At 42.8% G+C, this 118,078-nt stretch overlaps 4 protein-coding genes and 1 non-coding gene across 6 annotated transcripts; 2 read left to right on the forward strand and 3 right to left on the reverse strand.

Moving 5' to 3' along the window:
• The first annotated feature begins 2,529 nt into the window (after positions 1-2,529).
• On the forward strand, positions 2,530-2,937 carry LOC117014976 (40S ribosomal protein S26-like). Its single transcript, XM_033093298.1, has one exon. The coding sequence runs from the start codon at positions 2,551-2,553 to the stop codon at positions 2,896-2,898; it is 348 nt and encodes a 115-aa protein (XP_032949189.1). The 5' UTR covers positions 2,530-2,550; the 3' UTR covers positions 2,899-2,937.
• A 2,427-nt stretch (positions 2,938-5,364) lies between these two features.
• MYBPHL (myosin binding protein H like) lies at positions 5,365-15,674 on the reverse strand. The gene is made up of 9 exons (XM_033093302.1): positions 15,559-15,674; positions 14,894-15,078; positions 9,085-9,173; positions 8,403-8,598; positions 8,030-8,169; positions 7,731-7,890; positions 7,494-7,630; positions 6,286-6,472; positions 5,365-5,410 (listed from the first exon to the last, which is right to left on the reverse strand). The coding sequence occupies exons 2-9, from the start codon at positions 15,036-15,038 to the stop codon at positions 5,400-5,402; spliced, it is 1,065 nt and encodes a 354-aa protein (XP_032949193.1). The 5' UTR covers positions 15,039-15,078; positions 15,559-15,674; the 3' UTR covers positions 5,365-5,399.
• Positions 15,675-17,631: 1,957 nt separating this feature from the next.
• Positions 17,632-77,565, reverse strand: SORT1 (sortilin 1). 2 transcript variants are annotated; one of them, XM_033094094.1, is made up of 20 exons: positions 77,210-77,565; positions 58,038-58,097; positions 56,533-56,606; positions 47,737-47,839; positions 47,052-47,216; positions 43,989-44,062; positions 41,181-41,230; positions 40,178-40,308; positions 37,359-37,503; positions 36,373-36,528; positions 34,671-34,777; positions 31,944-32,046; positions 31,437-31,605; positions 30,665-30,855; positions 28,585-28,774; positions 25,150-25,266; positions 24,149-24,257; positions 22,703-22,809; positions 22,296-22,419; positions 17,632-22,080 (listed from the first exon to the last, which is right to left on the reverse strand). In XM_033094094.1, the coding sequence occupies exons 1-20, from the start codon at positions 77,519-77,521 to the stop codon at positions 22,066-22,068; spliced, it is 2,502 nt and encodes an 833-aa protein (XP_032949985.1). In that variant the 5' UTR covers positions 77,522-77,565; the 3' UTR covers positions 17,632-22,065. The 2 variants fall into 2 exon arrangements, with proteins under 2 accessions (XP_032949985.1, XP_032949986.1); XM_033094095.1 differs by having other exon boundaries at positions 40,178-40,305; positions 77,210-77,558.
• A 3,885-nt stretch (positions 77,566-81,450) lies between these two features.
• On the reverse strand, positions 81,451-100,449 carry PSMA5 (proteasome 20S subunit alpha 5). The gene is made up of 9 exons (XM_033093539.1): positions 100,296-100,449; positions 96,533-96,599; positions 93,565-93,691; positions 91,308-91,375; positions 90,277-90,384; positions 90,080-90,138; positions 89,389-89,491; positions 88,292-88,378; positions 81,451-81,699 (listed from the first exon to the last, which is right to left on the reverse strand). Exons 1-9 carry the CDS (start codon positions 100,322-100,324, stop codon positions 81,622-81,624), a joined length of 726 nt encoding a protein of 241 aa, XP_032949430.1. The 5' UTR covers positions 100,325-100,449; the 3' UTR covers positions 81,451-81,621.
• Positions 84,851-84,923, forward strand: TRNAQ-CUG (transfer RNA glutamine (anticodon CUG)). Its single transcript has one exon. It is a non-coding gene; the product is annotated as a tRNA-Gln (tRNA).
• Positions 100,450-118,078: the final 17,629 nt, after the last annotated feature.

Raw genomic sequence — 118,078 nt, forward strand, 5'->3', positions numbered from 1 at the left:
ACCGGCATGGTCACCTGATGCCTTTCGCTGCCGTCGGCCCAAAAGCTAACGCTCTGACTGAGAAAATTCGTTTCCTTAGACTCACTCCATATGCAAGCGCCGCGTTTGCCAGATTTCCTCAGTGGCGATTTTTCCAAGCTACGGCAGTACCTAAACACTGATGTTTTAGGTATATCGAGGTTCTCTAGGAAGTACGTTTTCCATGGCTTTTTAGGAGAGAACGTTCAGACCCTTAGGCAGCCAAGGTGTAAAGAAAACAACGGTCTTTACAGACGGGGCGATTCAGACAGGGAGATTGGGGTTCAAATTCAACCGTGACCCCTCCGTTTACAAGTGACGCAAGCTTGAATCAATTTTTATTTGTTTATTTTAAATTTAAAAAAAATTTTATTGGGGAATGTTGGGGAACAGTGTGTTTCTCCAGGGCCCATCAGCTCCAAGTCGTTGTCCTGTCTAGTTGGCGCAGCTCAGCTCCAAGTCCAGTCGCAGGTTTCAATCTTAGTTGCAGGAGGCTGCGTACCATCCCATGTGGGAATTGAACCAGCAACCTTGTTGTTGAGAACCTGTGCTCTAACCAACTGAGCCATCCGGCCACCCCAAATCAATTTTTATATTTGACCCCTCGCTTTATTTATGAAGCGAGGATCGTGACCGTCAGTTTCATGGTTGGATGATAATTACGAATATCAAGTTTTATACCCTGCAGGTCAGGGGCTTTTGAGGGTGTTTGTAACTTGCTATCTCTCTAAACTCAAAGCTGTGTTTGTAAAACACATAAACCCACTTATTAGGGATTTTCTTTCTGTTGTTTCCAAGTGTTGCCTGTGAATAGGCTGGGTCACCAGTTAACAGAGTTTAGAAATGTTCTAAAAATTAAATCAAAAAGGTCCTACAAATGGGCTGAAGAACTTTCCTGTAAACAAAGAGCCTGAGCGCTAGTCTCCAGTATCTGTGGGCCATTTATAGGCATTTTTGTTTACTTCCTCGTTTTTAGCTGTGAAGTTGAGGTAGTGAGGTTGGCAGGAGTGAGATATTACAGTAATAAACGCCACTGGAAGCAAAGGAGCCTTGAAATTTAGTGGGGTGATAAGGGAAAGGGTGGGGAGACTCAGAACTTGCAAGCTTATGTGAGAAAGAGCTGAGACAAGAGGACTGCCTCTTTTTCCGTAGGATTGCTAGTGAAGGTGAAATTTCAGTTGCCTGTAGGATTCAGGATCTATGGAGGTGGGAAAACCAGAGCCAGTATCTTCCCTCTCCAGGCAAATAGTGGCAAAGTGGAGATCTGGGGGAAAGAACTTGTTAGTTAACTGCATTCTTTCTTTCCCTAGGAACAGCTTGAGTGGGGAAACTGCACTTACTTCTTCACCCATATTCAGGTAATTGGGGGAAGCAGTTTTGGCAAATGGGAAGTTAGTTTCTCCTAAGGTAATTTATCTGCATTTTTCCATCGCCAAATTATGATTTTGAAAACTGTTGCAGTACCAGGGGAAAAAAAAGCAGAACTACTTTCTCTTCCAAATGACAACAAAGACAGAAAAATACAGATTTCAGGTACAAGAATTCTTCACTCAGTGTAAGGCCACTAATCTGGGAAATATTTATCCCCTGGAGCTCAACCCCAAAATGATACATAGGAACACGTGTTTAAGATTTTGGATAAATGATAAATAAGTGAATTAATGAAGAAATTATACTCCTGCCCAGGCACATGGTAGGCCTTAGTTCAGAAGGTACTCCAAAGTGATGAATACAGAAATCAAAAAAATTAAGGATTCCAGTGCAGGTCTTCTTGAATGCAGAAGAATTAACTGTGATTAGGGGTCTTGTTCAGTGTAAAGAAGGTTTTGTTCCTTCACCATGAAGGTTGAGCATAGGTGAACTTTAAGGGATAGTCATTGAGTACTTCAACAAATAGCAGAGGCATGGGGCTGGGGGCTGAGGCCAGAGGTCTAACTGATGCTTAGGGCATCATAGCTGAGAGTACTTGATAGTCATAATTATCATCCAAACCATGAAACTGATGGTCACAATCCTTGCTTCATAGATAAAGTGAGGGGTCAAATGTAAAAAGTGACTGAGTACTGCTAGAAGGAGTAGAGAGAGCTGGTTGGCTCTGGACTCTGCTCTACCCCTTAACATTCTCAGCAGGGTTTAAGTGCATTAGACCCTACAAATGATTTGTGTGACTGTTTTCTCAAGTTTCCCAAGGATGGTACATAATTAGTAACATTCTAGATGCATAGGAAGAAGTTAATTTATGACATGCAGTGGATGCCTTGGGACATTGGGTCTTAATTCTCATAGAACTCCAGTTGAGAAAGGCTAGAAAAGATACTTTTCCTCAACTTAAAATAGACCTTAAAATAGTCTGAACAAAAAAGGCTTTTACACTCTTCTCAGCCCAAACACATCCCCTTCCTCCTCAAAATCTTGCCTAATATTTACTGGATCCTGGAAATCTTTTCATTCTTAAGCCCATATCTACTACAGTGGAAGTCACTGAGTAAAAGAGATGAGAGGAGCCTCCTCTCTCGGGTCCTCGCTTCCAAGATGACCAAGAAAAGAAGAAACAATGGTAGTGCCAAAAAGGGCCACAACCATGTGCAGCCTATTCGTTGCACCAGCTGTGCCCGATGCGTGCCCAAGTACAAGGCCATTAAGAAGTTCGTCATTCGAAACATGGTAGAGGCAGCAGCTGTTAGGGACATTTCCGAAGCGAGTGTCTTCAACGCCTATGTGCTTCCCAAGCTGTATGTGAAACTACATTACTGTGTGAGCTGTGCCATTCACAGCGAGGTAGTCAGGAATCGTTCCTGTGAAGCCCGGAAGGACCGAACACCCCCACCTCGATTTAGACCTGTGGGTGCTGCCCCACGACCTCCACCAAAGCCCATGTAAGGAGCTAAGTCCTTAAGGACTGAAGAAATATTCTCGGGGGAAAAATAAAATGGAAATTATACTTTAAAAAAAAGAGAGATGAGAGGAAATAGGGAATGCTTGAGGTCAAACAAACCTGCTTCAAATCCTAGCTCTGCTACTTACCAGATGCATATTTGGAGCTATTTATAAGGTTAAACATACTCATTTGTAAAATGAAGATCAAAAGAGACAAAGCACTTAGTTCAATGACTGATGCATAGAGCGCTGTTTCAGTTATATATTACCATGTAACACACCACCCTGATATTCAGTGAAACCACAGCAACCATTTATCTGCTCATAATTTTACAATTTGGGCAGGGTTCTGCAGAGACAACTTGTCTTCCCTCCACAAGGAGTAGATAAGGCTTGGATGAAGGGTCCAAGGTGGCCACACATAGCTAGAGCTGTGGTGTTGGCTGTCAGCTGGGATACCTGGTTGTCCTCTATAATGTGGCCTCTCATAATTCAGTAATCTGTCCCGAGATTCTTCATATGGGAGCTGACTTCCAGAAGCAAAAGCAGAAACAACCTGACCTCTTAAGGTCTAAGCCCAGAACGGGCCCAGCATCACCTCCGCTACATTCTTTTGGTCAAAGCAGGTCACATGGTCAGCCCCAATTCAAGAGGAGGAGAAATAGACCCCAACTCTTGGTGGGAAGAGTACCATGCCCATACTAGGATGGGAGGAATTGTTGCTATCTTTTGCAGATTCCATCACAGAATACCTTCAGTATCTTATTTGTTTTAAGAATGAAAACAAACGTAAGCAAGGGCACCTCAGCTTAATTCTTTCTCGAGGGCTTAATGAGACTGCTCCAATTTCTTCAGTATCTCCCAGCCCTCAAGACTTGGGGGGGGGTCTGTCCTTAATTAGCTACGTATATATGTGTGTGTGTCCTGCTGTCTGATCTCTGTGAGAGATGTGCATCCTGTTACGCAACTTTTACAGGAAAGCCCAGAGAGGAAGAGAGCAAGTCTTCTTCAGCATCTTTCAGCACCTCATACTGTATAGAGTTGAACTCAGCTCTGTCATGATTATCTAGGGACAAGACAGTGTTAGAAACCTTTGTGGAAGAGAATGTAGATATGGAAAGAGAAAGAGGAGTCTGAGGGTTCTAAGATTCCATACAGTCTGGCTAAAGAATTTCAACTTCCTAAATGGTTTTCCCATATGGAAAAGCTCAAACAGATGGACACTTATGCACTGAGAATCCACACATTTATTTAGACCAGTCCAAACCAGACGCTGTGCTGGAGCTCAATCTCATCGCAGTCAGGCTTCCTGGAGGCACAGAAAAGAAAGAATTTACTGTGGCCCTAACAGCAAACAGCCAGAGCATATCCAACGTGCTGAGGCATCCCCTCTTCATGGTCCCTGGGTTCTGTGCTATGAATTCTCTACTTACCCGGCTTCATTGCTGGGCAGCAGCTGGGAGAGAGGTGAAAGGACAGTTAACAGTAACAAGGCTAACATTAACCCAACATCATTCTGACGGGGACTTGAGGGGATGGTGAGAGGACGGTCTTTGCAAGCCAACGGGCAGGGACAGCTCTCCTGAGAAGTCTGTACTTTTAACGCATCCCTTAGGGTTTTCATTTGCTGTTTAGCAATGATAGGCTTAAGTAAATGCCTTCTGGGATTGAATGCATTCTCAATTTTTCTCAGCTAGGAGCTGTAAGTCAGAGGAGACATTGGGAAACAGTTCTCTTGAATTCTCTCACGAGCTGCTTTTTCATCTGACTCATCAGTTTGTACACAAGATTTCTACTATGGACGATTTAGACTCTGAAGGTGCTGTCAAAGTCTAAACAATGATTTGGGTTGCCCTTTGCCAGTAATGTGCTGCTTGGAACCACATGCTCAAATGTTCAATTATTATTGACATGTAATGATAATGATGGTTTTCTTTTCTTGGAGGGGAACGAATCCATAAACTTCAAAGTTAAAAAACAGGCAATAAATCTGTTTCTCACCATGCTTATGCTACTGAGGTAGAAACACTTAATTGACAAGAGCAGCTTCCTGTCACCTTTTCTACGCTGCTGCCATGTAGTGGTGGTGACTCTCCCCCATCCTCCACTCTTGATGGTTCCCTTGACATCTTTTCTTATAGCACCGGCCTCCCACCCTCCCACAGAAACCCCTTCCAAGTAGATGCTATCACTCTTCTTCAGAGGACCATTAGGTTTAATTCCTGTCATGAACTTGAGGAGTACAGACAGGTAGAAGATGTGACAAAAATAGACTTCATCTGTGGGACGTTCATTCCATGGGGATGAGACTATTGACTTACATTAAAAAAAAAATGGATAAAAGAAAAGTTGTCATCAGTGAATGCATATGGTTGAAAGGCTCAGGAATACAGGAATACACATCTATCTCAACAACACTAGTCATAAACATCAAATACTCCACTCAGACACCCTGTTTCTCTTTCCTTACCTTCTTCAGAGTTGCCCATGTCTCTTAGACAGCCTCATTCAGGAGCTGCAAGAATCCCGACATTTCTCAATGTTAATATCTCAGAAATCTCTGGGAAACCTTCCTTTGGAGTACTGAGGAGGGATATACTTCTCTGGCTTTTTGGGAGTCCATGGTGCTAACAAGGGGTGTGTCTGGGCATAGGGAAGAATAGGGCAGGTAATGACCCATTTATTCCTGATTCATGCTCCACACACTTAGAGAGTGCCTGCTGTGTGTCAGAAACTGGGCTCAATACTGGGGGATACGCAGGCGAATAAAACTGTCCCTGCCCTCACAGTGCTCATACTTTACTGGGGAAACAGATCAGTAGATAGACAATTATAAAAACAATGTGCTAAAATGCAGTGATCTAACAAGGTGACAGGAATGGTAAAGGAATGAATAAAAGAAGTAGAGAAGATGTGCAATATTTTCTTTTCACAAACCAGAGGGGAAAGTCCTCTGGTTTGTCTAAAAGCTGCAGGTTCAAACAAACAGCTGCAGGTTTCCTGGACTGACTCAGAAGAAGACTGTATAGTTTCAAGAAAAAAACCTCTGGGAGGACTAGGAGACTTGGGCTCTTTCCACCATAGTGCCAGCTCCTCACTTAACCGACACTAGAAATCTTGGGTAAACCAATCACCTCCTGTGCTTCATGTGTCTCCTTTGCAAAATGGAAATAGCAATTCTTCCTATATTACAGAATTACAGTGGAAAAAAATGAGACAGTGGATAAGAAAAATGGCTCCTCAAATACATCCTGATGGTGACAGAGATGAGAAGGTCTAAAAGGGGAAGCCAACCAAGCCCTTCTCCATGTAGGCTTGTGTCTCTGCCCTGCTTTCCCCCCTTTGGAGACAGGAGATGACTGTACCCTGAGGCACAGATTCTGCCCTTACCTTTCACATCCACCCGACAGTCCACGGACGCCTCCCCCAGGGTGTTAACCGCCTTGCAGGTATAGATGCCCCCATCAAAGGGACCAGGCTTGCGAATTTCTAGCGAGCAGATTCCCAGGCACGTGAGGGCTCTGTACTTGGGGTTGCCTTGGATATCCATCTTGTTCTTCAGCCAAATGATCTTTGGCTGGAAGATAAAGATGAGAGGGCAGCAGGGATGGTTAAGAACCAATTGTTATTTTCATGCTTAGTCTCTGAGACTCTTTGCCAGTGACAAGGTTTGGGGACACACCAGTCAGAGAAACAGGAGTAGGGTGCTTTAAAAACAGATGGTACAGGGATCTAGAAGAGATAATGGCCTCCATCCCTTATATTTGGGAAGGGGTTCCACTTCCAGTGCTTTCAACAGACTCCATGCTCCTTCTTTTGGTTGAAAAGAGCACCTGAAACCTTGTTTCATTCATCAAGTATGTATTCCTGATCAGAAGAAAGGCAGTAACTTCTATTCCACCTTGCTCAAGCAGCCCCGTCATGGATCCAAAGCACTGGGCGTCAGGATCTCGTCTTTGTATGTACATTGTTGAACCATTCCTATGCTATTCCCACTGTTGCTTGGAAAGCCAGTCCTGTCCCCTCTGGTTAGAAAGTAGTTTCTAAAATGGGATTATTGATATTCTCTTTCTGACATGTTATCCCTACGTAGTTTGGTCCAGGACTAATACACAAAAGGTACTTGGTAAAGGTTGTTAGTGGCATTTTATGCCATGTGTGGAGTACAGTGGCTAGAGTGTTAAGGGTTGTGGCTAAAGGCTCAACTCTAGGCAGCTTGTATGTGTGTGGCCCTGAACAGATGATGCCTGGTGGTGGTGGTGGTGGTGGGGAGTGGGATGAGTAAGGAGAAACCAACGGCACTCCATCACCCCTGCCAGAGAGACGACTTTGAAGCTCATGCGCAGTTGCCAGCCAGTCAGAGCAAGACATCTGCATATATGAGGAGCAGACGCTAAAAGGAAAACTGGGAACATTATGCACATCAGCCTGTCTTGGACTCCAAGTGCCCTGACTATTTCTACATAACCTGTGGTGGAAGAGGCAGATGGTGGTGGTGGGAACAAACATTTTGGTTAGAATGCTCTTCACCATAGCTAAGGTTCGAGCAGGAGCAGGAAGCAGCATGGCGCAGCCAGCCCCGAGACCTCCCTGCTCACCTTGGGAAAGGCGCGGACACAGCAGTAGAGCTGGGTGTCATAGCCGGTGACTGTAGTGCAGTCTGCCAGAGGCTGGGTGAACTTTGGCGCTTCAGAGAAATCTCGCTGGGCAAACCCCGTGGTCTTATAAACGGTAGCTGAGGGGACCAGGAAGGGCCACACTGTGGTGTCTGAGATCCCATCCCCCTTCAACTCTTTATCCTTAGCTCTTCCCAGGTCAGGGTCTTCGTGCCTTACCTGCTTTCTGGATGTGGGCAAGGTCGGCCGTGATGGGGGCTGTCTCACTGAGCCCACATTGGTTCTCAGCAAAGACTCGGAATGCATAGGAGTTGCCGACGATGAGACCAGAGACCGTGCAGCTGGTGCGGTGATAACGCTCGAGCACCGTGAACCACAGCTTCGGGGGCCCAAGGAGATGCCGTGAATGAGACACCTGTTTTGTGAACTCAGTCCACCGTAGCCCAGCACGTGGAGCTACCAGAGCTCCTTTCTAGAATATGCTGTGCTTCCCTCCCTCCCTCCCAGCTGGGCCTCACCCCAGATTTTGTGTCAGCCTTCTGCAGCATGTATCCCAGGAGTGCTGCATTGCCCGTATCTTGGGGAGGTGTCCACTCCAGGATAGCATTGGAGCCCCAAACATCCACCAACTTGATACTCTGAGGAGGGCCTGGCCTCTCTGAAAGGGTCAAGCGCAACAGTGGGCATGGTACAACTCACATGTGTGGAAATCACCACAGGAGTGTCCCCTTCCCCTTCTCTGCTCAGCCACGCCTCCCTTCACACACCACTGTGTCCCGCGCTCAGTGTGGGGGAGGCACCCGAGCTTCCCCAGCTCTCTGCGAAGGCTCCTGCTCAGCCTGGAGAGGGAGCCCCTGAGGACCACTCCATCTTCTACTTCCCACACCATACCGATCACCAAGATGTCAATGGTGGCAGTGGCCTCCAGGCCACCCAGCTGCACACTGAGCTGGTAGTGACCCGAATCAGCACGCTGGGCTTCTCGGATGAAGAGGATGGAGTCCCGCTCCCCATGCCGCACGCTTACACGACTAGCATCCAAGGCACAGCCATTATGTGTCCAGGTGGCTTGAGGTTTGGGTTTGCCCTGAGAAATAAGGATGAGCTGTGAGCAGTCCCTTCCCCCCAGTTCCACATGGTGACTTGACTTGCAGCTGCAAATTCCTTGAGTTAGAGGTTGATGGACTCTCCCAGGGGACTTTGTCTTTTAGCAATAGCCGAAGGATCATGGGAAAAGGGGGATGGCTTTGGGTTTCCCACTCTCTGGGAATTTAGGTCATGGATACCCAGGGCAGCTGGGACTAACAATAGCTGCCCAAACTCCCACTGAGAGCTCCCAGACCTCTGCTGACTGCAGGGCGTGGATTAGCCTTATGTCATCAAATGGAACCTGACACGACCCACCCTCAGGAGTATAGATGGAAGGCCCATTTGGCCCCACACTTCTGGTGACATGGCTCTCTCCAAGGCCAGGACGACTGCCCCACTGCTAGCAGGATTCTTGGTATCTGTTTCCAAATCAAACCCTGTCTTGTTCCCAGCCACAGACCCAGCATGGGGCTGACATGGTCACCTCGAATGGAATTAGTAGTTTCACAGTGTCTCCAACCTTCCGGATATAGGTCTGCCGCAGGGCCCGAGGCAGACAGATCTTCGGGTGCTCTGAGTGGTGGAGACAGAGAAAACGGTGGTGAGCCTCCTGTGGAGGGAAGAGTAACACTCAAAGGGAGTGGGCACTGCCTTCAGCTTTCCTCCTTGGGCAAGTGACCCCGGCATCACTCAGCAAATGAAGTCCTCTCGTGGGAATGGGAGATCGCTCCCATTGTCTTGCTGGGATTTAGGGATGAGCAACTGGCTAAAGGATTCTCAAGAGCGTTAAACTCTTGGCAGGAAGAGCACTGGAGTGTGAGTCTGACACTTCTTTTAATTTGTAACTCTCAGCTCCCAACTTTCCATTAACTGAGATTTCTTTTTTCTGTTTGTGCACAGGCCAGTCCAGTTGGTGTGGTTTTTCTTTCTACCCATTTTCTACATTTGTCCTTAATAACCCTCCTTTTATCAGGGCCACTTTCAATGTTACTGTATTTCCCCGAAAATAAGACCTAGCCGGACAATCAGCTCTAATACGTCTTCTGGAGCAAAAATTAATATAAGACCCGGTATTCTATTCTATTCTATTCTATTCTATTCTATTCTATTCTATTCTATTCTATTCTATTCTATTCTATTCTATTCTATTCTATTCTATTCTATTCTATTCTATTCTTGGTCTTATATTATAGTGAAATAAGACTGGGTCTTATATATTAATTTTTGCTCCAAAAGACACATTAGAGCTGATTGTCCGGCTAGGTCTTATTTTCGGGGAAACACGGTAATACTGACTTCCAAGTATCAGCCCTGCTCCCCAGTTTGGTGCCAGACTCAAGGAGAAAGATTTCCCTTCCACAGGCAGAGTCAACAGCCTGGACCCACTAGGACAGCATGGATGTCATTGCAGAGGGAGCTGGCGTCTAGGTCCCTTCCTCTGCATGGCTGCCCTGCTCGGTGCCTGCGGAGTATTCTCCCAGTTTGTGGCGGACCACTTTTACAACCAGAATCTGGGAAAGATGAAATGCTCCACTGCTCACTTCCCCTTGATTTCCCAGGTGTGTTCCAGTGAGAAGAGAGATTAGATCTTGTTTATTGGCTTCCAGGATAAAGACAGGAGATGCTCAGGAAAGTGCTGAGTGAGGTTTGGAGGATGACCAGGAGTCATTTCTCTCCTCGGCCTCAGGCTGCCTTGGCTGAGAAAGTGCAAACATCTCACCGGGGTTCCCTCGGGGGACTGGCTAAGACTGACACCATTTTCTAGCTTTATTGGGTCTTCTGTCGCCTCCTGTCTCAGGCAGAGACAGTCCCCCGCTGCTGTTGTCCTAAGCAATGTGACGGTGCCTCAGTTCCCACCAAAGCCCCAGCACCCCCCCCCCCAGTTCATTCCTAGTAATTGGAAAAACTCCACGCCAGTACACAACTGCAGAAAAGAGCACAACTGCTTGACAGTGGATTCCAAACTTTTTGATAATATTCATTTCCCCGTAAATACTTTCCTGAGCATTCACCCCAGCAGATGTATGTTTATTTATAAATTGAACTGTTTAAATGTATGCATTATATAATGCACAATTTTGAATGGTGAGACTTAAAATGCAATAAACGGAGGTCTTGCTATGTTCTTCCTGTACCTCAAATTGTAGACCATTGTGTAGAGAGCAGGAACTTCACTCCCACAATTCCCACCCCATTTTGATCTCGAGATCACTTGGTCTTTGTAAATGAGTATAACCCCCCATATTCAGTGCATGCTGTCCATTTACCTAGCTTCCCTTTTTGCTGTGTGGCTTATGTTTTCACCTGGGTTGTGCTGTCTTAGGCTGTACCTCACCGCTGCCCTGACAAAAGCAGGAACTAAGGGATACGGGGCCTCCAGTGCACTGAGGCCCGTCCTGCATTTGTGGCCTGGCCGCCTCAGTAGGAGCACTGCAGCCACGGAGCCCCGGGCAGCTGAGTGACCCTGCTCTGCTTGCCCTCCGTTTGACTTTGGCGGTTTGGGAGGGGGCGGGGCATAAAGAACAGAAGAAGTGTTTGTGTGATGTGTTCCTCTCCTGGGGCCATCTTGGCAAGCCACCAAGGAGTTGAGAACAGGCGGATATGACTTAAGAGTTTTCTGAAAAAAGAGAGCAGCAATTGAAAAGGAGGGTCAAAACCTCATCTTGTTGGGCTTGGTTCCCCACTATTGGGTGGGGGAATCGCCCTTCACACTTGCTGGGCAGAGGGCTGGAGAGAAGCCGGGTTCTGCAGTCCTTGCTCTGCCTGCAGAATATCTGAGCTGTGAAGGGCCTTGATGAGCACCTAGCACAAGGAGAAGAGTGGAAGGAAAGGGCTCAGAGAGAGAAACAGATTCGCTAAGGTGTCATGGCTGGTTGTGATGATGAGGCAGTCCCATCTAGGAATGTGTGTCTGAGGGACCCATTCTCTGAGCATGATGTGTTTGTCCACTCACCTGTCCTCTGCTGTCCACCTGGGACTGGGCACCACAGTCAGCGCTCTAACCATGACCTTGCCCTGGAGGGAGGCGGCAAAGAAGGGAAAGCAGAGGGACACCCTCAAGAATTGAAAAGGTGAGGCGGACAGGTGGCTCAGTGGGTTAGAGCATGAGCTCTGGGCAACAGGGTTCGATTCCCACATGGGCCAGCGAGCTGCGCCCTCTGCGACTAGAATGAAGTCAATGAGCTGCCGTTCAGCTCCCCGGTGGCCAGATGGCTCAGTTGGTTGGAGCGCGGGCTCTCAACCACAAGGTTGCCGGTTTGACTCCTCGACTCCCGCAAGGGATGGTGGGCTGTGCCCCCTGCAACTAGCAATGGCAGCTGGACCTGGAGCTGAGCTGCGCCCTCCACCACTAAGACTGAAAGGTCAACAACTTGACTTGGAACAAGTCCTGGAAGTACACACTGTTCCCCAATAAAAAAAGTCCTGTTCCCATTCCCCCCCAAAAAAAACAGAATCGAAAAGGTTAAGGTGAGGAAAGGAGCCCCGGTGGTAATGCCGGGAAGATGTCCCCACTGAGCCCCGCTCCGCTTAGACCTCAGGCAGGGAATGGGCGTCTGTAGCTTGGTGCACGCTGATGTATGTTTGTTCCCACTTAGTGTTTCTTTTGTTTCTTACAAAAATATCTTGGAAAATGTTAGCATTGTTTTACCTGAACTAAAGAGAAAAATTAAAGAAATAGGAACATAAGCTATAATGGGGGTATTTTATGTGGAACCCAGGTTAAAATAGGGGAATTAGGAGAAACATGAGCAGCTCTGAGACGCACAGGGGAGTCAAGTGGGGGCAGAGAGACAGTGAAGAAAGGCTGACAGCTAGGATGGGGCTTTCTTCCTCCCTGGAGGGCTCCTGTCCCAGTTCTTTGCTTATAAGTGGATTCCCTGACATGATGAATCAATGGGGGACAAACTTAAGTTACTGGAATGTTCTGAGGATTAAGTAGGTGAGGATAAGGCTTTCAGCAGGCTCCCAGGCCCCGGTGGGAGGGCAGAGGATGGGCTTAAGGCTAAAGCAGCTGACAAAGTGCGGGAGGTGGCAGAAGTGTTTGACAGGTCCAGGTGCCTGGGCAGCAGCAAGCCCTTTCCCAGCTCACCCCAGGTCTTCTCGTCTGCCCAGCAAACAAGAGCAATCTGACCCTTTGCTGAGAATGTTATTAGCAAGGCTCATTTGGGGCCTCTCTTTTCACACCTCCATAGTCCAGCGAGGTGTTAATTGTACTGACCTTGGAGAAGCATGGCTTTCTCCTCCTCAGATGCCAGAAAGGGTGTGAACCAAAGCCTAGAGCCCGAAAGCAGAACCTAGATTTTTCTAAGACTAGGGTTGAGACAGCCATAATTTGGTTTTCTCCCTTTATAGAGTCTTGGGAAAGTCCTTTGAGAGCCACTGGCTTCCAAGCTGTGTCCCTCTTAGCGCTATATTTCTCTCAGACGGGATGTTGTCTAAGTCTTTCTTAGATATTAGTAGAGGAGGAGACTACTTAGTCTCGACACAGATCTCGACTCCTCTTAATTAGAAAATTCCTCGTAGTTCTATCCTATTTCATTCTGCTGAAGTTTATGCCCATTTTCTTATTCTATGCTCATGGGAAAAATTGTTCATATCCTCCCGTAATTTCCTTTCACGTGGTTCAAGACTCTGCAGTTCCCTAAGGGCTGTAGATCAAATTGATGTGTTTTAATTACGGCCTTGAGAATGAAGAAACAAGATGGATACATTTAAAGAGTGAAAGGGGGTGTGTATACTCATGCGTGTGTGTGAGTGTGAGTATGTGAGAGAGTGTATGTGTGTGTACATGTGAAGAGTGTGTATGTGTGAGACGGTGAGTATGTGAGACAGTATAAGCGTGTGTGTCAGTGGACGGTTACCAGAAGAAGATGAAAGCACAAGGTGAGCTGTGGCTTTCAAACATAACCAGAGATTTCCAGGGATCCAAAACGCACCAGCGTTTCTTAGACATTAACAGATGCCTAGGTTGTGGCCTTGGGCTTATCAGAAACCTGTCTGGAGAAGTGGGATGAGAAAGGAGTGTAGTGACCTTGGGGACACCTTGTGAAGGACAAGCCTTGCAGACCATGAAACTAAGTTCAGGAAAAATCAAAGGACATAGAAATAGACAACAGTTCTCTGAGGAGAAGACTTGTCACCCCTCCCCTTGTGGTCTTCCCCTCATGCTGATGACTTTAGCTCTGGCTCACTGTCGCTCTTTCCAATACTGCTCTAGTCATGATTCCCGGTGATTTCAATAGCCGTCCTTCCAATCCCTGCAGGGTCTCACATCTGTGCCTGCCACGCCTTCGGTGATTTTGTCCTCCCCTGCTTCACCCTGGTTCCTTGGCCATTCTCTAGACCAATAACCACAAGCCCCCTATAATTTGAATTTCCAGCATCCCACTCTCATCACCACCTCGGTGGATAATTGCCCACCAAACTTTACACGATCTCTTCCATCGTTCTCTCTGAGAAGGGGCTGCCCCCCTTGCTGTCTGACCAGTGATACATGAGTAGAAATGATCAGAATCACTGCTGAGCCAAGGATTTTAAGAAACGTGTTCTCTACTTCTCATTCCACTCCTGGTTGGCTGAACCAGGCGCACTGGGGACACCCCAGGCAAGTGTCACAGACCTGGCGGCTACCGAAGTCTCAGCCAGGGGCAGCTGGGGTTGGGCGGCAGGGCTGCTGGCAGGGAAAGCTGGGGCTGGAAGGGGCCCTGCCACTTCCTAGCTCCAAAAGGTCTCTTTGCCGAGGGGCTCACAGGGACCACTAGGGAGGGGAAGCCAAATGCTTCTCCCGGAAGGGCTCTGCTTCCGTGGAACTCACACTGAGAGGTGGGGATTTCCCACGGGAGCCAGTGGGGGTGTTGGGTGGGCCCTGGACCCATGGCACTGCCAGTGCCATGGACTTCACTCTGGCCTCCCAGTTGCTATAAGCGTTCGTTTCCCTCTTCTCCTGCTCTAGAAGCTTCACTCCCTTTCTGAGTGGAAGGTCCTCCTAGTCCCTGTGACAGACATTTTTTAAAGGTAAAAATAGAAACAGGTCATTTTTACTGTAAAGTGCCCAAAACACCATTTACCGAATTCTTAGCTAAAAAGCAAAAACACAGCAGAGACACTTGAGCAGCAAGGAGGGCTCCACCAAGAAACGGGGTGGGGGCTCCCACCAGTATTCCTGCATCCTCAGAACCCACCCCACGAAGCCACGCAGCTCTGCACAAGCCTCTGGAGGTGCGGTCCGGTGTGCAGCAATCCTCCCAACTCCCCCCATCCAGCTCCCCACACTCCCCATCCCCACAGGTCACCTTCTACAGGGGACAGGAGCTGGGGACTGGGGCTCCCGGCCCCCCGTCGAGGCGAAGTCTGGGGTTCTTCAGCATCGGCTGGGCTGCCTTCTTTCACCTTCAGTGTGGGTCCCGATGCCACCTGCAGTGCTGTGGCTGCCTCCATGCTGGGCCACCGGACGCTGGGCTCCAGGGGCAGGTTTTCACTGTTGGTGGTGAGGGAGGGGCTGAGCACCTGCTCTCCAGCCTCTCCAGGGGTCCCTGCCACCGGGTTATGTAATTGGGCTGGCCTTTCCCCACCCAGCTACTCCCAGCAGAAGAGCTAAAGCGGGGGCTAGGGGAAGACAGGGGGATCAGACAGCAGCCCAGAATAGCCACAGGAGGAGGGCTGAGGTGGCCCTGTTATCTTGGGAGCGAGATGACATCCCTCACCCAACACCAGGGAGGGATTTGAGAGCTTGAGCTCAAATAGCTTCCCCATGTCCCCCACTGGCGCACCATCCACAGGGGGCCTGTGGCTCCTGTCGGGAGGACGGGGTAACATCTCCACTCCTGCTCTCCAGCTCAGCCGACGGGTGCTCAGGTCCAGAGAAAGGCGCCCGGGATTAGCTGATTCACAGGCACACCTTTAACTGCCCTTTCTCTCTCTGCTCCCACATTCAGTGAGTCAGTCTTGTCAACTCGACCTTTACAGGGTGTATCCCCATTCTGTCCACCTCCCCCTGGTGGCAGTGGAAGGTTTATCTGTGCTCAGGAGACGCGACCAGGCCTCACTTCAGCTCTGTCACCAACTCTGTGTGACTTGCAAACACATCCCAGTCGCTCATAGGTGTTTCCTCATCTAAAAATGGAGATAATAACCATAGAGTTGTTGTGAGGATTAAGAAGTCATCTGTGTAAAGTGCTTAGCAGAGTGTGGCCGACTAAGTGCTTGATAAACGTAAGCTATTTTTAGGTTAGGCCAGCACTTGCCCCTTTGAAAGATCCCTTGCCTGTGAGATCAAGTACAAATAAAGTGAGAGAGCAGTGGAGAAGGGAGGAGAGCCAGGCATACGGTCGGGGGCCGCGAGTGTGACTTTTGGCTACACCGCGCACCCGTTACTAGGTGACCCTAAGCAAGTCACTCCTTGTGAACCTCAAGTCTCTGGTCTGTGAAACAAGGGACAATGCTGCTATGGTTGTGTTGAGGATAAAATGACAAAAATATAGGAAAGTGGCAAACCCACAGGTGTCAGTTACGTACTAAAGGTCCTATACGTTTTCCAGGTTTACCAAACCATCATTCTGCACGTGCTGCACACTCCATCCGAATGATCTGGCTTCCTGTCATACTGCTTCTTGTCTCCAGAAGGTAGTGTCCCCTCTGTGTACGTGTGTATATATTTCTATGGAGACTTTGAGAGCAGTTTTAGGTTCACAGCAAAGTTGAGCTGAAAGCACTGAGTTCCCATATATAATACAGCTCTCCACCATGCCTTTATTCTATTATGGAAAAAAGTGTGGTTGAATGAATAGGCTCCTTACTTATTTTTCCCCTTTAGCCCTCAATCTGGGGGCAGAGTCAGTAGGATCCCGGGAGGCTGTGTTGGGGTGTGGGACCGAAGCCCAGAAGTCCTCTTTGCAACTTGTACAGGGGCTCAGGGCCAGGACAACCTGTAGACACACTTTGGGCCCAGGTCCGTTTATCAGGAGCTAGGATGGCCGAAGAGGGTGACCGTGGAGCTTGCCTTATGGGGCTGGTTGTAAGAGGCCCCATCAGGACTAGTGTGAAGCTCTCCGACCGACTTCTCTTGCCTGACCCAGCCAAGGCCCTGGTACGTAAGTACAGACAACCCCCGCTCCTTACACCCCACTTGTGCTCTGGTGAGACTGGCCCAGGTTTTCAGTCTTAGGCGTTGGTTGCAGTGAAGGTGTGAAAGAATCAAATTAAAAATGCATACCCTAGGGTCTGTCCATTAGCACAGTCTAATTTAATAAGTCTGGGTGGGACACAGCAATCCGCATTTTAAACAACAAACCTAGTGATTCTGGTGCAGCCAGTCTTAGAACATTATGTTCGATAACTTCCTGAAAACAGAGCCACCTTAGATCCTCTCCTGGGGGAGGAACTCTTCCACCAGACAATGGCTCCTCAAGAGCAAGGTCTTTGCCTCGTCAGCTTCAGACTGAGATGCCAGAATGTATTCTACGGATATATCATCCCAGGATGGCTGGCTGCGGAGCCAGCTCAGCCTGGGCTAAAGGCTCCAGGAGAGAGGACAGGAACCTCTCCTAAAAGAAGTACTTTGGAAGAGTGGAGAGCTGCAACGCTTTGAAGGTCCTGAAACGAAATGGATCAGGAAGCACGATGAGAGCAAGAGAAATTTAAGAGGGGCAACTGGAAAGATACCAAAGTTAAACTTCAGTGTTGTCATTTGTCAAACCTGCTATAAGGAACACATAATTCAGGAGAGTAATTACATGTTGCTGTGTCCACAGGAAGAGTACAGCAACTGAAACCTGAGAAGGTGTGTGGGATGGATCAGACTTCCTGGGGAAAAGGAGAAGAAAGCTGGTCTGACAAATACTATGGGAAGCAGATGTTATGAGCACACAGAGGAAGGAGAAAAGAGTGAGTAGTTTCATCCATACATGATCCGATACCTTCCATGCACAGTCCTGGCTCTTTAATTGGCTTATTTGCTGGTTTGGTTTGATTACTGAAGCTAGGAAACGGGAAAAGCTATGTCAACACATGGTAGCTTAGTCATTTCAGTAGGTCAGGTAACAAAGTCCCCGTCTGTTTTATTTCTAACCCAAATATTGCAAATATACAGAAAATTACCAGTACAAAGTTAAACACATCCAGATTTATTTACACAATGCTAAAGAAATTTGAGTTTTATTTCCATTTTGTGGAAATTTTATTATGGGGTCTGGCTTTGTTGTGTAACTGACATGGGTCATCGAGACTTGATTATTCCACCTCACATGCAATTTTCTGTCCCAAGGGAACAGAAAACTGGTTTTGTAACGCACATGCAGTAATGATCTTAATACTGCTTTACACTTTAGTAGGAAGGCAGTTGTCCCACAGCTTGGGGGAAAGGCAGAGAAGATAGAGAAGAGGGAAGGACCACATGCGCAGAAAGGGAACAGGGGACGAGAGGGTGAACAACAGGCACATGGGGACCCTGAGCAGTTCTGTGCACAAGGAGGAGGAGGGTACGATCAAACCCTCCTTCCTAGACGTCCAAACACGGGAGGTGGGCAGTCATCAGGGAACATTCAAGTCACCTGACCACAAACCGAGGGCATGCAGAGGATGGGGACGGCATTAAAGATTTGGGACATATCAATAAATCATTACCATGTACACTATACAGTTTATACATGTATATATGTACATATATATAAAGATACAGATTAGCTTATGTTATTCTCTATAAACAAGGATGCTTAAGAATGTACTGGTGTGAAAAAATGCATACAGCAAGTTGTTGCAGACAATTTCAAATTCACGCTCTGATTCTTGTTATAATGCGACGTAACCAAGAAGTCAACACGCTCCTGCTATTTCGGTTCTCCTCCATGAGGGCAAGGCCTGGGCTCCGCTCAGGCAGGACGGTGCTCCCAGAGCTGCCTGAGCTGGGCAAACTGGTGGCAGATGGAACACAAACACTGGCACCTGCTGAGTGTCAGTGCTGAAAGGCTGGCCCTCACTGTCACTCCATCATGTGGCAAATCTTAAAACTTTGGTTTTGTTCAAAGGATATTTAAGTCCATGTTTATTTTCCTGCTCAAGGGAAGGTAGTAGCAAAATGGAAAAGCTGAATCTCTTCCTACGTTAGAGCCAAGCATCCAGGTTTCGTACAGGATGAGGGGGCTGTACCAGCAATGAGCAGGAAGCGCTCTAAGCCATAGGGGCTGGGCTCTTCAGAGCTCTCCTAAAAGGAAGACTCTTTCCAGGATGATTTGCCTGGAAAATAAACAAATGACTGAAGCCAAACCAGCCCTGCCCCCTGGGGTGGGTGTGGACAACCCTGCACTCCTCTTTATATCCTGGTGTCATGATAAAGGCCATGGGAGAAGCAGCAGGAGCTGGATGGAGGTGGCCAGCACATTACTGATCTGTTAGGGATGGAAGGCCAGCTTGGGCACGTAGAGGCCCAGGGGCAAACCTACGAATGAGAGACGCACACTGGAACGCCGGTGCAGCGGCAGATGGCAAATGCTAAGTTTCAGTTATGGCTAAACTATTGAATCTACTGAGCCCAGGCTAGAGCGGCCACACCCTCTAAACACTTTGATTCTTCTAAGTGCTGTTGCCATTCAAGTCACAGCCTAGGTGGGCGCATCTGTGGTCTCTTGTGTCACTACAAACCAGAAGCCCCCCCAGGTCTAAGACATCTACCCACAGAGCAGGAAAAATGGCAAGTTCTCCACCTGGATTTAAGAACTCAGAACACTTTGGATGGTCTGATATGTCCAACCTATCTTACGATGCCAAATTCTTTCACTGAAACCTCCAGAAATAATCTCTGATACCAACAAGCCTGGGACTTTACACAATGATACGTTATGCTTTCCTTCCAAAGATAATGCTCCTAACTTAACATCAGTAAGACAAATTCGAAATCTGTTTTCCTTCGATGCTGTCATCGATGTAGGCTGTTTTACTCACTGGCTGAGGGCATCCACTTGTGAGCAAGCAGGCTGATGCAGACACGGAATGAGTCACGCTTGCTAGCAGTCCTCAAACCAACCGAGCAAGCTTAGCCAGCCAGGGACAGGAATGGAGGAGACTGGAGTTTCCACTCCTGCACTCTTGGAACAGTGACCCTCAGTGAGGTGAGAGGCAGTTTCTAATCACATATTCAAAAGTATCATCACTTTTGTTTTCAGCCATGACGAACAGGAGAATACAATTTTCTGTTTACCAAGGTGGCAAGAGGGCGCTAAATGCTGCTCAGAGACAAATGCCACTGATCCCTGCCCCAGGTATGCAGCACTTGCACGCATAAAAATGCTCATGAGCCCTGAAGACAACCAACCAGGATTGCTCGTAACACACCAAAGACCGTGGACAATCTACTCCATTTTTGTACCTCAGCTCCATCTCCTAAAAAAACGAGATTACAAACCCTGCCTGTTTTTAACCTCACAAGAATGTTGTGAGGTTCAAATGACATAATGCAAGTGAAAGTGATCTGAAAATCCCAGATTCACTCCAAACAAAGAGCCCTATTCTTATATGGTTGGAGAATATTAACTTTCCATCTTAAAACTGATGAGAGAACCAACACGTATCGGCACACCTACCCAGTGAGTACATGCTGAGAGCAAAGGTGGAAGCGTAAGTAGGTCTCGTCTGGGCATCAAATTCACTTCGGGCAGGAGGGGAGGGTGTCCAGGACAGAGGCTGACATTGGATCACTTGTGAGCTGGTTAATCTTTGGAATTATTTTTAACTTAAAAACGATGAAAATGAATGCGCTTTTCCTAAAAGATTAGTGTTCTCTGGCTCTAACAAATATTAATTCTCTTCACAAAACCTGCCCTAACTTTATTTACTAACTGAAGCTCCCTGATTCATTTAATTTTACCGCAGTTTCAGAGTCTCTAAATTCTCCATCCACTCCCTCCCCCACTTTCCCTGCTGCTGTTAATCTATTCTGGTGAGGAGAGAATTTGGTCATCTGCTCTTGCATTCTGACAAAAGCTAATTTGGCACTTTTACTTTTTACTGATTTTCTAGCCATAAAATGAACTAGCAGCAAAATGGCAGTTACCAAAGAAAGTCCCAATCATAATTATTGGGAGAAACTGTGACCAGCACAGTTGGTATGCTAAGACCAAAAATGTACTCTACTATATCCCTGTATAGCAAATATTCAAGCTGTGTTAAAATGAATTATTGCAGCTTTCCATTACTATATGGCCACCCAAAAATCCACCTTACTATATTCTATATTTGAAAAAATGTCAAACGGAAAACTCACTTAAATTTAAAATATGAACTTAACGTATCACACAAAACATCATCTACACTGGAAGTTTTCAGTTGGTTCAGCCAAGTTTCATGCCAATACATTACTTGGCAAAGCTGGGAAAAAGAGGTGACAAGGAGAGCCTGGTAATAAAATTCTGATTTTTAAAGACAGCCTATGAATCTGAAAACATGTCTGGTCTTGGCTCCATGAACAATAGCCACCTAAGGGGAAGCATATAAGCAGCCATTCTAGTCGTTCACCAAAGGGCCAACACAGCAGGTAGAAAGGCATATGGAAGACTCTATGTTCCGTCCTTGGGGCCTGAACCGTACATGCCACCATCGGCTCTAGGGAAGAGATCACTCAGCTGGGCAGACAGCCAGGGCAAGCCTGAACCCTGTCCTCAGCGAGTGCACTGGCACACACACAAAGCGTGGCTTGAAAGATGGCAGAAGAAGGAAGAATTCCTCCTTTAATAGGTGCTGTATCTACTCAGTTCTCTGCTGCTCCCTTCTTCCTGCCCGAAGTCAAAGATATTGCCCTTTAAGTTTTCCTGATTTACTGTCTTGGAAGCACATGGTTAAGTTAGTCACCAAAGGGCAATTAACAAGGGTACTGCCTGCTTAAACAGGGAAAAGAAAAATCACTGTGATCTATGGTCCCTGAAAAAAAAAGAAAAGCGGGATTTGTGTGAGGAGCTGGTATGCAACGTTCTTGGAGCACGGCTGTCCCCAGACGGAGACAGGTCACTGCAGCCTCTGTGTTCGGCTCTGCAGCTGCTTTGTGTCACCACCAGAGCCCAGGGACAGCACTGAGCACTTTGTGATGCTGGAGCTGGCAGATGCCCTGGGGCAGGCACCAGGCAAAACATGCAAGAGTGGGATTAGTGAAGCGTTCCCTTCAAATTCCATTTCATTTCCCTTAAAAAACAAAAACAGAAAGAAAAAAGCCCATACTTTGCAGAGATAGAACTTGAAATAAGAGGCTAAAGAACTGAAAATTTCCCCTCTTCTCAGAGCCAATTGCAAGAGTGTTTAGGGTTTTGCCCCCACCCCACCCCCTGCATTTCTTTAGTGGAGGTCCTTCTGGCTTTGACGGAAGCAGCAGAAACAGAGCTGGGTCCCTCGCAATGGGAAATTTATTTCCCCACGTCAGAGCCACAGGGAGTGTAAGAGGTACTGCGGTTCCATCATCCATGCTCGATCCCGCTTCTTTGAGGAGCTATTCCAGGAGGTCCTGAAAAGACAGACATAGACCATATGTACAGACTGAAAAACTCCTATTTTGAAAGCAATTACCTCGTTTCTGGCTGCCCAAGTCTTATAGTCATTAAGTTCTCGCTTCTAGCTTATTCCCTCCTTTGCCTCAGTCATAGCTTGGTCATGACTAGGCAAAGAATCACTCTTTCTTTCTGCACTTCTGGACTACCCTTCAAGAAGAAATAGTCTCACCTCATCCGAGTCGTCATGATAACCACTCTTATGAGTGTGGGAGGCTGCGTCCAGAGTGTCTGCCCCGTCCACGCCATTGGCCTCTGCGTGCTGCTGTAGCACCGAGTACCGATGCACGAGGAACCTGTGGACGGAAGCCTCCGTTAAGCCCCACGTGGTGAGGAGGGCTGCGCTTCTTACGGGACTGGGGGTTTTCCGAGTTTGTACCCCACAGAATGAGTCACACACCAGGCAGCACAACCCATAGCTGGCATATGGAAAATAGAAGAGCTGAGAGATTCGAGCCTGATGTTTAAAGACCATCACTTCAGCGAGCTGGCTTCTGCCACGGGCAGACTCAACCATATGCCCCTCGATGACTTTCTGGTTTGCATGCAGCACCTCTGAGTGACTTCCACGTTCCTTACCTTCCCCCACAGACGTATTTCTTCACAATGAGCACTCCTGCTACGACTGTGATCAGCATCAATCCCACCGTAGCCAGGATAATTGGAACAGAATTTGACTTGGAATTCTTGACAAATTAAAACACAAACAAAACATTTCAGGTGTGCATATTCTAGGACTGAACTCAAAGAGGCTGCTCATCCGCTCACTTCTCTGAATGTCCTGCGTCCCTAGACACTTCACGATGGTACTCTTCCCACCCCCGATATCACAGCTGGCAGAGGGTCACCAGAACCTCAGAATGGTGCAAACGCAGGGGCTTCAATGTCACTTACATGGAAGCCTTGGGAACCTCGGTCAAATGGTAATTGTGACTGTTCCTCACGACAGCTGTTTGTAAGTCTCAGCGCTTTGAAGGGTGGAGCAGGGAAGGGAGATTATGGTAACAGTGGCTGAATGACTCTGCGCCAGTGCTGTATCAGGAAGGCCAGTATATGACACCAAGATTTATTTTTTCACTTAATTTTTGTTATGTTTTTACAAATATGCCTTTTCATATCATTGAGTGTGACCTACCTGCTTCTGGGTGGGGGACAGGGAGTGTGTGTTTTCAGTGCATCCAAGAGGAGGCTGAGCTGGATTCTGGGACAAGGTGTGTCCCTGTGGGGGGAGTCCTGTGCAATCACACACACTATTCTCTGGGGAGAGCCACCAGGAGTGAGGGCGGGGGCCCAGAGGACGCGGAACTTGCCCCCTGACGAGTACACACACCCACACATTCTTCTCCTGCTGCCTTCTTAATCCCACCTCTTGTCAGGCCCTCATCTTTTTGAAGTTAGAGAGGAGGGGACTGCAGATTGTCCAGGTCTCATTTTACAGATGAGGAACTAGGGCCCCCAGTTTATTGACCCAAGTCACACTGGACCACACTGCTGGTTCAGTGCCTCTTTATCAAGAGGTTTCCTCTTTACCATGTCCCTAAACCCCAGCCAGATAGTTCAGTACTACAGACCTGTAATCAGCCCCATAACTGCTTCTACATCAAAACCAGCCTATTATTACCACTTGGTTTTTTCTTCTTGAACACAGTTGGCGTGACTCGGCAGAGCTCCACCCTGCCTTCTCCACACATGCCAAACTGCAGCCCTTGACAGCCAACCTTCCTGAGTCTTTTTCCTACATAACCCTGAGCCTCAGAAATTTCCTCACCTCTACGCTTCTAAGACTTGGAACAACTTTACGGAATACTATTTTTTCCCCAACAAACACATTTTCAGTAGATGAGCTTATCATTGGCTTATGTGACCCATCCTTCACCCTAACAGTTTCCTGTGCAAAGGGAAGCCTGACAGAAGTAGTTTGGCCACTTTGTATTAAGTAATAAAATTCCTGATGCTTTAATTTTGACTATTCCTGGCAGAACATGAAACTCCACTTGCACCTAAACCAGATCTATTTTAACATACCTGTTTTTCTGGACTCAAAAAGTTGCTTGTGCATTTCTTTTTCAAGTCTTTTACTTCTCGAACTGGATTCACTCCACCTTGGCATCTGTCTCCTGGAATTTTCCGGTACCTGAAAGGCAGAGAAAATTTGTTAACAGAATACAAAGATGTATTCCTGGATTCCTGCCTATTATTATATTACATTCCAATATATTATATTACTATTATATCATACAGTCTTATAGTAAAATATTATATTCCTACTATTATATTCTATTACATTCTATTATACAGTCTTATAGTAAAATAAGACCCAGTCCTTATATTATACTATATTATATTATATATTATATTATATTATATTATATTATATTATATTATATTATATTATACCCAGTCTTATTTTACTATTTTTTATTTACTTATTTTACTATAGTAAAATAAGACTGGGTCTTATATTAATTTTTGCTCCAGAAGACGCATTAGACCTGATTGTCCGGCTAGGCCTTACGTTCGGGGAAACACGGTGCCATCTTTCAGGCCTGGGGAGAGATCCACAGGAAGGTTTGGGGATGTTTTGCGTAGTTTCACCTCGAACAGGCTAAGCATCCCTGGCCTTGCCGCAGGGACACGCCCACCTTTCTGCCTCAGGAGACTGTCAAAGAACTGTAACCTGGGAAAGCAGGTTAACACGTGGTACGAAAATGGAGGGGGAAGTGTTTATCAGGGGAGGGCGGCAACGAGGCTCCTCTAAATCGGCACTGTCTAATATGGAGACTATTTAAATCAATTCAAATTAATTCAGTTCCTCAGTCGAAATGCAGCCAATAGCCACACAGGATGAGTGGCTACTATACTGGACACAGCAGACTATAGAACATTTCCATCATCAGGAAGGTTCTATAAGGCAGTATTTTTCCAGAGTGCTCTAAAACATGGCTCAGATCTTGCTGTGGAGAGAAGCAGTTTTTCACTCTGAATAATGGTGATTCGTTTATTACAAGGAAGAAAAGCCACCTCACCCATTTGTTGTCAGGTGCTCCTCTCTGCCATACAGACAAAACTCCAGGTCGTGGCCCTTCAGCTCTGGCTGTTCCACACACTTGGAGTCATTTTCTGGACGGAAGTAGCCAAAATCACTGCAAGAATCAGCAAAGAAAGTAGCTTTCACAGTTGCTGAAAGATAGTGACTATCAATGAAGGTTTTATGTGGGGCGGTGGATGGTTAACATGCCAGTCTTGGGTTACCTGAAAGCAGCTCAGGAAGGCCTGTGACATCTACAAAGAATGTCCATTTAGGAAAACAGACATGGAGAGGGTTTAAGTGGGGCAAAATAACTTATCGATTGGGCCTGCCAGACTTAGGACTCAGGAGCTAGGAGCCCCAAGGCTGGGAGCCTTACACAGATCGCTCAGGCTCCGGGAAGGGAATGGCTACAGCCTGCACGGAGTGGGGACTCATGCAACTAAGACACAGAGAAACAGTGGCATCAGTGACAGAGCTAAACTCAGGGACACTTAGCAATTTTTTATTCACCTCCAAATAACTCATTATACTCTTTGCAGACAGACCATGGGAGGACATGCAAACCTTCCCTGCCTCCCCATTTCGGACCCTCTAGCTTCTCAGATGTCCTTGCCCCCAGTGTGAACGTGCTGACCTGCCCTCTGCTCTGTCCCCTCTCTCCACATGCCACCCCTCTGCTCACCTCTCTTTTCCCCGAAGAAAGGACACACCGCCTCCTTTCCCAGCCAGCCCTTCATGAGCAGCCTGGGCCCCATCCGTCCTATTGCCCTGGGACCTTGCTTCACTCACAGTGTGGGAGGGACCATCAGGCCCACTCACCTGCTGGTTTCCCCTTAGCCGGCACCTGTCCTCTTTCTCCTCCTCCTGTCTTACTGGCTAAATTTCTTTAAAGAATACTTTTTACTTGTTCTGTTTTACTCATTTACTTTTAATTCTGTGCCTTTTGGCTTCAACCTCCTCTGCAACCTTGAAAATGTCCGTCTGAGCCCCCCACTTCAGTCCCCCGTCCCTGGGGCTCACTAGTCATCCAACCCAGGGGCACCCTCTCTGGCCTCTCTTACTGTAACCACCTCTTCTGCCGCACCTGACACACTGCCTGCTCCTCCCCAGCCCGGCGCTGCTCTTTTTCTAACCCATAAATGCAGACATTTTCCAAGGTGCTGTAATTCATTCTCTTACTTTGTATCTGCTTTCCCTTTGTGAGCTTAACTATTTGTTGCAATTAAAACATCCAGGTTTTACCTCTCTTGAGCTCTAATCTTCCATTTCTAAATGCCTGCTAGACATCACATCTAAATCCGCCGACACAACCTCAAATAAATAAAATATTTGAAACACATGGTTTTTCTCCTTCACGCTACCCTGTCCTATCATTTCCTTATGTTTGTCCACGACACTACTCTCCTTCCCTTTATCTAAGTTGAAAGTTTAGCCCGAACATCCCCGTCTGGACCCACTCACGCATTTATCGCGACTACTGTGACTTCCCCTCAGGCCTATCTTCCAGCGCAGCCTTCCCCCTCACTGTCGGGTGTCCACTGGCTGTTTCCCAGACGCTCATGGTCAAAGCCGACTGCTCCTCAGGGCTCAGCTCAAATGCCACCTCCTCAACGAAGCTTTCTTTGACACACCTCCTTTCAGCTCTAGCTAGAACATGCCCTCCCTTCTCTAAAGCCCCGAGGCATTTACCACCTTCTGTTTCACAACATAATTATGTGCATCTTACCGGGAAAGCCTATTTTTTCTTTGTGGTGCCCTGTGCACAGCAAGTATTCAGTGAATATTTGGGGAATGTACAGATGCTGCCTGTACTTCAAGGTTTATCTGACAAATATTTAGGGGCGAGAGTAGGGAGAACCTAAGATGCAGAGACCACCACCCCTCCAATAGCAGAGGGAAACTGCTGGTAAAAATTTTAGGTATTCAATCCCAAATTTGAGGGAACATCCTTTCCCACGCCCAGAGTACACATTTCTCAGGCACCTATGGCACAGTGTCCGGGCTCTGGAGCTGGACTCCAGGTTCACAGCCCAGCTCGGCCCCTTCCTGGCTGAGTGGGCAAGCCGGCCGTAATCTCTCTGTACCTTCATTTCCTCCCTGTGTGAAATGGGACCGACCATAGGACCATAGTGCCATGAGGTTAAGTGTAAGGGAGGACAGTGCCCGGTACAGTTAGTGCTCAATAAACGTCAGCTGTGTCATTGCTACTATATGATTATCAAATATAGGATGTCCTCAAGGAGTCAAGGGTTTAGTGGTGGAATCAAACCTGTACACAATGATTAAAACACAGGAAGTGCTGTAATGGGGCTTCTGTGGGAGCCCTGACGAGGGAAAACTGGGGAAAGCTTAAAGAAGTGCTATCTGGGCGAAACAGGAATCCATCAGGCTTGGGGCTTAAGCAGGGAATGTGGAAAGACTTTCCAGGTAGAGGAAGCAGCAGGGGCAGTGGCGTGGAGCTCTGAAGCATGTCTGCAAAACAGGTGAAGCTCAGTAATTAAGAGCCTCGCCTATGTGCAGTCAAGAATGGGAGACAGTCCTTAGAGTTTTGCAGTATCCGTGAGCTCTAGCCCTACAGTAACAAAGAGATACAAGTGCTATTTTCCTTGTGGAAATAGAGAAGGGAGGATCCTGGCCATTCCACCTGCGGTTTGAGAGAACATGATGAAGGAGACATGACTGCTATCTACCTGTCTCTGGTCCAAATCCTTTAGGATCCACCTTTACCTCCCGTCAGTATATTTTTGCAGCTGACGAGTTCCATAAAGTCACTGCCAGTGATGTGAAGTCGTCTCCTCTTACTTGCCCTCAGTTACCGTGCTGAGCCTGCCCAGGGACTCCCTTGCCCTTGTATAACTCCATACCAGCCACATAACTGATACTTAAATTTGGATGGTCCTGAACTCTAGGGAGTTCACCTTGACGGCCTCTAAACCTTAAGGGACATAGGGACCACAAATATACCGATGTCACCTCGTGTCTCAGGACATAACCCCACTCTCTCTGCCTTTAGTCCTGCAGATGACCCAAGACCTAGCGCCCTACATGCCGAACTCAGGCTCTCGGGCTTTCTGCTCAAGTCCAATGCCCTCTTAGTCCAGTGCCCTGTACCACTTTTCTTTGTGTTTTTGTCCTATCATCTTCTATTTTTTTAAATTTTCTTTCTCCTCATATACCTTGTTCCTTCCTACCATTGGCAAGTCAGGATTTTTGGGGTTGTTGCTGGTTCTGCCCAATAATTAACTGCTCGATATGATATTATCTGTCCAATTATTAACAACTTTGGCTCTTTCTCTGTGCCTCAATTTCCTTAATAAGAAGCAGTTCTCCACTCTTGGGGAAGAAAAAGATTGAAATACTTTTCAGCCCTATAAGACAACTGGATTCCATCTCCCCCCGACGGGAAAAGGGCCCACAGGGATGCTGATACCAGAGGAAGTCCTCCAGGGAGCAGAGACAGACGGATGGCTGCTTGGTCACAACATAGTCCCGACCATTCTGACAGACGGATGACTTGCGCAGTCGTAGGAACTGTTCTTTATAGCCTAAAATGCAGCCATCTCCATAATCCCCGGGGTCGGTGGAGTGAGCCAGCCATATGGTGTAGTCCTTCTCTTCACCTGAAGGAAAGACAGACTGTTCGGGAAACTGCATGGCACAGAACCCGCCCACATGATGCAGCTGCCCGGCTATAGGAAGAACAAGGACAGGAAAAGTGGGGCTGTCTGACTCTATTCCTTCATTTTGGAACTGCAAACCATAATTAATTAGTTAGAGCCTACTAGCAATTAGCATTTCCTCATACCAAAGGAGGGTTATTTGCATCTCACTACTCATTTGGGTATTAGGAAAACCCTTATTTGTTTGGAAGTGGGAAGCTGGACAGACGACCTCAAGGATTCCTTCCAAACTGAGAGGCTGCTGTCTGTGTCTTGTACGACTGTGCCCTCAGCCAGCAGGAGCTGTCAGAGGTCAGCAACCAGATGTTTCCCTTTAGGACATGACACCAATTAGCCAAAAGCATGGGTTCAATTTCACTATGGGTTAGTTTGCTTCAAGCAGGAGGGAAAACATTCTTTCTAGACTTTTAACTCTAGTCGACTGGCTGTCAAATGAAGATTTCTGACAAGTCAATCTGGGTCATTCACTCCTGGAAAAATGACTCAAAGGCTGTGGCCTAAACACTGTGGATTCGGTTTTATCCTTTGTGATATGAAGACCAGCACAGAGCCTGTTAAAGAACAGGTGCTTAACAAATCTTTTAATGATGTGAAACTTTAGGATAACTGTAGCTTCCTGCTGAGGGGAAAACTCCTAAGCCAACTCCTTTACAGCCGATTTAATGAATTTACACAACGATGGCTCCAGTATTAAATCATGTTTAAACATCTTGTAGAAAAGTAAGGTCCAAACGGTGCTTCTGTTTCCTCCAGGAGTCACTGAATTAACATGCTGAGGAAATGGACCCATAATACAGTCTAATAATAGGACCAAAATTCAACCAAAGTGCCTTAAAACCTTAAGTCTTGTATGATATTATGCCAACAAATAACTACAGGTCATAGGATGGTCACCTCTTCTCCAGTTTTTTCTTTTCTCCTCCATAGTTTTCAGTACAATGTCAGCATCCTTGGTTCTGGGGCCTGGGTTTGCTTGTGATTCTTGCAATGAACATTGTAACTCCTTTTCCGAAGCCATTTTTCTGGGCCTGTAACCTGCCTTCTAGTTTGAAGTTACAGAGCTCTGAAATGGTCAATGTGGGCTTCACACCTACTCAGTAACCATCCTAGAGCCTCGCCTGTGACTGACATTAAAGCCAAAGCTCTGCAGGAAAACTTCCTCACTTATCAACATTTGGGAAGTAGCACAATTAATTAGGTGCTCTTTGCAACCCACTTTCCTCTAAAGTTTCCTCTTTATAGTTCTGCTATACTGAGGGGTGGAAAACCCTGAAAATGTTATGAAATAATTTTAGATAAACACAAGCATGCATTATCCTTATAAGCAGAAAAAAATCTCATAAAATGTTACAGAAACCTAACAGTGCAAAGCTGTATTCTCCTATGTGATCGCTGTAGCTACATGTGGCTGGTCTGAACTGAAATTTATTATATGGATAAGTGTAAAATATACACCAGATTTTGAAGACTTAGTTAGAAGAAAAAGAATGTAAAGTATTTCATTGATAATTTTTAATATTGCTTACATGTTAAAATGACATTTTGGATATATTGAGATATTATTAAAATTAATTTCAACTCTCTTACTTTTATAATGTAGCTGATTTAAATTACATTTAAATTACATATATGGCCCTCATTTTTTTTTTCTCTTGGATAGAGCTCATCCAAAGAGGGAGCTGCTTTTCTGATACCATTCCACACGGAACATCTTACAATCCTCTTTCATAAGAATTGTCTTCTTTCAGCAAGAAGAAATTAAGCTGAGTTGGTTATTTAGAAGAAGGGGCTTACAAGTTTCTGGTAGAAAAGGTCAAAGGAGACACTCACAGTTCCTTTCGAGGAGATCTTTGAAATCAATGGTGTAGGAGACCCACTGCCGAGTGAGGAAGGGTTCTGTGAAGCCCCAGATGCTGACATTCATGGATCTTGCTCCAGGCTCTGAAGCCAGGCCGGTGAAGTAGATGGGTGCCCTGGTGAACATGTAGGTTTGCCAGCACTGACCTTCATCTGTGGAAAACCTGAAACCCCCGCCAGAGAGAGATCATGACTGAGGACACTTAAGGCAATATCAGGAAACCACTCTGGCTTTTTGATCCCAAACCTGAGAAAAACCCTCATATTTAGATGGCTTACTGACTGACAAATATATCAGTTTTTAAAGCCTATAGTTAACAGGGTAGGGGAAAGGGGTTCATCCACAGAGTACAGAAGAACATGCCTTTATAAAAATTCTTTCAAAAGAAAGAGAGGGTAGTGACTATGCAAAAATGGGCTTCCAAATCAACAAACAGAAATTATTTTATAAGAACTTGTACTTAAGGAGTCATTATCCATCCAGAATGCATGAACATTTCTGTAATATTTTTGTGGAAAGAATATTTTTACAAGTGACAAAAAGCGTTAACTAGAGGGAGTCAGAGGAAAAAGCGAAGCCATTTAATCTGAGTTTCTCTAAACGTAATCCCTTCAAGAACCTTCCCTACAGTTCTGCAGAACGCACAAATTTGAGTGATGGTCAGTAACTTTCCCCGACAGACTGATAACCTTGCCCAGTTGCGGGCTGTGCAGACAGTGCGGGCGGAGCGGAGCTCATGCATACTTAATCACATTGATCGGATGGCTGCTGTGCTCAACGGCCACCAGGATGCCTCCGGAATCCAGGATGGCGTAATAGTGGGGTCCTTCCAGCATCTTCGCCCAGGAGTAACCCCCATCATCTGAGATATACACATCCGGGATCATCACTGAGATGGCATCCCCCACGCTACCTGCAACACAATCCCCCATCTCCTTAGCACAAATCAGCAGTGGAACAGAAAGGATTTGCTGCCAAGAGAATAATTTTGAATGAATTTATTATTTCCCATCATGCTTTGTGTGATAGGAAAAAAGGCCACTGAAAATTTGGAAAAAGTGGAAAGTCATGTTGCTTTCTCTGATGGGAGTCTATGAAAAACCCAAAGTACTATTACCATGCAAGAAATTCTACAAAGGATGGTAAAAGCCACATAATGCTGCTTTTCTTACAGGGTCCAAGGCTGTGACTGAGTCTCAGTGTGGTCAGCCACTTTTCCTGTGGAGGGGCGGGGAGGGGAGGGCCGCTTACCGTGGGCAATGACTATGCCGACAGCATTAGGCTCCGAGAGGGGGGGCATTGGAACGTTTAGTTTCTGGGAGATGCTGTAGGAAGCATGAATATGAAGGCTGCACTGTGAAAAGAAACCAAAGGAGATTAAAACCAAAGGTACAATTTTTTACTAATCCCACAGAGCCTTCTAATAAAACTCTGAACCCACCCAGACCTTATGGGATACTCCTTTTTTAAAACATTATTGTGATAAAACACACATACCATAAGATTTACCATCTTAACCATTTTTAAGTGTACTAAAAATGCACTAGCATTAAGTACATTCACACTGCTGTGCAACCATCACCACCAACCGTTTCTGGAACTTTTTGATCCTGCAAAACTGAAACTCTTTACCCATTAAACAGTAACTCCATTCCCCCCAGCCCCAGCCCCTAGCAACAACCATTCTACTTCCTGTCTATGCATGACTACTCCAGGTACCTCGTAGAAGTGGAACCATAGAATATTTCCTTTTGTGACTGGCTTATTTCATTTAGCATAATGTCCTTAAGGTTCATCCATGTTATAGCATGTGTAAGAATTTCCTGCCTATTTAAGGCTGCATAATAGCCTATTGTGTGTATATACCACATTTTGTCTATCCATTCATCTGTCAACGGACACCTGGATTGCATCCATTTTTTTGTCTCTTGTGAATAATGTTGCTATCAACATGGCTGTGCAAATATCTCTTTAAGACTCTCTGTTCAATTCATTTGGATATATACCCAGAGGTGGAATTGCTGGATCATATGGTAATTCTATATTTAAATTTTTCAGGAACCACCATACTGTTTTCCATAGTGGCTGTACCACTTTTCGTTCCCACCAACAGTGTACAAAGGGTTCCAATTGCTCCACATTCTTGCCAACACTTGTTATTTGTTTTTATTTTTTGATAGTTGCCATCCTAATGGTGTGAGGTGATCTCTTGCTGTGGTTTTGACTTGTGTTTCCCTAATAATTAGTGACGTCAAGCATCTTTTCATGTGATTATGGACCATTTGTATATTTTCTTTTAATTTGAGTTTTTTTTGTTGTTGAGTTATAAGCTCAGTGGAATATTCTTGATTCTGAAATACATTAGTACATTTGGGAGCAAATTACGCAATTATTTTCTCATGTGTAATCTTAGTTTATTTTATTCCTGCATTACACCAAAACCTCTGATCAATATTTAAAGGATGATTCCACACAAATAAATATGATGAACGCCTATTATATTTCAGATACTGTACAAGATGTGGTGGTGATTAGAAATAAGACTGAGTCCTGTCTTTAAGAAATATTTCTCAGGAACTAGTTGAGGTATAAAGCAGAATTAAAGTCAGTGCTTTAAAAGAGGTTTAAATTAGTTAAAATGTTAATTTTATGTCACGTATATTTTACTGCAATACAAGCTTCAAGCAAACTATTAATGAACTGAAGTAGAATGACCAGTCCTAACTGAAGACGGGCAGAGAGGATGGTTAGGATTTCCACTGATCCTAATGAACGGGGGTCGGGCAGATGGGCACGGCTTCCCCAGGAACAACGTGGGCAGGCCACAGAGGCACGGGTACATACGGGGTGTGCACGGAGCAGCAGAGGATGACAAGGGGTACGTCTGTGACCAAATGAGCAATGACAAGGACAAGGCAGAAGAGAGCCTGACGGGAGGAGAGGACCTGCGTTACCAAGTCACAGCCTTTACTCATTGCAAAGGGGAGCCATGAAGAGCATTGAGGAGAGAGAGGCGTGGGCGTGCGAGGCTGGCAAGACGAGTAAGAAGGCTCCTGTACCTCCCAGGCTTAAAGTGAGGAGGGCAGGCCCAGGCCCAGGCCCAGGCCATGGCCGAGGGATGGGAAAAAGGAAGCGGACGGACAGAGACCTAACAGCATGTACGCGTATGGGACAAGGGGACAGAGAGCATTGGGGGTGGTGTAGGTACAATTTCTCTCACACTGAGACTCTTTAAATAAAACAGAAACCCTACCTAGAACAGCATATCAGCCACAGGTATTCTGAGGAACTACCAACACTGTCATTTTTTGAAGAAAACTCTTAGCGTTCCCCTAAGCTCCTCTCAAATTCTAAGTCACACACAAAGCTTGTTTTTCTTTTCTTTTGTTCTTGCCTGTCAAGACCTGTCGCTCCTGGAATTTAGGATCTCCTGGAGCAACACCTCTGTATTTCTAGTTCTCAGTCTTTCCTCAGAAGAGTCAGCCCCTGCTCTCACATGCACTGCCAGGTCACCACACACCACCTGGCTCTGTGGCGCCCCGGCCGGCCGAGAGGAAGAGAAGGCCAAGTTCTCTTCTATTTGTTTCTCACCAGCGTGGCTTTGCACTGCTCAGCACGGCTGGCTGGTCTATCTATGGTTTTTGTAGATTGCTAACGTCTCATAGCTGTCATGCTGACTCCTAACTAATCAGCGGCCCATCTGTCCATTCTGTTTTCATTCAGCAGTTTATAATCAAACACAAATTGTTGCCCTCAGTTTTGTTTTTACTTAGAAGACGAGTAATCCCCAGTATTTTGGCCTTTCTTCACAGTTCCTATTTCCTACTCTGAGTTAGTTTCATGACTCTCATTTACAAACTTTCCACCTTTCCCTGTGAACCCTAACAAAACTTCATTGTTCACAAGCCTGGCACAGGAAGGGCAGAGCAGAATGGCTGCTTTGCTCCAAATATATAGGACAACTGGAGGAAAACAAACCTTATTCTTATTCTTTGCTGTGGCATCACATTCACTGTTTTCGGGCTTCTGTAGGTGCTCCCACCTTCCTCCTTGGTCAAACGTGATCATGGTCTGGATAGAATTATCTGAATGGGAAGAGAATGAGATTGAGCATGATACACAGGAAGCACCCTATTAAATTCAGTTTATTATTGCAGAACTCTCTCCTGAGGCTATATAACACCATTATAACCCCGGAGTCCGGTGAGCTCGTGACCCCCAGCGAGACGGCTGTGTCGGTGAGTAACTAGGCAGCTCTAAACATGACGTCCGGAGAAGGCGTCCCGCCTGAACAGGACCCAACGGATTCCAGAAATCATCTAGACTGACACTCTTACAAAAAGATACTTTTTATCTCCTTACTAACACAGACTGATGTCCATTCTCCTTTCTTGCCTGCTTGTCTTAGAAGTAAAATCTACACGGGGAAGGCGTCCTCATCTCCACTCAGACAAGGCCATGAAACGGGGCTTGTTTTAGGGAATCTCAAGATTTGAATGTATGTGCCCAAGTCTGAATTAATAATTCCTAATGCTTGTCTCTCCATTACGCCATATCCCATCTCTCTTACACCTTTATTTTTTTTCTCATTTCTCTTCCCCATTCTCTATTTTCAATGACATAAACTGTTGCAGGTTTAAATTCAGAGATAACATGCTTTGAGTCTTCCATGGAAAATCAAACAAGAAGGCAAATGAAGGAAAATTCATTTTTTCAATAAATATTTATTATGTGCCCACTATGTGAACATTGTTTTAAGCCTTTGGGAATTTTTCAGTGAACAAAACAGAAAAAGAAAACTCTGTGAAATATGCATTCTGGTGGGGTGAGACAGACAAACACTAGTGCTGTAAAGAGTAAATTATATAGTATGTTAGAAAATCAGTGCTGTGGAAAGAACTTGCACAGCTAAAGGGGGAGTAAGAGTGTGTGTGTGAGTGGGGGAGGGCAGACTGAAATTTAAAATAGGATAGTTGGGGCAGGTCTCATTCAGAAAGTAAATATGAGCAAAGGCTGGGAGGAGGGAAAAGGAGAGGACAGTCAAAGCACGATGTGTGAACCTGGCATGTGTAAGGACTGGCAGAGAGCTGGAGTGGCTGGAGGAAAGTGAGCGATGGGGAGGAGAGCTGGAGGTCAGCTCAGGGAGGAGACAGGGCCAATGCCACTTAGGACCTTGCAGACTACTGCAAGGTCTTTAGAAAACAAAAACAAACATCCCCTACACCTCCTACCAAAAAAATAAATACACAAAACCGTACGAGTCTTTTACTTTAGAGTCATGTGTTTATTTGTATAACTGGGCTTTAGTAAAGATAAGCATGGCAGAACCACTGAATAGAACGCAAGAAGAATCTTGGCTGGCTGTTGCTATGCCCTCTACGAAGAGAAAAGCAGGAAGTTGTTCAAACGTAGGCTCATTCAGTCGGTCTGAACCTCCCAATACAGAAGACTTAGTTTAGAAACTAAACATAGCACCCCCAAAATACTTCTTTCTACCTGTGTATGCTTTGCACTTTCTTAGTTCCACTTACCAGAACTTATTTAAAGAAAAGAGCAAGAATTTACATGCGTAGGCTCTGGGCTATGTAAGCAACATTACTGGGGGGACTAGACAATCACTCTCCCCAAAAGCCTCAACTCCCAACATGTTCAGCTGAAGGACCGCTGTGCCAAGGCTCACCTTCTGAGAGCACACTTGTTATGTAGACCCCGCGGAGGGAGGTCACATTGGTAAAGTCTGTCTCGCCACCTGTGGTGGTGTAGAGATGTCGGTCCAAGGACTTGGAATAGACAATGCCTCGATCGTCTGAGGTAAAGATGGTGCCAAATCCGGTATCTGAAATCGGCAAACAAACAAAAACACCAAGTCTTGGGAGGGAACAGAGAGACAACAATAGTCGAACCATGACTGAATGACTGCACGTTAGCCAACTGGCTCTCTTCATGATGTAGGCGGAGACCCAAGAATTAAAGAAGGTTTGATATGCAAGACCTTCATGTCCATCTTTAATTCTAGGACCCAGCTTAGTGCTTAGAATATGGTAGATGCTGTTTGTTGAATGAATTAATCAGATATTACAGAAAAGCTCTACCCAACTATATTGTAGTGGCAGAGATACTGTATTTAGATTTATATTTTACATATCTCTAACTCTTTAGAACAATGCTTCTCAAACTATCCCTGGTGAAGGTGCAATTTTTAAATTTCCATTGTGTCACTAACCAATGCTTTTGTAAAACATAATCAAATTAGTCATTAGCAAAATGAAATATAAAAGACAGACAAAATATATTCATCAACTCTTTTATCATTAGAGTCAACAGACACAAAATTACTTTGTCAAATGGCTTGTAAGAGTTTCTAAGTGCTTGCTCTCACTTTATCCTTATTTGGTAACAGAGTCTGCAAATCAGTACCAATCCTCCAGCCATTCTTTGAGCAGCACTGCTCTAGAACACTCGGACACACATACAAACCATATAACGTCAAAATAAGTGGCCTTTTAAACAGAGGCTCCATTTATCTCTAAGACAGAGTATTTAGTAGGACACTAATGAATTCCTAGTAGTAAGACGAAAAATCTACACATAAGAAGAAACCCCCCCAAAGTGGGGCTTGAAACTTAAATCTATGAATTCGAGGATGGACCACTGAAAAGCTCTTACCTCCAGGTTCATCTACATGCATGAACACCATGTCATCATTAGCCGCTAGAATAGAATAGAACTGTTCCTGCCCCACGGAGGGGAGCTGGGCCATGCTCCACGTGTCCCCTTGATCTGTTGACACATGAATCCTTCTTGTTGTATCCTGGAACAAAGGCCAACATTTATCTTTTTAATTTTCCGCCACGGTGTCATGTGTAGGGACATAATAGGAACATTATAAATAATTACACGTATCATTATCCATTTCCTCACTGGGTACAATTGTTATAAACCAAAGGTCCCATTACCAACTAGCAAAGCAATTTCTAACCTCTAGCAAAGTTGCAGGCAATGGGGACAATCCATTCCATTGTAAGTAAGGCTATCTTGGCTTCCTCTTTGGATTCTTCATTCTGGTGTGGCCGTTAAGATACTATCCTCCCAACCTCTGACATTCCAATTTCCTTCAATAGAGCCAAGGGTGTGATGGGAGCATCATTTATTTGGCATTACAGCCCTTCATGTACACTTACTTGCTCAGATAATTCTTAAAATGCTGATTGCTGCATAAAGGTTTGGTCCCTGTGAGATAGTCCTAGCATAATCCAAAGAATTAGATAATTAAGGGTCTAGAAAATGAAGATGAATCCCATGCTTGGGAGATTTCAAGGGAAGTCAGATGTGACACATCTCAGAGCTGCCATAATGAGGGGAGCGTGCACAGGCTGGGAAGAGGCCAAGGAGGTCAGAAATTAATAAAAGGAAGCTGATCAGGGAGTATTTAGCTTCTAAAAGGAGTCTGTTAAGGACGCAATTAACACCTACTTCCTGACAAATAGTTTAAAATAGCTACTAGACACAATTAGGCATGGCACAGGACTTAGTCCCAGGGCCTCTTTATGTTAAATACTCTTTAAAGTTCAGTGACAAGTATATTTACCTTATTTTTCGCACTTACACCTTTGAATGTTTACTTTTACTCTCATTATTATAGTTAGAAACTAGAGTTCAAAAGCACAGAGTGGAATTTTAATTCTGTAAGACAGGAACAGTGTAGTGTAGGCGGCTACCTCTGGAATCAGATAGTCTGATTTCCACCACGGTTCCTCCTCTGTGTGGCCCTAGGCAAGTTACTCAATTTCCTCAAATAAAAACCAAGATAACAGCATTAGCTTATAGGGTTGTTGGGGGAATTATTCCAATGTCACTGAGGGAGTTACCTGTAGTTACTGTGTCTGCTTCCCCGTCTCCAGTTCTGAATCCACTCTAATCAGTCTCTTAACCTCAGCACTCCAGTGAAACTGCTCTGCCAACTCCAGGGGCTAATTCTCAGCACTCTTCTAACTATAATAACTCAACGTTTCAGTTGAGTTTAACAGAGCTGATCACTTTCTCCTTCTTGAAATCCTCTTCTCGCTTGGCTCTCGTGACATCGCACCGTCCTGTTCCCCTGCCTCACGGGCCCCTCCCGCCCGTCTTCTCTGCTGGGTTCTCCATCTCTCTCCAGCCTCAGTGCTGTGAGCGCCAGGGCGTGCTCAGTCCTCCCACCTCTTCTCTACCTACTCATTCCTCCAGAAGGTATCATCTAGTCACATGGCTTTAAACACCATATAATTTCGGGAGATTCATATATCGAAATGCTTACTTGACATTTCCACTTAGGTATCCAATAGGTATCTCAGATCCAAAACTGAATTCTTGATTTTCCTCTCGCAAACTTGCTTCTCCTGTAGTCTCTGCCATCTTAGCCAATGGCACCACCATTCGCCCAGCTCTTCAGACCAGACTATCAAGTTATCCTTGTTCCTCTCCTTCTCTCACGATCCACACTAATCCAACAGCAAATCCCACTGGCAATACATTTACAACACAGTATACCCACCACCTTACCACTTGTCCCTTCCCCCACTGCTGACAGCCTGGTCCGACCTCCCGCCTCTTACACTCCTACTATAGCAGGCTCCCAGCTGCTCTTGCTGTTTCCCTTTCTGCCTCGTCAGACTAGACTGCACACACCTATTCTGTCAAAAGAGAAGTTAGATTACACCATTCCGCTGCTCACAACCCTGTTACAGCTTCCCAACACAAGAAGAAAAACCAAGGTCTTCATCATGCCCTGTATGCTCTGGCTGCTGGCTCCCTCTCTTTGGACCTCACTCTGTGCTCCAGCCACGCTGCCCCTTCTCACTTTTCTCCGATATATGAAGCTCCAGCCTAAGGTCTTTGCACTTGCTGTTTCCTCAGCTGAGATGTCCACATAGCCATGCTCTCACCTCAGGCAGGTCTCAGAGAGCCCATCCAAAGCACCCCACCTACAACAGCGCTGCTCCAATTCCTGTCACTATGTCCTTACTCTGCGTTAGACTTCTTCATAGCTTTAATCATTACCTGAAATTCTATTTATTAATTTAGTATCTGTCTCCCCTACTTAAATATAAGCTCTGAGAACAGAACATTTATCTGTTTTGTTCACTGCTCTAGTCCCAGGACTTAAGAGTACCGTGTTTCTGTGTGTGTGTGTGTGTGTGTGTGTGTATTAAGCAATCAATTAATGTTACCTATTTCTATTATTATTACTGGATAATGAGCAAGTGGATTGCCTTTTTTCAGATACCCATGTGTGACTAAAGCCCAACCGCTGGATCTATCCTAGAATTCATGTGGTGATGACAGACTGAAGTGCAGAGTAGCCCAGAAGGATCAATCAGCCTCCAGAGAAATATTACAGTAATACAAATATTGCAAAAAGGCAAGAAACACTGACAGTACAAGTCGTAAAAGGATCTATATGTGGCCTATTTACAGAAATATCAGAACCCAAAGAGGCACAAACTCACCTTATCAGCCATCACAGAAGCAAAAAGGAAACGCCCCCCAAGACCGAATGAGTAAATTTTCACACCAATGGTTTTGAAGCTTTTCCCCAAGTCTGAAGTTCTCCATAATTCCAGTGCCCCAAGGTCAGCTTCTTAAACAAGACGAAATATTAATCAAAATTCCATTTACTGGTGAGCCTTTAGTTCAAACAACTGTTTTGGCAATGTCCTTAAAGTTATAGCTCCAGCATTTGTAATCTTATGCATGTTAATCAAGTGAGAATATAAAATGATATGGCATTAGACATAAACAGTTCACGTTTGGGTTTTATTTTTATACATGTGAGGTTTCACTCTGGACAGAAAGATGGAGTTTACTTAATTCCAGCAGAGCGCTACATGAGAACATCACAGCCACGGCACCCTGTTTTACTTTCTTCACGACGCGTTTGAAATGATTTTACCCTATTTTCAGTTGTCTTGTTTGCGTTTTGGTTTTCTTGTTGATCCTCCCACAACCCTACTTGAATTTAGTTCCATTTAGCTCCATGAGAGCCGGCCCTGGGAGTCTCGTTCTCTCCATTCTTAGAATAGGGTCTAGCACACTAGTGCAGGTGCTCGAATGAATGAATGAAGTGAATTTGTTGAATGAATAAGTGAAAGATTATGCTTTGTACTTTGAAACTGTGCCACCGACTGAAAAGCCAATGGCTTCCATCGACAAATACAATCCATGTTCACTATACGTTTCAATTTGTTATTGTTTGTAGCCTAATATTTACTTTATGTAAATACATTGCTAAGACCAAGTATACTGTCTCTGTGCGCAGCTTGCTTTCTTATTTGATTTAGGCATGGTACAGCAACTTGGTTGTACTTTCAAGATTTTAAAAATCATTAACAGCTATTTTTAGCTATTAAAACTACAGGAGAATGGAAGGATTTTTGATGTTTCTACCCTTACCACCCAGAATATTCTACCACAAATGGACAACACTCTCTTCTGGGACTAAAATATACTTACTGCAGGAGCCATTCACATAGGTGGTGAAGAAGATGGTGTTTTCTGATCCCCTACAATGAGGCAAAAACAAGGGAAAAGACATGGTTCAAGACTTAACGGATGGTGTCAGCCTTAGCCGTAAAGCTCCACGCAAGTCTAATAAGCTCCATCCACAGGGATTGGCCAACAGCCTTCTCAGATGCTGTACACCTGATTCTTTCACAGCTCACAGCCCAGGGTCCCCACAGCCCGGCCCCAGGCATTTTTCATAGTCCACTACTTCTTTACGTCAGCTCTCCCAGCCGGTCAAACCGGTACACTCATATTCTCCAAATCTGCCTCTTGCATTGGCTCACACTGGTTCCTTCTTTAAATGCCTCTCTCTCGTGGAACCGAATCTTACCCTCACAATCTTCAGGCTCCAGCTTAAAATCTAGCTCCTCCATGAAGCTTTCCCTGTCACTCCAACTAGAAGCCTTCTTTGCTGCAAACTCCTAGAGCGGTGATTCTCAACCAGGGGTGATTTTGCTCAAGGGACGTTTTTGGTGGTTACAACTGGGGAAGGGGTGTTGTTACTAGTATCTATTGGGTAGAGGCCAGGGACGCTGCTAATAAACATCCTACAGTGTTTCCCCGAAAATAAGACCCAGCCAGACCATCAGCTCTAATGCGTCTTTTGGAACAAAAATTAATATAAGACCCGGTGTTATATTTCATAAGACCCGGTATGATATTATATATATATTATGTTATGTTATGTTATATTAAATTATTATACTTAATTTTAGAACTGATGGCCCAGCTAGGTCTTATTTTTGGGGAAACACGGTACAATGCACAGAATGGCCCCCATAACAAAATGTCGTTAGTGCTGTGGTGGAGAAACTGTTGTAGAGCCCGGGGCCATGCTGTATAAGCCACTGGCACTGCTTTGTCTTCCATCGAGTTATTTTACTCACATAGTCTGTGCCTTCTCTCTCCTACTACACACTGTTGGGTTCGTTAGGGCAGGAACTAAGTTTTACGTCCTGCTGTTTCCCCTCAGAACCTAGTGTGATGCTTTGCATGAGCTAAATAATTTAGTTCTTTCATCTCAAATAGACGAAGGTTGAATTATTTAAATTCTAACTTGGAAAGGGCGTTTGCAGGGAACTAGATTCAGACCCTGATAGTACTTATAGGTTGGCACCAGCAAAAGGAGCTGGCCCTCTGCATGTTGTTTTTAGAACTTTAGGTTGTCAATTCCTAGAACTCAAACCTCTAAAAGGTGAACAAACAGTGATCAGCAGCCCAGTTATCTCATATTGAGACACTAATCAAAGAAACGAGTTACAAAAGTAAAAAATCTTGTATAGCATACAAAATAAAATACCATTTTAAAATAACTTTTTCGTTTTAAAGATGAGTTTGTTTCTTTTAGCTTTATTGAGGTACAACTGACAAAACTGTGAGCTATTTAAAATGTACATTGTGGTGACACATATGTAAAGAGTTTTAATGATCAAAATTATAGTCTTTCTTGAACACATCCTACGTATTTTAGGTCCATCAAGAGCGAAACGATTTGTCAACTTACTTTAAAAATTACTTCCTTCCTGATAGACCATATAAGATACAAACACAATTCATTAAAACACATAAAATAAAAGCAGATGTGGCATTTGTACCGTAGTGGTATGTTAAAAACCTCATTTAACCAGCATTTTCTGGAAAAGACCCACGTTAGTTAAGCAACATTTTTTAATATTTTAGCTAATTTTGGTAGACATATTTGGCAATGTCTATATTACACATTTCTCTGACTTCCAAGTAGAGGACATTAAATAGTAAACTCTTCCTTGGGACGCTGGCTCACTGTGAACATCCCCAGATGAAACTCTAACGCAGTGTTCCCATTAGAAGTTACTGAGGTGTGTGTGCTTTCTTGATCTAGCACTAAATAATTTCATCCCGCTACGCTCCCTCAGCTTTTGCCTGCTCTTACACTTCTCCTGCTTGTTGTTTGCACTCGTACACACCACCTCTGGCAGCAATCTGCTATTAACTGGGAAACCAGAACAACAAATTTGCTGAAATTAGTCAAAGAGAAAGAACCAAGGGGCTCTACAAGGGTCTGAGCCTAATCAGAATTTTGGAGGCATGAAGGCTCTTAATTCAGTTCTTGCTCAACCATCCCCCAAATTCCTCAAACAAATCTCTGTTCATAGACAGAAGGAAAAAACTAAAGCCCGGAGAGGTTAAGCCACTGACTAGCAGCAGAGCCAGGTTAGAACAAAGGTGACCTGACACCCCAGGAAGAGCTCCCTCCACTGTGTCCTCTTTAAGCAGGAACCTGGGTGGGGGCGTGGGGGGCCCACCGAGAGAAGTGAATAAGTTTTGTGCACGGACAGTGTGACTCTGGCACGGAAGCTCTTTGGGCTTTCCTCCCCATTCCTCGCTACAGGCCTCATAACTGAAACGGAGCTCTAGATGACGGAGTGTAAATCTGGGCACAGAGAGGTATGTAAGTCCCCAAATCACAGCTGTATTTTATGCTATTCCAACTGACGTCACCATTTATGGAGAATAAACCTTTTGCAGGCAGCAGCTCCTCAGTCACATGCCTTGTTTTCTACTTTACGTTCTAACATTTTGTGCGGCTAAGTCCCCTTTCCCAGCAGAATTAGAAGCTCCTCCAGGTCAAGTCTGTCATAGCCCTCTCTTGTATCCCTGTGGCACCCTGAAGAGTACTTGGCACATAGTAAGTGCTCAGTGTTGATTCACGTGACTCTCGGCAGCACTGTCAGGAAAGGTTTAGGGCTCTGCCAGACGCAGTCTTCTGTTACTCACCATTTGGCCAAACATACTGCTTTGTGGATTTCTTCCCATTTTCCCCCAAAATTCTTGGACACCCACAGGCCATTCTGAAAGATTATAAATGACTTATCAAAATTCCAGCTTTATCCTGTGCAGCTGCTTATATGACCTTTAATAGTTCATATCTAATCATTCAGGACAGTAAACACACACTGAAGTTCTGTCCGAGTTGCCTGAGCTCCAGAGACACACACACGGTTTACGGGGGCCCCTTCCGGGTCTTGGAAGTTCAGAATAACGAAGGCTTATGAAGTGCCTACTATGTGCCAGGCACTGTTCCAGACATTGCATTGGGGATACAAAGACGAATAAGACACACTCCCTGCTCTCAAGGAGCTCACTGTTTAATAAGGGTCCCAGATGAGCAAGGTTGAAACAATGTGGTAAGTGTTATGGAAACAGGGTCTCTGGGGTAAGAGTAGGGAGAGGGGGTACACTGCACCAGAGTCAGTTTGTGAAGAAGAAAGCTGAACTGAGTCTTAAATGATGAGCAGTGTAACCAAAAGAAGGCAAGTGGGAGATTAGAGGCTACGGCACAAGGACAGACTAGAACTAGGAGAGGCAGACGGGTGCTAAAGCATCGTGGTGTGTGCAGGGAGCTCAGAGCCTTCAGATGCTGAGGGAACACAAATTCCAAGGTGAAGGAAGGAGCAGCAAATGCAGGGAACGGGGCAGGGCCAGCTGAGACCTCTTCCTATGCCATGCTGAGGAACCTGGTCTGTATACGAGGTACTCGAAGGAGGAGGTGCTCTAAGTAGGGGAATGACACAGTTGACTTTACTTTTTTAGGAAGAATACTAGGATGACAATGGGAAAGACAGATTTCAGAGGGTCCAAATCAGAAGTGGGAAGAGCAGTGAATAACTGTCACATTAGTTCATTAAGAGTTAGTGAGGCCCTAAACCTTGGCTGTGAGGAACAGGCTCAGGAAGAATTTAGAAGCTAGATTCAGTAGAACTGGACGACTTTTCCTATAGGGCAGGATGGTGTGTGTGTGCGCGCGTGTGTGTGTGTGTGTGTGTGTGTGTACGTCCATTACTCTGGGATTCCAGTTGAGGGACAAGATGCAGTGTGGAATCTTTCTTTAGCCAGTATAAGGACTAAGGGAAGAGAGTATGTCTGTAAGAAGAGCAGGAAGAAGTCGGTTTAGACTCAGTCTGAGGTGTCTGTGAGACTTCCAGCTAGAGATATCCAGGGGGCAGCACAATAGGAATCTGACGCCCCAGGAGGAAGCCAGGACCAGAGACAGGGACTCGAAAATCTTACACATTACGGTGGCAGTTAAAATGGTAAGAGGGAAGAGACTGCTCAGAGTGAAATGAGCAGAGTGATTTAAGGATAGGTTGACAGGAGTTTAAGAAAGCGACCCAAGAAGGAATGGTTAGAAGGAAGGAAAGAACAAAGGGAATGATATCACAGAAGCCAAGCGAGCAGCGTTCCCAAAAGGAGGGATTGGCCAAAACTTTCAAATGCAGCAAAGACGTAGTAAGATGAGGACTGACAATGTCAATTACACTGGCAACATAACCCAGTCGGCCCAGATTCAGTGGAGGTGGGACAGAGATGTGCTGGTACAGAGATGTCCTGAATTACATGGGGCTGATCTAGGCAGTTTGCCTTCAGTGCTCCCCCACCCGCCATTCTTCTTATTTCTTCAACTTTTCCTACTCTTGTAATGTTCACCTCCCAGCATTTCTAATTTACCTAATTCTACTCAGAAACAGGACAGGGTCTGAGAGCCCCTATTTGCACTTCATACAAACTGCTCCATCTTCTGGACCCTAATTATTTGTACTTCAGACTTACCCTTAACTGGAAGAAATATCAGGTATAAAAGCAGACTGTGCCTACCTGGTAATGGGGATGGGGTGATCAAAGGGGGGATTGATGGTTCTGTCCATTCCTAAGGGATCTCATCGCTTTGCTCCCTTGAAAGGCCTTCAGCTCAAGGTGCTGCAGGCCAATTTCCAGGAATTGTTTCTGGAGATCTGAAGCCTACCAGCAGGCTAGTTTCCTTCCTCTGGCCTCCTCTGGCTGAGCTTCACTCTGACCTTCCTTGAGCCTCCCGTCTTCCATCTGTTCAAAGATCTGCCCTCACAAGGCCCAGAATGCAGACCTCTCTTCCAGCGCCCTTCCCCCGCCCTTTGCCACCCCGTGCTCAGCCTCACTTGTCCACATTTGATGACCCTGTTTCTGTGACCAGAGTGCTCACTACAACAATGGCTCTCAAATTTTACTGTGCAAGCTCGGCTGGGGGGCTTGTTAAAAATACTAGCCACCTCGCAACCAAAAGTCACTAACACACTATATCTGGATCGGGGACTGAGAATCTGCATATTAAACCAGCCTCCCAGGGGTTTCTGACACTGCTGGTCAGCAGACCACGCTCTAAGAGATGAGACGAGAGAGAGCCATATAAAGTATAACTGTGATTGTCACAGTCCAGCAGCTCAGTCTCTGGGCCCTTAACACCCAAGGCAAAGGAGACTGGTCCTTAGGAAGGGCAACTTTAGGAAGAGAGGCAGGAGGGACACTGATTTCTGAGGAGAGGAAAGGAATGTGTAGGGCACAGGGACTTCAGACTCTAGATATTTAATACACGAGTATCAAAGACAGAAATCAATATGCTTCATGTACTATGCAACTAACAAAAAAGAAAAATTATAAGGATGTGGTTTGGCCCCACGGAACAATAACAACATTAGGACTTTGACAATTTATGCTGGTCCCTTGCAGAACAAGAATGATTACATTAAAGTTTTCTCGTTCATAACTCCAGTAGCACACATCTATTCACTGAAAAGAAATTGTAACAATATCTAGATATCATACTTATTTGGAATAGATAGCACATAAAAATTGTGCCCTTTACCAAATAGGAAAAAAATGCAAAAAATACATGCGTCATGACATAAGAAGTCACTAGAAAGCAGTCCAATACTGCATAAAAGCATTACCTACAGGGTCCTTTTAAGATAGTACATTTTGAGACAATAAAAATGCAAAAGGCAAGACAAGTTCTTTAACTAAACTTACTTCAGTGCTGAGAGCTAAAAGATAATCAGAATTCTGAGGGCTATACACCATCTGAGTCAGAGGATGAAAAGGGAGATTGGTTTGAACAAAGTTCTTTGCAAAATCTGATGATCTGAAGATTCTTCCTCCGTGACTTCCTCCAGACACCTCTGCTGTTAAAATCACCTGGTTACGAAGAAGAAAGTTCAAATTCAGGATATAACACTATAAAAGCACAGGAAGATCTTGCCCCATTTTCACTAGACATTAGTTAAGAAAATTTTAGTTCCAAAAGTAAGAAGAGTTATAAAAACAGATTAGCTGACGTACCCCACTCCTCAAGGATTAGTCTTATCAAAAAATATTATTCTGAATCAAGCTAGTGTATCATACCTATGAACTTGAGCCTGGTCAGTCTGAGGTTAGCCAGTTTCCCAAAGACTACAATGTTGTCCTAAGGAGTGTACGTTGTAATGCTAAACAACTGCCACGTGAAGGAAGAGTTTTGGTACATCTTGGACAGGGACCAAAAAAGAACCTGTGTGCTGAATTCCATTCTTTTGTGATCTGCATTAAATTAATTTTAAAATACAGTAAAAGTAAACTAAATATACTGCTGTGTATCACCGGATGGTACCAATAGTAATATCTGACAGCCCGCATGTGGTATCAAGCACAGCTCTATATATGCATGAATGAGTCTCACCTTTCCAGAGTTTTCAGGACCAACAGCCATGCCAAATTCAGTGCGAATGAAGGTGTTATTGATGAGATTTGTAATATCCTTAAAGTTCTTTCCATAGTCCTCACTGAGAGGAAGAAAAATAAAGACAAAATGAGAATGCAGTGGTCGTAGACATTGTTGGGTTCCTTCCCAGCTTGCATCCCCCTTTCGCTGACTTTACTGAAGCGCTCAAACTGCCCCCTGAATGGTCACCTGCCACAGGGGAGCTGATTCCATCCCTAGCTCCAATGCTGTGCCTGATGAGTGTAAAGAAAATTCCACCTCCTCGCAGGTGATGGAGTCGGGAATGGAAGAGTGACCCAGGTAAGACAAAGAGGGAACTTTGGAATCTATTAGGAAGCACGCTTCTCACCCTTCAGACAGCCACCTGATGAAATGGTTTGTCCTCCTTTAGACCAGTGGTTCTCAACCAGGGTATTTTAGCATACACACCCTCACCTCTAAGCAACCACTTGGTAATTTCTGGAGACATTTTTGATTATCACAACTCAGGGTTGGGTGCTACTGGCATCTGTGGGAGAGGCCAGGGCTGCTGCTAAACATCCCACAATGTACAGGACAGCCCCACAACAACAGAGAATTATCTGGCCCCTAACGTCAATAGCACCCAGGTTGAGAACCCCCAACACGATAGCATATAAATATAAAGCAAAACCGTTGCTGGAGGCATTCTGACACAACGAAAGCACAGCTGGAAGATGAAGCCAACGTGAGTGGAGACCAGTTCCGGACTCCAGGGAAGCATCGCCTGTGACACTGGACTGGCTTGATGCCGAAGCCTGTTCTTCCTCTGTATTTAGTTAGGAGCCAGTAATTCCTCACTAGTCAAGCTAGTCTGAGTTGGGATCTCTGCTGAGTGTAGCCAAAGGCCTCCTAATGAACCTATTAATGCAGAGTACTCATGCTAAAGTGGTAAGTTAAGCAGCAGGAGTCCCGAGATTCCTGCCCCCCCCCCCGCCCCGAGGTAACCATCCCTGGACACACGTCTCTAACACATGGAGCATGTGAAACACAGCTAGGGAAACAAACAAACTTAATCTCAGCTCTTGGGTTGTTAAAGCTTTTCCCAAAAGTTCATTCCAACAATATCTTTGAGAGATAATTCAATTCCATGTTTAGATTTTGAAAAATACAAGCAAAAAAATCAGTAGCTGTCTAATTCTGAGAGGTTTAATACCACGTGCTGTTCTTTTAGAACATGATACAGATTGCTAAATCTTAATATTCATTACATTTGAATATCCATCAGAGAAGAACATTGTTAGGTGCAAGTTAGGTGACCAGGGATAAATGCAACGTGCAGTGGTCTTCACTGATAGAATATATGACTTAATCTGGGTAGCAGCCGCGACAAATAACGAATCCCAGAACCAGAGAACACGAGAGACGCAAGGGACTGAACAGAACATTTTGTTCCACTCCCTCATTTCACAGACGAAGAGGTTCAAGGGGAGGCAATTTATCAAAAGCCAGCCAGTTAATTATAGGCAAAATTGAAACTATAATCAAATTCTCTTCACTTTCAGCCCCAAACTAAAGGCACTTTTTAATGATTTGTGAGAAGTTTTTCCCTTATAACCTGTAGTCTTCCTGTATAGTGCCAGGACTTGTGGCCCGGCAGTAACAATCAGCGACGAGGACCCTGGAGACACACACAGGACGGAGGCTTCTCTGAGTGTTTATTTAGGTTCCTAACAGCGGGCTAACGTAAACTACAAGGGACTTCAAGTTGTCTGAATGACTCTTCCCATCTCTTAGCACACACACAGAGAAAATTCCTCGATAAATAAAACAGGGAGCAGGCACCACCCAAAGATTCCTGTATTACCCGCCCCTCCCCTTTTTTTGGCTTTGAAGTACAAGAAGAGCTCTTATCTTTCTGACAGCAGGCCAAGAGATGTGCATAAACAATTCCAAGCTCTGCTGGGTACATACATCATCAACAGCTCAGACAACTTTCTAAAGGGACTGGCAGCAGCCTGATCATCACGAGCTTACAAATCTCCCCTCCTTCATGATATCTCCAGGGAACCTTTGCAAACCTGCTGGAAAGTATGCTGGCTTTTTAAGAACTTGGTGCAACAGATACATCCCTGCCCTTCAGAAAAAGACAGCAACACTGAGCAAAACAAAACATCATCTGCTACAACACTCTGGTAATTTAGCCAGTTAAACAAATGGGCACAATGGGCTAGGGTCAACCTGCTGGCACTGGAGTGAGGTTCTGTTAAGGTCTCGCTGGGCTCAGGGATGTATTTTCATATAACACTTTATTTAAAAGTAGCTTTGTTTTCTATCAGCATATATATCAGCATACAACATACATGATGAAGAGGAAATCAAGAAACTCCTTGAAAAACAAATCTACTTTGCAAATTCCAGATGATAATTTAATAAGAGCAATGAACAACAGTCAAAAGAAAAGTTAACAAAACCCTGTGAAACTATCTGCTTTAAAAACAAGTCTTTTTAATAACAATTCAATACATCAATCCTGATGGCTGCTTTCTGCTTACCAAAAATAAATGATCACTTTTGCATATATTTGTGCTGTCAACATGCATAAGAATATGCACACATTTAGAACTCAAGAAAATAGTGGTAGAATACAAATATTTTGGGAATACCCCCAAAGAACCAGAAAAATCTAGAAATTATTAAAAAAAAAAAGAGAGAGAGAGAGAGAAGTAATCACCACACGGGCTTCCAGTAAGACACAGCGTCAACATTCTTACAGAATGAAGCACTCGAAAGAGGGTTTTTCCAGGAGACTCACGGGTTCACACTCACATGGTTGACACTCAAACCAAATGTCAATAGCCTAGAATCACACCCTTGTTTTTCATTTACAATCTATAGGAACTTGTGACATAGTCATTTAACCTGCAGAAATTTAATGAGAAGTAACAGTAAAAGACTCCTACATATTACCTTTCTCAACAATCAAACAAGAATAGATATCCTTGTTTGGTGGGCTTTCAGGCCTAACCATTTCTCTTTTCCTTTTAGTTCATTTTTGCCGTGATTAAGTCACTATAAATTGCAGCATAAAAACAATAAGGATGACAACAAACTCTTAAAAACACAATTGTAGTTTTGACTAATTGAGAAAGCTTCCACAGTTGATTCTCATTATTCCTGGATTTTGTATTTGTGAATTTGCCTACTCACTAAAATGTGTAATCCCCAAATCAATACTCGTGGCATTTTTGCGGTCACTTGCAGACATGCACAGGGCGGGCAAATACCTGAGTCACCCAGCAAACCTGTTCCCAGCTGAGGGCCAGTCAGGGAGTGCTCTGCCTTCTTGTTTAGGCTCGTTTATTATAAACAAATGTCTTCCTCACGGTCTATTTAGTACCACACGTTTTGTATTCCTGTGCTTTTAATGGTGATTTTGCTGTTTAAAATAGCCCCCAAGCATAGCGATGAAGTGCTGTTTAGTGTTCCTGAGCACAAGGCTGCGATGTGCCTTGTATAGAAAATATATGAGTTAGATAAGCTTCTTTTGGACATGAGTTAGTTGTGAGCTCAATGTTACAGAATCAACAATATTAAATAAGGTAACTTTAACCAGAAACACACATAAAACAAGGTTATGTATTGATCAACTGACAAACATGAACACTGTGACCAGAGGTTTGCAGGAACCCAACCCTGTATTTCCCTTTGGAGCGATGGTTCAGTACTCACTAATTCAGTATTCATGCAGACTATGCGGAACATAATTATTGTCAAGAACGAGAATTGGCTGGATTGAGATTTCCAGTTAAAACATCAGTAGGGAGAATGTAGCTTATTAAAATGTGCCAAAGGAATCACTGACCTGAAATTGTTTCCAGGTAAAATTGGCAGAATTTGAATTTACAGTAAACTGAACTCCAAATACTGTAGTCTTTTTTTTTTTTTTTTTTTACTCCAACTGTCTGACCCAGTGAAAAGTGAACCAAGCATATCATTAAAAGGGCTATCATACAGGATGGCTTGGAGAAGGTGGTTTACTGTACTTTGCTTCAATATCTACTGCATATCTTTAAGTTATTCTTTTTTTTTAAAATCTCAAGTAACATCCTGAGAAACTTACATCAACTATGGAATAAACTTTGATGTGAAATCTGTTAGAGATTCCCTTACTAATTTCCAAAATTTCAACAACTGTCATTAGGAAACAAAAATCACAAATAAAATAGGCCAGCAATTTTGTGGTAATCAGGTACGAATGCTGGTATAGAATAATGCTTACAAGTGCTTCATTAATGATCTTATAAGAGGCCATAAAACAAAAGGTACAAAACATCTTTCAGTTGCCAAAAATCAAATTATCATCTTATCTATAGTTAGTTTACTTCATTTTTAACTTCATACGTGCCCAAGTGAGAAGCAAATGGACTTTCCAATGTATTATATGAATATTCCTTAACAGAGAATCACAATTTGTACTATTCAAACATGACTCCTTTAAATTGAAGATATTAACATATTCAATTTTATCTAATCATTAACTCCTAGGGGCTCTATTTATTTATTTCCCAAACCTTTCACCAATTCTTTTTCACAATCGAAAGACTAAAGTCTACTCCGTCTAACTTCTATTCTTGTCAGCCTCCGTGCTGTACTACTCAGAGCAAGTGGCGATTAGCTGCCTTTTATTTGAATCCCAAATGAACCTTTGACCACATGAGATTTAGTGGAGAAAGATAATCCTGTAAATAATATCATCATTTAAAACTGTGGGGGCCGGCCCGGAGGCTCAGGCAGTTAGAGCTCCGCGCTCCTAACTCCGAAGGCTGCCGGTTCGATTCCCACATGGGCCAGTGGGCTCTCAACCACAAGGTTGCCGGTTCAATTCCTCGACTCCTGCAAGGGATGGTTGGCAGCGCCCCCTGCAACTAAGATTGAACAGGGCACCTTGAGCTGAGCTGTCGCTGATCCTGAATGGCTGTTGGTTGGAGCGCGGGCTCTCAACCACAAGGTTGCCAGTTTGATGCCTCAAGTCCCGGCTCTGCGCCCTGCAACTAGCAACGGCAACTGGACCTGGCGCTGAGCTGTGCCCTCCACAACTAAGATTGAAAGGACAACAACTTGACTTGGAAAAGTCCTGGAAGTACAAACTGTTCCCCAATAAACTCCTGTTCCCCTTCCCCAATAAAATCTTTAAAAAAAAAAAAAACAAACTGTGCAACACAGAAGAGTCTTCAGAGTGGATGCAACAGGCTTTTATTTTATTTCTCCGTTGGGCAACCTCACTATAGGCAGAACTCACTTTGATCAAGCTGCTCCCTCCCTATCCCATTTCTGGAGTGACGTGTGCCTCTTGACTGTTCACAACATGTGTTCAACAACATGAGTCACATCAGGCCAGGGCAGCCCAGATGGAGAGGCAACAGGGCACATTTACAGCTTCAACCTAAACTCTGAAAGACTTTTCCATTCGCAGCAAGGATGAAATAACTACAACTCAAAATGACCTTGGTAAAAACAAACACCACCAACAAAAACTACTGCCGTGCAACATGCAGAGAAAGCACCTTAGTAACATGATCCCATTCCAGAAACAAATAGGATTGCTCTTTAGTAAAGTGTATGTTCGGGGTTTCTCACAGACTAGACAAACAAAGGATGAAAAGGGCTGAGTCAGATGGTGGTAGATATTTAAACAGTAACACAGGGATACCGTTTTTGTTTTGTTTTTGGCTGTCTTAAGGTAAGCACAATATTGAAAAGCAAAAGGATGGGGAAGAAAGTCACGAAAACCCATTTTACCCCTCATGGGTCTGACTCAGGAACCTGTCAGGTCCAGTTCTGGCCACATGATTAAAGAGCAATGTAGAGAAGAAAAAGTGAATTCAGAAGGCAAGCAAAAAAGTGGCTGAAACAACAGGTATAGAAGATAATTCAACCTGGAAAGGAGATCAGTAAATAGCCTTCACACCATATAGGGGTCAATCAGAGAAGAGGTTTTCATTTGCTACTAAAAAGTGAACTGAAATTAGCATCCTCTATGACACATATTTGCGTGATAGTCATCACAGCAGCATTAATAATAGTGAAAAAAATTAGCTACAACCTAAGTGTCCAAGAGAATAATGATTAAATAAATTCTGTCAATCTAATTAAAATCATAGGTTACCAGCAGAGGGAATGTGAAAAACATCATGGTACGAGCACTGCCAATCAGAATGGATATGGGTTGTAATGCCAGCTACATGCTGGCAGGGGCACCCGTAGAAGCCATGGAGGCATCCGGGGGCAGACATTTTACCAACTGGCATGAAAGGCTTTTCTTTTTAACAGCTGCTGCTACGCAGTGCCAGTACACCCTGCTTACATGCCATCACTAGCTGTTAGCATGGCAGCAGCTAACCCCACCAAGTTCTTACGCCAGGCACTGCAAAGCATAGCTCACACCAGCTCTAAGGTGACCATTATTGTCATCTTTCTTTTACAGATGACAAAAAGAGACTCGACAGGAGGGAGGTTAAATGACTTGTCCAAGTTCATTCTACTTGCAAATGATAGTGCTGATATTCAATCCCAGGCCTATTTGCCAACAAAACCTGGCAACTTTATGCTGCAACCATGTTACTTCCCAAGACTAGGTAGCCATATGATACAGTACTAAAGGGGAAAAATCAAGATAATGAATTGTAAATAAATGAAGATTACACTCGACATTAGGGTGAATTTTTTCTTTCCTTTGAAATTTCCAAATGTTTTATAATATGGTTGTATTGCTTTTATAATGAAAGATAAATTGGTAAGAGAAACTGTATCATAAGGAAAAAATTCATGACAGCAAGATTGCTTAAACACTGGAAAGAGTTACCGAAGTTACAATTTTTTATACGTTTTTTTTTTTGCCTCCCAAACAGGATACTTTTCACCTATCTGATGGTTCAACAATTGTTCTAATTGAATAAACAAAATCACCTACGAATTATAGCCTTTCTAGCACTAGAATTCTACAGTCCATTGTTAATTCTTATCATACAAATAAAAAAATATCATCAGTCTAAAAATTATAGAGAAGCCAAGGCATTCATTCATTCAATTAATATGGACTGCCTGCCTACCATGTGTCAATCGTTTGGCTAGTAGCTGGAGAACCCCAAGTTAGTCAAGCACCTTGCCTTCATGAAGCTTACAGCGATTCCAAGATGGCAATTCCTTCTTGGACTATTTTTAAACCAACATTGCTGTGTTAAAGGGCAGAGAGCACTGGCTCCAGGCTCAGGAGCAGCAGTCACGAATCACACCTACTGGGGAAGAGAGGTTGGGCTGATCCATCTCAGAACTTCAACGTGGGTTTGTTCCCACCTGGGCCAAGATCAACAGTCAAATACAGAACTCTGAGAAAGTACGATGGCTGCTGGGAGATCCCTTGGCCCTGGAGGTAGTTTCTATGTCACCTGCTAGGACGCCATATTTCTTTAGATCCCTTGGGGAAAAATGGGATAGGCACAAATTGAGAAGTCAATCAGCAATTTCTGGGAGTTAGCTGGTCTTGAATTTTACGGTTAAGGAAAAGAATCAAGTTGAACCTTTGAGAAGACAATTCTCAAACTTTGTGAATGGCACCGGATAGGCTACAGCTCTAGAACAAACGCTCCACCATCATTACCAGCGCGAACATTGCAAGGCACTTTGGGAGGTCTGATCTCAGAGCCTCCTCCTGATCTAGAGATAGTCTGTTTGGGGCTCAACAAATTAGATAAATATATTCACTTGGAAGGCACAGTGAGAATTGTTACTTCAGGGATATGAAAACCATTTTGTGGTCGTAAAAAGAGTTGAACTCAATGCTACCTTCTCACAAATAAATAACCATTTAAATTAATAAACACACTCCCCTATAGACTCTTCCCCCATCTTCCTTTATTGTTTTGCCATCCAGTCAGGTCAACCGAATCTCCTTGGAACAAGATTCCTTTTCATACCTCTTCAGATTGCTAAGTAAATATTAAAAGTGTGCTGAATGTGACAGTTTGGTCAAAATTGCAGATGGCTAGTAGATTTTTTTTTTTTAAAAAGAGTTTATTGGGGAAGGGGAACAGGACTTTATTGGGGAGCAGTGTGTACTTCCAGAACTTTTTTCCAAGTCAAGTTGTTGTCCTTTCAATCTTAGTTGTGGAGGGTGCCGTTCAGCTTCAAGTTGTTGTCCTTTCAGTCTTAGTTGTAGAAGGCGCAGCTCAGCTCCAGGTTCAGCTGCCATTGCTAGTTAAAGGGGGTGCAGCCCACCATCTCTTGCGGGAGTCGAAACTGGCAACCTTGTGGTTGACAGGATGCGCTCCAACCAACTGAGCCATCTGGGAGCTCAGCGGCAGCTCAGCTCAAGGTGCCGTGTTCAATCTTAGTTGCAGGGGGCGCTGCCCACCATCCCTTGCGGGAGTCAAGGAATCGAACTGTCAACCTTGTGGTTGAGAGCCCACACTGCAACCAACTAAGCCATCCGGGAGCTCAGCGGCAGCTCAGCTCAAGGTGCCGTGTTCAATCTTAGTTGCAGGGGGCAGAGCCCACCATCCCTTGCGGGACTCGAGGAATTGAACCGGCAACCTTGTGGTTGAGAGCCCACTGGCCCATGTGGGAATCGAACCAGCAGCCTTCGGAGTTAGGAGCATGGAGCTCCAACCGCCTGAGCCACCGGGCGGCCCCTAGAAGATCTTTTAAACCAACTGTTAGACTCCATCATGTCTGGTAAATGGTATATTCACGATGTGTTACTTAGTCAGTGCCCCAACCATATATCATTCATCTCACCTTCGATAGAGCTTGGACTGTCCGAAAGTCATAATTACCAGTGGTACATGGAAGGTGGTCAAGACTAGAATGATCTGGAGAGAGACAAAAGCATTCGGTCAATAAGAAAGGCAGTCCAATTGTTTGTCTGTGATGGGATTAAATCAACATCTGAAAGGCTGCCAACAGCTCTGCTTTGTAGTAGCCTATCTTGTAATGTGTCAGAAAACCAAGAAGGACCAAGTTACTAGGGCTTGCCATGATGCAAGGTCTCAACTCATTTTGTTGAGATGGTCCCATTTTACCTACACTTGAGGCAGTGAGACAGAGCTAATCAACTACACAGTACAATAAAGGAAGGATTTAACTATTTGTATCCATATTATTGTAAGATCTTCTCGGGCAGGAGTCATCTCTTCTTGCTCTCAGAGGCTAGAACAGGGTGGGCGCTGCCATAGAGGTCACTGTGTCACATATATCTCCTTTTCTTCTTCTCCCAACTGTTAGATCTCCATGAAATTAATTTCTGAAATAAATATTTTTCTAGATAAAAATATGCATGAGGAAAAGATTCTGATAGATTAGTGCAAGAGGCTAGGAAGTCTCAAACAGCCATACAACAAGAAATCTTGTAGATATTGACTATCTTAACTAAACGGACAAATCATGGAAATTAGAGCACAACTCAAATTTTAGAAGGAACTGAGTGAGACATGCTTAAAGAAATTCTACCAGAAGCTTAAAAATTAGTTAAAGTAAGAAATTTATAACTTGCTCTTCAGCACCAAACTTCTGTTTCTTTAGGCTGCTGCTATGGCCGTCGTGTGCCTCAGTGCTGTGGCACATACATCACTGGAGCGCGGAGGGTATGAGCTGGGCCGGGCAGGATCACAGAGCCAGGCAACACCAAGGCCTGACTTAAAGCCTGAGGCCCATGCATCCCCCTCAGCACAGCCTCCCACTGAGGACCCGCTATGTGCCGACGAGGAGGGAAAAGCCGCTGACGGATCACCTGCCATCCCCAGCTCTGGCAGCATTTCCCTCGTGGTAGGGGAGGGACAACAGATGAAGCTGAACAACCCTGAGCCCACGGGCACCACAGTCCTGCAACAATAACTGTGGGAAAGGACACAGGATCGATACAACTTGGAGGGAAAAGGCCAAGATGTATAACGTGCAGTTTTCTGCTTCTACACAGGGGTTTTCCCCAAGTCTGGTGAGGCTCCCTCCTCAGCAAATAGCATTCTCTTTCCTCTTCCTTCTTCCTGCCCATCTTGATGCCAAGCAGCCACCAGGGACTCAAAAGGTGTCTATCTTCCTATTATGGAAGAAAGTGGTCACAGATGTTTCCAGTTCTAAAGCAAAAACCAAACCCCACCACAGCTTCCTGCAAGTCTGTCCTGCAAACATGCATTTCTGTGACTGAGGCTGGAAACAGTTTCGGAAAGTAGCAACATTCAGTGCTCAAACTCCTCAAATCTCCGTCCTCTTGCCAGGCTGAATTCATAGCCTCAAAATATACTTACCCCAGTGCTGTCTCCAACCCAGGACAAGGACACTGAGCCACTGAGATCATCAAACACATGCTACAGGAAAAAGAAAGAGAAATTCATTTAGAAATGACACCTCTGCTTCAACCTTTGGTTTCCTTAAATAATTCAGAACACTATTACTTTCAAAGTAATTAAGTTCATAATTATAAGGGGAGATGGATTCCCAGAACAAAATTTGAGCTACACAGGATTTAACTACTTAATCTGAATTACAAACAACTTGGAAATTTTAATTCTCTCTCATACAAAAGTAAGCCAAGCAGATGAGTTTTCTTCACTGTACCAGATGGGGACATGGGACAATCTAATTGTTTTATCCAACAGTCCTAAATATAAAGATACAGAAAGTATTCTTAGGATGCTTGGAAACAAGAGATCACAGCCCACATTGACAGATATAACTGTAACCCTATCAGCATAATTTAAAAGTTTCTAGGCAGCCTTCACAGTGTAGCTGAATAGTTAATAGCTGGATTTCTTTTGCTTCTAGGCTAACTCAAAATGACAAGGCACAGAAGCAAGAGCAAATGCCCTTGTTTCACCTTTTAAAATGACAATTAATAATAATAATAGAACAACCTTAAGAGAATTATGGTGAGAGTGAGGAGATAAAAAAGGGAAAGCTAATATATTGTATCCAAAATATGGCAAGCACATAGTTTTAATAATCATTGTAGGTACTTCTGGGTTTTGGTTTTCAAATACTTTATTTCTCTATTTATAAAATAATATATATCCAATATAGAAAACGTACACAAGAATAGGGAGGTATAAGAAAATATAAATCACTCATAATCCTATCACACAGAGATATTCAAGGTTAACATAGTGCGTATAATATTCTAGTCTCTTATCATTTTTTTAAGTGACAAAGAAATAATTCCAAAAAGGCCATATTGGCACTTAGTAAAAATGTCCAACCATACAGAAATGTATATAGAAAAAGTGAACAGCCTTCCTCTCCCGCCGCCATAGGCCCCACCACTCCAAGCCCCGCTCCCTGGAGGGATTAATAGTTTAGTATGTATTTCTAAGTGTTGATGATTATTCTTTTCTCTTACGAAGACTTACACCTTATTAAGATTTTAAAAAATCTTAAACAGGCCCTGCCTTTCCAAATATGAGCAGCTCCTTAGAAGCAGAGAACACTTCCCACTTCTTGGTGTTCCGTGCTTACCACAATATTCTGCACTTAATAAGCATCTGTTGAAAATGGTTATACATCCTTCCCAAACCACAAACTTAATCTCAAAATAGAACATGTTCGTAAATGGTGGGATGCCAGTAGCTTGGTCACTCAAGCCACCAATCCCCAACAGAGACGCCTAAGGAAACAGAACTCAAAACATAACTGTTTTGTTTATCTTCTTATTTTCTTTTGTGGTCTTCCTGAATGGGCCTCTAAATTCACCTATGCTGTTTCCCCTCTGGACTGTAAGGACCTCTGAGGTCAGCAGAATCTCCTGCACAATCTGTAAATAGTACAATCAGTGCCTCACAGAGGGCTTGCTCAGTAAACGCTGGTTAACTCTCAAACGCTCAGGCAGAGCTTCTCACAGCCTCTGCAGGACAGAAAGGCTATTCATACATGCAAGCCGGCCAAGCATCTGAGAAAAAGTAGGGCTGCTAGCGACATCTGGAACCAGAAGCTTAAGAACTGACACAGCAGTGTGTCTTGTAAGATATTCCACACAGAGCAAGACGGCATGTTCTCCTGAGTAAGGATACAGTGTCTGAAATCACATCAATGAGTTCCTTGAGGAGAAGCAGAAATATCCAGAGCTATCTATCACAAGCACTGGATAGGCCACACAGGGCTAGCAGTCATCAAAACAGAGGCTATCTTTCCAAGGAAGGTTCTGGTTACAGCAACCGACTAGGATGAAAAAAAAAATCCACCACTGGAGTTCTGGCTACCTTGATCAGGCCACAATAGTTAGTCTTGAGCCAATGAGGACTTGCACCTTTCACTACTGCGCATTGCACAATTCTCCACACACCTGACCCAGTCAGTGCACACGAGCATTACTCAGTTTCCCACTGGCCATTCACAGAACGGGGAGGATGATTAGATGTCACTAGCAAACTGCAGATTCACGTAAACAACTCAAAGGACAGTTCACCTCAATCATCATCCAAAGAGTTCCTCTGGAAATGTAGGACCGATTTATTAACTATAATTTTGGTCTTCTGCTACTCTTAACCCTCTCTCCTTCCCTTTCCAATAGCCAGTTAAATTTTACTTTGGAAAATAAACTCATTGACGCAAACTCATTCATCTGTAGCAAATGAAGCTAATTTTTTACGTTTCAGTGTTTAACATTCTTATGCTGGTGAAAACGGAAATCAGGTCTAACAACAGACTAAAACTCAGGTGGAAAGACAAGATCATATGGAAAGGAGACAAATTCAGGAGAGTTGGGGGACCGAGAGCATACGTACAATTCTCCCCATCAATGGGAGAAGGACTGCAGATGTCCAGGAAAGGGAGGGCAACCTGGTCACCGTCAGGTCGGACAGAATTCACAAGTGTCAGCAAAAGGCCATCAATTCTGATGCTTAATCATTTGTTACATTTAACATAGCATACATGTCACTACATTGGGTAGCATCTAAGACATTGCAAAATAGGTGTTACTTTTAATTATATTAATAGCAACCAGAACATTGACGCCTCCCTCACTCGACTTGAAGCCCATCTGGTGCAGGGATCCAGCCTATTCATTTTAGCGAATATGTAACATAGCACATGGAAGGCACTCAATAAATATTAAATTCACTTTCTTTAAGAACTACTTGTGAATCTCTAAAAAGGTGGATGATGAAGTGAAAAGATAAGGCCAGACTCACTTAATTTCCCCATGGCAAAAATGAGCATGAGGGCCGGCCCGGTGGCTTAGGCGGTTAGAGCTCCGTGCTCCTAACTCCGAAGGCTGCCGGTTTGATTCCCACATGGGCCAGTGGGCTCTCAACCACAAGTTGCCGGTTCAACTCCTCGAGTCCCCCAAGGGATGGTGGGCTCCGCCCCTTGCAACTAAGATTGAACACGGCACCTTGAGCTGAGCTGCCTCCCGGATGGCTCAGTTGGTTGGAGCATGGGCTCTCAACCACAGGGTTGCCGGTTCAACTCCCGCAAGGGATGGTGGGCTGTGCCCCCTGCAACTAGCGACGGCAACTGGACCTGGAGCTGAGCTACGGCCTCCACAACTAAGATTGAAAGGACAACAACTTGACTTGGAAAAAAGTCCTGGAAGTACACACTATTCCCCAATAAAGTCCTGTTAAAAAAAAAAAATTAAAAAAAAAAAGAGCATGAAATGTAAAATTCTATTGAGAGTGCTTCTGCTTCAGGTCAAGATGGAGTAACAGGAAATCAGATTTATCTTCCCACCTGAAACAACTAGGAAAACAAAACAAAACAAAACCCACAAAATATATAAAACAATAGTTTTCAAGACATTGGACTTCAACGAAGGACAATCATCCCTGAGAGACAGGAAACAAACGCGGGCCTACATCTGTCCTGGCTTACTATCAGGCCACAGTGTAGGGAGGGGACCCAGGTAGAACCCAGGTGTCTCCTGCAGCTGAAGAGATGAGTGGGCTGCCTAGGGAGGCCACACAGGCTGTAGTTACCATCAACTCCATCCACACATCAAAATGTGGTCCAGCAGTCCTGCACACATCAAAGTGTTTAAGGGCACTGGCCAGAAGTAGACTATACAGAAGAGAAATTCAAATATCTGAGTATGGAGAAAGAAAGGTCTGCATACTGAGATTTAAGCAGGCCTTACAGAAGCAGGCGGAAGCACATAGAAGCAAGAACAAGATATTGGTAGAAGGTAGCTGTGTGGGTAGGACAAACATGAATATACAGGCAAGTATTCTGAAAAATCTTAAAGGGTAACAGAAATACAATTTTAGTATCACCAACTAATAAAGTGCTGGGTATACAGTAGATACCATTAAGTACTTGTTAAATAAGAATTTCAAAATCAGGATCAAAAAGTTAAGGTGGGAATCAAAGGAAAATAAAAATAGAGAAAGGAAAGGTGTGTGAGAAGAAAAGCCTTCTGCTTGAAATACCCAGAGAAAGCTGAGAAGAGACCACAGGATCATATACTCAAAAATGGCATGGTTTCCAATGGTATATACAGCTGAATGTAATCAACCAACAAGTTATGGCTCAATTGTTCTAATCAAGGCAAAGTAAGATGAATAAAAGAAATATGAGCAGAGGACAAAGCGTGTGGCTAGAAAGAACTGAAAGGCAGAATAATCCCTTTAGGAAAAGAAAACCTCAAACCTCCAACACAATACTACCAACAAATAGCTTATACTGTGTTTCCCCGAAAATAAGACCAAGCCTAATGCATCTTCTGGAGCAAAAATCAATATAAGAACTGGTATTATAATTATGTTATGTTATATTGTATTATATTATATTAGACCGGATCTTATAGTAAAATAAGACCGGGTCTTATATTAATTTTTGTTCCAAAAGACGCATTAAAGCTGATTGTCCGGCTAGGTCTTATTTTCAGGGAAACACGGTAATATTTAAATACTGAACATATAAAAATGTTAAAACACTGAACATATACAAACATTTAGGAGTCAAGAAGTCCAGCCAACAGAAAGTAGAGTGAATGTCTACCTCCAGCACTGTTACAAAAATGATGTTATGTGTTAGCGTATACATGACAATGTAAATGGAGAAGGTGGGGGAGATTGTGAAGCATGTTTTATTTCTGGGGAACAATAGCTGTGTTGCTGTAACATAGTATTCATAAGAGCTAGATTATTTAGCACAAAGGGAACATGATCTGGCCACTACATATTGCTAAGCTGTTAGCCAAATGTATGTTTTAGAAGCTAGTCAAAATTAAGGGAAGCCACGTAAGTATGCTGTTTGTGTGATTAACAATCCGAAAAGTCAGTATCCAGAGAGGCCACAGAGTAAACACAGTAATTCAGATTACTTAATCATACCCTAGGGTAGGAAGCTCAGAAACTAGGAAGTTTAAAACTATGTAAAATGTCACTTGATTTATCAGGAGTAGATGAGCACAAAACTTGCCACATCTAGAGAGAGATAATATTAATCCTCTACTCGAGCGAGATAATGTTAATCCTGTAGCACAGTTACTGGCACAGAAAAAGCCAGATCAATGGAATTAAAGTCCAAGACTGGACAAAGTTCCGCCCCCTTCTTCCACTCCACCCCCCCTGCAGTTTAAGCCGTGGTTTCTCAATCTAGTTGTGTAGGACACAGCTCCCTGAGCCCAGGGCTGCCCATGGCAGCACACAGCAGCCCCCAGCAACTCACGCCTACAGGAGAGCCATTGTTCATGTTCACAATCTTAGCTGTAGAGGGAGCAGCTCACTGGCCCATGTGGGAAGCGAACCAGCGACCTCCTGAGCCACCGGGCTGGCCCAAAGTTTCTGTTAGTTTATGATAAAACTAGCATTGCAAATTAGTGGTGAAAAAGTTTGGAAAAACTAGCTATTTGGAAAACATAAAAAGCTGGATTTCAAACTCCCTTGTTACCCCACTCCCAAATAAATTCCACACAGAAGGAAAATTTAAATACAAAAAGTTAAATCATAAAAATCCTAGAAGTATGAGTGAATATTTTTATAATCTTAGAACAAGAAGACTGTTACAAAAAATAATACAAAAACCAGAACCCATAATATAATAAAGGGATTACTTTGACTATATAAAAAACTTTTAATAGCAAATTACCAAAGGGGCAGTTGAAAAAAATAAAAAACTGAGAAAAATTACTTGTAACCATGACAAAGGGTTAATTTAGAGTTTTCAAATCAATAAGAAAAAGGCAAAACCCTCAAAAGAAAACAGGCAAAGGACACAAACAAGCAATTCATAAAAGGACATAGACATGGCCAATAACGTGAAAAGCTATTTAATCTCACTAGTAATCAAAAGAAAATCAAAGAAATATAATGTGATGACATTTTCTACCTTTAAGAAAAAAGCTTGACAAAATGTATCCAGACAAAAGCTTGACAAAATGGATGGTGAGCAGAGCACCTGTGTGCAACTGTGGGTGGACGTATAAACTGCCACAACTTTCCTGGAGAGCTATCTGGTGACGTGAATCAGAACTAAAAGTGTCCACACCATGTGACCCAGCAATGCCACTCTTAGGAATTCATCATAAGGGGATAATTACACAGCTTTACAAAAGATGTAATGCACTTGGGTGTTTATTGCAGCGAACAACTGCTGAGCACTTCCTGTAGGCCACTGTGGGTCTTGAGAAAGAAGATACCTACCAAGAAAGACTCCTGGAGGCTAATTTGGGCTCAAATTTTAAAACAGAGCCGAGCCGCCATTCCTGAACAGGGGCCTCTCACACAAACCACACCTCAGGGGAAGCCCGCACTAAATTGCCTGCCTCCTGCACTGAACTGCCTGCCTGCACTGTGTTCCTGTCATAGGAGCCAACCCTTATGAAGGATTTCCTGGAATTGGACTTCAACCAATAAGACTGAGGTTTCCCCTGTCCAATGGGAGCTACAGCCCCATGGGCATCTTCACCAACCATTCAGAGTGGCTCCATTCTGACCAATCAGGACAGTGCCTTTTGGACCAATCAAACTGCAAAGATTTGGAATCCTCATTTACATGAGTACAGACTAATCAGGGACCAGGGGCAGGGACTTCTCTCTATATAAGTCAGCTGCCTTCTAGCTGGGTGTGCACTTTCCCTTTTTACCAAAGATAAAAGGCTGTGTTTCACCAGCTGGAACTGAAACACTGAAAAAGTCTCACCAAAGCAGAGCAGGGCAGAGGGGAGCAGATTGGAGCAGGTGGAGCAGACTGGAGGAGAGCAGGGCTGCCTCACAGCCGTGCTGTTTCATAATTGAGCTGTAACACTATTCAGCTGTTTCACAGCCAGACTGTATCACAAATGAGCTGTTTGCACCGCCTAACGTTTCCTTCTTCACTGCACCCCAAATTGGGGATTCCTGTTGGTGTTGAATTGGCGCCAATGACCATCGGGTTGACACCATCTACTACGCTAAGCATCGTAGCATCTACTACGCTAAGCATTGTTTATTCCATATAACAACCCCATGCCATATTACTATATTTGTATATTCTAGATGAAGAATTGAAACTTTGTTAAATAAGATGTTATGCAATAAAACAATACACCAGACACTACTGTACTGAAAATCTTCAGGTATTTATTGACATTGAAAGATATTCATAGCATGTTGAGTAAAAAGTAGGTTAAGAATAGCATGTAAAATAGTGTGTGTGTGTTTATGGTTAAAATGATATACGGAAGGATGGTCTTCAAAATATTAACAGCAACTATCTCTAACTGGCAGAATTTATGGAGATGCTTTTTTCTTTATAGTTTTTCTGGACTGACTGAATTACTTCCCACCCACCTCCAATTAGCAGGAATCATTTAAAAAAAATAAAACTATATAATTTGTTTTTATTCTGAAAAAAAGGATATATGAAAGGGTGGTAGAAGAAGTACACACAGACCACGTCAGTTCATTCTTACTGTGTTTCCTCGCAAATAAGGCCAGGTCTTATATTAATTTTTGCTCCAAAAGACGCATTAGGGCTTATGTTCAGGGGATGTCATCCTGAAAAATCAAGCTAGGGCTTATTTTCCGGTTAGGTCTTATTTTCGGGGAAACACGGTATTACACTGGCTAACAGCAAGTTACAGGATAGGTCAGAGAGCGCCTGCTAACACAGGTGGTCTTGACTTATTTAAGGTAGACTTAAGGCCACATCTAACATTATTCACTGACACATTAACCTTTTCAGAGCCACATTCAGTCTTTTGTTCATCACCTGCTGAACAGTGATTTCTAGTGTCCCAGATGGCACTGACAGCCATTTACTGACCTCTGTAGGGGAGCTCTAGACAGCAGGAGTCATTGCCTGGCATTTATAAGCAAATCAGTTTTCAGAGATTCATTAAGTTAGATAGTAGGAGAGAGCATGTACTGCCTCCTCCGAAATACATCCACCTTGATAGCTGCTGATGCAAGACTCCACAAATTTACTGCCTCCCATTTTAAAGCCGGAGGGCCACACATTTTAGAGACCATGAACTAACACAGAAGTTCATTTCTGTGGTCTTGTGGCTAATCCCTACTTCCACCTGGAAAAAGAGAAAGGCCACAAAACCACATTCTCCATGGAAAAAACTGTCTTCACATCTAATTAAGCCAGAAGTCTAATTAAATTACTGTTACTATAGCTTGGAGGACTTGAAGTTGGTCCCAAGAGTCACTGTAGCTTGGAAAAAAACTTGGTAATGAGAAACTTCTGCCCATCTTTAGTTACACACCTGATCAAAAGTAAAATACTGGAAGAACTGACACTGGCACAACCAAGCGTGGGTCAGTTTCACGTGGCAGGCCCCAGGCTAGAAGACACTTGCCAAAGACCCGACCGTCATGCCTTCAGGAACAACCTCTCTGGCAAGTAAATAGGGGAGTGAATTCAAGGATGCCATCCTTCACACACATTCTTGCTCCTGACAAACACGTTGGCTTATCAGACTTGGGACACTGGGGAAACAGCAGTGATGGTACACGTTCTGTGCTCACGGAGCTTGCACCCTATAAACACCTCTCACAGAAGTATAAAAATTAAGGCTAACCGTGCTAGCCATTTAATCTACAGAAGACAGCCTGTCAGCATGAAAATAAAACTACAAAAGGGTATAAAAGACTAGTCCAGGATCCAACTGGTTAGGGAAGTAGGCACAGATCATTTTCTCTCTTGGGAATCCGTTTCCTCGGAAGTAAACCTGAATGATGCTCCTTTACTCACTGGCATAATCAGAATCAAATGAAATAACATACAAAGGCAAGGCACTGGTGATCCCATAAAGGCTTGGAATTGAAGATTTAGGTCTCCAACCCCCACCTAGGGAACACAGGGCTAGACAGGACAGTGTAAGATGCAAGAGAGGTCTGCTGGAACGCCACCTGGGCGAGGCTCTTGCAGGCAGGAAGAAAGTCTTACCAGAATACAGTTTTGTTAAAGTATGGCACTGCTAGGAGCATAAAAACATGAGCCAAAAATAAGTCATGAATGTTCCAGTTCTCACGGAAACTATTCTTAGAAATGAAAGGCTAAACATAAACTATTATACAAGTTTTCAAACCTATTCAATTATTCAAAGTTTTCTGTGAAACAGGATGATACAGAAGCGAGCACTGGGAAAACAGTCAACCTGAATTTTATTTCCAGCTCTGCCTAAAGCCTTGTGAACTTAAGTAGCTCAACCGAATTTCAAGGCGAGGTGGCTAGAACATTTCTAGTCCCTATAAGCTTTACAATTCTATGACTCATCAATAATTTAACTTCTCAGTTTGCTTTTCCACTGCTCTGTCTTTATCAAAAAAAAAAAAAAAAAAAGCAGTTCCCTTCTCAACAATACTCTAGTGTTAAAAGCAGAGAACAGCAACCTCCATTATCTAGAAACCTCCTCCACAAATTACACGCAGTGAAAGCAAGCAAGGGAGACCGCTGATGATACTATCCATGCAATAAAAATGTATGCAGTTGACCTCGAAGAGAAACTTGCAGACCATCACTCTAAATCAATTTGCTAAGCTTATTAGAATTGCCTAAAATTAGTAATTTGTTTTCTTAGCCTACAGAAAAAGCAAATCAAATTTGGGGACAGCGTATCTATGTAGAGATAGGGACAGCAGCAAGAAGGAACAGGATATTATTGCAAAAGGACTGTAATTTCTGCAAGTTAAAAAAAGTAAACTTCAACAAGAAGACAATGGCATGAGGCTTATAAATCTGGGAGAAAACAGCCCCACATACTATCTCCAAAGTCCTTGAGAGCATTCATGCCCGTGAGTCATGGTATAGCACAATCTCTTCTTAGACCCAGGGTCTTATGGTTGACTAAGAAGGCAGATAAGTATTTTAGAAAATTTTCCATTAAAACAAAACCTTTGGCACTTAAAAGGGTAAGCTTAATTTTTGAAAAATTCACTTTCACGGGAATAATTCATTTCTACTCATGCCCAATAAATGAGCTGAATTTCAAAACTGTTAGCATTTCATTTTTACATCTTAGTCCCATTTCAGAGAAAAGAAAGTGATGAAGGGATATGCCCCAGTTGCCAGCTGACTGAACCAAAAAGGCTCACTGCTCGCCCACTGGGTGTGGGGACAAACCCCTCACTCCCTCTGCCACCACCACGCTGGCCTTCTTCCAGATCTCCGGGCACACCGAGCTCTTTTTAGCTCCAGGCATTTGAACACGCTGTTCTCTCTGCCTGGGATACTCCTGCTGACAAACATAATATTCATCTTCAAGTATCAGTTTAAACAATTTCTCAGCAAGTCGTTTCTAATGCCCCTGACTAAAAGGACTTCCGTCAATTATTCTCTTGCAGTTACTTGTTTTCTTCTTGGTACTTATCATAGCTATAACAACATATTTGTATAATGTCCTTTTTCTCTACAGGGATCTTGTCTGTGGTCCACGTCAGTTCCCAGGAGCCAGTACGTGGCAGGTGCTCAACAACCAATTGTTGAATTAAAGACTAACAATACGAGTACTGAACCTTTCCTGAGCACTTGTGATATATTAAGGACCCACTGTGACTCTATAGGAGAAGCAACAGGCTCAGAGAGGTTAAAGGACCTGCCCGAAGTTACACGACAGGTAAGCGGCAGAGCAAGCATTCCGACTCACGTCTGTCTGACTCTCACGTCTGTCTGACTCCAGGCTACACACTTAATGTCGACTCTTTCTCCAGTCTTGTGTGAAGCAAAAGTGAAGGACTCCTAGCATCAGTGTGGCCCCTACCTTTAAGGAGTTTATAATCTGGGGAATAAATATTTAATAAATGAAAGTGAATACAAGACAGAATACTACAATTAAGTGCTGCGTGCATTACATGGCATCGTTAAACGTAGGTGAGAATGGGGGGCGGAAATCAGCTAGAAGCACATTCAGAGAAGGGAAATGCCCTGAGAACAAAGATGAAAAACCAACACAGCACATGGCAGAGATTGGTGAAAAGGTCACTTTACCTGAAACAGAGGGTTAACATAGGTCAGGAAGTGGTGAAATATTAAAGAGATAAGCACGTAAAAATAATTATGTTAACATTCTGGTCGTCCACGCTTCCAAGCAAAGTTCTTGAGAAGGACCTACCACATCTCATTAATGTTTTTTAAAACTTCACCAAGGTCAGTACACTGCACAGCTAACTGGCTGCTTCGTTAATGAATGAGAGTGAAACAGGCAAGGTGCTACTTCAGAGCCACCAACGTAAAACCCTAGTCACTAACTCCAATAAACTAAAGCTTAATGAAGGAGAGAAATAGTTATTAAATTGTAAGTAGTCTTATTTTTATAACTGCAAGTTCTTTAAAACTACAAGTTAATAACTTTATAACTTGAAACTATTATAACCAGATGACAATTATAATCTGATGATGGTGGGATGAGGATTTGCTCCTCCATCCCCCACAGCTTCAAGAAAAACGTTTGGCCAGATGATCTCTCCTTCACCATACCCACTTTGTTTAATCAAGTCCAAGGGCATGAATAGTACATATGTCTTAATCCAGATATGGTTACAGGAAAACCTGTAATAATTCTCTAGGAATACTACAGCTATGGAAAAAAATAAAGCACATACACAAATAGATTGGAGTATCTACCTAGCAATGCATCAGAAGCTTTATGGAGAGAATCACTGTAAGGTACCCTCGATAAACGATCGATACACACCAAATCTCACACTGTCTCATTTAATTTTCACAATGACCCTAAGAGGCAGGTATTAGTACACCCATTTTATAGATGAAAAAACTAAGGTTCACTGAGATTAATCAGACCACAGTCACCACTGAAGTATGAATCCAGGTCTGATCTGAGATCATGTTCCCTCCTAACCACTGCCTCAAAGAACAATCAATCACCCTAACAAGATAAAATTTTGATGAAATCATTAAAGTTTAAAAAAAAAAAAGGGAAGAAGAAGAAGAAGACATATGCTTCTTACATTTCTGCCAATCTTGACTCACTCTCATTCTTGCCACCCCCAGCCGAGGCTGTCACCCAACCCTGCCAAGTGATAAAACCAAATACATTTAGGCATGCCGCATCTGTGTCCTTTTACGCGCATGTTCCTCTGGAACATGTTGGTATTTATCAAGACTATTTGGCTGACAATTGGGCCCTGTGGATGCAGTAAGAGATCAACAATCTTATTAAGAAATGAGATAAATCTTACGTATATGGTACTTCAAGGTTTTCAACATGTTTTCCCTCAAAGTCTCATGGTAACGCACCATTTTATCTAATGGGGCCCTGAGGCTTAGGAAGGCTAATTGAGCTCTGTTGAGGGTACTCTGAGCTTTAAGGAACAGGGAACAACTCACGACTACATGACTTACGACGAGGGTCTATGACTTTACCTTATCCCTAAAGCAAATGAGCTGATTTAAAAGCTTTCTATGAAACACTTCCAAACGTAGCAGCACCATGTTGGGACATGTGTTGTACTCCCAGCTCTTGGCCCACAAGCAAGTCATTTGGCCTCAGCGGTAAAAGAAAGAATCTCACCAGCTAATCAGCCTAACAATCTATGATTCAAACTGTTAAGCACATTATCAGCAAGAGTTCAAGTTTATCCTTGTTCATAAATGTTCAGGAAAGAGAAGTCTGTTCATGGGCTTCTGTCTTACAGCTAGCTCCTGGGTTTCTCATGCCGTGGCTCACATTCTCCTTCAAGGAGGCCCAGGAGGGTTCCTTAGAACGCTTAACGCTTCAAGTATAAAAGATGGCCCGCCCTGCTCTCTATTCTGCTATCCTGTTGGATACACTCTTCCAAGACCACAGCAATGGGCAACCTCTACGGAGATAACTCTTCTTGGCTCCTCATTTCCACCTCTGGTTTCTCCAGCTCCTCCTAAGGTCTAGCACTATCTGTTAAAACACTTCCCCAGTAAGTCCTAATGCCAAACTCCCCACCTGTGCCCCCCTCCCTTCCCATTTCCCCCACCCAAAGAGCTATCTTTTTTGACCTCTCTATCTGTTTTCCTGGAAACCTTAGTCATATTCCTCATAAACCACTTCTTCCCAACAGAAACTTTCCACTGACCTCGCCGGGCCATGTCTTGGATTTCCCTACCTCCCTGCCTGTGCACATCTCCCGAAGAATTACCTCCACATCTTGATTCTCTCCTCACCCCTGAGGCCTTTCCAGACCACCACACTGTAGCGGTCATGCCTTCTTCAAAAATTGTTCCAAACTCCCAGCAAGCAGTCTCTGAATACCTAAATCCTTAAGATGGCATCAATGCCGATATTTTTCCTGTTTAACTTTGCTTATGTCAATGAATGACATCTACTTTAAATGAATGACAGTACTTTCCATTTAACAAAACATTTTGACGAAACTTCCCATTTGCCCCTCCAAATAATCCTAAAGCGGCTGCTTCTCTAGTGTAAAAAAACAAAGCTATGAAAGTCAGAGAAGTTAAGTGATTGTCCATGACCACAAAGCAATGAAGCAGCAGAGGCAGGACTCAAATCTGGTCATTGAAATATCTCCTCTGAGTTTTGTATACGACGTCTATGATTTGAATCCCTCTGACAAATAGCAGGCACCAGATAAAAACCTGAACTATCTTGCTTGAAGTTAATTAAACTTTTCCTTCCCAGTTCAATTTCTCTTGGTCCTTCAGGGTGATCTTACTGTTGAACCAGTCTTGCAAACTGGCTCAAGTATGATACTATCACTTACTTTTTAGAACATACAGGAAGAAAAGAACAAAATTCTTACCAAAAGCAAGTGTAAGAAAGATAGTACTCATAAGCCCTGGAAGGAAAAGAACATACATTTTCTTCTGATGAAAATAAATCAAGCCAATGAATCACACATAAGTTCTAACTAGCACAGGGCTGAGTATACTAATGGTAAACTGACTATCTACTGTCAAATACATAGGCAGCAGCCGGGACCAAAAAAATTAAAAAAAAAAAAAAAAAAAAGCCCCAGTTTTGGCAGAGTACTTGTAAGGAAGGAAAAAAATAAATTTACTGCTATATATCTATTATTTGATTTGTTTTTGGACTAGCCAAGCTAGTAGCTTTGATAAGCACTAGATGTTTCAGCCAAAAAAGAATGATAAAGTATTACCCAAAAAACAAATGTCTTTCATAATTACATGAAAAAAAAAATACTCCTGCTATCTTTAAGAGCACTCATATTTCGTTGAGGCAAGCTCTGGAGGTGGTAACAAATTACCCCCAGATGTGAAATCCAGGCTATGGTCAAGTTCAACAGGGAAGCAGAACAGCCCCAATTTGCTTCTAAATTTGGAACCAACCAATAAACATTAGTGATCATAACCTCTGGCTTCCTCCTCTTCCTTATGAATCACAGAATTATTTCAGACATTTTAAATCTAGTCCAAAACTTCTCATGTTGTAGATGAAGAACTGAGGGCCAGATACTGAAATGCAAAACAGAAAATAAATTACATTCACAGAAAACTTTCTCAGCAAAACACCACAGGCTTGGAATGGAAGATTTTGTTTTTACTGTGGTTTCCTGAGGCTGTGGTTGAAGGTTGAGAGGGAAAAACAGCCTCAATTAAAAAAAAAAAAGAAAAAAAAATGTCAAAGACAAAACAAAAAAACCCTAACAAACAAAAACAAAAAACCCCACATGTCCGGCATTCACCTAACAAACTCCATAGGTTTGAAGGGTCTGTCACACGGGTTCATTCAGCCCAGCCAGCGCAGAGCCACAATCACTAATCCAACTCTGTACCACCGTTACAACAATAAAAAGCCCTAGAAGTGACTGCGATGGACCAGCTTGTTCCTCAAGCCCCATTACTCCCCAATCCCACCTACATAAGAATCAGTGAGGCCACACACAGGTTTTCAAAAAGAGTAAAAGATGAAACAGAAACACTGGTGACAATGGGAACTAAAAATTTTTTAGAAATTTACAAATGCAGTATCTATTTCACATTATTTTTGGAGCCACTGACACACAGCCCTTTGCTAGAAAGGCTTTCATTTTAATTACATGTCAAATGTAATGGTTTTGTCTACCTTAATATGAGCTTCTAATCATATAAAACATCTGAACATCAATTCACTTTCTGTAAAGACAGGACTTGAGGGGTAGGGGTGGATAGGAAGGGAGGGAAAAGGGGCGATGTTACCCTCCTGTTCTGACCACTACAACTTGGTGTTCAGCAATGCCCTTGGTGTGAGCATTACACAAGGGTAAAAGGCCAGCAAGGACAAAGTTGGGGAACACAGCACCTGCAGTCCCTGAGAATCCAAAGCTTGTTGACAAGAGCTGATTGGAGAATCAGCAGAGTACAGACGGAGCTGTTAACAGCCTCTGTGAACCTGACATGAAAGATCAGATCAAAATAGCAGGATGGAGAGATTATTATTATTGTTACTATTATTATGAAAAGAAAAAGGCACTAGAAATTGAGCAGAAGAATAAGCCTTCTTCCTATTATTTCCACAGTCAATGAAATCTGATTTCTAATTAAAAATCACTATGCACAGAGCTAACTATTCAAATCAGCAGCGAAGTCACCTAATGGTTACACCGCATTCTCTTTGAGCCATTTGCCCTACCTGGCTAGCTCTCCACCCTCACCTCAACCAAACCTCAGATGAAGATTAACCTTTGCCAGATAAATATATAGCTCCTCAAATCTGCTGACACTGGTACTTCCAACTGAAATCCCCAATGCATACGTCATTTTACAATCCCTTCTGGGTTGGAGGGTTTGGTCACCATACTGCACGGGTGTCAAGTCCTCATGAGGATTTTGCTCATTCTGCTCAGCTAGGACCAAGAAGGAGATCCTACAGAATTTCTGTTCCTTGACCCCAGAACAAATGGATGAAACAGGACTCAAGAGAAAATGAACTAGAGGATGAGGGTGGCAATGCTAGGGAAGGTAGTATGAAGAGAGACTGAGCCCTGGAATAAGTGAGGCAGTTAGACAGTTCCAGGGTAGTTAAAGGCACTGACTTTCAGATTTCCGGGTGTGATAAAGACCCACAACAGGCTAAGAGCGGCAGCTCCCTGAAGCCTCCAAAAGGCACATTCAGTCCTGTCAGCATGGACGCAGCCCTGCCAGCACCAGCAAACAAACACACACATTCTTCTCAAAGCTGACACCCCATTCCACATGGCCTCTCTATGGGGCCTGTTTATCTAAGAAACCAGATGCTTTGATGTCGGGGTGGAAGTTGGTAAGTAATGTGTAAAGAGGTAGTGACAGGAGCAAAGGGAGGACAGAGAATGAGCTTCATTAATCATAAATTTTAAAAGTTTTAAGGAAATCGTCAAATGGTCTGAACACAGGAATGAGAAGTAAGGAAATTATGTCAGCCACCGCCGTAACTCTGGCCAAAGCATTTCATCTGTTTCTTTAAGACAGAGTTTCATGCCTAACCTCAAAGGGGTGCTTATAGGAGGAATGTTTTGAAGCAATCCAACTTAGCAACCAACATTAATAAAATCTTCTAGGCTTGCTCAATTCCTCTCATGTACAAAGGTTATACATGGCATGAAGGAAAACACTGAAAGGAAAGAATCAGTTAAAAGTGTGGCATGAAACAGTTTGGGGTAAAAGGCAAAAGGAAGGTTATTTATTGAGTGTAAGAAAAGAGCATTTATAAGTATATATGTACACTGTTGGATTTCATGAGTGAAGGATCCTGAATTATAAGTCATTAGGGCACAGGTCTCCTTACACCAGAGGAACATAAAAGCACTATCATGCTTTTAGTTCTACTTCTGCTTTCTTAAGGTTAGTTAAATGCCAATAAGTTTTCACAAGCCACAGAAGCCATAGAAACAGGTCTAGGAGATTGGCTAAAACCTTCTGAGGCTTTTCATTCTCCAGTCTGAGTTACCTTTTCTTTGTGTCCTGGCATCCCAGCATCTGGAGGGTGGGTATTCACATACATGATGAATCAATGTGACTTGACATGGACAGCAAGTTATAACAAGTAAGAAGAGAACCAAGAACTTTGGATTTTTCCTGCGAAGTAAATCCTTACAAAAAACTCCTCTAAATGGCACGTTCCCAGCTGTACAAACGTATACAATATTGCCAATAGAAAGTGGTTCTGTCATGCTGGTATTTCATTTCACACTGTTTACAAAGGGTCCTAAAATATTAGATATCTTCAGTATAGTTCAGAATGATTTATTATGACTTTTAAAAACACATAACTGAAAAGCAGAACAGACGACTACGTGACAACTCTGGGTTAAGGTGGCGGTCCACTCGAACCACCACTTTACTCGACCACTTCTAAGATGAAGATAGTTAACAACAGCTGCTCTTTAACCACATCTGCATGTTCCAAAAAGGATGGGATCTCTGAAGATGAGACCGTGATTGATTAACAAATGCAAAAGTAGTGACTTAAAATTATGTCACTGGAAGAACACTGAAAAAATAATAAGCTAAAAAAATCATTGGGAACAATACCTAAATAAGATGAAACAAAACGGGGCAAGTTTCTTTACAAATGGACTTCAAAGAATAAGGTTTCAGATATGCTCTTGAGTAGATTTGGCCTAAGAACCCCTTGAGCCAGTTTTATCAACCACCTTGCTATAGAAATCAGTATATTGCAAACGACATATCAACGCAAACTAACCAGGGAACGCAAACTAACCAGGGAAGACTCAATCACAGGAATGAATCCAGAAGCAGCATCAGATCCTAAGGGAATGTCAACCAGGAAGAGAGGAATCTGAAATATGGGGTAAGAATGCTGTGTCCAGCTGGCTCAAGGAAGGAAGTAGTCCTGTTATAAATTAAGCATCAGTATCGCAAAGCCTTTCTCAACTCCCCACTGTGAGGTGGAAGTCTACAAGATTTATTTCTCCCTTCGTCAAACAGGAAGACTTGCCAGTACTCCTACCACCCTACCTGCACCCAACCTGTCCCACCCGCCAGCACTACCTCAGCCACCTTGAAGCAGCGGCTGCTTGGACTGCATTAAGTGGGGTTATCCCTGCTTGTGCCTTGATTGCAATTGACCTGGCTCCCACATGTGAGAATTCTGCACAGGTAACAGGTATAGTCAGTCCCAGCAGAGGGAGAAAGATAGTTCAAGGGGAGACTGAGATTCCCTGATGCGAATGTGGCTATTGAAGGACAAGTGCAGTTAGCCACTCATCTCTGTCCCCAGGTGCAACTCTTCGCAAGAGAAAGGGATATAACAGAGAAAATATATTACATTGAAAATTAGTTATGCAAATGTGGGTAGCGATAATTAAATCGTTAGTTCTAGAAAAAAGACGAGGAAGATGCTCCAGCTGCACTGGATCCAGGAGCCAGGACACACTCCTGTCTGCTGGCTTTGTCAATCCAGTGGTGCCCAAAGGTTGAGCTGCTTGTCTCCAGGGATGGAACTGCAGCAATTTTAAAAGTTTCCGACTAGGACCTCGCTCAAAGCAGAGTGTCTGCAGTGTGTTTCTTAACAGTTGGAAACCTTGTTACAGGACACAGACTTCCTGGTCAAAGTCCGATGACACCATAGAAGGTCAAACTGAAGGCGTTTTAAAGAGAGATAACATATATACTGCCATCCCACTTCCACGCTTGTTCCTTTACCTGTGCGAACACACAGTAACCGAACAACTGCGTTGGGAATTAACAGCCCCCTCCCACCCTGAAAGCACTGACCCAGAGAACACACCTTTGCTTTTGCGCAGCCCAACCTGTGCAAACAATTCAGCGATGACTATTCCTCACCTTCCCGGTGAGGTACAGCGTTACTGGGTCGCGATTATTTATACAGACGGAAAACAACGACGCTCAAGAGATTTTGACAACTTGAAAAAAGGAACGCCGTGAAAGGCTAAACCGGCCTCCCCTGTGACCAAAGGGCCGCTCCCCGGGCCGGACTCCGCCCGCCGCAGTTTCGGGGCCGCGGCCCTGGGGGGCGCGGCGGGCGGCGAACTGCCGGGGTCCCCTCGGCGGGGACAGGAGGCGCGCGGGCGGGGCGGGCGGCCGCGGGGGCGCCGGGGGCGGCCCCTCGCAGTCCGGGCGGCGCCAGGGCCCGGCGCCCGCTCACCTGGTGCGTGTTGTTGCCCAGCCTGGCGACGAAGTCCGGGACCCGGTCGCAGCCCTCTTCCTCGTCCTCTTCGGGCGCGCTGCGGCGCCAACGGCCGCCGCGGGGAAACAGGCCCCCGGGCGCGGCCGCGCGCAGCCCCCAGCTCACCCCGACGGGGCCGGGCCAGTGCGACAGCGGCGCAGCGGGCGGCGGCGGCGCGTCCAGCCGGTCCTGGCCGAGTGTCGCCAGTGGTAGCAGCGGGAGGAGGAGGAGGAGACCGAGGCCGTGGGGCCGGCGCGACAGGCCGTCCGCAGCTGCCCCGGGCCGCTCCATCGCCGCCGAATGCCTACGCCGCCGACACCTGCCGCCCGGCGCGCCCGCCCACCCCCGCCGGCGCCGCGCCACACCCCCGAGCCCAGTCCGGCGCTCCTTGGATACGCGCAGCCGGGCCTCTCCACCCCCATAGGCCGGCGGCCTGTCCTTCTTCCCCGGCCCGCTCCTCATTGGCTCGCGTCGCCTCCGGCTTCGGGGGTCCTGGATTCGGATGCCAAGATGCGGGACTGATTGGCTGGAACGTGGCAGAGACGGCTGAGGTCATCCCCCGCCTCGCCCGCGTCTCCAGGGCCGAGCTTGCAGAGTTGGTAGGAGCTTTTCCCTCTTCCCGCGAAGCTCCCCGCTCCATGGCGCCCAGAACCCTCGCGGCTCCCAGGGGCACCCTCAAGTCGGGGCTGGTTTAGTCTTTCCCCCAGAGACCGCCTAACCCCCCCCCCCAAATTCTTTGGGTTGCGGCAGCGCCGGGATAATCTCAGGGAATCCCTGAGCTCGCCCAGCTGGAAAAGGGGGGCTTCGTCATGAACCGGTGCTTCAGGTTTTAAGCTCCGCGCACTGGAGCGCCCATTGTCTACTGAAGCAGCCGCCTTGCTGCCAGAAAGGTGAATGCGAATTGTGTGGGCTAAATCCTACGGAGAAAACAGACATCAGGATATCCGTGACTCATGCAAGCTGTAAGAAAAGTCTCTCCACCACCTATGGCCTCATTCACCTTCCTCTGTAGGGAGTTAGGCCAAAGATGGGGTTGCTTATTGGTTTTCCTGGAGGTAGAAAGTAGCTTGGACGTTAAGGGCAGGTCAAAGCGGGCAAGACGATTGCCCAATGACTGCTTCAGATATGATCTTTTCATAGATACATATTTATCTCTACGAAAGTGCCTGAACCTTGCATTTGCACAAGTGTGGTTTTCAGTATATGATGTCCCCTAAATTAGTATCCCACATCCAATAAATAAAACAAAACCTCTAGGCTTTTCCCTTTAACTCAGAAACTGCACACATAACTTCTAGAACATGCAGTGCAGGTAAAACCAGTTCTGGATCTTAACTAATCCCATCCCTTCAGAATGTTAGTTGTTAGAAAATGTAGCAAATAGAAAGATACAAAGTGTGCAAAACGTTACTCCCAAATAAAGCAAACTAAAAATTACTTTTAACTATAAACTGCGGGTAAGCACAAATAAAAATATGTAATTGTAGAGCAAAATGGTGCACTGCACCTCACTCAATAGTCAAATTCTTCTAGTCACATTAATTTGCAAACAAAAAGATTTTTATAAATTTGCATTTTTTCCAGGACAACCATAGTAAAACAGAAGTGAAAAATACTTTTGAATAGCAGGATGGGAAAAATCATGAGAATAGTCTTCCAAGTTCTCAGCTACTGAAATGACAAGATAAACTCCATGAAAACTAGTAAACAATTTGTTCCTTTCTATTAACCACCATTGTCAGATTATTTTTTAAAATACAGATTATTTTTTAGTTTATCCAACTATGGAGTAGATCACAAGACAGTCAGTTCCAGTAGCATGTGATGGGGGGGGGGGTAAGAGAAGAGGGACGATGCAGGAATATTTCTTTGTTCGGTGACACAAAGATGAATGGTCTATTGTCTTACTGTCTGAAAAGAAAAAACCCAACTCAACAGTGACATCTCCTGGAGAAACTACTACATATTTTTAACACAGTATTAAATAGTTGCAATTATCTGTTACCTTCACTTTTTAATATATTGCTTTTAGTTATCATTATATGCTTACAGAATACATATTTCCTTCCTCAAACTGTTATCAGTTGCTGGGGACATGATACCTTGCATTTGGCACTGAGACAATGTTTGAGTACATAAACGGTTTTAGTATTTCAGTCTAGTGACACGGGTAGGTACTAAATACAAAAGTTGCACTGCTGCCAGATCTCTTGTGAAAACACTGCACATAAGATGTTACCTGACTTGCAGAACTAAAGTATGTCAAGTTATCTTATTACTAAAAACCATACTGTTCTCCAAGATAAATTCTGTAGCAGAAAAGCAGTTAGACATCACAGAGCCATTCTTTTCCTAGTAAGATGATTTCTGTTTCAATTGGGCCCAAGAACAAATCTTGTAGCAAGTTTTAAAATTCTACAGTAAACCAAAGTTTTCTTTCAAGAAGGCTCTAATTCTATCTTTTCAAGAATTCTAAAATTAGAATTAGAGGGTATGAAATTTACTGTTTCAGCAGTTTTTTTGTAAGGTATGAATACACTGCCCAGGCAGTGAGAGAGAAAACAGTACAAGCTGAAGCTAAGAGACATACGCCAAGAACTATTACTTAGTATTTGGTTTCCCCACACAATATACGTAATTCAGAGACACAGTTCTCACCTCTCCCTAAAGCAGCATGTTTTGTCCATTTCCGCATTAACCTACGCTGAGTTAAAGGGAATACTGTCTAGTTCACCCTCAGAAGCTTCATAGAAGCACAGACCGTATCTACTATTTACACAAGTCTGTCCCCAGTGTCTAGTATGTTACTTGGCATATAGTAGGTAGGTACTCAATAAGCTTGTTAAATTTGAATAAGTGGAAATTGAGATAGTATTTTTTCAATGGCATTTTCTATTAAGATTTGATAATAGGTGAACATGAGAGAAACTAATCTCATCATCATCATGTTATACGGCGTTTCCCTGAAAATGAGACCTAGCCGGACAGTCAGCTCTAATGCATCTTTTGGAGCAAAAATTAATGTAAGACCCGGTCTTAAAAAAAAAAAAAAAAAAAAAAAAAAAAAAAGACCCAGTCTTATTGTAAGACCCGGTTATATAAAACCGGGTCTTATACAAATTTTTGCTCCAAAAGACGCATTAGAGCTGATGTCCGGCTAGGTCTTATTTTCGGGGAAACACAGTATTTAGTAACAGGGTTCAAATCACTAGAAGTTAGTCCCTAGAACATTGGTGACCAGCAGTTGTTTTCTGCTGGACATACAGTATGAGTGTAATATGAATTCAGCCTACTTAAATCATTTTGATTTCGAATACAATTTCCTACAAATGTTAATGAATATACAATCAACTCTCCATTATCCAAATGTGGATTAGTCATGTTGTGGATAGTGTAAGTACATTTCAAATCTCAATGAGTATTTACTCAGTAGGTGTCTAGGCTTCAAGGGACATGGCATTGTAAAATCAAGAGTTGATCTGAAACCAGAAAATCCGAGTTCACTTCCCAACAGCTTAATTTTCTGTGTCCATAGACAAACAGCCTTAGATTCTTCATCTGCTAAGTATGATAAAAGTATCTACTTTATACGGCCATTCCCAACCAACTGCATGACGGCAGCTCTAATGGAGGGAATTCATAGTACATTCCAAAGTGTGATGTCAACTAGTTCTGAATTATACCATTCCGTTACTCATTTGTAATTGATTGCCAGTGAGGTAAGATCATGAATTCAATTCTTTTATTGTCCTTAACTTCATTAAAAATAATAATAATAAATATATATATATATATCTATATGTATATATATATCTTTCCAAATTGTTTGTTAAGACACTGATATAGCACTGTAGCTAGCTTACTCCAAGCCATCAGTGTTTGGGGAGGACTTCAAATCATGTTCTTTTGATGGTTAATTAGTAGTATCTCTTTCATATAAGGAAAGCAGAAAAATGCCTATTTACTGAAGACTGACTATAGGTCTGGAATAGGTTTACAGTGGTATTAATATCTTAAACCACTGGGAGGAGCTGGATTAGCTTAAGTTCATTGCCAATACCCAGGGACTAATGTAATGATATAGTTGATTGTTGTAGCAAGCCGCTAAAACCATTTTAGAATAGATACTCTGAGAGGGTAGGGATATGAATACAACTATTCCAGCCCTTTTGCCCTCTAACAGAAGCATTGTGAATAAAAGACTGCATTAGAATAGTCTATTAACAAATATTTTAAATTTTTCTTTATTTCAGAACTGTCTTTATGTACAGACATCATAAAAAAATGCACATATAATGGAGATTTTCCAAGGAATAGGAGCTGGAAATAAAAGTAAAGGGCAATTAGGAGAACTGAAATTGTCCCACAGAAGCTCTGAGGATCACACTTCTTTAAATGTCCTTGATAACCTCTTCAAGTTCTTCCTTTGTGAACATGTGGAAATTCCGGCCAGGCTGCACAGTGGCTAGCTGGAAGGAAAACAGAGAAGGGTGAATAAGCTGGGCTCGATTAGCCCGCTGCGAGCCCCAGCATGGGCAGGAGAAGCTGTGCTGATGACGCAGCTCTTCACTAGAACTAAGGGATCTGCTGTCCCAGGGAAATCCTTTCCGGCAGCAGGTTCCCAACATAGCTCTGACTCCAAAATAAAAATTCTCATTGACCAAATTTTCTATTTTGAGGTTAACCCACCACATCATAGTTAACCAAATGCCTGCCGTCACCGTTACTTTTTGAAGTTACTTCAACAGGGATCACAAAAGCAGCAGCAAATTATTTCCTTTAGAAATATATTATAAGCATATTTGCACACTTGGCAAGTCGAGCTTGTGTACGTGACCTCAGGTTAATGGCCACTGTGTCTTAATTTCCATCAATAAAATGGGGATAATGGTAACACCCAACTCAAGAGTAGCTCTGACGATTAAATGTGTTAATATACGTAAAATGCTTTTGAACAGTGCCTGGAACATTATAATAAACACCGCATAATTGTTAACTATTTTTGTTTGGTAGTATTTTCTCTAATTTGTTCATATGGCAACTTAACAAAAATCTGTTTTGTTTTTTAAAAAGACTAAAAAGATTCCATGACCAGTGACAGGAAATCAGTTGTGACTGAAGTTATTAGTAATAACCAGCGGTCCATGTTTTTATTTAAGCAGTAAAAGACTAGGGTCAGAAGCTGGTTAGTTCCAACTTTAAGTAAAACTACCAAGTTTTCTATCATCTCTGCTGACGACAGTCTCACGTTTGGGGCAATACTGAGGAACAGGTGCCACTTCACATTTGCCTAAAAAGCTTTTGTGTTTAATTTGTTTTAAATGTCATTGCCTCATATTGTCTTTTTTTTCCTTCACTTTAAAATTAAACATACTAGGGCTTTTTGAATAGTCTTCATTATTGATATTTAATATACCATATTTTGCCACGTATACTGAATGCGCTCCCGTGCATAATGGGCACCCACGTTTTTGGTCCAAACTTTCAGGGGGAAAAATCTTTCGTTTTAATTTTTTAATTCAAATTTTTATTTGTTTACATTTAGGTAGTTTTTGTATTATAATGGAAATTTAGCATTTATTTTTTAATACATTATGGTACAAGAAATTTTATGTAACAAATAATTACAAAACACAAGAACAGGTAAAAGATACAAGAAATTTTATGTACGAGTAACAAATTTATGATATTTACGCATCATAGAAGGCCAAGAACTCTTCATTGTTGCACATTCGTCCTAAGTTCAACAAAACGATTATCGTATTCCAGGGTATTATACAGATATCGTTATTGATTTCTAGAGTTACATAACTCATAAGCATAAATAAAAGAATTAAAAACATTTATATAAATACAGAATTAGTACTACCCATGTATAATGCACATCCTCATTTTTCCCTCACAAATTTGGGCAACAAAGTGCACCTTATACATGGCAAAATACGGTAATTTGAAAACTTCCAGAATTTGCATAATCCAGTTACATGTGTCTATTATTCTCTGCCTCATCAACAGGTGAAATTTAGAAAAGACTGTATCTTAAAACACCTGAAGATCTAGTCTGGGAACAGGCTTAAAAAAAACATTCCCTCAAAGCCTTCAGTCTCCACTAGATTCTCCCAAAAGATCTATCCAATTACATGAAATGTCAGAAGAATCCAAATATATTAACAAAATACATGTTAAACAATTCACTCATGTCCATACAGACCATGAGTTCTATTCCAACGAAATTAAAATACGTAAATGGTATTTCTGCTTCTCTTAAGGACATGAGGGGAGACATATAAGGTCAATAAACCAGAGAAGAGTGAGGGCCTACAGAATTTTTTGGTCAGATCAATCATGGCTCACAGGTTCTCCTCCCAAACCATTATAGGGGCTAAAAACCAGAAACTGCGCAAAGTCTTGACTACAACAGTCCTATAGAACTAGGCTGCAAATCAACACTAACAGGACTTGAAACCAAGTGTTGCCTTCTGGAAGGTACTCATCATTAGATGAGTAAAAATAACTCCTTGTATTTGCATAATGCTAAGTCTATTTACATAATGAGTATGAAAGATACTTCTGTGTATCTTACTTTACTTTTGATAAACCTCTGGGAAGCAGGTAAAAGATATTTTCTTTCATTGATTCAATCAATAATTAATGATTAAGCACCTGGGCACTGATTACAGTTGTACCCGGCACTAGGGCTCCAAAGATGAAGAAAGCCTCTCATTCACAACCAGTGTCAGACACCCAATGCACTCAGGTAAGTGTTACAATAGCGTGCAGGCACAAGAAGTAATCTAGGGGGAGTCCAGGAAGGCTTTGAGGAGAAGCAATTTTTGAGTGGTGTCTTTTAAAGCATGGCAAGAATGGGTCAGTTGAGGAGCAAAAGGGCAGACTGTGTATATGCATAAAAGCATGGAACAAGATGATTTATTTATAAAACTAAGTCATTGTGAATGGCTGGAGCAGAGGCTGCATGTGGGATGAGATGAAATGGAGAGAGCAGGAGGTCAGAGCTCATAGAGAGACAGGAGCCAACAATCAGACCTGGGTTCAAATCTTGACTCTACTATTTACCAGTTCTGTTATTTTGGACAGGGTCCTACCCTCTCGAAGCCTGTTTTCTCCTCTGTAATATGGAGATAGGAATACCTATCTCACAGGGTTGTTGTAAGGATTAAAAGAAATAATTGCATGGAGAATGCTTGTTAGCAAGGTGCCTAACTGATTAAGACTGACTTAAGAAGTAGTGAATTATCATGCCATGACAAGAAGGTTGGACTTTATCTTGTGACAGGAGCCAGAAAAGAAATTTTTAAGTGAACAATCAAGATTAGATAGGAAATTCAGAAAATCTACTTCAGTAGCACGATTGGGAGAAATGGAATGAAATGGAGGAAGGCAAGGCTAGAGGCAGAAGGAAATGAGGACCTGAACAAAAGAAGGTACTGGAAGTAGAGATGAAGAGGAGGCACTGATACGAGTTATCTATAAGGAGGCAAAGACACAATTTAGTGAAGGGAAAGTGAACTCTTCCAGGGTTCTACTGTGACTGACAGGTTCACTGGTTATGTCATCAACTAGAATTAGAAATATAGGAAGAGAAAATGGTTTTCAGGGGGCGGCCCGTTAGCTCAGTTGGTTAGAGCGTGAGCTCTGAACAACAAGGTTGCCGGTTCGATTCCCCCATGGGCCAGTGAGCTGCGTCCTCCACAACTAGATTGAAGACAACGACTTGAGCTGAGTTGCCACTGAGCTGAGGGTTCAATTTCCACAGGGGATGGTGGGCTGCGCCCCCTGCAACTAGATTGAAAATGGCAACTGGACTTGGAGCTGAGCTGCGCCCTCCACAACTAGATTGAAGGACAACGACATGGAGCTGATGGCTCCTGGAAAAAACACAGTTACCCAATAAAATTAAAGAAAAAAAAAGAAAATGGTTTTCAGGAAAAGATAAATTTAGTTTTACAATTGTCAAAAAATTTGAGGTGCCTGCTTCAGAAAGTTCAAATAACAGGTCTAAACAGTGACCACGAACCCTGACAAACAGGAGTTATCTTAGCAAGGAGCAGTCTCAGAAATAATAAGAACAGAAAAATGGTAGTAATTGAGGAATAAATGAGGTGAGGCAGTGAAGACAATAAATATAGATTCTGTTTGTAAGAGACCTAACAATGAAGGTTAAAAACCAGGATGAATTGAAGAGCACTCAGCAACAAAATGCAACAGACTACTACTGATACACACAACATGGATGAATCTCAAATCACTATGACGAGTGAAAGAAGTCAGACACAATAGAGTACGTGCTGCATGATCCACTTATATGAAATTCTAGAATGTGCAAAACAAATCGACAGCAACAAAAAGCAGATCAGTAGGAAAGAGTGATTAAAAAGGGACAGGAGGGAACTTTTGGGGTGATGGAAATGTTCTTTATTATCTTGACTGTGGTGGTGGGCAGAGGGGTTAAATTCACTCAACTGTATATTTAAAATGGGTACATTTTACAGGATGTGTATTATACCCCAACAAAGACAAGACACTAGGTAGAGGGAGGGGTTAACAAAGGCAGGCTTTGTTTTTGTTTTTCTCAAGAAAGATGCAACTTGGAAATTTTCCTGTTTTGAGGGGAAGCAGCTGTAAAGGAGAAGCTGGTGATCCAAAGGACAAATGATGGAGAAGGGTCCTGAAAGAGATGGAGGACGATGGGCTCTATAGCAGTGGCTCCCTAATGCCTGATCTGCTGACGCTGACCATCAGACTCATCCAAGGACATTTCAAAAATACAGATGCCACGCCTCATTTCCAAGGACTGATGAACAGTCAGGTTTGGAAACCATGAGGTAGAGCATTGGTGACTAAAACAGTCTTGGACAAGTGAAGTGCCCTTTTTGAATGCGCAGAAAAACTAGTCGGGTATTAATGCAGCTGGTGGTAGAGCATGGATGAGATACCCCTCTTTTCAAAGCAGCACTGCAGATGCAGTGAAATTGAAAGAGCCTATCTTTGCCGTTTCAGATGAACCAAGCAGGCCTTAAAAACCTTCACAGTGAAATCAAGAGCTACACTTGAATTACCAGTGAGGTAACAAGGAGCTCGTGGCAGCAATGCCAAGCCCCTATCTCATCCAGTATCAAAGGAACTGACAAAAATCCCTCCTAAGAGTCAGACGGGGCTATCACTGCATGTGTTGTATCTCATGGTTTCAGATTGGCAAGGGAAGTATTTTTAGATTGCTAAGAAGGGGAAAAACACAACTTATTTAAGAAGTAAGTTTTTCCATTTCCATTCCAAACTCCCTGCTCCCCATTACTGCTCAAGGAGCAAACCAACTGACCACCCTCCACCCCACCCCCAATCCTCTCTCCAACTCGCCTCAGACCTTCCTTAGGTCAGCCTGTTGTTGCGGAATCTGATTTTGGCCCTTCCACTGCAGCCTATGGAACCTGGCTCCGCTGGTGAGACAATCACCAAAACCACCCTCCAGTACTCTCCATTCTTCTGCCCGTAACCAACGAGTCAATCCTCCACCAGGGATCAACCCAAACATACATTTTCTCAGTCTATGCTGCATACAGCTGACAAATATGCTGGGAAGTGATGACTGGTTTAATTACTGATTTGTGATTACAGCCTCAGTTGCCTTAAAAAAAATTAATTGAAATATAATCTACATACACACGTACTATGCCTCCAAGGGTAATCACGATCCTGACTTTTTACAATTTGTTTTGTGATTCCAGCCTCAGCTCGTATTTTAATGTGGCCCAGCAATCCTTTTACTCAGCCTTGTCCGTCTTCCCTTTTCCCTATCCATCGGAATTTTCCAAATATTTCCCATTCTCTTACTTTCACTATTGCATTCACACACCCTCAGCAGGTGATCTAACAATCACCAGAGAAATACAGACCCTCTCTCCCCACTCACCTCCAAAGCCACCTTATCTTTACTCATCATTACCTCCTTTTCTCCTATATACTCTTAGCATCCTACGTAAGGGCATTCGGAACCCGGTCCACGCTTCCCCAGTGTCATCTCCTACTATCTCCCTGTCTTACATGCATCTTACACTCCAGCATTCAGACAAAACCCCCAAAGTTCCTTTTATGCACAATGTTATTTTACATCTTTGAGCCTCTGCATGTGGCTGTTCCCTCTTCCTGGAATACCCTTCTCTTCCTTTCTCCAGATATCACCTCTTCCAGTAGGCTTTCCTAATGCCCCAATATAAGTTATATGTTCTGTGACAATCCATTCTTATTGCTGTTATAGAAGTATCACCCCAAGCTGTATTATCTGTATGTTCTCTACACTATACAGTATACAACTTGGATGGGAATTGAATTTTCTGTGTCTGTATCCCTGGCATCTAGCATAGCACCTGGCATACTATGGGTATTCAATATAATGCTAAATGAGTTCTACTTTTCAAAACCAATTCCTTCATTAGTACCATGCCTTCCCTCTTCTAGAGCTTTTCCATCAATATCTAACCTCTACTGTATTTCTTTCAACATTTTTCTATCCACTACCGTGTTTTCCCGAAAATAAGACCTAGCCGGACAATCAGCTCTAATGCGTCTTTTGGAGCAAAAATTAATATAAAACTCAGTCTTATATTTTCTATTATATAAGATCCAGTCTTATGTTATAGTAAAATAAGACTGGGTCTTACGTTAATTTTTGCTCCAAAAGACGCATTAGAGTTGACTGTCTGACTAGGTCTTATTTCCGGGGAAACACAGTAGTTTCTTTTCAGTCTATAAAAGTATTTTTAAGTCTTTCCTATCCCGAAAGACAAAACTTTTCTTTAACGCTGCCTTCTGCTGTCATTAACATTTTGAGAAAGCAGCATACTCTTGTTTTGTCCACATCATCACCTCCGTTTCACTCTTTAACTATGGAAATCTGGCTTCTGCCACTACCACTTCACTAAGTGGGTTATTCAGAGGCTATCAGTAACTTAAAAACTGAGCATACAAAAATGTGATTATCTTATCTATTCAATCTTCAGCAATGGGAGCTATATCTGAAAAAAAAACAGTAAAACAGAAAAATACCTCTATGTTAGTTGCATTCAGCTTCTCCTCCATTACTTGTTTGAGGATGATGAGTGAAGACTTGATGGCTTCTTTCAGTGTCATAGACTTGAAACATAGAGAGTAAGAAGAGTAGCCATTAATTATATATAATTCCTCCTTCCTTCAAAGATTTCCCCTGTATCTCCCTGAAGAAATGATTTAGCAAATATTATTAAATATCTTAATAAGTATAGTACATTACAAGTATCTCCAGAATTCAAGTAAATGGTAAATAAGTAGAATACATTTATTCAGAGGGAAAAAAAGTCTTATTAAGAATCAGAACAAACTCACCAACTTTCATATGGTAAGTGACCTTTGAAGGAGGGGAAGGTCTATGATTCTTTAGTTATCTTCTTTTAATTTAGAAGCAAGATAATAGTGGTGATATCCTATGAATAATCACTACCAAATGATCTACGAAGGTAACCCAATGGTTTAGCAAATCTTTTTACGCCGTTTTATACCTCATTTTTCTCCACGTGTAAAATCAATACTGTTAGGGGTTGATGTAGGCAGGCATCCCTATATGAACCACCCAAATGATGCATATGGCAGCCTTCAACCACAAGTCATCCAAAATCAACTCTTCCCAGCCCACAGATAAAAAGTGCCAAATGCCCACTTGTTTCAAAAGCCAGATTAGTAAGTATAAATCTTTACTGTTAAGTAGAATTATAAAGGATAAACAAATTGTGGTGCATCTATACCATGGTATAACACTCAGCAGTAAACTATTGGTGCAAAAACAGGAATGGATCTCAAAAACAGTATGCTGAACAAAAAAAGGCTGGAAAAATACAAACTGTGTTATTTCATTTAAGAAAGTACAAGAACAGACAAAACTCATCTGTAGTGGTAAATGTGATTGCGTGGGAAGAAGAAAGACGGACTGGTGCTTTTTCAGGGGGTGATGGAAGTGTTCTATATCCTGTTTTTAGTAGTGGTTACAAGGGGATGTACAACTGTCAAAGCCCACAGCACCAAACTCTGAAGATGTGTATATTTTATTGTAGGTCTGTTACACCTTTATTCAAAATAATAACAGCATAAAACTTTTGAGAATGCTTAATTACCTTGTGGTAAACTTCTTGCAAGGAGCTCTGAGCACCCTCTGAAGCAGAGCCAATTGCTCGAGCATCACACTGTACAAAGGTCCCAGATGGGTCCATATGAAACCTGCAAAAAACCCCAGAAGAGGATTAAAATGTGTAAAAATGGTGGCATTTTTTGTAACAAACGGCTCACTAAAAAATATAAATGCTTGGCCTGCAGCCAGGAAACTCCACTGAAATACTAAGGCACAGATTCCAAAGCTGTTCTATGCCTGGAGAAATCAGATCTTTTAAAAAGTGTTTAAGAAAACTAATCGCTTCTTCAGGAATTTAGAAGACAAGTATAGTTATAGTTGTAGTTATAGTATAGTATACATAAATATGGCACTTGTGTATGCCTATACACAGTAGTTGAGGACAGAAATCAAACCAAATTCCAAAGCAAAGCTCTAAAACATATCCTGACTACAGTAACAAAGTTACTTCTAGTTCTTTCCAGAAGTAGCATTGGTTCCAATAAGGGAGTTCTTCAGAGAATCCCCAAATCTCTTTGTATAAACAGCATAGAATCACTGAAATTTACAGTAAGAAGCCCTTTTCTTTTTACAACTCTACAATACAATCTCAGTTGATTTCAACTACCAGTCCCCATCCCAAATTAAAATAATTCTCCCAAAAAAGAGGCAGGAAAAAATGGCAAAATAGTTCTTACAGCTGAGGTCCTTTCTCATCAACTCCTCCAAATAACAGTGCTACTCCAAAGGGACGAGACTAAAATAAAAAAACAAGACGTATTAAGGTAATGGCTATGAAACAGGGGGGCGAGCGGGGCTAGGAAAGCCATGTTCAGAGGACAGATTCCTAAGGCCCACAGAACAGCAAGAAAACCTGACACAGCTTCCCACTCACCATAGCACCTGGGTCTGCATCTTCTTCTCCAAATTGTAGGGCCAGATTGGACACAGCCTGGGTCACACTCTCCACTGTCATCGTCTCATTGTAGGTGAACCAGTGGTTCTAGAAGAGCAAAGCATGGTCTACCTTCCAAATATGAAGGACACTAAAGCCGCCCACCATCTCACTACACACACACCCGTGAACTGTGCTTGGAAACTGGAGGTTTAAGCTCCAGTGTATTTTCCTTAACACTAAACGCGAATGCTTGGGACTACATGAGAGGAAGAGAAATAGCTCTGGAAATAAACTTTTATCAAAAGGACTCTAAACAATGATGGACTGGAGGATTACTCCCTTGAAAAACAGTTAACCCCTCACGGAACCAAGTTTAGTTTTTTTCAAAAAATGAATGCAAATCGCTGAGTGCCACTTTCCCTCAAAGATCCTCTCTTAGAATCATTCTATTGATGTTTAAATTAAATGACTTATTTTTACATGAGTACTGGCAGTAAATTTGCAAATGTGTGCAAAATTTTTTACCCATCACATATTTTTTTCTTACTAGTCTATTCTCCAGGCAGCAGGTGCTCAGTTATAAAAATAAAAAAGAAAATCAGTATTCCTAACCAGTATTTGTCACTTGGTATATATCATTACTCACCACAGGAGAGCTGTTATTTGCAAGCCCAGCAGCAAAGGCAGCTGGGAGGAAAATGTCCTTTAGCTGTGTTTACCACCCGCTATGGTGCTCCCATAGAAAGTCAATTAGGGAACAGAATGCAGCACAATGCTTGTTTATATAAGGCAAATCAAAAAGCAAGAGACTGTCAGCGCTATTTACCAGGGCTTCCTTAATGCTGCAATGTTTGTATGGCTAGATTCCAAGCCTCAGAAAGTTGTAACTAGGGATTCTACCCAAATCACTCCTAAGAGCGACATCTGATATTAACGCAGATACCTGTAGTGCAGCCCAGGCAGCTATAACATCACAAGGAATTCAAGCATCATGGTAAAAAGGAGAGATGATGCTAATTTTATTTTACCTGTGTCTCCACTCTGGCTTTATCAATTAAAGTCTTAGCATCAGCAATTAGCCCACTCATGGCACAACCTGCAATGTAAAAGCAACAGTGACCCAGTGGCCAAATCCTTGTAGAACTCTTTCATCCACTCAGGAAACACAGAAATTCTGGAGTGGAACCATGGCCACCATTCAGCAATCCCATAGCAATATACCCAAGAGCTGAGATGGGAAATTATCTGCACTGAACACAAAGTATGATTATATTACAAACAAATAAAAAACCATCCACAATGACACAGAAGTCCAGCTATTAAGACAGAGAAGGACAGCTAATCAAATATGAATTTCCATGTATTACATTCTTAAGCATCCCTTTAGCACTCTTTGTAGACCATGATACTTTCAAACTAAGCAAATACCAACATTCAACAGGAAAAATAAGGAAAAAATAACCATCTCACGGTGAGCTACGATGGAAGACCTTAGGATAAAATCAAAAGCCTTTTTACCTCCCTGACCAAACACAAACCAACTAGTTATATTAGAGGGAAGTTTGCCTGATGTTCCAAGATGTCGAGGTTATGGCTGTTACTTTATATGCCATGACTCAAATCTAAATCTCCAGCCTGGATCTCACTACCATGTTTCAAACCTATAAAGCCAAATGACTCCCGTAATGTATCTACTTGGATATACCACAGACTCAAATCAAGTTATTTCCCTTCTAGACGCCATCTTCTTCCTTTGCCCTCACAAGCAATCGGATCCCCAATTCTACCAGCCTCTGTCTGATGAACCTGCCAGGCATTAGTCTTTACCTCTCCGTTCTCCGTTAAAGCCTGCATCATCTCTTTGTTCAGATTTTTAAAAAATTCCTTACCTGGTCTCCCTGCCTCCAGTCTCAGGCCACTTTACTCTACCTTCAACACTCTTACCAAAATCGTCTTTCTAAAATCCTACCCCGATCACATTACCTCAATGTTTAAAACGTTTCCTGTGTACAAAAGGATCAAGTTCAAGCTCTTTAGCGTGGTAAACAGGACTGTCTGATTCCTGAGTCATTCCTTGCCGCAGTCCATCTGTCAGTCACACCAAACTACTTGTGCCGGTATTTTATATTTTACACTACCAAGATTTTGCTATTCTCTCTGACTAGAATGCTCTCCCCTGCTATACCCAGCCATTCATTCCCTTGGTAAATACTTCCTCATCTTTTACAATTCAACTCAGCTCAAGCATCACCTTTATGGAATCCTTTTCTGAAAGCCCCACTACCACTGACCCCAAGCAAAGCTAATATTGCCAACTTTGTACCCCTACTGAGCACATACCGTACTACAGCCGTTCTTAATACTTACATCACTTAATTGCATTTACTTATTTACACGTCCACTTCCACGATTAGACTGTATGCTCTTAGAAGATAAGGACTATGTCTCATTCCTCTCTGCATCCCTGGTGACTAGCAGAATGTCTGGCACATAGTAGGCTCTCAATTCGTTGAAAGAAGTGACACTGACCTACCTCTATAAGATAGGTGACTTCAGATAAAGTAGATACAATGTTCTAATCTTAAAAGACAAAATCCCAGTTTCTGTATCTATGAAAGGGGAAATGTTAAGCTCCCAGAGTCACCACAGCATTTGGTTCTGATGCCCTCAAACAGTTGATTATTTTACCAATGTTTCATTAATTTGGTGACTAGATAGATAAAGAAAATTTGGATAGCCAAGTAAAGTGCCATGCTATAAATAAGCAGAACTATTCACTACAACGATGCCAGAAGCTAAGGCAAGGGAATTGTAACAAAGATGAAAAAAGGAGGTGGGGTGGGAAATAGCAGGAGACCAGGAGTAAAAAGATGTATCTGAAAACAGAGGAAGAGGACTGAATAGACTGGTCAAAGTCTGTTACTCTTATGCTCTGAGCCTTAGTCCCTCTGAAGATCTTCCATCTTCTGCTTCACCAGAATCCCCTGCGCTTGGTGGCCTCCTACCAGGGCAGGTGTTATGCATCAGTAAAGACCCAGCAGCCATCATCGGGAGCTGGCCTATGATTCAACCTTTACAGGTTTCAACAACCTGTCATATTTGCCAAGTGTAAATTTGAGGGAGAAAGGAACTTCTGGGAGTGAGTCCTACAACTGCTTCCCACTCCTCTGCGGTCACCCTGGCCGACTGCCTGGAACGCGACGGCTAAGCAGGCGAAGTCCATCCAATGGCCCTCCCTGGGAACATGAAAGACCAATGAGCCACATCCTACGGAGAAGCTCTTACCTATGTGAGCGTCAATCTCTACGATTTTCTCAATGCTGCTCGGCTCCATGAGTGGGGAGGTAATCCTCTTCTCCACAGCTAGGCACACGCCCTCTGATGTCTGGATTCCTATAGCTGTGGAACCAAGCTGAAGAGCAACACGTTACGGTTACCAGGTCTCACACACTCACCAGGAATCTCTGTATAGCTTCACAAGGCAGATGCTTTAATCAGTCATAGCTAGTACACAGGGACAATGAGGAGCACCTTAAGAAGTACTGTCGATGCTAAGAGCACTGATACACAGAATTTTGTGCTTTAAGGGGGAAGTCCAATAAAGTCTTAAAAATTCCTGGAAAACGATCATCTCTAAGATGACCACACCACCAACATAAAAGTATTAACTTCATTTTTCGAGGTCACTAGCAGTCCACAATATAGCTTAGTTTCATCTCTCCATCTCCACGCGCCACCGTCCTCATCACCCACCCCTCTATGGCTGTTTCTTTACCTACAAAATGAGGAGAATAATAATAATACCTACATCAAGAAGGGTAAACACATGCTTCAACAAAAGGTAAACAAAATGCTTAAAATGGTGCCTAGCACATAATAAATGAGCGACAAAGGTTAGTTATTTTTATTACATCAGCAGCCTCCTACTTAAGTCTCCCTATTTGATTTCTTTCCCCCAATGTATCTTTCATGTTATAGCCTGACTGATCTAACAAAATTCTATTTTCATTATACTTCTTCACTATAAACTAGTGTCTCCCTATATTGCCTGTAACATGAAATCCAAATAAGCTTCCAGAGCCCTCAAAACCTAAGCCCACTTTCTCTTCCAACTTTATTACTGATTATTCTCCAACAAAATCCCTCAGGCACAGTGCAACCCATTTTCTCATGCCGTATCATCCCCTACACTTTCACCTCTGCTCATGCTATCTCCCCTGGAAAACAAGCTTCCCTCTGCCTATCCAAATCCACCCCATCCTTCATAAAGCCTTTCCAAGAGCACGTGCTCTCTCCTCTGAGTTACCATTATCTTTAGTTAGTTCTGTAAAGCAAAGGCTACCAGTGTGAGCAACAGACTCCTGGAGCCTGTTGCTACAAAGGATTCCAAAGAATTCCATGAATCATTATGCATCACACACTTAACATATAAAATACATAAGCTAGCCTGTGTGAGACAGGCTAGCTTATAAAATATGTTAAAATCTAGATAGTTTTCTTTTGTATACTTACATTTACCCCCAGATATTTCAATAATACAATTCTGCCTAAACTCCACCCACCCTCTCCTTGGCGGAAACTGGGGAGAGGGGAGAAGGGAGGAGAGGGAACTCTCCATTGTAAGTGGACTCTTTGTAATATTGCTTTAATATAACGTATGAGCCTAGCAACCAATGTCCAGATGCTCAATCTAATACAATAATTGTGACACTGCCACAGATTTCTACTCTTTCCCCCCAAGAAACATACTCTACAGCCACTTTTGCCCCTACCTCTGATGGCTATATCTCACCCATTCCCCCCATATGGTACTTCCTAGTGATAATTACTACTTGTCAGCCATTTTTACTCAGCTCCTTTCATACTACTAAAGCCTTACAATTATCAAGTTGCTTTCTCATTGGCTATTCCTAAGTTGCCAAGGCAACAATCAGGTTGTTTAAATGCCCAAGAGCCTGAATTTTCATACATCCCTTGAGGGCCACATCACTATCTCTATCCTAGCCCAACCTAGCGCTACAGGTTAGATACCATCTCATTATCTCTAAGCAATGTGGAAATTATTAGTAGTAAGGAACTTAAAGGAGAAACCCCCAAAATGAGGATTATTGTTGGCTTGCAGAACTATTGTCTTAGCTGAGGCTCACAGCTTGGAATTGTGATAGTCCCATACTTCATAGTAATGTATGGTTTTAATAAAAAGCAAAGATGATCAAAAGTAGAAATAGGCACTTGCAGCTGGCCCATCATCTTCTGTTCCACTATCTATCACAATGCTTCCACCTTCACTTGTATATTTTCAACTGCTCAGAATCCCTTCCCCTTTTCAAGATTCTCATATAACCATTTCCGCCAATACACTTTCTAGACAGGTAGTTTAGAAGGAAACACAATAGCTCTCTTCAATTATGTGAGGAACTAGCTTATGGAAGTGGTTTAAACATCCTGTGTGGTTCAAGGACAAAACTAAAGCCAACTGAAGGAAACTTCAGGAAGCTAGATTTTGATTCAATACAACGAAAAATTTCTCAACCATTATGAATTGTTGTAAAACAGAAGCAGCTATCTAGTGAGAACTATTCTGTCACTAGAACTATACAAATAGAGGAAGTTTGGGAATGTAGATAGAGGTGACTGAGCACAGTGTGAAGGGTTAGACTAGATCAGTGATTCTCAACCGTTGCTGGACACTAGAATCACTGGGGGAGTCCTTAAAAATACTGATGCCTGGAATTCAGATTATCCATAACCTAACAAAGATAGATCCTAGGTAATAACTAACCTTAGCTTACTTTCTAACCAATTTTTTTAACATTGGTTTGAACTATTCGATTTTGTTACTAGATTACAGAACACACCTCTTATTCAGTCCTAACAGTGTCTAGTAAAAATTTACAATTTTACCTACAAGAATACAGATGATTTGTTAAAAATATCTCCCAGGTGCTAACTTTGGACTTCTATACCCTTCTCTTTATAGCCAAGAAGATTATAAACACAAACACATCCCCCCAATCCACTGAGAAAAGTCCACCTACATAATTATGCAACAGTTCTATGTTCAAGAAGTTTCAAAATAGATCTTAGGAATGGGATTGAAATTGTTATTAAAATGGTTAATCGTGGTTTATTAAAGGGAGGTAAAGGAACATTTTCTAAAGGGATAGAAAAAAACACATTTACTCTGAATGGTATTCTAGCAAAGTGTTAGGTTACCATGAAATTTCAAAAATTATGCCACTTGATACTATACCTTGATAGCCTCAATGGCATATTCCACTTGAAATAATCTTCCTTCAGGAGAAAAAGTATTCACACCCCTATAATTTAAAAAAGAAAAAAAAGAAAAAGAGAGGCATTAACAATTGTCAGAAAAAATAAGCACAGATTCATTAAACTCAAGTTCCTTGACGTGTAGCTAGGAAGGCTACAAGATGTGCATGCTGTCATTATTCTCCTTTGCCCACACAATCGTAGCTATTTTTTTATACAGTAACAGCTTTTCAAAGGAATGGAACCTATGTATAGAACACTTTTACGCACTGCCAGAAAGTCTTCAAACTGATCAAAATGAGAGCAAGTGACTTTCTGCCTCAATCATGAATCAGTCTGGAATTCCTCTGGTAAACTCATGTGACAAAACTATCAGGCAATTCCCAAGAAAATACATTTATCCTTATCCTCTTCCCATTATGTGCATTTGATGTTAATATCTTACTTTTTAGTAAAAGTCAGTCACAGATACAGATATATTTGTATGAATTAGTATTTTTATCTTAACAGGCTGAGATTTGTGTAGTTCCTAAAAGCGTAACCTACCGTGTTTCCCCGAAAATAAGACCTAGCTGGACCATCAGCTCTAATGCGTCTTTTGGAGCAAAAACTAATATAAGACCGAGTCTTATACATTATATATAATATATAATTATATTATAATATAATATATAAGACTCAGTATTGTATTGTATTGTATTGTATATTATACCTGGTCTTATATTAAAATAAGACCGGGTCTTATATTAATTTTTACTCCAAAAGACGCATTAGAGCTGATGGTCCGGCTAGGTCTTATTTTCAGGGAAACATGGTAGTTCATTCACTCACTATGTATTTACACCAATTTCATGCCAGACTGCTTTTCTCTCTAAAACACTCCCCACCTTTCCTTATTCCAGTCTCTTGTAAATCCCTATGGAGAAGAGGCATCAATCACAGTCTTAGCTACAAAAGCTTTCAGCACACAATGGATACTTTTTAAATATTTGAACAAATGAATGAAAATAGTTATTTATGATCCTTGGCTTATGGAGTCTGGGATTTTATAACATGTAAGATAATATAATATAGTACAGTGTTTTCTAATTTATTTTATCAAAAACTTTTTTCAAAAGAAATTTTAGTCTGAGGACAGAAGAGCTGGGATTAAGTTCTAGTTTCGCTACTTACTAGCTTTAATTCCCTCAAATGGACAAACAAAATTCCCTCAAATGGACAAACAAAAACCCAAACAGCCTACCCTGCCTCTGTCACAAGACAATTAGTTGAATTGTATAGAGTAATGAAAGAACTTTGTAAAGTGCAAAGTACTGTGTGAATGTAGTATTTTCACCCTAATTCAGGAACTTCATCCTCGGGACATATTACTCCATCCTCCCTAATACGGGACTCTGCTGCTCTTGGCCCTCTTCTCAAATTTCACCTTTTCCAAGGGTTTATTTCATTTATGTCAAGTACCAACTCTTACTTCCAAATCTCTATTATCAGTTTTACCTCTTCCCTTTTTAATCTAAATCTGAGCATTTCCACTTGGATATCCCATTAGCACCAAACTCTCAAAATTTTCCAATCTGAAATATCTCTTTAAATCCAGCCATCTTTACAAAATCATCTCCATCTCCTGCCATTCCTACTTCTTTTTTATTTTAAAATACCCCCAATCTCCAGTTCCCGAAGCTGGAGAGTTCTGAATGATCCGACTCTTTCCTCCCCATCTTCTCCCCTATCAACCATATGAGTCTCATCCACTCTTACCAATTCCTCCTCCACAGTAACTCAACACTCTCTCCCTTCCCTTCTCAGGGCCCTCATTACCTTTCACCTGTTGTAAGAGCCTTCAGGTATTGACTCACTCTTTCCCCTAATCCAGTCAGTTAATCTCTCTAAGACACAATTATGGTTATGCAACTTCTTAAAATGAAAATTAATGGCACACAGTTACCCAAACTCCTTAACTTAATATTAAAAACCATTCAATATCTAGCACCATCCTGTTTTGCCCGTATCTCTCACTATTCCCACACATGTATTATATGTGCCAGACGGACGGGAATTTCTCAAACACGCACTGTGCTCTCCCACTGCCGCTCTGTTCATCCTATAGGCTCTGCCTCAAATACTGACTCTCACTGTCCGTATTCATTAAAATCTTGCTTTCTCAAGACTCAAGTTTAAATATCATCTCCTTTGTGAACTTTTCCATGATCCTCTAATATTGAACATAGTCTCTCTCATCAACATTGTTGATGTGAATTTCTCTGACATGAATATATTTCTGATTCATACTGTACTTACTTTTGTAAATAGCTCTTTAAAACACAGTCTCCCATATGAGAGCAAGGATCTTGATTTTGTTCACTGCTGTATGACCAGCAACTTGAACAGTTTTTGTACACAGTAAACACTCAAGTACATTAGCTAGTTTTGAATAAAAAAGCTGTATTTTAGGCATTCTTGGGAAGATACAAAAATGAATAGCACAACGCAGCAATAAGGATGTTAAGTAAATGATCACAAAAGCTTAATAAATGCTTTCTGATAAGGGAAACAATTTCCATCATGCACACCCTAACTCAAAGTATATCACCCAAAGATGATTCTCTTCAGTGCTCTAGAAGCTGAATATTGACTAACAGTCATTTTATAGCACAGTGGGAAAAGATGTCAGTTTTAAAACTTCACATACATCTTCTATGAGTCAGTAAAAGGATAAAAGAAAAAAAAAAAGTGGTAGTTCCAGGGGATAAAAACTTTTGACGGGGTCAAACTATACCTGACAAGAAATGAAGCTTCTCACGCCACCTAATACAAAGAAAACATCTACCTTTCCTGGCTTATATATATATATATATATATATAAAAAAAAAAACCCACAGAAACTTAATAACTTAACTGATCAAAACAGAAACTGAAAGTTAAAACGTCTCCAGTATAAATATCTACAATTTAATATTAACATTTCTAAGCTCTGAAAGTCTTTTTAAGTAAATACAACCTCACAACCTTGATTTCAAAAACATCTGACTTTGAACACGCTTTAAATTGACTTACTTTAAACTCTTTAAAACATTAAAAAAAAAAAAGCCTCGGTCTATAGTGGAATCAGCATGATGAGAAAACTTTTGGGAACCATTCTAAATGCCAGTTCCTATAAAATCAGACTCCAGACACTATATCTGGGCATAGCTGAGAGTGCCTTCGCGCTTTTGCTGAAACTAGACATCCTAGCACGCCCTACTAGTACATCTCAATCAAAGGAAAGGTTGTCACACTATTCTCACGACTAAGAAATGGAAAACGAAGTTCCAGAAAGAGAAGGTTGCTGAAATGATCAAACACATTAAACACTCTCTAGTTGCTTTTTCTTCCAGGCAGCACGTTTACATTTTTTAAAAAGGCGGTACGAAAAGATGAGCTGGAAAGGGGGTAAGCCCCGGCCTTCTCCCGGTTAAAGGTCGCAGTCCCTGCCCCTCAGTCTTCTTCCCGAAGCACGAAGTGGAGCTTCTCGCTTCCGCACCGATTTAGGACCCAGCAGTGACTCAGCGGTAGGACAAGTGTGGCCGATTGGCGCGAGTCTAGTTTGGGGAATCACAGCGGGCGGCTCGGAAGGCAAGAGAGCCCCAGGCCGGGCCAGACTCGGGTACCTGGGGAGCCCCATGACACGGCAGAACCCAGGCCGAAGCTGGGCCCCGGGCCAGCCCACCCATAACCCCAACTCCATTTCCCCCCACCGCACATACCTGTCGTACTCAGACCGGGTGAGGAACATGGCGAGGGCAGGAAAAGGCGGCAGCGGCTACGCGGGGATTTTGAGAGGTAACACGAGTGTACTGGAACCCTACTCACCCGCACCGCCACAGAACCGAGACCCTGCTCCCAACTGCGCGTGCGCCCTCGACCTCTTCAGCCCGCCCTCCTGTGCCTGCCTCCTATTGGTTGGTCGTAATTCTAGCCAAGGTGATTGGGCCAACGGGCTTCCCCTCCCGGCTTCGGTTGGTCAAGGGAGGGCGGGACAGGGGTCATTCTTCCGCTTTAAATTGCAGGTGGTTGCTATAGGCGCTGGGAATCAAAGTTGTGCGGTGAGAGTTCTCATTTTAGAGAAGGTGTGAGCCCGCCCCAAGATTGGCGACTGAAAATTTATACGGACGGTTGGGCAGTGTGAACCCTGATGTGACAGGTCCCTTCGCCGGCTTCTGTAATCCCCGCCAGAGCACGTTGGCTCCATTTTCTCCACGGTCTCCCGCCGCCCAGCCTTTCGCGGGATTCACCGGTTTTCCGGCTGGGGTGCAGTCTCCTGCGAGGTGCTGTGTGGAGGGCTCCAGAACTAGCCTTGGGCGGTGATGGGGTGCCCCACAGGGAGTCTTGAGTGGCCGCCGTGAGCGAGCCCATTTGCTTCCTCCTTCCCCTACCGTGGCTGTTGAGAAAAGTTGGTGGGTTTTAGTCTGTCGGAAAGTCCTCAGGTTTCTGCATGGTGAAGGTAATTTTACCAGCATCCCCCCCCCCCACCTCCGCTAGATTCAGACACTACGAAAGGTATATAACCATGTTGGAGAGTTAGGCATATGGGTCCTGGAGCAAAATAAACAGTGGCAGAATAGCCAGGGTAGAGTGGAGACTCTACCTGAATAAAGAAACCGGTAAGAACTGACCCCAAACTGAATTCTTTATGTACTTGTAATTGCCTAACATATAAATATTTCTGACTGTACGTAAACTAGAAATTATTACTTTTTAAAAAAGACACCTGAAAGTGTGTATAACTGTGTATAACTGATGACTCATAAAGAGAAATACAGAAGAAAAGGATCAGGAATTGTTCCTAAGACTATAACCATTAAAAGACAGAACCTGGTCCTTTGGGTAATGGCAGCAAAAGCAGGGAACTGGCATCTGGGCAGCTACTATAGACACTACTGTAAAAAAAAGTAACTCTAAAAGCCTTGTGGTATCTATCTCTTTGAAAGAAATAAAACGAGAGATTAGCTATTTTAAAAAATAATTGAATATAAACCCATATTCAGTCATCAATTATAAACCCAAAAATTGAAAGTGTGGTACATATGTACATACAGTAGAATATTATTCAGCCTTAAAAAGGAATGAAATTCTGATAACATGCTACAACTTGGATGAAGCGTGAAGGCATTATGCTAAGTGAAATAAGCCAGACACAGAATGACAAGTATTGTATGATTATACTTTTATGAGGTACCCAGAATAGTCAGATTCACAGAGACAAAAAGTAGAATAGTGATTGCCTGGGGCAGAGGAAGAGGGGATTGGGGAATTATTGTGTAATGGGTACAAAATCTCAGTATAGGATGAGGAAAAAGTTCTGGAGATGGATTGTGGTGATGGTTGCACAACAGTGTGAATATATGTAATACCACTGAACTGTATGCTTAAAAATGGTAAAATGGTTTGTTTTCTATTTTGCCACAATAAAAATAAATAATTTTTTTAAAACGAAAGTAATTGAAATGTGAGTTCTTTGAAGACCAGTGCTGTGTTTTATTCAGCCTAGAAACTGGCATATAGTAGATGCTGTAGAAATAATTGTTGAGTAAATAAAGTATTTCTTGATTGTTATGAACATACTAGCCACATTGGGATTAATATATGTGTCACTTGGAGAATTAAGAGTAAGTAGAAAATTCAGTATTTCAAATTGCTCCTCTTAAAATTTAAAACTAGTATTTTTTTTTTTAACTTCCTTGTGGGTTTAAAAAGAAGTTTGTTGGTCACAGCCTTTTTAGATGAAGTACTGAGAGATAAAAACTGTTTGTTCCTGAAGAAATACAGATCATTTGGACATTAATGAAAGTTCTACACCCACAGAATGAGAACTTTCAGATATTTTGGTGCTTTTTGTACATTTTTTTGCCAGAAAAAGGAAAATAATCCCCTAACTGAAAGCTGCTGTAATTATTTTACAGATGAAACACAGAGGTCTAAACTGTATTACAATAAAATGTGATAGTTTCCTGTCTATAGATTAGAAGCCTCACAATTCCAATGGAAGTAAATGAAATAGTTTGGTAAAGTTAATATTCCAATAAATATTGGAAATATTCAAATTTGTTAGCAAATGTCACATATGGTCACATTTTTCAGACACTCCTGGGCAAATGGCAGAAAATAGACTTACGTGGAGAATTTCATAAGTGATTGCAGATCAGTCTAATCTTGGTCCCTTTGCTCTTCCTAAATATTGTGTCCCCCAAATCCAACTGTCCATTAGTCTTTAGCAGCTACAATTTGTTATTTACATTAAAACATTTTAGATTTGGCTGCTTCACCTTGTATATGATTTTTTTACTTCAATCATTTTGTAAGAATATTTTAAAATAAGCAAAGCTTTTTAGCCAAGGATGTTGGAAAGTTTAACTAGCTTTGACTCTTGCAAGCCCCTCAAGAAATAATAATTGGCCAATCCTGGCCTGTGACTAAGTATATTGCAACTTCATTGCTACAATGATTGGGACTCCTCTAATGGGCAGCTTTGGTTTGAGGACGATCGTCAGCCTAGCTCACACTTTCTTAGAACTGTGCTACAGTCTGAGACACCGTCTACTTAACCTTTTCTTTTCCCTCCTTCATAGGCCTCAGACCTGTATCACAGTTTGCAGATTCTCCCACCTTCTCCTACTCCCTCCCTTTTATCTTTCTCAGATATTTCCCCTAATGAATCTCTTACATGTTTTTATGGGCTGAATTGTGCCCTCCCCAAAATTTATATGTTGAAGTCCTAAACCCCCAACACCTCAGAATGTGACTATTTTGAAAGAGGTTCTTTGAAGAGGCAATTAAGTTAAAAATGAATTTGTTAGGGTGAATGGTAATCCAACCTGATTGGTGTCCTTCTAGGAAGAAATTCGGAGACAAAGAGACACCAGGGGCCTGTGTGTGCAGAGGAAGGGCCATGTGAGGACATAGCAAGAAGGTGGACATCTACTAGCCAAGGAGAGAGGCCTCAGAATAAACCAAACCTGTTGATACCTTGATCTTGGACCGTTAGGCTCCAGAGCTGTGCGAAGTAAATTTCTGTTCAGTACTTATTGCAAGCGCCAGTGGAAAAAAAAAATCACAATACAGTCCCTGGGACTCTGCAGCAGAGAATTATACACATTATAAGAACTACTAGTGTGATACTGGGCCTCGGTGGAAATAGAACATTTAACCATAGGATACCAAGTAATCATGTGTCCAGAACTGCCTGTTATGGGCTGGTTTGGTTCAGACAGACAGAGCAGCATCTATTGCAAGATGGAAATGGTACATTGTAGATGGAGCTCCATAAGTGCAATTGGGGCACTTGTAAGCTGCAGGACCAGGTAGCCCAGACCCCCATGTCACCCACCACAGCTGCACTAATACCACGACCAGCTGAAGGACGAGGAAGGGTAAAGCTGACTTTGATTTATGGATAAGTCAGCTTAGTATGTGGGTGCAAACCAAAGTTATATGGTGGCTGCATTATAGTCACATTCTTGAGAGGCTTTGAAAAACAGCAGAGAGGGAAAATCTTCCTGATGGGTGAAGTTGGAAGCATTATCCCTGGTCATCTGCTTTGCATATAAGGAGAAGCAGACTGAACTAAGAACATATAGAGAGATTCTTGGGCTGGTGTCAATGGCCTGGCATTCTGGTGGGGGACCGTAAGGAAAAGGACTGGAAGATCAAAGACAAGGTCTGGGGTAGCGTCATGGGTGAATATGAGTGGGCATGAAGTGTGAAAATTTTTGTATCACATCTTGAATCCACCATGGAAGAGGCACTAAACAATCAAGTAGACAAAATGACTCATGCAGTTGTCATTACCAGCCACCATAGACCAGCATGATGGACATTTTATGGGTTGTAGTTTATCCCCCCAAAATTCGTATGTTGAAGTCCTAACCCCTAATACCGCAAAATGTGACCTTATTTGGAAATAGGGTGGTTGTGGATGTAATTAGTTAGGATGACATCACTGGAGCAGGTTGGCCCCTATGTCAATATGACTGGTGTCCTTATAAGCAGACGCCATGTGAAGACAGAGATACACATAGAGAATGCCATGTGAAGATAAAAACAGAGACCAGGGTGATGCAGCAGAAGCCAAGGAATACCAGAGATTGCCAGCAAGCCACCAAAAGCTAGGGAAGAAGCATGGAACAGATTTTCCTGCACAGCCCTCAGAAGGAACAGCCCTTTGCTGTCACCTTGATCTCAGACTTGTAGCATCTAGAACTGTGATTTAAACAACCGAATTTGTGGTCCTTTGTTAAGACAGCCCTAAGAAACCAATACAGGTACATAAATGGAGTCGCCACAGTGTCACAGATGGAAGTTAAATATGGGTCCAAAAGCAGGACTCCAACTTTCCAGGGCTGATCTAGCTACTGATGCCTAAACATCCAACCTGTCAGCAACTCAGACCCCAATGCTGAGCCCCAAAATCACACTATTACTCAAGGAGAACAACTGGCTACTTTGTGACAAGTTGACTACATTGGGTCCCTTCCTGGAGGGACCGGTGGTTCACTTTCACAGTGATAGATAGCTATTCTGGGTACAGGTTTTTCTTTTCCACCCACAGATCCTCAGCCAGTATTGCTGTATTGGGGTTTATGGAATGCCTGATACACAGGCAAAGAATCCTGCTTAACATAGCATTCGACCAGGGCACCTGCTTCATGGTAAAAGAGATGCAGGAGTGGACACAATGGTCATACCACACCATCCAGAAAAAGCTGACCTCAGAGAGCCAAAATAACTTTTGAAAGGCACAAGTGAAGTGCCAGTCAGAGGCAACACTGAAAAAGTAGGATGCTATCATTCAGGATGGGTTATACACGTTAAACCAGAGGTCTTTATTACCCCAACAGGAAAAATACATGGGTCCACTTACCAAGGCGTGGATGCAGCAATAGTCCCACCTACCTTCACTGCCAATGACCCACTAAAGGCTGCTGTGCTCTCCATACCCACAAACCCAAAGGGGTTTCACTCCTTTTAAGGGACACAGGGTCCCATTGAACTACAAGCTGTGACTGCTACTGGGGTACTTTGGACTCATTCCAGAGACCAGTAGGCAAAATAAAAGGAGTCACCATCGTGACAAGGATAATGACACTGATCAAAAGAAGGTAACACTGCTTCTTTTATAGAATCCATGTGGTCCACATGGGCATCTCCTGATACTCTTACCCCATGCTAACTGAAGACATGCAACAGAGCTGGCCTGAGAAAGGTATGGTTACCAGGAGCTCAGACCCCTCAGGAATAAAGGGTTGGATCACACCATCTCCTACACCACCCAGACCTGCTAAGATGGTGTGGGGACAGAGCCCCAAAAAGCAGTTTCCAGGCTCTCAGCCTCACATAGAAAGGTGCTGGCTCAGGTAGTAAATGGCCATCGACTGTGATCAAATGGCCATCAGCTGTGGCTAGTTGGCCGTCAGCTGTAACCAGTGAGCCATTAGCCATGAATATAACTGCTGTGGCTACGCTAGCAAAAAAAAAGGGGGCTAGCAAGAAAATGGTGGCTGAGTCTGCAAGCGGCACAGTGAGGGTTGAGAATTGTGTTGCTCCTGGTTCCTGTGTCTCCAACCCAGCCGCCAGTGAGAGTATAGTGGTATGACTCCCCTACCTATGGCTCCGTGGGTGTTCCTTTTTGGCCTCACCATATCCTGCGTTCTTATGTGGGGAGCGGGACCAGAGACCCCGCCGGACACCCTGCGTGACACATGGCGTAGTCGGCAGGATCCCCTGCATGACACATAGCGCTGCGAGCAGGGTATGGTGCCGGCCAAAGCCCTCCGAAGGGCGGTGGAGCAGTTTGTGCATTCGAACACTCAATCTCAGGAAGACCAGGAGGAGCAGCTGCCGGAGAGCTGGACCCCGTGGAGGGGTGGAAAGACGTGGACAGTTCCCCAACCAGCAGAGGCCTGAGAAAGCGAAGGTCCTTGCGGCCCTGTGGGCTGGGAAGTGCTTGCTGAGGCAGCCCAGATGCAGGACTTCTAGTCCCAGGAGGAAACACTTGCTGAGTCCTCCTTGGGAGATGAGGGTGAGGTCAAGGTCATCCCTCACCCCCAGGACAGCCCTGGCGAATGACTATGGACTATGGAGAATTGCCTTCCATCCCTAATTTAATGGACAGCTTGACTATTTGTTTGGGAACATACCACTATGTAGTGGAACTGGCAGATGTTTGCTATTGTGTCTTGACCGGCCGCCATCGAGAATATGTAAGCACCTTGACTGTGAGCTGCTGTTGTTCCAGCACGGTACCCTGAGAGCCCAGAGAGAGTGGCAGTGCCCTGAGAGCCCTGGCTGTGTCCAGGAAGTCTGGCTGTGCCCAGAGAGAGTGGCAGTGCCCTGAGAGCCCTGGCTGAGTCCAGGAAGTCTGGCTGTGTCCAGAGAGAGTGGCAGTGCCCTGAGAGCCCTGGCTGAGTCCAGGAAGTCTGGCTGTGTCCAGAGAGAGTGGCAGTGCCCTGAGAGCCCTGGCTGAGTCCAGGAAGTCTGGCTGTGCCCAGAAGTACTGGTGGTGCCCTGAGAAACCCTGGCTGTGCCCGGGGAGACTGGTGGTACCCTAAGAAGTCCAGGAAGTCTGGCTGTGTCCAGAGAGAGTGGCAGTGCCCTGAGAAGCCCTGGCTAAGTCCAGGAAGTCTGGCTGTGTCCAGAGAGAGTGGCAGTGCCCTGAGAGGCCCTCGCTGTGTCCAGGGAGACTAGTGGTACCCTAAGAAGTCCAGGAAGTCTGGCTGTGCCCAGAAGTACTGGTGGTGCCCTGAGAAACCCTGGCTGTGACCAGAGAGCTTGGCTGTATCCAGGAAATAGCATTCACCTCCAGGCTCCTCGCACAGGGCCCCTCGCGGAAGACGCTTGTCACGTAGATTGTGAGGCGAGAAGACCCTGTAGGGGTGGAGTGTGGGGACAGAGCCCCAAAAAGCAGTTTCCAGGCTCTCAGCCTCACATAGAAAGGTGCTGGCTCAGGTAGTAAATGGCCATCGACTGTGATCAAATGGCCATCAGCTGTGGCTAGTTGGCCGTCAGCTGTAACCAGTGAGCCATTAGCCATGAATATAACTGCTGTGGCTACGCTAGCAAAAAAAAAGGGGGCTAGCAAGAAAATGGTGGCTGAGTCTGCAAGCGGCACAGTGAGGGTTGAGAATTGTGTTGCTCCTGGTTCCTGTGTCTCCAACCCAGCCGCCAGTGAGAGTATAGTGGTGTGACTCCCCTACCTATGGCTCCATGGGTGTTCCTTTTTGGCCTCACCATATCCTGCGTTCTTATGTGGGGAGCGGGACCAGAGACCCCGCCGGACACCCTGTGTGACAGATGGTAACTGAGGGTGAGGGGAATTTAGAGTGGATACTGGAAAAAGAAGAGAATAAGTTTCAGTTGTAACCTCCAGACCAATTGTTGTAGTTCATTCCACTAACCTTCCTCTTCTAAGTTTCCCTTCAGGAAGAAAGAAGCATTGGGAACCATGGAAGAGCTTATCCCGAAACCTGCAGGAAGAAGTAGGTCGGGCCAGTCCGGTTGCTCAGGTGGTTGGAGCACCGTGCTCCTAACGCCGAGGTCGTTGGTTCATTCTCACATGGACCAGTGAGCTGCGCCCTCTACAGCTAAGCTTGTGAATAACAGCTCTCTCTGGAGCTGGGCTGCCTTGAGCAGCCGAGGGACAGCGTGAGTGGCTGGCAGCCAGCGTGAGTGGCCCACAACCATCGTGGACTGCTGTGTGCTGCCATGAGCTGATGTGAGCGGCGGACTGACGACTGGTGACCGACTGCCTCAGCCAGAGGGAGCCTTACGAGGCTCATAATACCAGCATGGGCCAGGGAGCTGTGTCCTACACAACTAGACTGAGAAAGAAGGGAAACAAGGGCTTGAACCAGAGTGGGGGAAGGAGGCAGAAGAAAGGGGGAAAAAGAAGTAGGTCTATAGGGCAAAGGAGTGAATGGTGGTGGTTCTGAAAATGGCCACTGGATTTCCTGCTGTGCAGAGCATAGTTAATTGATGGCCCCAGCTGCTGATCTGGATCCATCAGTGTCTTCACAACTGAGGCCACACTTCCCACAACTTATTCCTAGCTAATGACTGAGCATGATGGGGTAATAATATGTGCTCATTTCTTTGAGACTTGGGACTCCTGTAATGGGCCACTTTGGCGAGAGAACTACCCATAAAGAGTTAGAATGACTTTCTTAAAGATACAGGTGAAGTGCCAGTCAGAGGCAACACTCTGAAAAAGTAAAGAAAGTAAAAGAAATGAAATCAAATCAGAAATCAATGAAATAGGAAGCAGATAGATAAGAGAAAATCAACAAAGCCAAAACTTAGTCCAAAAAGGACTGAAAAATTAATCAACTCCTGTCAAAACTAATGAAGGACAAACATAAGAAAACACATTACCAATATCAGCAATAAAAAAGGGGACATCACTACAGGTCCTATAGACATTAAAAATATAAGAGGATATTAAAAACAACTTTATACCAATAAACTTGACAATTCAGATGAAATGGAAAATTTTGTTGAAAAAGAAAACTTACCAAGACTGAAACAATAATAAATAGAAATTCTATATTTTAAAGGAATTGAATTCATAATTTAAAAACTTTCTAAAAAGAAAACTCCAGATGGCTTCACTGGTGAATTCTTTCCAACATGTATATATCTTTTAGAAAGGCATAAAAGGCATATTCACACTTTCTAATGCTTATATATTACACACTCTATTTGTGGATTAACTTCTCCCTGCTCCATGCATCATTCATTTAGCACCTACAATGCATTATGTTAAGAGTTGCAGATAAAAAGATGAATAAAGTTTTCCCAGAGGGAGCTTTCAGGTTGGTGGAAGAAGCAGACATACAATGCAAATGCAGTGAAATAGTGCTAATAAAGATTTATATAAAGTACTATAAGAGATGGGTATGAATCCAGGGAAGGGAAGGCTTTACAGGCATGAGAGGTGAAGCCATGTGCCACGTCTTATGGGCATAAAAAATAACTGGAAAATAGAGGAAATTCCTTCTCACTCTTCCTTATTGGACCTTCTCCCCTTGTCCCTTAAAATTTTTGATACTACAGGGTTCTGTCCTTGGTGTCTGTTTTTCAGTCTCTCCAAACAATTTCATGCATTCCCACATTTGTCCCTTTAATCATTCCAAAATCTGTGTCTCTAGCCCCCACTTCTCTTGAACTCCAGACCTAAATAATCAAATATCTAGAGAACTCCCAAAGGAGGAAGAGCTAAAGGAAACATCTCTAACAACTGAAGATTTAGTCACGTGGCCAATGATCCAATCAATCGTGCCTACATAATGAAATTCTAATAAAACCTCTGCTCACTAAGACTCAGAGGAGTTCCTGGTTGGTGAACCCAGGTGTGCTGGAAAGATGACACGTCCTGACTCCACAGGGAGAAGGCATGGAATCTCTGTTCAAGATCCTTCCAGACCTCACCCTGTGTGTCTCCTCATTTGTCTGGCTTTGATTTATAGCCTTTAAATGAAACTGTAATGGTTAAGTGTTGGCACTTTTTTGAGCTCTGTCAGTCATTCTTGTGAATTATTGAACCTGAGGGGAGTCATTGAAACCCCTGGATTTTCTCCAGTTGATCAGGAGTGTGAATGGCCTGAGGGCCCTCAAAGTTTGTCTGATGCCTGAAGTAAGGGCATCTTACTAAAGACTCTGCCCTTAAACCTAGGTAGTCTGACACTAACCCCAGGTGATCAAGCATCAGAACTGTATTGCAGTTGGGTTTGGTGTCAGAATAACAGGTTAACAGATAATCCTACTCAAACTGACTATTCGTGCACATTACTGAAAAGTCCACAAGTATATGGCTTCAGGCACGGCTTGATCCAGCTACTTAAATAAGGTGATAGGGACCTGGTTTTTCTCTTTTAGTTTTTCTTGAGACTGGCTTCATTCTCAGCAAACTCTCCCTGGTGCAGGATGGCTGCCAGTAGTTCCTGAGGTATGTGCTTGTATTTACATCTAATTGAGGGTGGGGGAGTGAGGGGGGAAATAGAGATACATATTCTTTTTCATTCAAATAGATGTCCAAGAGTTGACTTGGCCTAAAGTCAACCTAAATTGGATCACGTGGCCTAAATTGGATCACGTGCCCATCCTTGAATGAATTACCATGACCAGAAGTGTTGCCATAAGTCAATCAGAGCCTACCTTTAAAACCAGAGGTTGAATTTATCTTATCCAAACCATTTGGCCATGAATGGCTTGCCTTAAGCAAAATCTAGAAAAATGGGGAAATCAATACAGTGGAAGCAATCAGTGATGAAACACTGTTCAGTTGGTATTTATTGAATTGACTCCTCATTTTGAAAGTTAGCTGCTTTGTGGAAAGAAATCCCAGATTCCTTTAGCTCTTAAATTCTACACTTGAGTTGTTCTATCTCTACTCCAGGTGGCTTAAGTATCCTGTGAGATTCTCTTCGCTACCTAATAATGATTTGCTGGTGCAATTCTGAAAGACAGAAATAGAGCTTGTCAGATTATGGTACAGCTCATCTTCTCCAAAGATCATTTATGTGACAACTTAATTATTCAGAGAATAAAACCCTAAGAAATGCCCATACTTAAAGAGCTGACACAGGAAAATGATTCCACTAAAGAACACCTCTATGCCCTGAGCTCTGCAAACTACCAAAATAGATGCTACAAAGTTTATACACCAGGTTTCCTGGGCTTTATTTATGGGAAATATTCTTAGATTTTCAGACCCAACATGCCATGATTCTAGATGCAATTTTAACAGGTTTACTTATCTGACGTAGTGAACATCTGTTGATTTTGCTTGTTCACTATCTATTCTTTCTTCTTTAAGCAAAAACACCCTCATTTTCCTCTGGGGAAACTAGTTCTCTCCAACTTTCAGTTTCGTGGTTTTGGTACTAGGTACTACCCACAAGGTCCAAGATCTGGCCAGTCCCTTGGCCACAGCGATTGGTTCACAATGGGGGTGTGGCTCAATATGGGCCAATGAACTTTTCCTGAAACTCTTATGGGACTGTTACTAGGTTATTAAGATGTAAGGACTGATGTGAGCTTTCATGGGGGAGACTCCACTGGAAAATGAAACCAACGTAGAGGAGAGCAGAGCAGCAGCAGTTTCACTGATTTTTTTTTTAAATGTTATAAATTCGAACACTTTATGAAATAAAATTCAGTATTTTGGTACTAGATGCGAATACGAAAGGAAGGCAAAGGAAAACTTACAAAACCAATCTCATTAAACAACAAATAAAAAAACAGTTTGGGACCCTAATCATGACAACATATCTTATAATACAGGACAATGTTTGAGAGTCCTGATGACATCCCCTATTTGTATAACTGTCCTCAATGGTTCTTCCCACTTTAAACCATCTTTGATTCCTCTCTCAATGAGTGGTTACAATACTAGAGCAAAATTATATTGTTAATGTTCCTGTTTTAATTTACTGCAAAGCCAAAACTGTATTTTATTTTTCACATGTTCAGAATTTAGTTTTTTTAAGAAAAATTAATGAAACTAAATATTATTGAATACGTTTTAAAACAAAAATTATAGTGAATGCATTACAAAACGTCCTCTGGCCACTGCTGGTTCTGCGGCTTTCTGCCCCTTCGCTGCTCGCCCCACCCCCACCCCCACACACATACACCCTCACACATGCGTCACCTCTGATGGAACTGGTCTGGAAGAGCTTCAAGACTTCCCTGCCCAGTTAAGCTCCTCACCAAGTTTTCAAGACTATTGGCTCTGATTGAAGATGATTTCTGTCCTGTGAGTCCAAGAGAGGTGGCCCTAACTGGAGGTGACGGTGGGGTGATGCTTCCCTGCCTGCTATGGGGACATTTCCTACTTTGAAGGCTCCTCCTGCCGAGTCCTTGCTCAGCACTTTTGCTGAGAGAGTGTAGTGGAGGATTAAGGAGTTTGAAAGAGGTAGGAAGTTGCTAGAACTGGGTGGTAAAGAGGAGAGGAGAGGGCTTGTGGTGGTCTTGATGAGAAGGGTTTGGGCAGAGGTTTGAAGACAGCTAAGAAGAGCAAATGAAACTGCTGACTAATGTCTAAAAGAATGGTATTACATCAACAAAAATACCTGAGTTTCAGTGATGAAAAACAGTACGGTATACCAGAACACTGGAATACAGAAAATGGTAATGTAATCATGATTCCCTCTTCCCTGATCTTCAGTCAGAGTAGCCTCTAAATCTTGTTCATTCAATCAGAGACATGCCACTCCACCTAGAGACTCTGCTTTCTGAAATATTCTCGGCATAAACTTCGGAAGGCCTTGTTCTGTTTTAAGAAGGAAAGCCATGTGCTTATATTACTGATACACACGGGTGTCAGACTCTCGTATTCCTGAGGCACAGTTCAATCAGGTAGTCACTAATATTGAATACTTGCTGTGTTCCAGGCCCCAGATTCTGTATACAGTATCTTATTTTACCTTTACCACAGCCCTTTGTAGTAGGTACTATCTTTAACCCCATTCCACAGGTAAGAAAATAAAAGCTTAGAAAAATTAAATCTCTTGAAGAGAAAACATAGCTACTAAATGGCAGAACTCGGTTTGGAACTCACAGCTGTCTGACTCCAGAGCGTGGGTCCTTAACCACTATTCTGTATTACCTCTTCTGCTCAAAATTTAAGAATGAGTGGTCAATAAATTCTAATGGCTTGTCACTCAAGGCCCTTACTCCCAACTGCCATTCCAATTTGATTTTCTATTACACTCCTTCATACATCCGATTTTCAGGCAAATATTTGCTGATCACCAATACCCCTCAGTAGTTCTATGCCCTTATTTATGTAAGAATGCTCTCTCTGTGTAACTCGTTCCAGAAAGAAACAAATCTTTAAATCATTGTTTCACACAATAATTGTCATGATTTTTATTTTTCATTACAATAACAGCTGTTGATTCTTACTCTCATATGTATATTTTCCCTTAAACTATTTTCTTCTGAAGAATGTATGAAGATTAAATGGTTTTTGAAGTGTATTAGGCCTTTATAAACAGTTTATAAATCCCAATCCAACAGAATTAGGATTCCTGATAGTAGAATTCATTTTACCAAAAGTCCAAGAAGCCTTTAGTGTCTCCCAAGATTATCTAAAACAATTGAACAAAAAATTATCAGGACAGAAACTTGGCAAGTGGTTAATCTCCTTTTGTAGTGTGCCTCTACTACTAACAGGCAGAATTTTTAAAAAATGAAATATTGCTAAGGAATAATTTTATGGATTTACAAAAGTGCTGAGAGAGTGATGATACCTTGACTGTACAGTTGGTTTGATTACAATATGATGTCAGTTTTTTAAAAAGCAGTAGCTCTCAGCAGGGCAGAGAGGAATGGTGTGCGGGAGAAAAATAAATAAATAAATAAAATAAAATAAAATAAAATAAATAAAAAGCAGTAGCTCTCCCGAAAATATAAAAGAAGGGAGCGTTTTCTCATTTTAGAAGGCTATCGTTACCTTGATAATAAAACCAAACAAAAACAGTCCAAAAAAGAAAACTAGAGACCAATAGCCCTCATGAACATAGATGCAAAAGTCCTCAATGGATATTAGCAAATTGAACTCAGTGATATATAATAGATAATATATAAATATATATTACAGAATATACATAAAGAATAACACATCATGCCCCAAAATTCAAGACTCATTCAATATTCAATAACGAATCAATACACTCACAAAAATATATTAATAGCTAACTTGTCTTTGACAAAAGAACAAAGTCAATTCAATGGAGAAAGGATAGGCTTTTCAATAAATGGTGCTTGAACAACTGGACATCCACATGCAAAGTGTCTCTAAATACAGACTTCATACTTTTCACAAAAATTAACTCAAAATGGATTATAGACCAAAATGTAAAATGCAAAACTATAAAACTCTTAGAAGATAACAGAGGAGAAAATCTAGACAACCTTGGGTTTTGACGAAATTTTTCCCCCTTCGGTTTTCACCAATGGTGATGACTTTTTAAATATAACACCAAAGGCCTGACCTATGAGAGAAAAAAAATTGAAAAGTTGGACTTCATTAAAATTAAAAACTTCTGATATGTGGAAAACATTCTCAAGAGAATAAGACAAGCCAAAGACTGGGAGAAAATATTTGCAAAGTACATATCTGATAAAGGACTTTTATCCTAAACATACAAAGAACTCTTGAATCTCAACAATAAGAAAATCAACAACCCAATTAAAATGGGGAAAAGATCTGAACAGTCACTCTACCAAAGAAGATATACAGGAGGCAAATAAGCATATGAAAAGATGTCCAACATCATGTCATTAGGGAACTGTAAATTAAAACAATAATGAGATACCACTACACACCTATTAGAATGGCTAAAATCCAAAGCACTAGCAACATCAAATGCTGACAAGGACTTGGAGAAAAAATTCATTGCTGGTTGGGAATGCAAAATGGCACACTTTGGAATATGGTTTCACAGTTTCTTACAAAACTAAATGTATTTTTACCACACAATCCAGCAGTCACACTCCTTGATATTTACTCAAATGACTTGAAAACTTATGTCTATATAAAAACTTGCACATGAATGTTTATATCAGTTTTATTCATAATTCCAAAGCTTGGAAGCTACCAAGATGTCCTTCAGCAGATGATGGATACATAAACTGTGATACATCCATACAATGGGATATAATTCAGCACTAAAAGAAATGAGCTATCCAGCCATGAAAAAAATTAGAGGAACCTAAAGGTATATTACTAACTGAAAGAAGCCAATCTGAAAAAGCTGCATCCTGAATTATTCCAACTCTATGATATTCTGGATAAAGCAAAATCATGGAGGCAGTAAGATCAGTGGTTGCCAGGGAGTTGGGGGTAGTAAGGGATGAATAGGTAAAACACAGAAAATTATTAGGGCAGTGAAATTACTATGTATGATACTATAAAGGTGGATATATGTCCTTATACTTCTGTCAAAACCCATAGAATATATAACTCAAAGAGTAAACCCTGATGTAAACTATGGTCTTTGGTTGATAATGATGTGTCAGTGTTGGGTTATTGATTGCAACAAATAAATGATTCATTATGGGAACGGCTGTGTGGGATGGGGTGGGAAGGTGGGAATTCTCTGCACTTTCTGCCCAGTTTTGCTGTGAACCTAAAACTTCTCTTAAATTCTAGTGTGTCAATGGAATTCTATTCGGCGGTAAGAAAAGATCAAATAGGACCATTTGTGACAACATGGATGGATCTTGAGATTTCAATGCTAAGTGAAATAAGTCAGACAGAAAAAGCAGAGAACCATATGATTTCACTGATATGTGGTATATAAACCAAAAACAACAAAAGAACAAGACAAACAAATGAGAAACAAAAACTCATAGACACAGACAATAGTTAAGAGGTTACCAAAGGGTAAGGGGGGTGGGCGGTGGGAGATGAGGGTAAAAGGGATCAAATATATGGTGATGGAAGAAGAACTGACTCTGGGTGGTAAACACACAATGGGATTTATAGATATGTAATACAGAATTGTACACCTAGAATCTATGTAACTTTACTAACAATTGTCACCCCAATAAACTTTAATTAAAAAAAAAATTCTAGTGTATGTGTGTGTGTGTGTGTGTGTGTGTGTGTAGTCTTTTCAAAAGTATTGTCTTTTCAAAAACTGGTGTTAGAACAATTGGCTTCTACATTCCAAAAGAAAAAGAAGAACCTTGGCCTAAAAATCATACTTATACAAAAACTAACTCAAAGATATCTAAATGTAAAGCATTAGACTATAAAACATATATATATATCCATATATATATAATGGATACATATATATATATATATATATATATATGTATCCATTCATGATAAAAACTCTCAGCAAACTGGGAATAGAAAGGAATTTCCTCATCCTGATAAAGGGAAAAAAACCAACAGCTAATATGATACTAAATGGTGAAAGGCTGAACACTTTCTCTTAAGATCAGGAACAAGGGAAGGATGTCTGCTCTCACCATGGACTGGAAATCCTAGCCAGTGCAATAAGACAAGGAAAAAAATAAAAGGCAAATAGGTTGCAAAGAAAGAAATAAAAATGTCCCAATTTTCAGACAACATAATTGTCCATATAGAAAAATCCAAGAAATCTGCAAAAAATTCATGGTACTTAAATGTAAGTTTAGAAAGGTCACAGGATACCAGATCAACAGAAAAAAATCAATCATATTTCTACGTACTAGCAATTGTCCAATGGAAACTTAAATTTAAAATAATACCATTTATAATGGCTCCTCAAAAATTAAATACTCATATATAAGTCTATCAAAACATGACCTGTATACTGAAAACTGAAAATGCTGGTGAAAGAAACCAAAGAAGGCCTAAATAAATGGAGACACATACTGTGTTCATGGATTGGAAAATACAACATAATAATGATATTCATTTTGCTTAAACCGATCTGTAGAAATGCAATTTCAATCAATATCCCAGCAGAAGTTTTTGTAGATATAGATAAGTTGATCCTAAAATCTATTTGAAAGGCAAAGGAACTAGAATAGCTAAAATAATTTTAAAGAAGACAGAAGTTGGAGGAATCATATTACTCTATTTTAAGATTTACAGTATCCAACACAGTCTGTTATTGGCAAAGGTACAGACCCATAGATCATGTAGAGTCCAGAAATAGACTCACACAAATATGGCCAACTGATTTTTTTCACAAAAGTGCAAAAGCAATTAAATGGAAAATATGGTCTTTTCAAAAACTGGTGTTAGAACAATTGGACATCTACATGCCAAAAGAAAAAAAAAGAATCTTGACCTAAATCTCAACCTTACACAAAAATAACTCAAAAATATCTAAATGTAAAGCATAAGACTATAAAACATAATAAAACATAGAAGAAAATATTTGTGACCTAAGGTTAGGAAAAGAGTTATTAGACGTGATGTCCAAAGCGTGATCCATTAAAAAATAAATAAGTTAGACTTCACCAAAATGTAAAACACTTGCTCAGCAAAAGACAGTGTTAAGAGAATGAAAAGGCAAACTACAGACTGGGAGAAAATATTTGCGAACCACATATTCAACAAAGGACTTGCTTTCGGAATATATAAAGAATTCTCAGAACTCAATTGTGAGAAACAAACAACAGGCAAAGGGGGCTGGCCTGGTGGCTCAGGCGGTTGGAGCTCCATGCTCCTAATTCTGAAGGCTGCCGGTTCAATTCCCATATGGGCCAGTGGGCTCTCAACCACAAGGTTGCCAGTTCCATTTCTCCCCCAAGAGATAGGGGGCACGTGGGCTGCACCCCCTGCAACTAACAAAGGCGACTGGACCTGGAGCTGAGCTGCACCCTCCACAACTAAGATTGAAAGGACAACAACTTGACCTGGAAAAGGAACTGGAAATACGCACTGTTCCCCAATAAAGTCCTGTTCCCCTTCCCCAATAAAATCTTTTTTAAAAAAATGGGCAAAGGACTTGAAGAGACACTTCACCAGAGAAGATACACAGGT

The sequence above is a fragment of the Rhinolophus ferrumequinum genome, chromosome 22 (assembly GCF_004115265.2).
Source record: "Rhinolophus ferrumequinum isolate MPI-CBG mRhiFer1 chromosome 22, mRhiFer1_v1.p, whole genome shotgun sequence".
Taxonomy (NCBI): domain Eukaryota; kingdom Metazoa; phylum Chordata; class Mammalia; order Chiroptera; family Rhinolophidae; genus Rhinolophus; species Rhinolophus ferrumequinum.

Coding starts and splice junctions, on each gene's coding strand:
- LOC117014976 (XM_033093298.1), top strand. CDS start 2,551: ATGACCAAGAAAAGAAGAAACAATGGTAGTGCCAAAAAGGGCCACAAC.
- PSMA5 (XM_033093539.1), bottom strand. CDS start 100,324: ATGTTCCTCACCCGGTCTGAGTACGACAG. Junction 90,139..90,276: donor ATGCAGACCCAGGTGCTATG/GTGAGTGGGAAG, acceptor TTTTTATTTTAG/TCTCGTCCCTTTGGAGTAGC. Junction 81,700..88,291: donor TGAATGCAACTAACATAGAG/GTATTTTTCTGT, acceptor TTTTCCTTCCAG/CTAGCCACTGTGCAGCCTGG.
- MYBPHL (XM_033093302.1), bottom strand. CDS start 15,038: ATGGAGGCAGCCACAGCACTGCAGGTGGCATCGGGACCCACACTGAAG. Junction 7,631..7,730: donor TGCCCACATCCAGAAAGCAG/GTAAGGCACGAA, acceptor TGGTCCCCTCAG/CTACCGTTTATAAGACCACG. Junction 6,473..7,493: donor GTGTCCGCGCCTTTCCCAAG/GTGAGCAGGGAG, acceptor TTTATCTTCCAG/CCAAAGATCATTTGGCTGAA.
- SORT1 (XM_033094094.1), bottom strand. CDS start 77,521: ATGGAGCGGCCCGGGGCAGCTGCGGACGGCCTGTCGCGCCGGCCCCAC. Junction 58,098..77,209: donor TGGGCAACAACACGCACCAG/GTGAGCGGGCGC, acceptor TTTTTCCTGTAG/CATGTGTTTGATGATCTCAG. Junction 36,529..37,358: donor GCATGTAGATGAACCTGGAG/GTAAGAGCTTTT, acceptor TGCCGATTTCAG/ATACCGGATTTGGCACCATC.